The sequence below is a fragment of the Dermochelys coriacea genome, chromosome 2, assembly GCF_009764565.3.
Source record: "Dermochelys coriacea isolate rDerCor1 chromosome 2, rDerCor1.pri.v4, whole genome shotgun sequence".
Lineage (NCBI taxonomy): Eukaryota > Metazoa > Chordata > Testudines > Dermochelyidae > Dermochelys > Dermochelys coriacea.
This window is the reverse complement of record NC_050069.1, coordinates 195,209,554-195,333,867: the sequence shown is the minus strand read 5'-3', so window position 1 is coordinate 195,333,867 and position 124,314 is coordinate 195,209,554. Positions and strand designations below refer to the sequence as shown.

The 124,314-nt window shown below is 42.4% G+C and overlaps 2 protein-coding genes and 1 long non-coding RNA gene across 3 annotated transcripts; 1 reads left to right on the top strand and 2 right to left on the bottom strand.

Annotated features, from left to right (window-relative positions):
* Window positions 1-3,791: 3,791 nt before the first annotated feature.
* Window positions 3,792-26,760, bottom strand: CMTM6 (CKLF like MARVEL transmembrane domain containing 6). Its single transcript, XM_038392358.2, has 4 exons — window positions 26,338-26,760; window positions 13,451-13,627; window positions 10,328-10,426; window positions 3,792-8,558 (listed from the first exon to the last, which is right to left on the bottom strand). The coding sequence occupies exons 1-4, from the start codon at window positions 26,464-26,466 to the stop codon at window positions 8,412-8,414; spliced, it is 552 nt and encodes a 183-aa protein (XP_038248286.1). The 5' UTR covers window positions 26,467-26,760; the 3' UTR covers window positions 3,792-8,411.
* Window positions 26,645-29,346, top strand: LOC122458939. Its single transcript, XR_006279302.1, has 2 exons — window positions 26,645-27,026; window positions 29,052-29,346. It is a non-coding gene; the product is annotated as an uncharacterized LOC122458939 (long non-coding RNA).
* Window positions 29,347-34,690: 5,344 nt separating this feature from the next.
* On the bottom strand, window positions 34,691-89,381 carry DYNC1LI1 (dynein cytoplasmic 1 light intermediate chain 1). Its single transcript, XM_038391086.2, is given in 14 exon segments — window positions 34,691-35,472; window positions 38,122-38,280; window positions 40,180-40,300; window positions 41,626-41,670; window positions 41,800-41,859; window positions 50,131-50,242; window positions 50,743-50,878; window positions 53,362-53,455; window positions 55,575-55,744; window positions 65,416-65,565; window positions 65,568-65,644; window positions 70,257-70,377; window positions 88,775-88,848; window positions 89,157-89,381. Coding segments are annotated over 14 exon segments (1,566 nt in total). The 5' UTR covers window positions 89,291-89,381; the 3' UTR covers window positions 34,691-35,359.
* Between the last annotated feature and the right edge of the window lie 34,933 nt (window positions 89,382-124,314).

The following is a 124,314-nucleotide window of genomic DNA, read 5'->3' as shown; positions in this document are numbered from 1 at the left end:
ATGATGGCATATGGGAAGTAACTGGCCACAAATTCTGGCTGCTGACTAGCCAGTTATTAAATACTCTGTGAGAAACCTGAGTGCCAGACCCAGCTGTCTATACTGCTGAGCCATCTGCAGAACATATTAGGAACAGGGTACTCTACTTAAGGCAAGTTTGAGACAGGGGCTTCATGGCAGTTATTAAGCATACCCCAGCTGCAGCAATGCACACATATTTGATACAACACAGGAGTCATTGTTGAGTAATGCCCTCTCCCATCTTGTAATAAATACCCAAAAGAATTGGATCTGATTTGCTATTTACTATGCATTACTCTAGCTGGGAGGGTGATGGGAAGCAAGCTAAAGGAGTGGTATAGCACTAGGCCTTGCCTGCCAAAGAGGAAGTTCCTCTCCCCTCTCCAGCCCTCACACTGGGACTTTGATTTTAATAATCTTTTTTTAAAAAAAAAAAAAGCATGTGTTTTCTGTTGCAGAACAAGTCCTGTTTCCCTCCTACAGTCAACTAATTTATTAGTTCATATGACCTCATCATCCCTGTGATTAGGGCTGCTGTATGGTCATGGCAATTTTTCTGAGTCACAAGGTGAAAAGGGCAAAAGCTTCATCACTGTACCAAACAAAAGTCAGATAGTGCATTGTGACTCTGCCAACCTCTGTGTTTCTACTGAAGCATGGGGAATGAAACCACTGAAGGTACAGTAACAGTTACAGACATCAGAGGTCTTATCCCCAAGTTGATCCAATCCAATTCTGGCAGAAGATAAAAAGCCTCCCCTCCCCACAAGCCTGAAACCCCTCCCTGGAAAATCATTGATCTGATCCTTTTTTTAAAAAAAGGCCTAGAGGCCATACTGAGAAATTAGTTGCAGGTTAGAAATCAGTTTGCACTAATAAAATATCGAGTAAGCTCATTCAGCAACACTCACCAAGAGAAGGACTGTGAGATTAAACCAAAATTAATGTAAAACTAGAAGGGGGCAAGGGAGGACTTTGAAAGTTAATACCAAGCAATTCTCATTGATGGAGTTCTTTTGCCCTCTTGTGGGCAAACTTTTCTGCTGCAGCTTTCTGTGCTGGCTTATTAATGCAACCTATGAAAACAGTGGCCTTGGCTGACAGTTCACAGACATGACAGAACATACATGCAGCCTCTAACATTTGGAGGGTGGGTAATCACACACAATGCAGAAGGCTCCTTTGTACCAACAGAAGAAGAATCCAGGAATATAGGGCACTTAAAACTACCTCACTTTCTCAACACCAAATGGTAATTGCTTTAATTGACAATCTTTACCAGCAAAATAGAGGCAGCTGCATAGACTACAAAAAAGGCCTAAAGCCAACATCCTTTTCAAATGGGAGAGCCCAAGCTATTCTGGTTGCTTGGAGCACACGCACAACTGCCCTACTCCTTTGAGGAGGAAGAAAGAAGATTCTTATTAGTATATTGAACGAATTAGAGTATACATGGGACTATTCTGAATAAGCTGGTCCGAGAAAGTCTGGCTTGCTCAGGGGACAGGCAGATGAAGAGGGAATAATTTCAAACGTCCACATGATCTAGGAGTACAAGTCCTATCGAAAGTCAGTGGGATTTGTGCCCCTAATTCCCATAGGCTCCTTCAGAAATCTTGCATAAGGATTCTTCCAAAGCACATTTTTGAAAATTAATGGAAGACAAAATATTGAAGACCATAGACTTTACAAGAGATGGATTTAGTCAAAAGGGGGAGAAGTAATTTTATAGGTACGATATATTGAGGGCTTTAGGCCTCTATGACCTAACAACCAACTTCTCTTTCACAGACACACACTCCTTATCCACCAAGGTTGGTCCCATCATCATTGCTTCATCTTTGGTATCATCTCACTCCAACACCCGTGGGCCTCAGCTGACAGGGAATCCCTAGCCACCATTACCTGCTCTTCATTACCTGGCCTGACTTACCTTGCGTGTGTGTGGCCATGACAGGCTCATACCAAGCTCAAGCTGGTGGACGAGAAAATAAGCATAGCCTAATTGCAGAAGTGGGGAAGATCTCATACAGACAAAAATAGTGAAAAGCAGGATATGCTGTGGTTACACAGAGGTGGAAGGACCTGGTCATAAACAGAAGGATATAGATAGGATCTGTGTTTTACACTATACATAGGGTCCAAATAAATCTAGGGCTTACCCTGATGGCTGTGCCCAGCCTGTACAACAGAGGGTACATTGGCAGCTTACCAGGAAGCAGAAGGCCACATCTAACCACAAAAATAATTCTGAGAAATATTGACAGATTAACACAAACCTATTTGTGTCTCTCGTGTTTAAAAGATGAAGAGAAATTGCTCCTTTGAATTCAATAGGAATAAAACCCATGTGATTGATCTGCTTGGTGTCCACTCTTCAGTGTTAGAGGAAGCACGGGCTGCATTGCATGACAGCGTGGGTGGCATGTCATGCTCCTTGCTCTAAAGAGGAAGCTCTTCCTCCTACCCTAAACTAAAAAAAACCAACCAAACAAAAACCACTGACCTGCAATGAACTGCAGACCGATGAACCGTAGCATACAGGTGCTACCTGCATATTATCTAGTGAGCCGACAGATTAGAGGCATATTTTGCTTTGTTATACTGGTATAACTCCACTGACAGTATAGGAGTTATTCAGGGACAAAGCCCTGCTGTGTCTCGCTATGTCAGCAGTAATATGGACTTTGTACTTGTGAACAAGCTGCACTGTCCTTCCCACTACTCGAGTTACGTTCATTTTCTATAAATCCACAGGTGTTACTCTTCCGTTACATTATTGTGCCTTGTTTCTTGTGTTTGTGTCTAATTGTTCCAGTCACACTTTTCTCAAGTTAAACCCTTTTAAAATTTACAAGACATTTTTTTGTCCCAGAAATCCCTAACAGAATTCTGATTGGTATGTTCATCTGGAAACCAAGGCCCCATTGATTTCAGTGGAGACAGGTTTCACCTCTCCATTCCTGATACAAAAACTGAGGTACACTTCACCCTTTATACCAATTTCAATGCATATGGTGAAGAAAAGGGTGTGTTGTTATACCATGCTCACATAGTTTACAAAAAAAATCAGTAAAAAAGCCTGAGAGAGAAAGGTGCATCTCTGTCACCATTACATGGGAGCAATAATATAACATGCTTGGTGGAGTGAAAGGAATCTACAGAACAATGAAAACAGAAATAGGAGAAAAATGTAAAAAGCTATTTCCCCAAAAACCTGCATGTTTGACTGACAATTTTTTAGCACTTAGAGAAACATTTTCAAAACAGACATCTAATTTCAATTCTTACCCAGCTGAGTAGTTTGATCATTCTTCTCTAAGCTAGGATAAATGCACTATCCCTACAGCTACCTTTTCGTTTGTGAGCCTTCTTAACACAAGCCTACCATTTCTTTTTTTAAATGCCCCAAGAAATAATCCAGTCCATTGAAAAGCAGTATTTGAAACTGTACATCCCAAGTAACTTACAGCAAACTGTATGTGTAAAATCTATAGTGGAAGGACCATTTTAGCACAATATTTTTCAATGTCACAATATTGAGCAGATTTCAGAAGATAATTTGTGGGAACTTTCACTGAAAATGTCCAACTTCATAAGACTGTAAGATGAATACTTCTCCCCAGTCCAAGCACAATGGAAGCCCTCACCATCAAACAGGGCAAATGGCCCTAATGAGAAAAAGGAGGAAGCGATTTCCTTCATTTTCCTCTAGCAGAAGTGGATATTAATGCCAAATTGTTAGTAGGTGAGATGAGAAAGATCGGAAGCAAGTTACTAATATTTTATTTAAAATTCTTAAAATATTTTAGAAATCCAGGAAAAAGCCATAGCACATTTAAAAGGCACAGGTTTAGAATGGAAAATTCTCAAAGTATTTCAAAATACTTCAACTGGAATTTCAAGGCATTTGCAGTACAAGCCAAAGAACTGTACACAGTTATACAACCATTATATTTTCCTAACCCAATAAACATAAAAAACCCCTCCTTAAATCTCAAAGTAATGAAAATACAAATTAAATTTGCCAGTTAAAAGGTATCTAGATATACATTACACATGTACAGCAATAAATGAACATATTCAAAAGGTGTTTTTATACTTAAATTTTATATCTTAAATAGGGCACCATCGAGCTAATTTGCTGTGGCAATCAGTTATACATACTCTTTAAAGAACCTCACAAAATGTTTCCCTTTACTGGAAGTTTTGTATTTCTCTTGTATGAGTTGGTTTCTGTGCTTTCAATGAAACTGAAATCAACATGATGGCAAGTGGTGTTATGTCAAAACATCTTTGACAGAATTCTGGGAATAGTGCAAGATAGTTCACTGCTTTCCAGGTGTGGAGGGTGAAATTGGGAAAGGGGGTGGAGTTTGAGGAGGGAAACAAATACAATTGTGGAAGCCCACAATAACCCAATATCCTGAACAATGGAGTTGACACAGTAACAGACAGTAACAACTTTTGATATCTAGTGTCCAAGGGACACGGCTTGCTTTTCTTTTCTGTCGATATAGTAATTTTAAGGTACATTAAATATGGAGTCTAAAAATAAGATTAACTATTTCCTGGAAAGCATAAATAGGATAAAAGCTTTATCACCATGGAATTTGGTATAAAGACTCATTAGGTGCTTCTGGTGTCTGAGAAGGATCCATTGCAATAGGCTTAAGTCTCTCAACAGGGATGGGAGCAGGCCCATAACCCCATAGACAACTACTGATGACCCTCTCTTGGAGATAGGACACAATGCACAGGTAAGCTACCAATAGCCATTACTATCTTCCACAGGTTTTATTACGGATTAAGCAAGATTTTTTTCAGGAACATTTAATCCTGCTTAAAACTGCCCCTCTCCACTTTTGAGACCAAGCCTAATTTAAAAAAAAAAAAGAGAGTTGAGTCTGACAAAAAAAACCCCATCAAATAGGATATTTTTTTTAGAGTGTGAAAAAGATTCCAAACCATTTTTACAGCAATAAAGTCTCTCACTCCAGCCAACGTACAACCGTTGCTGGGCTCTGAAGGACTTACGCTCATCTCTCTTCTATTTATATGGTTTCTATGGTCGTTTATAAAAACTGCTTCCAAATATCTACGAAAAAGTTATATGCTCAGTCTTCATAGGTTCACTTAAAGAAACTCAAGTAAGAGTTGTAATCCCAAAGTCTTTTTAAACAAAAATGAAGAGTTTTAGACCAACATCATGCTCAAAACTTATGCCAACACCACTACACACACACACACACACACACCATTTTAAGTCAGTAATTCCAGTTCTGTATATCCACTACAATGTGAATAAACTCACTTGAACCCAATTCCAGGCTAGTCTAGTGGTAGCACTCTATTGCCACACAAAAGAGACTGCAAGTCTGACAAGAATTGGGTGTGCTTTTGAGGGTAGTGGGCCTTACATCTCCCAGAGACCGCCTATAGCAGATTAGAAAGTAGAGCTAACTAGTTCCCAAACATTATCCGTCCCTTTTCATGACACAGTTGATCACAAATGTTTTTCATCCCTTTCTATTTGAAAAAGGCATTTTTAGTCTCTTATTTCAGAAAGAAATAAGCTGATACTCAAATCTATATAAGGATCACCCATTTGTTGTTGAGAGTGGTGGAAGCCCCATTGCTGGACAACACACCAGGAACACATACTGCAGGGAACAGTCCCGACATAGCAAGGACTGAATGCTACTTTCTACTTATATCAAGATCTCAAAGTGCTCTACAAAGGTGCGCAAGTATCTCCATTTTTGCATGGTTTAGTGGCAAGATCATAGGACTGCAAGTCAGGAGACTTGAGTTCTAGTCACTCTTCTGGCATTGACTCCCTGTGACAGAAAATCACTTGGCCTCTCTGTACTTCAGTCTCTTCATCTGTAAAATGAACTTAGTTGTTATTCCCTCTTTGTAAAGCATTCTGAGATCATGGGATGTATCTAGGTTCTTATATTGGTGCCTATAACTTTAATATGCGAGTACCAAATGCACTTTATTATTACAGAGATAAGAAACCATGGCAGAGAGATGACTTAATAGACCTCTTCCAACACAAATTTATCTAATTCTATAAAGGGCATTGGAGAGTTAATTGACTCTGCTCTGTCCAAGAGCCGAGTGCTGCAGAGGCAGCACAAATATTGTTTTTTTGACAACGGGGAGTCTCTTCACATTCTTTCATGCTGGGGAAAGCATGGCCAACCCCCACACTGGGAAAATAAAATTTAATAAAACAACAAAGGGTTCTTGGTAGAAGTCATTCTAGGTATCATTGCAACAAGCTTATTTTTACATTTATATTTAAAATCAAGACTTATAGCCACTTTTGATGCAAAAAGCAAGTAAAAAAAAATCTAGTAAAAACCATGCACAGAGAAATTAACAAAACAGGATGGAGCCAAAGATTGATGATATTCAGCAAAATGTAGTGTTAGTGTCAGATTTCCTTCACAAACAGGTTCAAACGTTCAGGAGCTGACACATTTAACAAAGGGACACCATTACAACCATATTATGTATGATCATCAGAAAGTAGCAGCCTTAGAAAAAGCCTCTGATTTCACTTACAATACTTTAACTCCCTAACTACTACTTCTACTACTCTGTCCTCAAAATAGGCCGAGAGTAGAAGACAACCCGTTCCTAGAGGGTTTAGTCTCAGTGCTGCCTCAATGATTTAAAGGGCTGTAGGTTTGACACAATACATTTTGGGAAAGTGATGTTAATAGTCTCAAATCATGGAAGACATGGCAAGTGTCATGAAAAGTCAGACAAACTACTTTTACATAACAAGGCCTCTAAGATACCAGAGGTTTGGGGTTTTTTGGGGTTAAATATCTACTTTGGCGCACCTCATGCTCTCTTGGAAGTTTACTACAATTTATCCTGCTTACATAGCCCACCCTTGCAGGTGTAAGAATCTCATTTTCCCCTTCCACAGAAAAAAAACTCCCCAACCGGCAAAAAAACCCCACCCTTCAACCATCTGAAGAATGCCTTTTCACCACTGACTTGCATATGTGACTCAACCCGTCTGGTCTTTTGCATCCTTGCACTGCTTGTGCCTAACCCATTGCTCACTAATAGCTTCCCTTTTCATCCCATGGGCTGCTGTCTTAAGTCTAGAAGTTTATACAACTGCTTGCTTACTTATTTATCCATTCATCAACTGAGTTGCACGCAGGTGCAAGGACAAACAATAAATCAACTTTCATGACCATTCATCTTCAATTTTACATGGACAAACTGTACATGTTATTAACAGTATGTGTGATGTGCACGGGGACAGTGCCAAAGTTTTATTATTTAATTTTTAAGTTAAAACTTTCCCTGGCAAAGCTTAAGCTAATTACTTTTTGTGCTGCCCTCGTGAACTCAAAGGATTAATTGGTCCCTGCCCCCTTTTTTTAAAATATATCCCTTTAACTGTTTATAGGCAGTTAGTTTCCTCTCAGTTTTCTTTCCTCTAGGCTGAAAATATTGGCCTCTTAACCTTTCCTCTTAATTTTCAAATTTCTTCTTTCTTTAATGGGTTTAAACAATATTTTTAAAGAATGCATCACTTACAGCTTTAAACTTCCACAAATATGGTGTGCAAAAGTCACTCTATGATGCACCACTTGACTATCAAACACACACAAGCTAGCTGTTTCTGTTTTACTGACTGCCTTTAAAAAAAGAGCAGCAACTTTCAGACACACAAAACAAAACAGAATCTAGAAGCATGGAGTAAGACACACAAGATAAAATCAAAGTAAAGAACAACTCATTTAGGGACAGAAACCTTGGTGAGATTGCAAAATTTAGTTTCCCTTTTACATTCACAGTTTAACCGATAAAACAAGGAAAGAATTTCATTGTACTAATTCATTCTTAGTATCAGAGGCAAGAAGCTGGATATCACATACATAGGTAGGTGTGAATTAATGCAACAGAATTCTAATTCTGACCTGCTGTATTTACATAAAATTTAAATATTTTTAAAACATAAATCAGAATTTAAGCCTGATGAGTTCCCCTGTATTACAGTCATTCTTCTCAGAAGTCTCAGTGCTTTCAGTTACTGATGTCTATTTTATGTTTAAATTAAAAAAAAAAATCTATTTGGAGGCAATTTCTTTTTTTTAGAATGTCCCTCTGACAATTATTAGTCAGGAGAAGTTAGATGGAGAATTGTACAAACCCTGATGCTCCACGTGCTATTGTTAAAAAACTTAAGGAGTCTATAAAAGCTTATGATAGAGTCAGACATGTACAAAGCTGGTTAGATGCAAAAGAGAGAGAAGACAAAGTTACCCTCAATGCAGTGAAATAAGTAGGGAAATTAAAGTATTTCACTTTGATTAATTTAACTCATAGAAATTAAAGGACTTTTTTAAAGTTTAGCTTTGGTTATTCAGTGGCTGATTTTCTGGCGTGTTCTGTGTGTTGCCAGTGTTCTCCACTTTCTTTTTCTTCACTTTACGATTCTCCATAAAAAAGTGAATACCATCAGCTAGAAATCCTATACTTGCCAAAAAGCCAAACACCTGTGAATGTGAAAGAAACAGTTATTTAAGATGTATACATAAACATTAATATTATTCCAACTTTGATTGAGAACCTGAAGCAAAAGAACGAGCAATTTTCTTTCTGAAACCCCTCCTCACCCCAGCTTTACTGTAGTATTTCTATATACAGTCAGTCTCCGGTCTTTTGAAGTCAATGGTTCAGTTCTTAACAGAAAGAAATCAGAAATCATAAATGTGACATATTTTGTACTTATATAGTTTTTATTTCTTGGATCAGGTGTGCATGGTACAGGACCTTACTGTTTGACTACAAGGAATTCAAAGTAAAAATTTTTTACATACTAGCTTAGACGCAGAGATTAAGGCTTTTTTTTTTTTTTTTTTTAAAAACATGTTGGGTGAGGTAGTAGCACAGTAGAGATATAGTCAAGGCCAACTAAAAATGAGTCAAACTGGTGCCTGAGCATTAACGGGATTCTGTGAAGTTTGAGAAAGTTAAGTTTTATACAGTTGATTTGAGCCAACACAATAGAATATAAACAATTAGATCTAAGAGTGAAAGAATTCTTCCATCTCCCTGTGCTGGGGGGAGGGAGAAGCCATGAAAGTGTGAGTTAATGTTTGTGATACAAATGAATATTACAGAAGATAAACGTATTCTTCCTGTAAATTCTAAGATCATTGTGATTATAGGATAAGAGTTATTTACTTTTCTAATGAATCTTTATTCAAGAAGAATGTTCTTTCATTTTGATGCTTTATCATTTAGCACAGCAATAATATAAAGACTCTTTATAAAGTGTGCTGGAGAAGCGAGACTTCTCCACATGAATTCCAGAACTGTCGAACATTCAGTGTTCCTTGTGAGCTACATGCCCTGCTGCTCATCTAACTATTTCTGGTACTGTATTGCTTCCTAGAAGCTCTGAATATTCTGCACACTTGAACTCTGCAAGTACCCTCCTTGCTATAACTGACTCCCCAGCTGTATGTCTGTTACCACTACCCACTCATCCTTTACAAGAATGTTCTAGAGTCTCTAGGACAGTGGTCCCCAAACTGTGGTGTGCGGCGTGGAGGAACATTCGGGGGGGGGGGGAGGGAAGGAGCATCACCCAGCCCCACTCTGCCCTCAGACCAGCTCTGATTTCAGCCGCAGCTCCGCTCCAACCCCTGCTCTGCCTCCAGCCCAGCCTCATTCCCTCTCCACCTCTAGCCTCAACTTGTAAGATCCCAAAATCCTGGGCTCCAGCCCGAGTCCAGACATCTAAATAGCAATGAAACAGCACCGCAGCCCAAGCCCTGCGAGCCCGAGTCAGCTGGCATGGGCCAGTCACAGGTGTGTCTTTGTTGTGGAGAAAGCAAGAACAAAACTGGTGAGTCTGAGAGAAAAGGTGTAGAACCTTGAGGGCCACGGTCAGAAGGAAGGGTTAAATGAGGTTAATGACCCACGGAGGGGTCAGAAAACATAGCGCCAAGGTTGCAAAGCTAACTGAGGGGACTAAGAGCTTTTCCCAGCATCCACAATATTATGGAGCTCCTAGGGGGCATTGAGCTTCCAGCAAACCTTATGTGCCCATCATGTGGATCTCCCACAATCTGTTGTAGCAGAGGTTTACGTACCAGATGTTAGGAGCCCTAAGGTAGCCACCTCTCCTGCATCCTTATCTCAACAAATGCATTGCCTTCTGTTTTCTGCCCACAACCTGGCCAGAGCTTCCCTTCCTCTAAACCATGAGCTGAAGATTTAACACAGTATGGAGTCTGGGGTGTTTTCACATACTTACAATTGCAACAGTTTCAACAGATGACTTGTCACTGGTTGTAGCAAACACAATGGAAGCTATAAAAAAGAGAACTCCCACTACTGTAGTGACCCAGAAATCCTGCAAGCATAAAAAAAGAGAAAATTACAAACTAGTGGAGGCACTAGTTGGTAAAGGAACCAGAAAGAGAGGTAGAATGAGTTTCAGATGGGTATGTGTATTCATGTGTGGTGGAGACTACTCATTTATATTTTAATTGAAAAGGACATAGTCCTTTTAAAAAAAACTCATTAAACACACATTACCTATGCCACTAGCACAAGAGATTATAAAAATTCCCAGTTTTAATAATCTAATTTACTTTCACTACAGGTCCTCAGTGTTGCTATGTTTGGGTTGCAGAAGAATGTTTGTTTTTTTGGGAAAAAAAAGTTTCCACTGAAATTTAAAAAAACAAACAAAACAAACAAACGCATGGAAATATTTCTCCTGGTCTTACATTTTGTGAGTTCTGACTCGTTCTTCCCTTTAGCAGGTGGTCACCCACTCCGGCCTTAAAAAAGCCAGGGGAGAGGGCTGTGGCAGGGAAGGAAAAGTGGGGCTGATTGGGAGAAGCAGCCTCAGCTGGGGGGTGTTAGGATATAGATATTCAGGCCTGTCTGTAAAGGCCTATATTCTAAGAATTTAGGTGTATTCTTATCACTTGGCTAGTTCTAGAGGTATAAAAGAAAGAATCAAAAAGTTACTGTCTGCCAGCGTAAGGTCCTTCTCTTACTGTGACAGTCGGAGGCCCTGTGCTTAGGCTAAGGCCTTTGGCTAAGCCGCAGAAGCAGCCATGAGCTGGGAAGCGACCGGTCACATCCTCACATTCCAAACTAGACACATTGAAATAAGGTGCTATTGGGCTGTTAGGAATACAGTCCTGTCCTGATAATGCCTATCACCTCCAGAGAAAGGGAAGTGCCTAGAAGATGTAAAAGGAAACTTAGTTTGACAGCATCCTGTCTGGCAAGAACTCACTTATCAATACCTGGGATATGAAATCCTCACTTCTGTGTTTGTTCTGTCACTGTAGTCCCCATTTCCCTATTGTTTGTCTGCATAATCTCTGTCTGGTTCTGTGATTGTTCCTGTCTGCTATAATTAATTTTGCTGGGTGTAAACTAATTAAGGTGGTGGGATATAATTGGTTACATAATCATGTTACAATATGTTAGGATTGGTTAGTTAAATTTCAGGAAAATGATTGGTTACGGTATAACTAAGCAGAACTCAAGTTTTATTATATAGTCTGCAGCCAATCAGGAAGTGGATGTGTGGGGAAATTGGAATCATGCTTGGCTAAGGGCAGGAATGGGAACAGGGACACAGGTGTAAGGCTCTGTGGTGTCAGAGCTGGGAAGGGGGACACTAAGGAAGGAAACTGGAACCGTGCTTGCTGGAAATTCACCCCAATAAACATCAAATTGTTTGCACATTTGGACTTCGGATATTGTTGCTCTTTGTTCATGTGAGAAGGACCACGGAAGTAAGTGGGTGAAGGAATAAGCCCCCTTACAGGGGGCCACGCCCAGCTTAATCGGGGCCCAGCTGGCCCTTATAAGAGGGCAACGGGCCAAGAGCACATAGAGTCTCCTCTAGTTGTGGAGGGAGATGGGCCTGGCTGCCGGGGAGCATACCTGGGTACTTGAGGTGAAGCAGGGCTAGGGAAGGCCAGAGGAGCTGGGAGGCTCCAGACTGGAAAAGCCCCAGGCTGCAGGCCTGGCAGATGGCCCTAAGACAGGGTACTGGGATTGCAACAGGGCAGCCCAAAGGTAGGCAGAGGCAGCAGGTCCAAACCCCCCTTGCCCATGACTGGCTTATACAGACTGCAGTTGGCCCCAGTGAAAGGGGGCTAGATGGTGACTGGCAGTAACCCATAGGCTGAGGGTGAGGGGTTCCCCAGGGAAGGGAGACCCAGATCTGTGGGATACTGCCTGGAGGGGCAACACTCTAGGTAAAAGGGCACTGGGGTTTGGGAGGGACACGGGGGCCAGCAACAGCGAGACACCAGCAGAGGGTGGTCTGGAGCTGATAAAAAGAGCTAATTCCCAGATGGCCAGCAGGAGGCGCCTCTGAGTGAGTCTGTGCCCCGTTACATTCCCCTTCACTCATTTTTACTTAATGCAATACCAGGGAACAAACCTGCACTTCTTGTTTTAAATATCAGAGATGGGAAAACACAGGAAAGCGCTTTTAGGAACAGAATTTGATTCTATCTATAGCCTTTCATACCAAAGGAATCCCAACTTGCTTTACAAAAATGATCTTGAAACAGACATGGCAATCCCTTGCAGAGTCAGAAATGCAAACATGGGAATTACAGGATGAAATCACATGGCCTGTGTTATGCAGGAAGTCAGATTAGTTGTTCATAATGGCTCCTTGCAGACTTAAAAATGTATTAAACCTAGCTGTAACAAAAGAGATGCGCACACATGCTCAAGAGAACATCTGTTAAATAAAACATGCTTATTGATCCTTAACTAAACCTATTATCACACATAAGAATCTTCACCTTAGAGACTAACAAATTTATTAGAGCATAAGCTTTCGTGAGCTACAGCTCACTTCATCGGATGCTCTAATAAAAGAATCTTCACCGTATGTCTGGATAGATAACATTGGAAAATACTGAAATCCACTGTGCCTTCCCTCACCCACAGTAATATGCAGGAAGGAGATTCACTGGCATAGGCATTGGCATTTGTCAAGTGATTTTTCAAGTAGTTTTAACCCCTTTCTTCACGCTCTTTTATGCTACTCAGCTAGTTAAGGGGCACACAGAGGAGAAACACCTGCTTTGATCTGAACCTTGGGTCATTTATCCCAGGTTTAGAACCAACAGTCAGCTGTCCTGGAAAGCAAGCTGTCATCTTTACAGTTCCACAGCCCAGAGCTGAAACTCTGTATCTCACCGTAGCCAATGTGAAAATGTGTAAACAGTTGCTAATATAAAGAAGGTATCTCAGTTAACATTGTGTAGTCTTGTTAACAAATAATATATATTGTCTGGACAGAACAGTTATGTAATTTAAATTGCTTTAACAAAAAAACCCTTAAAATTTAGAAGTGAAAATAACTAAAAATAAAGCAGTTCCTTACCAATTTGCTTAATTTACCCTTCTCAACTTTTTCATATGCAGGGGTGCAATAGACAATCAGTATCAGGATACCCAGAAAGGTGGCACTGCAACTTATAAACTCGAAGAAGTAAAGCCCACCACACAGGATACAACTCTCCACAATTTCTTCAAGGATGAAGGCCAAAAGGGAAAGCAGCTGTGGAAAAAAAAGATTATTCAAATTATCTAATCCATTTGCCAATGTCTGCATCAGGCAGTCAGCAGATATTAAAGCAATGAAAATAATTATCTCTGATAAAATAAAAGTTTAAATGTCAAAGCCAAAAGAATTTTGTATTTGTGGTTTGTGACCTGACAAACCATTACACAAGTACAAAAATGCCACAAATTAAACACTTGATATGTAGAGAAAAATGCAAGCTTGCTGTTAAAATTAACTAATACAGTAGATCCAGCTGAACAGAACACACACTACACCAGACACACACTTGTTGACTATACAATATACATTACCAGTTCATGGTTTCAGGCATGAGAGTGAAGGGAGCAGACTAGGAAGACAGGTTTTTGGTTGTCAGATGCTCACTCAGGACAAGCAAAATTGTATTTCTTTTTGCCTATTGGGAATGCTGCAAGGCCTGAATGTAGTCTCAGGTGCATTGGCTGGTATGTATAGCCCAGAGCTGAAAATGAAAACTGGTGCCCCAGCTTCCTTATAATAACTGGCAGAAGCAGCTCATCCAACTCAGCTGCTACTTGAAATTCTACTTTTGATGCTGATGAACCATTTGTGCCCCTGCCATATTTCAGAGAAAGTACACCTAGCTAATTATCCACACACGCCTCACTCCAGTGCTGAATGGGGAAAACGGCTCTTTTCCAAAGCAAACAGCAAGTTTTTTTGCTGAGATTAAGGTCAGATACACCAATTGGTCAATCTACCCAGAAGTTCTACACTCACCTCAGGCCATCTTATTTTCGAGGGAAGGACACAAGTTATTTTTTTAAAAAGAGAACTCATTTGAGCTACTGAAAAAAACAAAAAAAAATGTTATGATAACTAAGCTGTCCACAGGACAAGTCACCTTAAAGAAATGTTTCTCTAGCTTGAAGAAAGGAGAACATAGTTGTATTGCTATCCTCTCAAGTGTGTTTACATAACATTTTGTTTGCAGTTCTCTCATTTTGGCCACTTCCCTATGGCTAGGTTTCCCCATACTACATTACTGACCTAGGGGACAAACTCCAGCAGTAAAGATTCAGTGGAGTAGGTTATTCCAGGAAGAGAGAACCTGACTGGGTCATAAAATTAAGGGTAATACCAACCATTCACTTTTTTTTTTTTTCTTCTCTTCACACACACACAAATACTACTTGTATCATGCAAGCCTTCCTGGGTAGAGGGCTTAACTTCAGGACTCTATTAGTGTTGATCTTAACCTTCAGGTATCACTCTTAACAAGACTTTGCTCATCTCCACACCCATCCCCCTCACAGCCTGTATCTACACTGGCAAATGCATGATTTGCAATTCATTATTGTTGCAGCAGCTGCAAAGGTTGCAGTGTAGACAGGCCTTCGGCACTTTTACCAGCACATCATCTAACCAACGTGCCAGTCTACTCTGAACAGGTTTAGGCAACATGGAGGTGAAAATAAGAGACCTGTCTCAACTACATCTGGTGGTGCTACCAAAGGCAGAATGCAACAGTAGGAAATTTTGACCCTGTAATTGAATTGCAGAAGAACGTTTGGGGTTTTTTTGTTTGTTTGTTTTTGGGGGGGAGGGAGGGTTTCCACTGAAATTTCAAACCAAAAACAAAACACATGGAAATATTTCTCCTAGTCTTACATTTTGTATAGACCAGGCCACAGAGAGCTAATGCCATCATTTTTGCAGTACTACCTATCTTTTCCAACTTTATAGTCAGAATCCATGATCTGACTATACACAGACAGTATGCTCATCTCTAGACAAAATATTAGTTTTAATACCTTTAAATTTACAAAGCAAAATTAACCTATAAAAGTTTATGCAACTGTAAGCAGAGTTAGAATGAGCTCTACCCCGATATCTGGTGGTGAGCTGTGGAAAAGGATTTCAGGGGCTGATCTTGTTTTCATGGGCACTCTTGTTTGCATGGGCACACCCACCCTGCCTAGCATGATGAATTGCTTGCCCAAATAGTCACTTTGGCTGCTGTGGGATCCCCCGTCTCTCTGTTATTGGGGCAGAAGTGTTATCCTGGTTATGTGACTCAAGGACAGTAGAACTGTATTGGCATTTTATGACGGAGGGACTCGCCCTCAACTAAGTAGCACTCGCTAGGCAAGGGACAAGGGGTTCCAAAACCCAGGGAATTGAGAGAGGCTGGGGACAGGTATGTGTACCTGGTAGTATGGGTTCCTTCTGAGGGCCCTAAACACTACTTTGACCCCCTCCTCTCTCCATGGTGTAATAACGAAGCTAATTTTGGCTCCATTAGGAGTCTTGTTATGTGCTGCAGAACTGAAATCACTGACACCTAGGTTTAAGTATTAGACCTACTTTGGGCTAGTGGTGCACCAGCACTGAGGCTCCCGCTACTACCAGCTAAAAATCACTGAGAGCTGAAATTGGTGAAGTTGCTGAGAGCTGTGTTAAGTGGGAGGGGCCTGAAGATAAGTCGGTGAGCGGACAGCAGGACGGCTAGCGCAGAGAGCAGAGCGGATAGCTGGGCGGCTGGCGGAGAGGAGCAGACAGCCAACGGAAAGGCACGGAGTGGAGTGGATAGCAGTGCAGCTGATGATGGACAGGCGCGGCTGGTGGTGAAGACTGCAGCAGAACCCCATGGAGAGACGTGGCACTTGGCCATTGACCCGAGCAGCGGAGCATGTAAGATGCCCCCCATACCTCCCTCCACTTCCACCCAGGCTGGGAGGTAAACTCTGCAGATGAATTTCTGAACTCTGGGGGGCTGCACTGACCAAGGACTGTGTGTGTGGGGGGGGACACTATTGGGTTGCTGGAATTAAGAACCTGAGGGGAAAACGACACTGCCAAACTTACTTGGGGGTGGGTCTTTTGCTCATGGTTGGTGTTATGAATCTTGTTTGTGGTGTTTCCCCAACATAATGCTGCATTGTTTCCCTCCTTTATTAAACAGCTTTTGCTACACTCAGACTCTGTGCTTATGAGAGGGGAAGTATTGCCGCTTAGAGGTGCCCAGGGGGGTGGTATGTAATTGTCCCAGGTCATTGGGTGGAGGCTCGAGCCAGTTTTGCATTGTGTTATTGAAACAGAACCCCTAGATACTGAATCCGGCCCTTGTTGCTGCCAACTCTGACGGGCAGAAGGGTTGCACAACATTGCTATAGTTTTACAACTCTATGTCCTGCCACTTTAGATAGATTTGTTACATATCTTAGAAATCCTTACTAATTACACTGTTACTATGCCTGTATAATAGAACTAGATGGGTCAATTTCACTTGTAAGCCCAAGTATCAGTCCTACTAGACTCAGAATACCTTGGGAAAACCATTACTCTCCAAAGCCTTCTCTACACTTAAGTTTTGACACTACCTATGCTGTCATAGTTAAACAGACAAACCTCACCCCCAGTGTACCAGCAGTTAAACCCATATGAAAGTGCTTAGACTGATATAGTTTAGACTATGTCTACACTAGGATTACTTTACCAATATAATATACTATAATATTATACATTATAATAGTATAATTCCTATACTGGCAAAGCATATCTAGTGTGAATGCAGCTACATCAACAAAGTTATGCTTGTACTATACCAGTACAACTATCCCCCATCCGTACAATCTATATCAGGAAAATCTCATTTTTTTTCCAGTACAGGTGGTGTCTACACTACAGACTTCTGCAGGTAGAGCTATGTCACTCAGGGATTACACCTTTTCACACACCTGACTGAAAAGCTATGCCAGCACAAGTCTATAGTACAGACATGGCCTTATTCCAGTTCAGCAAAGCAAAATAAGTTATACCGGTATAACTACATCCACACCAATGCTTTTACTGGCATAACTATACTGGTAAAATATCACACACCAGCACAGTTACACCAGTAAAACTTTTTAAGTATAGACCAAGTCTAAGAATCAGGGTTGCCATCTTCCCTGTTTATCCAAAGATTTTGATAATATCCCCATCTCCCTCTTTACATCTTTAAATAACCACTCTAACTAGGTTTCACTGTCTGATTTTTATATTATAGCACAACAACATGTATTTGGACTCACTAAAAGGCAGAAAAATATTTTAATTAAAAACACTTATTTTGGACAATTAGTTGCCAGTGTTCATTTAATGAGTTGGAATTCAAAACAGCTACTTTTGACTGATTATTTTCTAGTTAATAGCTTGCACCACGCTGCTGCACACGCTACATAGTGGGTCCTAGTCAAGGAAAATAATGTACAGCCTGAGTTTTTCTTTAATCTGAATATTATTAGCAGGTCAGCACATGTGAACTGTAAATTTCCCAATCTAAATCGTGCCCAGAGGGCAACATTTCAGACTAATATTCTATATTGAATACTCAACAGTATTAAATAGGATGCATCTTAGAGTGAAAAGAACTACAGCTAAGAAACAAAAATAATAAGGCCATTTCTCAGCGTACTTCCTTTTTCTCCTGTAGTTGCTATTAGGCAGATTACTTAGAAGTCAACTTATGCATAAAATAATAATTACTATAGATTTCTCCAAAATATTTCAAATCCATTTTTTGAGGATGTATGGGGGATGTCCTTTTTTGCACTTGCTTTTTAAATTTAAAAAGCAAAGACAGCCATTACAGGTATTTTCCATTTCCTCATTACAATGTTTATCACAAGCACACTGAAAATGTGAGTCATGTTTTCATTTTCATTCACAATTTCTGCTCTTTATCAGCAGTGAAGAGTTTCAGTATGAATCACTTTCGCCGCCCAGTGAAAAAGTAGAGCAGAAAAGAAGCAATATAACTGCTAGAAACCCACTTTGAACAGAGCTCAGAAACCCAAATAATCATGATGCTGGAGCAATAGTAGGTGCTCCTCTGCTTGATCCAAACCAAATGGCTCATAAATATTTACTAACAGCCATCCTTTTGTCCCTGAAAGTCATTCAGCTGCTTGCATGTTAATGAACGTGCCACAGTTAAATTTAAAATCAGTGATGAAGAGGAAAGGTATCACCACTTAAAATGACTTCCTTCAGGTAAAGAGTTTTTTCCTACATGCAGGAATTTGACAGCATATGTCAACCATGCTTTTCCTATTATGTAAATTGGCAGCTGTGGTTTTTTTTTTGTAACTACTCCTTCAATTTCTTATTAAAAGCTTTAGAGGGAATTTATTTAAAAGGAAATGTACTGTCCTTTTCCCCCTCAACTGAATTCTTTATCTGGAATTATGAAGACTTAATTGCTCTATTCTTAATTGGTATTTTCTTCAGCATTTCTGTTAACTGTACTCATCTGTTAACTGCTTACTATGCTCTTTTGAGTGCTCTCCTTAAACTGTTGCAAGGGGAAAAACAAAAACACAGGAGTTGACTAGCAAGATGAGGAAGGAAAAACTGATTTTAAATAGTTTTTTTAATTGTATATCTAACTTCACTTTATAAATTCACAGTATTCTATTAAAGCTATTTAATACATCAAATAATTATTTCTCATATTAACAAAGGGCCATCATCTGTCCTACATTATTATTTATAGTGCGGTAGAGCCTAAAAATCCCAGTCAGAGTCCAGGGCACTAGATGCTGTACAAACACATGGATTTTCCTCAATAGGGAACAGGAGATTTCACGTTTCAGAGTTTCCTCAGAATCATTGTCATGGGTCCCCTGCCTTTAAAACCTGCAGAGGTCCTGACAGCCACACAGCTCTTTAGAGGCTAACTGGGGCCGAAGTACCTGTGGAGGACAAATGCCTCTGCATTATACTTCCCTAATTATCCACTCTCCATGAGAGCACAGTTCCTTAGAAAAAAGTGCTACCATGAGGTCCCTCCCAGAAAAGCACAGAAAATCATCCTCAGGACTTTCAACCAGCGGTAATTTTTGTTTGAATTAGCACTCTGAAAATTCTTAGACCCATGGGTAAACCACCTGTGGAGAATGGCTGCTCCCCTCGCTTCTCTTCCTTTCCAGAATTGCAGAGCCTTTACTGTGCAGTTTCTATACCAGAGGTTCTCAAACACGGTGGGTTGGAGGGGCTTGAGAAGCTGCTGACAGCAGCATTGCCTTCAGAGCTGGGTGCCCACCCAGCAGCCACCATGCTCCGGCCACCCAGCTCTGAAGGCAATGCTGCCACCAGCAGCAGCGCATGATATGGTATTGCCTATATACTTAAATGGCTGTTTGAATCAATGCCTTACTGTTTTAGATACTTTCTGAGAGCTGCATGTTGATTTAAAAATAAATAAATCAGTATATATACTTGTGTGGCAGGAGGAAGGGTATAAACTACTACAGATGTAAAAAAGGGGGGCATGATCAAATAAATTTGAGAACCTCTGTTCTACACTGTCTGAAGACCACTAGGGAGAATGTACCCAAGTTCTGTCTCTCCTCTACAATGTCAGTTTACCCTCTGCTATGCAGTGCACAGGGTAGCAATGTGGCCAAAAAAGTATTAGAGCTCACTTTTAATACATTATCTCCATGTTGTGCATCCACACCACTCCACCCGATATTAATACCCTCCTTTATCACTTGAATGACTGTCACTTATTGATACTAACATTATATACACTCTTTTAGTAGTTATGTATAATTCTGTCAAGCCTTAATGTTAGATTGGTGTGCACATACAAAATAAAGTTGTGAAAACAAAGGAAAGTTAAAGAAAGTGAAATACTTGCCTATGAAATTTTAACTGTTTAACCACTGTTGTTTAGAGCCTCAATTGTGCATTTCCCCAGTGAAATCTTCTGGTTTAAAATTACACACAAGGGTTGCTATTCAAAGGATTCTGCTGATTTCACAAGTCTTTAAAAGCAGGGTTTGTGCAGTAAATGAATAGTTCAGAAGCAAGAGCAGATCTTTAAGCTTAAAATTATAACTTTCCTTTTCAGTCTAGTGTTATGCACTGAGGTTTCTGCATTCAATACTTTTTCTTTTTAAATCCACCATTTAAATGACAAATATTATTGCTTTAGATATTAATTCAGAACCCTAGGTTTTGGCACAATGTGCCTTCTCCGATCCAACTTTCTACCGAAAATGAACCGGTTTTGGATTGAAACTAAATTCCTTTTGTATTAACCAAAATTAAAAGAACTCCATGCAAAAAAGTTCTTAATATCCCTTTGGCAGGTACATTTTTATGTGATACACAAAAGTGGTTTCAAAAAGAGGCTTCACCAGTCAGCAATATGTTATTATTTATCTCTAACAACTATGAGTCATAAGTAGAGAGTTCCCTCCATTCAGAATATCATGCCATGATCTTAAAAAGTGGAAAGTAGTTCTCTGCAGTTGACTTTACAGTATTTTAGAGAATATTGTACCATACATATAATGGAATCACAGATGATTTACTGTATGTAACATCCTATTTAAAAAGCATCCTAGAAAAGTTGTAGTTAGTTTGCAATTTTAAGATTGCAGTACTCAGTTTTAATCACTGTTTTGAGTATTATCTGTATGACACTAGTCTCTAGCACCCCAATGTGCCATTTACTGTAAAAAATATAGTGAGAGACAGTTGCTACCCCAAAGAGCTGAACAGACAACAGACAAGAGTGGGAGGGGAATAAGAGACAGAGAGGTAATATGACCTGCCCAATGCCACACAGTAGGCCAATGGTAAAACCAAGATTAGAACTCACTTCTGCCAACTCCCATTGCGCTATCCATTAGATCACATTACTACACAACAGATTGCAGAGATTATCCTAACATATTTACCTGGATTTCCAAAACAAGTAAAAACTATTTCACAAATAATTTTTAAGTAAACTGAAGCATTTATACGCTTTCATTCGACAAGGGCATGTCATTCATAGAAAGCTACCTGAATTTCACCCACAGTAATGTACAAGATTTTTGAATTTGTGTCTGGACCAAGAACCAGGGTAGATAAAAATCAATGATTTTTTAAAAAAATTAAAAAGTAGGATTTTTTTTTTAATTTAAAATCTGATTTTTTTTATAAAATGCTTTTTGAGGAAAAAACCTATCTAAAGATAGTTTTAATTAAGATACATTATAGCTCAAAGATATCTCATCATGGAATAGGGATTATAAATTCTAATTCTATAGTATGAGACAATATATTCATGTAATGTTTAAGAAAAGTTTTGTAAATGAGTTCCAATAGTTCATGGATTAGGGACCCAATTTTATGGTGTTCCAGGGGCTTCTGTATAGATTATTTAGGTTTATTTTTCTATCTACCCAGTGGGACACAGTGCTCAGTGTAGAACAGGGGTGGTCAAACTTTTTGGCCTGAGGGCTGCATCAGGTTTCCAAAATTGTATGGAGGGCCGGCATAGGGGAGGTTGAGCCTCCGCAAACAACCAGGCAGGGGCTGGCCCCTGCCCCCATCTGACCCCTCCTGCTTCTTGCCCCCTGACAGCCCCCCCAAGACTCCTGCCCCATCCAACCCCTCCTCTCATTCCTGACTGCCCTCCTGAGACCCCTGTCCCATCCAACCACCCCTTCTCCCTGACCACCCCTGGAACCCCTGCCCCCGACGGCCCCTCGCCGCCGCATACAACCCCCCTGCTCCCTGCCCCATTCAACCCCGCTGTTCCCCACCCTCTGACCGCCCCGCCCCCTATCCACACCCTCACCCCCTGACCACCCTCCCTGAACTCTCCTGCCCTCTATCCAACCTCTCCTCCCCCCCCCCGCTCTTACTGCGCTGCGTAGAGCATCGGTGGTTGGTGGTGCGAAAGCTGCATGGCCCCGAGCACCAGGACAGGCAGCCGTGGCTCTGCAAACTCGCCGCCTAGAGCATTGTGCCGGCGGCACAGTGAGCTGAGGCTGCGGGGGAGGGGCCGGAGGCTAGCCTCCTGGGCCGGGCAGGAGAGTCCTGCAAGTTGGATGTGGCCCGTGGACTGTAGTTTGCCCACCTCTGGTCTAGAAGATACCATCAGAAATGATTAGTTTTGCAGTTCTGAAACTGTGGATTTGAGTCTCCAGAGATAACATACTTGTTAACAGCAAAAATGTTTTTAAATAAAGAAATAAATAATATATAGAGGTGAGAAACAACAGACCTCAACCCTATTGTCCCTCTGCAAATTTGTGTACACAGAGCCAATCCTTACCTCTCTCTAAAAGTGCAACATGTGAGTTCAATAAATAGAAGATTGTTGGGGGCGGAATAGATCTGCACAAGAAGAAGTCTGGAGATAAATGTGAGAAGAGAGGGATAGGCAGTAGAAACAAAAGTGAAACTGAGCAGCATATTCCAGAAGTCTTGAGGTCTTTCTGGATGTAGCCTTCATTGATTTGAGATCTACCATACCATTCTCTCACTAGAAGGGAAAACCTATAATGGCAGCAGACCGTAAAAGAGACCCAGTTGGGGTCTCATCTATCTCTGAGTTGTGAAGAATACATATTAAGGTTATAACAACTAACAAGAACGCACTTTTATGTAGAAATCCATGATTAAATAGAGTCCGACTAGTGATTTAAATTAATTTGATTTAAATCAAATCCATCCTGCCAAGAACTCAAAGATTTGTACATTTTGGGAGAGAAAGAAGCAAGGTAGAGCACCGCGCAGATATAAAATTTGTATCCACATTCAATCCACAAACATGGTCCGCAACTGTCTGCATCCACACATTTGCAAGGCTCTAAAGATAAAAGAAGAAGTATCTCTCTGAGCTAAAGAGAAATCTGGCTTTGGTTACCTACCCTTCTGGTGTCCCTACAATGATGAGATAAGGCCATAAACTGCCAAAGCTTTAAGAACTATCGAGTTTGTGCTCACATGGGCCCAGCATTCTCTTGTCTTGTTTTTGCTTATGAATGATTCTAGCAATTTTCCTCTCCCCCCAACCAGAAAGGCTGTTGCCAGAGGGAGCCTGTAGTTGTCTATGAAGGCACATGAGTAGTCTATATAAATTACCAGGACTGTTTATATGAGCAAAGTGTTTGCATGGCAGTAATACCCACAATGGCTCATTTTATCTAACAGTAAATGTTTTATCATTAAAAAAATAAAACAAATCAAAGAACAAATTTACCCTCAAAAATATTTATATAAAGCACTTTTAAATATAAATTTAAACCATAACTTTCTGAAGTTTTGTGTGTTACCTTACCATTACCTGGCATATTCTTTTTCTTTTTTAAATGACCGTCACATGTTTTCAAATGTTATGGTCCTCTTTTTGGTAGTGTCTGATTAATGACCAAGGGCAGAAATCAACTGATGCTCTTGTGAGTATGACATTTCAGACCTAAAACCCACTCAGCTTTCAGGAAAACCGATACTGACAATTTATTGTTGAGTCCCCTTCCCATTTAGGTTTCACTATCTTTCCTAAAGCCAAACCATGCTGTGCTATTTTTATTTTTGTATATATTAACCAGAAATTTGAGAGAGATCATTTATGACCTCCCACATTTATGAATAAGGAGCAAAAGATTACACAAAATACACACAAAAAGCTAGCAGAATAGGATTCCTTCCTTTTGAAAACTTAGGATTCTTCTGCCTTAGAGTGATCCACTATGTAACACTCCAACCCCACTACAGTAGCTCACCACAATATAATGAGGCTCAACCAAGATTTTCTACCACCCATATTAATGGAATGAAGCCTCTGGTACAGAACGTTAAGGCCTTCACATAAGTTCAGACCAGTTTAATTTTAAGTTCAAATGCTAAGACCACAAATAGCAATGCCACAGTGGACTGCATGCTCTGGATCCTGCTTATTATTTGAACCTACAAAGCCAATTGAAATCACTTGCTAAATGTAGCACAGACTTCTAAACAGTCAGTGTCTGTGATTGTGCTGTCCAAATAGATGTGCCATACTGATTCTGTGAAGATGCCTCCACAGTAATAAGTTTGAGTCTGCAGAAGCGATATTACAATCGCACTGCCAGTTCACCAATATACTGGCCTTTAAAAGTTGAAAATGTTCTATTTAATATTACCAGGAGTTATACATTTGCCATTTGATTTAGACTACTGTTTTAACTTTTTAAATTCAGTTAAGACTTTTTAAATCAAGCTAAATTCTCTGACTGAAGTAAATGTGGCTCTGTGTCTACATTTAAAAGAACTATCTGTACTAACTTCTATTTTGGTTAGGAGTCTAAGATATTATTTTTAAGATTTGTTTTTATTAGAGTAAGGTTCTGTCTTAATATGTTATTGGTCATTTTTATATGCCACCTGATATTTTGTGCAATGACAGATGTAGCCTACAAAATGGAAATCAAAAGAGGCAGTAAAAGACTGCAGACAGAAAACTCACTAATGAAAAAGAAAAAACATTAAATTTAGACAGTAACAACTACATTAACAACTTCATACTTATAGCAACGGTATTCATTGCCAAATAAAACACACGAAACACAACGAAGGGACAGCTGGAAACATTCTTTTTTGTTGTACTCAATTTTGTCCTCTTTTTATGTAGACAGCTTAGTTTATAACAGAGAATTATAAAGTTAACAAAATAGCCAGGATTTCTATGGCTCTAACATGAAGCAGATTTATATCAACATCCAAATAAATAAAAGGCACCATAAAAATAAAGTTTTCTTTTTAGTGGACTTGAAACAAGTGATTTTTTGAAAATCTACTAATCTAGTTGAGCATTCACGTCCAAGTACAAAGGGAGAATGGTGTCAAAACAGAAACAACAAAGAGCAGGGGAGTGGTGTGAAAAGAAGGAAGACTGTAAATAGGGAGGGGGAAAGTGACATTGTGCAAGACAACAGGTTAAGAAACATTAATTAAGGTTTCAGAAAAAAGAAAAGGAGTACTTGTGGCACCTTAGAGACTAAGGTTTCAGAGTAGCAGCCCTGTTAGTCTGTATCCGCAAAAAGAACAGGAGGACTTGTGGCACCTTAGAGACTAACAGATTTATTTGAGCATAAGCTTTCGTGAGCTACAGCTCACACCATCGGTTGTATTTAGGTTGTATGCAGTGGTGGTGTAGCCTCTTGCTCTCAGGATATGAGAGAGAGAAGGTGGGTGCGGGGATATATTTTAGGGGACCAATTTCCGCTGGGGAGAGACCAGCTTTCGAACTTGCACAGCTCCTCTTTTCGCTTCAGAGACCTGAAGAGCTGCCCTCTCACCAGCAGAAGCTGGCCAAAGAAAAGAGATTAATGAACCAAGACGGGTGAGGTAATTAAGGTTGGTGAACCCCTTATTTGCTTTGTGGCCCTGCACGGTATAGTCAAGTCAAAAAAAGCGTCAACCCTACTGCACAGAGCAGACCACCCTCTACTCCAAAGCCAGCCATGCCAGAGCACAGGGCAGGGTCCCAGGTAAATGCAGGGACAACAGCAAGGGGACAGAGGACCCAGAGAAATGCAGGGCTAAGAAGGACCAGTCCAGCCCCCTGCGCTGGGGCAGCGCCAAGCTTCTCTACAGGCCCCCGACATCTCCCCAGAGCACGCGGCGCTGCCGCCTGGTTTCTCTAGAGAAAGAGGCAACCCCCGCGCCGGGCAGCCGGGGCGTACGAGTCACAGCGCGGCGCTCTGCCGCCCTGCCCGGCGTGAGCGATAAACAGGGCCACGGCCGGGGCCACACCTCGCACCCCCCACGGGCAGCGGGGTGGGCAGGCGCGGGCGCTCAGCTCCGGGCCAGAAGCACAGCGAGAGGCGGGAGCGTTTCCTCGCCGCCCGGAGCCCCAGTGCACACGGCGGCTCCCGGCCCCGCGTAGGCCCGCGAGGCCGGGGCTCACTCACCACTTGCGCCGCTTTGAGCAGCAGGCGCTGCCGGGTGAGCCGGCGGATGGTGCAGGCGCTGGCGCTGGCGCTGGCGCTGGGCTCGCTCTGCGGCTCGGTGGTCCGGTTGTACACGGCGCTGTGGTCCATAGCAGGCGGGGCGGGCTCCGGGAGCCCGAGCTGCGGCCAAACGGAAACCCAAAGGCCGGGCTGTGGCGCCCACGGACCACCAGGGCGCAGGGACGTCCCTCCGCCGCCGGGGGGAAAAGGCGAATCCGGCAGCGCCCGGGTCCCGCCGCCTCCCTGAAATCCCCTCCCCGCGCTTCGGGGAAACCACAGGCCCCGGCCCCGGCCCCGGCCCCGCCCAGCGCCGAAGTCTCCGTCATGCCCCCTGTGCCCGCCTGCGGCACCTGCCCGCCCTGACCTGGGCTGAGAGGCATTTTCCCCAGTGGGCTGTAGCTCGCGAAAGCTTATGCTCCCAGAAACGTGTTAGTCTCTAAGGTGCCACGAGTCCTCCTCCTTCTCTTTCTTTCTGCCACTACAGACTAACAGGGCTGCTACTCTGAAACCGAGCTCTAGCTAGTGAGTCAGCGGTAACTTTCCTTGTGGCTTGTACAGGAGCGCAGCTGCAGTCCAGGGCTGCCTTCGGCTTGGCACTAGGCCCACGCCAAGCTGGAGGAGCTTCCCTAACCCCCCCAGGAATACCCAGGGTAATTCCAGTTCCTTCCCTAGGCAGAGTCCGGCCCCATATCCCCCTGTGACGACCCCCTCTTCCCCTCACTCTCCTACAGCTCTACTCCTTCCCTCATTGTCCCCCTCCACTTTCAGGGAGGAACTACAGGGCTCGGTCCTTGGTCCTCCTGATCCGCCCCACCCCTACCTTACCTGTGGGTAATCTCATCCACAAACACAAATTCAACTACCATCTCTGGGTGGGTGAATGAGATCTCTACTCCAACCGGGCTCCGGTCCAAACAAATCTCAACCAGGCTGTTTGATACCTTCCTCCTGACATCTATCCCTCAGCTCAAGCTCTACAAAGCTAAAACAGCCACTCCCCAACCCAAGTTCTCCCTGCTGTCTCCTTCCCTTGATCACTGTGGGCAACGCTAGAATCTTGGCTGTCACTTAAGTCAATAACCTAGGGATCATCTTGGCCTCAGACCTCCTTCTAGGTTTTCACAACTAGGCTATAGCAAAATTCTGTAGCTTCTTTCTCTAGAACATCTCTGGAATATAGTCTTTCCTATCCACCCACGCCAGAAACTCTCATCCAGGTTCTCATCATCTCAGTCCTCCCATCTTTTTCCTCTGGCTTTGACAAATGCAGTCTTATCCCATTCACAGCCATTTGCATGCTGCTGCAAAAATCATTTTCCTAGCCCATCACTTTGACCAGGTTTCCCCTCTTTGCACCCCTCCACTGGCTCCCTCATGGATTGTATCAAATATGTAAGCTACATTTTCACTTTCAAGGCCCACCTCTTATTCAGTAAACAAAAGTCAACTCCCACCTTCACTTAGCCCATCATAGCAGCTTGTCCACTTATTAAATTTTCAGACAAGCACCTTCATGGTTTTTCCTATGCTGCCGCTCACATTTGGGAGGTACACCCTGCAAACGTTTGCCAAGCCCCTTCATGTTAGCCTTCAAATTTCACCTAAAACCTCTCCTTTGCTGCGATGCCTACAAAAAACTTGACAATGGTTAGGCTGCTGGTGTGCTGTGACCACTGCCCATTGGACTGATCAATGTTGTCTCAATGTTTCCTTGTACTTCTCTGTCTATATACAGCTGTTGTCTCTTGCCTTATACTTAGATTGTAAGTTATTTGGGGTAGGGACCATCTTTTTGTTCTGAGTTTGTACAGCACATAGCCAAGTGGGGACCTGACCCATGACTGGGACGCCTAGGCACTACAATACAAGTAAGTATTAGGTGCTACCCAAACAGAAAAGAAGGAATGACCCTTGCTCCAAGGAGCAAAACACATTAAAGCCATAAAAACAGAGGGGAGGACAAATGAGGAAACACATTGTGAGAGAAAGTCAATCTCTTGTCTTATAGTTGGATGTGTAGTAGTAGGATTGTATGTTTGTATTTTATATAATTTAGAAGGAAGGATAAAGAAAAAGTAAGATAAGTAGCATGTATTAAATGCATTAATGTATGATTTGACCATATCCTACCAGCCACCCTTTTTGAATAGCAGAAAGGAATGGTCTAATGTGCCATTAATAGAGATGCATCAGCCAGAATCCCTGTCGGGGCAGATTTCAAGGCAGTAACAGACCTTTTAGGGTCACCACTTTGCTGTAGGTTTAGCATTTAAAATAAGTAAAAAAAGAATGCAATGATTGTTTTTCTTCTGCATTGCAACTTGATGTTCCTGTTCAAATATTTTGTGTAAATCAATTCTGTTTTGTGTATGAATGAGAAATGTGTACGTTAAAAGATAAGTGTGAAGGCCATCACCAAATCATATGTTCTAGGGAGGAACCAAAAACAGATGCAAGGGCATTGATGGCAGTGGCACCAATTTAGCACCGTAGTGAAGACAAACCCTTAGAAGGAGGGGCCGATTGAGTAGAAGTAGGGGTGGCTGATCCCCTTTTTTCCTGTTTGCCTCCTCTCCTGAATAATTCATGGAGTTTAGAGAAGAAGTGATGATGGTACTGGAATGGCCTGGAACTTTGAGCAGTTTGGGTTCTACTGAACTGTCTTTTCGTTGCAGGCATGTAAATCCCCAGTGACCGCAATGTTGCCCTGGAATCCTTGAATGTGAGTAGAGAGGAGTCCGTATACTCACTGAAGAGCTTGGATCCTTCAAGCACCTCTCTTAGAAGACCGGAGAACTTGAGCCAGGACACACTCATGATCACAGCTGTGGCCATGTACCTGGAGGCTGTGTTGATGGCATCTAGGGCAGCTTAGAGGGAGCTTTTTGAGATTAACTGCACATACAAGATGGGCTAAAATTGCTCTCTTTGGACTTGTGGGAGGTGGTAAATAAAATGTGTAAATTTTGAGTTTGTGGTAAACTTGTATTTTGCCATCAAGGCCTTATAGTTGGCAATACAAAATTGAACAACAACTGACAAGTAGCTTGTTCTGCCCAGCAAGTCCAGCCACTTGGATTCCTTGTTCATTGGAGGTGTAGAGCGAGCCTGATGGCTTCTTTTGTCGGCTATCTTCACCACTAGAGAATTAGGGCTGGGGTGGGAAAAGAAGTCTTACATTCTTTTTGGTGGGATGTAGTACTTCTTGCCTGACCTTTTAGAGGTGAGTAGAAGTGGAGCTGGTGTTTGCCACAGGGTATGTGCAGGAGCTAGCAATGCCTCATTAACAGAGCAATCTTCTCTTGTGGATCAATATTCAAAATATCCACCAAGGAGAGTTGTGACTCTTGGATTTCTTCTAGTGGAGAGAACTTACCAACCGCTTCATGATGTCCTCGAAGGTCTTGAAATCATCAGCACAGGAGGGCATTGGTGGCATTACCCCCTTATCCAGGGATGAAGAGGACCTGACTGAAAGATGTAAGATCTTGAGCTGAAGTTTTTTTTCTCTTGTGTATCATCTGGTACCGAAGAAGTGTGCAGTAATGGGAGATGGTCAGTTGGTATCCATGAATGGTACAGAACCAGTTGGTGCCGGTAGTCCTTTCTTGGCATCCTGTAGAACTGATCGCTGAAATGGCCCCAAGGGTCCCAGTAACCTCACTGAGGAGACTAGGGGAAAGGTCATACTATCTGGGCCTACAATGTTTGGTAAGTCCCCTAGAGTCCTCTTTATGAGAGGGACTCATGGGAGTTTGGTGGTACAGTACCAGGAGGGATTTGTGTACCCAGATCTTCAAGTCTGATAAATCATCTCCTGTGCTAATCTGGTGGGAGGAGGAAGAGGGACGCTCAGTTATCATGATCAATACCAAAGGTTGAAGACTTATAAGTTTCAATTTGTAACTGTCTGGATGGTACTGGTGAGTGAGCTCTGATAGATCTCTGTAACAGTGAAGACTCAGGCTAATCAGAAACAAGATCCTCTGAAGACAGAAATCTAGGACGCAGCAGGTTTTGGTAGCCTAAGGTTGAGGCTTGGGTTGGTACTGGAAGTGGAAATGTTGACTGGTGGGATGGAAACTGCTGCAGTACTGAGGAGCTGCAGGGTCTTGTCTCACTTCAGAGATGAGGTAAGAGACCAGAACTGATGGACATGGTAGCCTATGTGTACCACAGTGCAGCAGGGGATCAGATAGTTCTGCTGAGATAGATGGCTCTGGTGGCACAGGGCTTGTTCATATGGGGCTTCTTACATGGTACCAACACCTGTATTGGACTCAGTTGGAGCGCTAATTCTCCTGAATGAGTCTTATGGACCTATCCCATTTCTTCATTTCTCAGGTTTGGGAGATGTACTACTTTTTCTTTCAGAGTAGCAGCCGTGTTAGTCTGTATTCGCAAAAAGAAAAGGAGTACTTATGGCACCTTAGAGACTAACAAATTTATTAGAGCATAAGCTTTCGTGAGCTACAGCTCACTTCATCCGCTCAATTCAGCTCAATGCATCCGATGAAGTGAGCTGTAGCTCACGAAAGCTTATGCTCTAATAAATTTGTTAGTCTCTAAGGTGCCACAAGTACTCCTTTTCTTTTTACTTTTTCTTTGAAGTTTGTCTTGGTGGCCACAGACAAAGCTGAAACAGTGACCAAAGGCCCCTGCAACGTTGAGGCCAACTTACATGGGTGAGGGGGGAGGAAGCAGACCCCTCTGGAACACGAGCATATTTAATTAAATAGGAGTTTTCGTCTAGGCTCCCTGTCTTTTTTGGACTTGCCTTTGACCCTCTGACAAGACTTCTCACCTTGAGGGGATGAGAGTCTCCGAAACAGTGCAGGCAACTAGTGTTCCCATCACTGTGGGGGAAAAGGCCTGTGGCAAGTCTAGCAGAGATTAAATCCTGAGGTTTTAGGCATAACAGATTGTGCTCCAGCACTAATAAAGGTCCAAGAATAGGAGGCACCAAGCCTCAGGAGCACAATCATACTAAACTAAATAAAGCAAAATAAACAACAAAATAGATAAAGGCTTTCACAAGATGAAAGGAGGAAGCTGAATACAGCTAACAGCAGAAGATGTGGTCTCGAGCCGTCCCGTGGTTGAGAAGGAATAAGCGATGGCAAGCTTGTGCCTTCCTTTATCCCTTTATTCAGAGCATAAGGCATTGCTCTGTGCAGGCATAGCTCCACGGATATTACTTTTCAGTCTCTGCTTTAGCACATATTGGCACATATCCCTATGGGTGTTCTTCCAAAATATGTGCATGTACTCAAATAGTGGAGTAAGAATTAATACAGATACTTGCCTGTGGCTCAGAGGTCATCCACAAGCAAAACTAGGGGCTGTCTCTGAACCATACCTAGGTCCAAAGCCCTCGTTGGGAAGATCTAGGATATCTGTTTGGGTAAGTGTTGCTTGGAAATAAAGTGACCCTTTAGCTATATCCCAGAATTTACAAGCAGCTTGTGAAACTTTCAGAAAAACATTGTGCCGATGAATCCTGCAAGAGACTTGGAAAAGGTCGATTCACTAGTTAATCCATTTGCCTGTTGCTGCAGTAATATTCCTAAAGAGGAATCTGATTGATAGAGTTCATGGTATAAATTTGTAAATGCTTGTATTGTGCTTAGAGCAATGAAAAAGTAGATTTTTTAAAAGTGCTATTTAAAACTTTCTAATTTTCTCCCTTCCACTAAAGATCCACATTTTCCTATGAATCCTTCAGAGGGTCTAGTCCTCAACCTATACTCTCTCCCCATCTTTCCTTACCTAGTACATATTCTTGTCTGGTAGACTGGAGACTTTTCAGGGTTGGGATTGTGTTGTAGCATTATATAAATAATTAATGGCTGTATTCATTCACTCACATATTTAGTTGACTTTCTTCTGTATTAGATCAGTTTCCCCATTTATTACAGACAAATTGGAAGTCATTTTCTTTTATTACAGGTCTACAACTTATTGCAGTTACTATATTTTTATGATTTCTAATGAATTATACAATAGTTCCCTCCCCCATAGTTTTCTCCATTCTCCTCCCCCAAACTGTTTTGATCCCTGCCTTACAGAGTTGATGGGTTTGTTGTTTGTGTACCAATATTTTTAATTGATAGTACATTTGTGGTGACAGGTTTGTAAATTCATATTAAAACTATTCCAGAAAAAAATGGTTTGGCTAAGATCAACATGGACCTTTTTGACAGCTGAAATAGCAAGAGGAAACTAGACTCAAGGAGACATTCTACTCCCATTAATAGAATGATAAAATAGATTACTCTGAGTGGCAATTGAGAGTGTTTAATCCCAGTTAGAGGACAATAGCCTCTAGTCTCCTTTCTTTTTTGTTATAGCTGTTATTTTGTTTTTAGTAACAGGAGTTTTGTCATGATTTTATTGAATGTTTAAACAGATGGGTATTGTACAACAGATACAGTTCAAAGGGATTTGGCAACAGCCACTTTAAAAAACCAAAGTATTTAAACTACTTATTTGCAATAGATTTTGATGCATTTTTCCACAGAACATGGTATTTATTTTCTCTAAAAGATGAGGCACAGCACACACAGCATCCTTCTACTGCCTTTTCTTTTGGAGCGGATTTGTCCTGGATAAAAAGAGGCTAAGGAATCCTTCAATGCATATTATCCAAAAGCTTCAAATATGCAGAAATGTGGTTTTAGGTTTTCATCCACTTTAGTACTGAGATTCCATTATAATTTCTTTTTCTAAAATAAAGCCCCAAAAATAAACGGTGTAATGGATGTTTATTGAACTCTTTTGAGACATTTGTCCAACTTCACAAAAGGCCTTTACTTTGATATCAGATATGCTCAAATGAACAGAACTGAAAAGTTTAGAAACCGAAAGTCTCTTCCTTGCAAAAACTAAAACAGTACAAAAATAGCTCTTCAATTTAAACATGCTAAAATCTTAAGTTTCTGTCTTTTAATAAGAGTATGGTGTACCACTAGAATTTAGATAGGAAACACACTGGTGATCTCATCAGCAATACAAGAGCTGTCATGCACATTTTAAATTACTATGTTAAAAAAATTACTGTACATGTGTAAACACAGTAGTGAATTGTTCAAGGAACAGTGATGCATGCAATGCATCTGTGATTAGAAACCATTTCCTTCTTCATGTATGTATTCTATACAGTTATTCCTCAGCAGTTCACATAGGTGGTCAGGAGAGCTGGACCATTATTATGGGTTGCAAGGGCAAAATTTTACCATTATTGTACTTTAGATTTATTCCTAATCAGATTATTCAAATGAGATCCCATGTTTAAAATAATTCAATAGATTTGTTTAGATAAGACAGCTAGTCTCAGATTCTTAGCATTGATAAGCAGACAATATTTTAAAAAGTTCCCTGAAGAGCAAGCAATAAAATCAAAGCTAACAAAGCAAAACATTCTAGTATGTTGGTCTCAAGAAAATGAATTTTTGGGAAAAATCAGAAAAAAATCTCTATCAAAAGTAGGAATTTAAACAGCAGTATCAAGTAGAATACCATACCCAGAATAAAAATTATGGATATTAATGTTTTCTCTTAACACTTTTTAGCAGATTTCCAATGAGTAAATTGGAGAAATTGTGTACATTATACCCACTGTTTTAGTAAAAAAATTGTACACCTATTTAAGAATTGTTAATAAAAATACTCAGGATAATCTTTGAAAGTTGTTCTAATCTCAGTATACCATGAGCTTCAGTGGGAGACTTCTCATATTATGTTTATGATCTCAAGTGTTTCTCAAATACTGTGTATTGAAAGCTGAAATAACCAAAAAAAATGCTAACTTTTGTAACATGATTCCACAGAGTGCACTGAAAAATCATCAGTGGGATGCTTAATATATCTGGTGGGCTTTTAAACTAAAGACTAAATCCCCGAAATCTGATGATCGAAGTTTTGCACGTAGGAAGATTAGTACAATGCTGTATTGTACGAGTAGCAGACTCATATTTGTTTCTTCCAGAACTATCACTTTTAGGGAAGCTTAAAGCTGGGCCATACTATTATTCACAGAAGAGTGAAAGATAAGAGGGAGGGACGTTTAAAGTACCTAGTCTTCAAGAGTGAAACACTACATATTTTGATTAGCTAATATATATTTTAATACAAGAAAATGCAATGAATTTATTTGTATCTGAATGCAGATAATACTTTATTAACTGATCACAGTTTTAATGTCTGATTTAAAACCATAACTCTTTTGGGAAACAAAAAAAGAGGGGATGTTAAGGCTGAGCCATATATACACAGAAAAAAATCTGGATACTGATAATCTGTACATTTTTTATTAAGTTACCTCTGCTTTTTTCTTTACACAAATAGTTTATTCAGTGTCTGAAGTTATCAAATTGGCCAATATTTTAAAGTCTTATGCTGGAATGAAAGTTTAGCTCAAGTTTTTGATGCAGCGTAAATCTCAAACGAGATCAGACAGGTTTGCTGTCATATTCCACATGAAGTGTCGAATTTTATTCAGGTTAGTTTATTGTTGGTACACAAAAGTTATAACAACCAATTATCCTCTCTTCCAGCAAAACTAGTAGCTCTATCCCTCAAGGTTAACCTGTATTAAATTCAACTATAATAGATTGGGAGATCAATATACATTAAGTGCCCATGCTACATGTCATTTTCCAACTCTTTAAGCAGCCTTTAACATTATATGATTAAATGGACATATGTGCCATTTTACACAATTACACCAGCTTTTCAACAAAATCCAGGAATTAGTTAATTCTTTAAATTCCACCGTGAACAGTAGTCCTATATGGTGTGGTATAGTTTTCCATCTGTATTAGCTCCCTTTTGTAAAGCTGGGCAACACATGAAATCAAGACATCAATTGTTTGTCCTTCTCTGAAAAAGTGTTTCAGCTGTCTAGTTCCACTCACTGAAGGAAGAGGCAGAGGCAAGTTTAAATTATCCCAGAAAACTGAATAAATTGCTTTATTTGGTGTCTTCAAGATGCTTCACCTTTTGTGGGGGAAGTAGGTGTTGTGGGAGAGACCATTTCAGGTTTTCGTGAAATTCTATCCAATTCTGCCTGAACATCGGTCAAGACTGGCTTCTGGCCTGTACAAAAAAAAGCGCACAACACTTGGTCATGCTTAAAAATGAAAGGACTTGTTTTCCCACAACTATGTTATATCTTAAAAACATCCATCAAAAAAAAAGTTAAGTTTTCCTGCTTTAATACAATACTAAATAAGTTGTTTCATGCACATCACATTTACAAACTGCAGATGCACTAGAGTAAAGATATAGTAAAATGAGAACATATTTAGTCAGTAGCAATTTTAGACATGTGGGTTACCCTACTGTTTGGCTAACAAGCCATTTTTACAATAGTTCTCTCAAAGTCTTACACTGTATGTGGAAAGCAAATCCTATGAAATCCTAACATAAATGATATACATCTCATTTCCTAAAATTTTCAGAAAGTGTTGACCAATAAATGTTGGGCTTATATTACAAGTATGTATTATTCACACCACATGTATTAAGCACACAATAATACACAGATTTATATTTCAAACAGTTACATGGCCAGAATTGGCCTATGTCTTTCTATAAACCTGTTCACTTATTCTGAGTACCCTTTAACACTTTGCAAAGCTGAAATCAACTTTGGCATTAGAAAATAATGAACTTGACTGATACTGATTTGATCTCAAGTATATTTCATAATGAACCAAAGTGCTCTCAAGTAACTAACTGTACAATTTACCAAACAAACCCTCTTCACATTCCCAATCGCCTTACCTCCCCTCCACACAGACATGGGGGAAATAGGATTATTTTAATCTAGGTTTACATGAAAATTCTTATTTAAAAAGGACCACAGATCCTTAATAGGTCTTAGCCGGCTGAGCTTAAAAAGCAGACCAGACCATTTCAGCTACTGAAGATCTGTGAAATTTCCTGCCCAGAGGAACCCTATGACCAATCTTTGCATCTGAATCGGAATACACCCCCCACATGGATACTGCCTCCCTCTTCAAATAGGGGCTGGAGATCCTTTGTGCCCCTATTCACCAGATCTTCTTGATTGGGTTGAAGACTCTCTGAATTCCCATCCACCCTCCCAAAGTGGGTATCACAAAGTTGTACTGTAATGCATATAGATAAGATAGCAGAATTGCATATGCACATAGTAGAATTAAGGTCAGTGTGGCAATCCTCCTTGTATCTAGTGCTGGGTAATGGAGTTTGCAGTCCATATTGACAGGTTTAGCTAGGCTCTCATTCTATATTCAGCAATAAAGGTTTCTGCTTCAGCTTTTCAATAGTCGTCGTGAGGCAGCTGCAGTGATTGGATGGAGGGTGTTCTGGCATATCTGAAGGCCAGAGTATAAAACCGACAGCTGACAAATTATGCTGCAACCATCATGTACCTCCCATCCCTGAAGATTGTGTCTCTGTGTAGTTCTTTAAGATGTATACCAGTAGAAGCAACACTTTGGGGTCTAAACTATTACTAGAAAAGTGTGATAGTTAGAGATAGGATCAGCATACCTCTGTCGCTCTGTAACTTAAGACTGAGGAAAAAATTCTGTAACCATGATGTGCTCACCTTAATGAGGACAAAAGTATCACTCCATGGAAGAGAAAGCATCCCTAGGAAAGCTGGCTACTCCAGATAATTCCTGATCAATATGGCCCCAGACTGGAGTCAGGAGGACCAAGATGTCATGTAGATATGCGCTACAATACTTCGTAGTGAGGGTTGTGTGATCAAGGCAGCCAATGTTCAGAAATCACGGAGGGATTTAAACAGCTAGGATTCCCAATCTATGCAGAAGCTATTGATGAAATCTCTGTGCTCATTCTGAATCTTTCCCCTAAACTCTCTGCAATCAGGCCAGGAAGAGCAGGACTATTACAGTGGTACCTAGAAGTTCCAAGCAGGTGGACCTCCATTGAGTGCTGTACAAACATAAAAAGAGCCTATGCTCCAAAAAGCTTAGAATCTTAAAGGACAACAGGTAGATGAAAAGAATGAAAGTGCAGTAGTAAGAGCCCATTTAACACCCCTGGGAGCACTTGTGTGCGCGCATGCTAGGTGTGTTACAGGCACGCTAAGTGGGGATGAATGTAGCTAGCATGCTTCCTTTATTTTCTAACACCACAGGCTCATGCAGCAATTACCCAGAAGGGCCTTTTTGCTCTCTTCACCTTCCCTAATAGAAGGGAGAAATCCAGGTGATGAGGAACAAAAGAGGGGACTCAATAGATGGGCATTCATATTACTTATCCTCATTATTCCCCTGCAGTAATGCAAGAGAGTCTCTTGGTCTGTATTTGTTCTCCCCACAAAAGCTCTGATTCTAGCACACAAACATTGGAAAGCAGCAGATAGAAGGAAGATTAAACACCTCAGAGCCTCATAGTACTAAGGGCTAGCAGATAGGGAACAGGATATTATTCATAATTTCAATTAAATATAATACAATATGATTTTTCCCCCCAAAAAAGCTCAGAGGCTCACAATACACCCATAACACCCTTCCACATTAAGATCTACTATGATCTCATCTTGGTTTACCATTGTCAGCCTCAGATTTTACCATGTCGTTGAGCCATGGATAATGCTGTATATATTGAAGTTGTATTACTTATCTTGCCACATTTCTAACAGCATTTTAACAAATATTGCATGCTAGATTAAAGATATTCCTTGCACAAATGAAAATTCCAATGATGCTTTATGATTAATCATACCTGACTTTTTTGCTGATGGTGGTAAATTGCTGGCACCACCTCCACTGCCCCCTCCTCCAGGGCTGCCACCGCCAACACCAGAACCGCCTGGGGAACCAGTTTTTTTACTCAGCAAACTATTGAAGAAGTTAGCTAGGACGCCTTCGCTTGTGGCTCCAGCTACATCAAAAAAGTAGGAAGGTATTTTATACATGAAAAACAACATTTTCCAAACAAATGCTGACTAAACAGTTGTTTGCAGTGTTTAGTACTGGGTTTATCCCAGGATATGAGAAAGAAAAAAGTGGGTGAGGTAATATCTTTTATTGAACCAACTTCTGTTGGTGGAAGGTACAAGGTTTCAAGCTTCACCGAGCTCTTCTTCAGGTCTGGAGAAGGAAACCCAAGCATTCAAGCTAAACACAAGGTGAGATAGATTGCTTGTAGCCTGTCTCAAATATCTGTAAGACAATGGACAAAGTCCAGAAATCCATCCCAAACACATTGACAATCTCATTTTTATCCTCACCCATCATAACTTTATATTCAACAACACTTTGTCCAAGCCATGTAAACAGCCATGGGTACTAAAATGCCTCCTCAGTATGCCAACCTCCTCATGGACCACCCTGAGGAAAATTTCTGTAAAAATGCATCACAAAAACAACAATATACATCAATGATATTTTCATCCTCTGGACAGATGACCTAAAAACTCCCTCAAAGATTTCCACCACTACTTCAGCAAACACCACCCATCCATCAAACTCTCTCTGGTACATCCCCACACCAGCATCAACTTCCTGGACACCACAATTAACAATGGATTTCTACAGACAGACAACTATATACAATATACATACAGACCACCACATTTGCCCCTGCAAATCCAGCAACCAGCTTTGACACATCCAGAAATCTGGTATCTACAGCCAGGCACTTAGATACCAAAGAATATGCGCCGAAGAGAAGCTCTAAGATTCACATTTTAACACATTTATCTTCACCAAACGAGGATGCGCCACTAGAGAAAAGTAGATTGCATCATGAAACAGGCCATATAAATACCCTAGGAGAACCTGTTTCAATGCAGGAAAACAAGCCCACTGACTGCATACCCCTAGTTGTCACTTATCATCCCCCGACAGAACACACATTCCTTGGGATATCATGCAGCAATTAAAAGCTATACTTCCTGGGGACTACAGTCTGAAATAAATCTTTCCTGAACCCCACTTCTGGCATTCAGATAACTCCCCAACCTTGCTAAGCTCATCAGAAGTAAGACAAGGACACACCAACTCAAAGCAGTATCAGAGACTGCCAAAACAACAGATGCAAAACCTGCAGCCATATCTCCACTGCTACAATGATCAATATTCCCTTCAGCACCATACCTTTCTGGATTCATGGCTCCTACACCTGCCTATCAACATACTGGAATACTTGATGCCCTTGATAAAGGTACACCACAACTACATGGGTGAAACCAGACAACTGCTACGCTCTCGAATGAATTCACACAAAAAAGTGATAAGACAAAAAACACACTACTACCCACGAGCAAACACTTTTCATGAAAGGATCACCCATATCTGAGTTCTCATTTCTTGTCCTCAAAGGAAACCTGTACAACACCTTCAAAAGATGGGCCTGGGAACTTAAATTCATAACACTGCTGGACACAAAAAACAAGGGTTTTATGGCCCACTACAACAGTTGCTACACATCCTGCTGCCTACTAACCCTCCATTGTCCTACAACTTCAGAGGTGTTAATTGCCCACATCATTTTAAGCTGTCTCCCACAACTTTGGTGACCCCTTCATGCTTAATCTGTCCCACCTTGTATTTACCTTGAAAACTCTGGTTTCCTTCTCCAGACCTAAAGAAGAGCTCTCTGAGGCTCAAAAGCTTGTCCCTTCCAGCAACAGAAGTTGGCCCAACAAAAGATATTACGTCACCCACCTTGTCTCTTACACATATTATGTCAGTATGAACAAATACAAAAGTATTTCAAGTGAGCAATCAAGAATAGCTCACTTATTCCCACTACATTTTCCCTGCACAAGAAATATACCTTTCATATTAGGATCAATTTTTTTTGAGCCAGTAGGGATGGGTGTGACACTGGCCACGTTGGATGTTACTGATCTGTTTGGTGTCCTAGGGGAGCCTCCAGGAACTCTTGGCGAGGCATCCTACACAAAAGAAGACGACTGAATAATCAAACTATTTTGTGTACTCAACTTCCAGATATAAACTATAATCTATACAAGCAAAACTATTCAATTACATTTTGCGATTTTTTCCATTTTTTTTTTAAAAGGTACATTTCATACTGATCATGTAATTCAATGGAATACTTGTGCCAAAAAATTAATCTGTTTTAAATTAAAAATCATGCAATGCTGTGAGATACACATTTTTACAGAAAAGAGAAGGAGTACTTGTGGCACCTTAGACTAACAAATTTATTTGAGCATAAGCTTTCGTGAGCTACAGCTCACTTCCTCGGATGCATTCAGTGGAAAATACAGTGGGGAGATTTATATACATAGAGAACATGAAACAATGGGTGTTACCATACACACTGTAATAGAGACCTGGTAATAGCTCACCGTAAGTGATCACTCTCGTTACAGTGTGTATGGTAACACCCATTGTTTCATGTTCTCTATGTATATAAATCTTTTTACTGTATTTTCCACGAAAGCTTATGCTCAAATAAATTTGTTAGTCTAAGGTGCCACAAGTACTCCTTTTCTTTTTGTGAATACAGACTATACACGGCTGCTACTCTGAAACCTTACATTTTTATAGAAGTGAATATGTATAATGCATTAGCAAAGCACTTGAAAGTTAACGGGGAAAAAAAAAACAAAAAAAAAACCCAACCAGTATTGCAACTAAGAACCGCAGTCCAACAACTGGAGACACTGCAGAACTGGGCACTCCACCCTGATGAGAGAGTAAAGCAGCTCTGGTTGTTTTCGAAACTGCATTCACTGGTTCACGGAGAAGCTACACCCAGCTCTCCTTAGTATGAAGGCAAGTTGTGGCAAATACGGTGGAAAGAAGAATTTTTATTAGAAGCAAACAGCGCTGAAAAAGTTTAGTACTTTCGTTGCCTCACAAAAGCAACTCAATAGGTCATATTACTGAGTAGTTGCTTGTCACTTGAAAAAAAGGTTACATGAGCTGTCTTATTTTTTCTAAATTTGAACTTAAACAAGTAACAAGACTTACATTGCTGAACATTTTATATATTAGTTCCAGAAATCCATCTAAAATGTAGGTATACATATCTACAAGTGTGCACACTTTGGAGCTCAATTTCATTCTGAGCTTAAGTATTTTTACAGCAACAAGAAAACTGTAGAAAAGCATTAAGAAAAAGCTTGTACATAACAAGTGCTCTTAGCACTGAAGTCCATGATCTTCTCGCCCAAACATGCTATTGTATTAATCAAAATCGAAGAATGCACGATTTTCAGTTTCAGTATTTAAAATCTTTGTTACTAACCACTGGCCTTCCAGCTGCAGTAGGTGGCTGTTTCGCTAATAGAGACTGGAAAAAAAAAATATTTTAGACATTACCGTTTGCATTTACTATAACAAGCTCAAAAATAAATGTAATTGAACACCACAGATTTAAATGAAACTAGTTATCTACCATACAAATGCAAAGTAACTCTACCTGCTGCTTCATAAGAAACACTTGATCATCTTCTGCTACTATTTCTTTTTCATGTACAAACTGCAATATAAAAAAAAAACATTTAAATATGGTTGTGACTGATGTCATTTAAAAACTAGATGTTGTCTTTTTCTATTTACAGATTAATATGAAGAGGCACAAAAAATGCAGGAAATGGACTCAAGACAACATCGTCTTCAACCTAAAGCTGTGCTGGTGCTTTATACATTTTCTAATTGTTAACACAAAGCCAGTGACCATAAGGTAACTATCTTCACATGCTGCTAGCTGAACATCTTTACCTCAGCATTTATTTTTAAAGCAAGAGACATTGTTAAAGTGTTTTATTTCGTTAACATTTTTATTACAACTAATAGTTTAGACATGCTCTATGGAAGGCATTTGTCATAAATATAAAGGGAAGGGTAAACATCTTTAAAATCCCTCCTGGCCAGAGGAAAAACCCTTTCACCTGTAAAGGGTTAAGAAGCTACGATAACCTCGCTGGCACCTGACCAAAATGACCAATGAGGAGACAAGATACTTTCAAAGCTGGAGTGGAGGAGAAACAAAGGTTCTCTCAGTCTGTGTGTTGTTTTTAATCGGGACCAGAGCAGGAATGCAGGTCAGATCTCCTGTAAAGGGCTAATAAGCAATCTAGTGAGATATGTGTTAGATTTGGTTTTGTTTAAATGGTTGAGAAAATAAGTTGTGCTGAATGGAATGTATATTCCTGTTTTTGTGTCTTTTTGTAACTTAAGGTTTTGCCTAGAGGGATTCTCTATGTTTTGAATCTGATTACCCGGTAAGGTATTTACCATCCTGATTTTACAGAGGTGATTCTTTTACTTTTTCTTCAATTAAAATTCTTCTTCTAAGAATCTGATTGCTTTTTCATTGTTCTTAAGATCCAAGGGTTTGGGTCTGTGTTCACCTGTGCAAATTGGTGAGGATTTTTATCAAGCCTTCCCCCAGAAAGGGGGTGTGGGGTTTGGGAGGATTGGGGGGGAAAGATGTTTCCAAGCAGGCTCTTTCCCTGTTATACATCTGTTAGATGCTTGGTGGTGGCAACAATAAAGTCTAAGGGCAAAAGGTAAAATAGTTTGTACCTTGGGGAAGTTTTAACCTAAGCTGGTAAAAATAAGCTTAGGGGTTTTTTTCATGCAGGTCCCCACATCTGTACCCTAGAGTTCAGAGTGGGGAAGGAACCTTGACAGCATTGTTACATACTTAGTACAAAAGTGTTCAGTTTATAGGGCGTGATCTTCTCAGACTGTTCAAAGATCTTGAAAATTTGATTTAGACTGAAGAACCTCACAGTATGTCTGGGGACTAGGTAGGTACTAACATGCCATCATACTTTACCTTCCTCATCTTCCGAGAGCCTCATAAACAACAAATTTATCCTCACAACCATCTTTTGATCTAGGAAAGTATCTGTTTTACAGAGGGAAAATGAAACAGACGTGACCTTCAAGGTCACATGACATTGATACTGGAGCTGGAAACTGAACCCAGAAATCCTGAGTCCTATTTCTAAGCCTCAATCACAAGATCACCCTTCCTCACAACAAATCCTCTAGCAGGACAAAAGGTATCTTAAAGCAAGTAAAATTTTACTGAGAATCAGGCCTGAAGTCTATATGCATGTAGAAACAGGTGAATTATTTTCTTGAGCACCTGGTATATTATACTACTACTACTACATATCTTGGCTTTTCCAGGATTGTGCAGATTATAGTTTCACTTTTCCCATTAAGTATTTGTAAGTAGCTCATGCAGTGGGAAGTTGCAGAATAATCCTAAAATATCAGTTTCATTAGGAGAGAGGTAGAAGTACTGGTCTTCAGTTCCCGTCTCCTCTTATTTGTCCTTTGCTTATGGCATCTCTTTGAACAACTGAGACAGAATTATTTATAAAATGTACTAAGCACAGAAAGTTTGCTGTATATGTTGCACATCCAATATAGATTTATCTTCTTGTTTAATTCCTGGCTTTATTTGCTTACTTTTGGTGTTAAATAGGGTTTACAACCATGAGTTTCTACTACAGAATATAGGAAATAGAGAAGAGTTAAGACTTTTTTAATTCATAAGAAATTTATAAAGGCATTTTAAACACTCAGGTTTGCTGAGAAGTTAGAACATTCTGAATTTAACTCATAAATCAGTGCAATTTAGCTTTCCAAAAGAGCAGAAGTTAGATGCAAGCATAGGCATCTTTAGAATGCTGTAGCTGCAGTGCTAGAGAAGACACTTTTAAATACAATGCTCCGATCTGAAGTTTGAATGGAAGCTCGTAATCAAAGATGCTTCAGAGACTACTGGATACCTTTCCAATTTTAATTTGATAAAATATGAAATTGAAACTGATTTAACATTCCTAACTGGATTTTCCTACTAGAAATGAGAAGATAAATCTGAAAGAAGACAAGTTGCCTCAGCTTTGCTGTTAAATGTAGTAGCTGGGCTTCTGGCTTCATTTATAGCTAAAGCTCATAAAAACTGAACAAAAAGAAATTTAAAAAGAAGTGAGGGAAAAGGTTAATAAACTTCACAAATTTTATCATCCTCTTTTAAATAGTGGGTGCAGGCATGCCACATACATATCTGAGATTATTTGAGGCTGTGATTTCTTAACACTGTTTCATAAACATTGGAACAATGGCAAAAAGGCACAACAGGCCTACCTAAATTAGATGTTTTAATGTTGCATTTTATTACATTGTATGAGGTCCATTCAATTTGCCTGCTTTTGAAAAAAAAATCTGAGTTAGTAAACTGTTTTGGGGCATATTATAATGAAAACGTTGACCTATAATGTTTGGTCCCATTTGGAAACTAAAGATATAGCTGTACATCTTGGAAATACATTACAACTGCACCAGTAAACGAGCATAAGAGATTTGTGTTTCTCTGAGTATGGCAGCAACCCTAATGGTTTAACTGCCATTGTTTGGCAAAGCAAAGCATCAAACTTCAGTGAATATCTACAAAGGAAATGTAATGGAAGAGTTAACAAGGCCACTTTACCTTGAATGAGCCCTTGAAATCTGATAACTACTTATGCTAAAAAAAACCCAAAACCAAACAGTTACTCACCTTCTTGTAACTCTTGTTCTTCGAGATGTGTTGTTCATATCCACTCTATTCAGGTGCATGCGCATGGCTGCCAGAAGATTTTCCCCCAGCGGTATCAGTCAGGTCAGTCTGGGCACCCTCTGGAGTGGTGCCATCATTGTGCTCAATATAGGGCCCTACTAAGTTCCCACCCCCTCAGTTCCTTCTTGCTGGCTACTCCAACAGAGGGGTAGGTGGGTGGGTATTGGAATGGACATGAACACCACATCCCGAAGAACAACGGTTACGAGAAGATGACTAAACTTTTTTCTTTGAGTGCTTGTTCATGTCAATTCCAATCAGGTGACTCCCAAGCCTAAATTCAGGAGGCAGTGTCAGAGCTGTCCACTGACTGGAGTACTGCTCTACCGAAGGCCGCATCATCTCTGGCCTGCTGGGTAATCGCATAACGTGTGGTGAAAGTACGTATGGAGGACCACGTCGACGCTCTGCATATTTTCTGGCTCAGGACTTGCACCAAGAACGCTGCTGAAGAAGCTTGCGCCCTAATGGAGTGTGCTGTGAGCAGAGGGGCAGGCATCTCTACCAGGTTATAGCATTCACGGTTACATGACATGATCCACGAGGAAATTCACTGGGAGGAGACTGGAAGACCCTTCATCCTGTCTACCACAGCCACAAACAGTTGAATGGACTTCCTAAACGGTTTCGTTCTTTCCATGTAAAAGGCTCGCGCTCTCTGGACATCCAATGAGTGAAGCCTCTGCTCTCTGCCGCTCGAGTATGACTTAGGATAGAACACTGGGAGGAAGACGTCCTGGTTGATGTGAAACTGGGAGACAACCTTCAGGAGGAAAGCTGGATGTGGCCCGAGCCGAACCTTGTCCTTATCGAACACTGTGCAAGGGAGCTCTGATGTTAGGGCCTTGAGCTCAGACACCCTCCTGACTGAGGTTATCGCTAACAGAAATGCCACATGACAGGTAGAGCAGGGAACACGTTGCCAGTGGTTCAAAGGAGGACCACCCATCAATTTGGAAAGGACTAGATTGAGGTCTCAGGTCAGGGTCGGCTGCTGGATGTGCAGATATAGCCTGTCGAGACCTTTCAGGAAATGGCTGACCATAGGGTTGGCAAACACTGACCAGCCCTCTGAACCGGATGGAAAGCAGAGGTGGTGGCCAAGTAAATTCTTATTGACGACAGACAGTCCCTGCAGCTTGAGATGGAGAAGGTAGTCCAGTATGAATGGTATAGAGACAAGCATCTGGGACGAGTGATGCTGTGTCAACCAAAATGAGAATCTCTTCCACTTGAAGTAGGAAGTGCAAAGTAAGTAGCCCTGGTGGAGAGTTTCCTACTGCCAAGGAGGACTTGTCTAACCGGGTCCAAGCAGGAGAGCTCTGTGGGATTCAGCCATGGCACTTCCACACCATGAGGTGCAACAACTAGAAGTACAGGGGCTGCAGATGGTGGTGATCCTGAGTTATTAAGTCCAGGAGGAGCAGCAAGGTAACTGGGGCTCCATGGACGTTTCTAGGAGAGATGTGTACCAGTGTTGGTGAGGCCAGGCTGGAGCTATCAATATCACTGAAGTCTCTTCCGCCCATATCTTGCGGAGCACCTTGTGAACGAGACGGATGGTTGGGAACACGTAAAGAAGTTGGCCTTCCCATGGGAGGACGCATGTGTCCGCGATGCAGCCCAGTCTGTGATTCAGGAAGGAGCAAAACTGTTGGCACTTCCTGTTGCATTGCCTGGCAAACAGATCCATGTGGGGAAAGCCGCACCGTTGGAAAATTGAGTTTGCAATGTCCGGGCATAGGACCACTCGTGGCCGTGAAAAGACCTGTGGAATTCGTTCTGTACTCCCAGGAGGCCTGATACTTGCAGGTGTATCAAATGAGCTACACAAAAATCCACAACATGAGGAGCATGCACTCCCGTTTGTTGATATAGAACATCACCGTGGTCTTGTCTGTCATGACTGATCCACATCTCCCTGTCAAGTGGGCTCAGAAAGCCTGGCATACCAGATGCACTACGACATTGATCTCAGGCAGAACTCGCTCTCCACATCAGAGGCCTTGTGTCCTGAGGTCTCCCAGATGTGCTCCCCAGCCCAAGGCTGGCGCATCCATCACTAGTGAGAGGAATGGCTGAGGACCGGTGAAGGGGACCCCTTCACACACTACCTGTGGGTTGAGCCACCACTGGAAAGAGTTGAGGATCAGGCGAGGCAGAGCTACAACCCTGTCCAAACTGTCCTGAGCCGGCCAATACACCAAGGCTAGCCACAATTGGAGAGACCGGAGTCTGAGCCTGGTAACATAGGTACAAGAAGGCGTTGGGATGGTGGCAGCATCAGGGAGCCATGGAGCTACTCCCGATCCTGCTGATACCAATGGCGCTGGAGGTGGTATGAAAGTGGCCGAAGCCACTGATGCTGCCCTGGAATGCAACCCTTGGCTCCGCCCTTGGCCTTGGTGAAAGGCCCAGGGAGTCCAAAAGTGCTGGGGACTGCCACTGTACGGGCCATGGTGCTGGTCTTGTGATGACCTGGACCATCTACTTGTGGTCCTACAAGATCTATAGGAGTCCGACTAAGATGTCTCAGAAAAGGAGGATCACGGAGGAGCGGTATTTCGAGGAGTCCAGGGTCCACACCGAGGGCTCGGGGACCGACTAAGCTGCTGACCCTGTTCTGGCGCCGGGGAGCAGTGCACTGGGGACGGAGATCACCAGGCCATCATTGCAGGCTTTCCCCTTGATGGTGCCGGGGGAGCGACCAGTGCCGGCTACCTCTCCCGTCTAGGTGGGGAGAACGGTGCTGTGAGCTGGAGCTGGTCCTGGGCTGCCTCAGACATCTCCGGGGTCAACGGGAGGTGAAGTTATCGGCTCGGCTTCAGCCAGCGAGAAGTGTCCGGATTCGACCACCCTTCCACGGGGGCAGGAGTAGATGCGACCATCTTTGGCAGCGAAGCTGAAATAGCATGGCCCAGCTCGGGTCTCACAATGGCCAGCTCCTTGGGTCTAGCCTGGGGGGAAATGGCCCTCTTCTGCGGCACCGGTGATTGAGACCAATGCCTGCCTGCGGCACGTGAGCCACAAGTGGAGCCATGACAGTGCCAAGAGTCCTTGTCTTTACTCAGCACTGATCCCCGGGCCAACGGTGCTGGGGCACTGCATACTGAGGAGGTACTTGGCACCGGGTCTGCCAATCCGGGGTCGGACTGGGACTTCCATTAGTAGGATCTTCAGACGCTGATCTCTATCCTTCAGTGTCTTGGGGCGAAACCCCCTGCAGATCCTACAGCGATCGTTTTGATCCTTCAGTCACAAAGTTTGAGGATTGCTTCTGGGCATACACTTGCCGCAGACCTCACAGGCTTTGAGGCAAGGAGACCACGGCATGCCTTAGCACCGGGATAGCACTGGAGAGGAAACCCCTCCAAAGGAAACTTAAGTAAAGTACCTACTAACTACTTAACACTAACTACAGAACTAATGAAAACTATATACAGACTGCCAAAATGCGCTTATCATGACAAGAGCAAGGGGAAGTTCCAGCTAACTGTCACTGGTGGTAAGAAGGAACTGAGGGGGTGGTGGGTCGGTATTGAGTGACATGATGGCACCACACTAGGGGGCGCTCAGAATGACTTGGTGGATACTGCTAGGGAAAATCTTCTGGCTGCCGCGTGCAAACGCACACACACCTGATTGGAATTGACATGAACAAGCACTCGAAGAAGAACAATCTGTTCCATCTTGTATTTAGCTGTGACACTCTTGGTACGTCTACACTGCAACTAGACACTTGCAGCTGGCCTAGGCCAGCTGGCTCTGGCTTATGGGGCTAGCCAGTGGGGCTGCAGTGGAGACTTTCCTGCTCAGGTTGCTGCCCAAGCTCTGGGATCCTCCCATCTTGCAAGGGTTTTTAATTGCAATGTAGATATTCCTCCAGATTAAGTTTCCTAAACCTGAAGAGGTCTGAATAAACTTGAAAGCTTGTCTCTCTCACCAACTGGAGTTGGTCCAATAAAAGATATTATCTTTTGTCTCACTAACTAAGCAGCAACTAAATCAAGAAGTTTTCTATTTACATCTTCAGTGTTTCTATAATGTGGACCTTAAATCAATGAGCCAGGGATATGTTAGCATTTGAAGAAGACCACTGTTATAGATTACACTTTTGGGGAGAAGGGAAGACACCAGTTACCCTGACTCACAACTGAGTTTATAGTTTGAGATTATGAGGTCAGTAACTGACACCTGGGGCACTGCAGCCTGATTTAGTTTGGTTCCATACACCTCAATGGCTAAATGATTTTGCCCCCCTGTATCTTTTTCTACTGGTGAAGAAAACAGAAGGGTTTTTAAATAGCTATTTTACCAGGTAATCCTAGACATTTTAAGAGGCTTTCTTGTAAGACTGAAAATGTAGGGGGGCTTTAAGGTTGTATTTCTGAATTTTCATCAACAGTTTTCCTTTCTTCTGAAGAAAGTTCTACAGAGAATAATGGCAATAGGGAGAAGAGGGGTGGAAAAAGATCTACAGACACTTCTTTGTTGGATGAAACAAATAAACCCTTTAAGTAATGGAGAAGAAACTGATGATTGAGGAGAGCAAACAGCAGGCCTCCATTCTCTTTTTTAGAGAGCTAGAATTAAGATAAATTGAGCCTTGCGCATGCAGATTTCTTAACTATGTCTGAACATAGGACATAGATCCTACCTGGAAGGCTGTTCCTTCATTTTCACCACATCCACCATCCAGAGGATTATCTACAGATCCAGTTCAAGTCACCTCCATGAAGGTAGAGGCATAAGAATACAACCCATTATGAACAGTTTGAGTTAGATGTTTATGCCACTTCCAAAGCTGCTGTTGGAACCAGCACCTGCTCAGATTGAGCAAAATAAGCCAGATATTGAGGGGAGTAGCGTGCTATATGCAGCAACACCCATCTGTTTCTTCCTCTCCATGTTGGACAGCAACAACGCAAACAGTAAGTAATGAAAGCTAGTTACTGGTGGCTTTCAAGAGGAATCAGAAAGCAAACTGGGTAACTCACGTAAGGAAGGTAACCAGAAAATGAACAAAAGTCTTGTGGTTAATAAGCATGGGGTAGCCAACCAAGGGAAGGGAGAAATGCTCCAAAATATGGCACCCAAGACGCAATGTGTGTTATATTCCTACATGTTAACAAAATAGGTTTCCTTTGAAATATACTGAAATCAAATTACCTTTCTGACAGGTGGTTTTGTTATGATATCTTCAAAACTGTCATCTGCTTTTAGTGTCTGAAAGTTTTCATGTAGTATTCCTATCTTCTTGTCATTATCCCATCCTGCAGGACTTAAGGTAAACAAATACAGACATTGATCTTCAAATCTAAATATTCACTTGGTTGTTCCCTAATACCCAATATCAACCTGTGGATAAAGATTACCATTGTTGAAAACCAAAACAAAAAAGTGTTAATAACTGCCTTCTTCTACATCAGTCAGTGATTAGCACTGTCAGCTGTCTGAAGTATTTTTATTTTGCTCAGTGTAACACATTGGAGAAGTGATTTTCTCCTGGTGGAACATTCCACTTTAAAAATTGGCTTGACACTTCCTCCCTCCAAAACAGTATCTGCTCACCAAACAGTCTTAACCCATTAACTAACAATCCAGAAAAACCCATACCTGTTCTTACTGTGAATTTGTAACACTTAACACACAAATTTAGTGAACGTTAATGTTGAAACAAAATTGAAATAGCTTTATAGAACTACTACTACTTATATACACTATATTGTGTAGATACAAATGTATACATGCATGAATATTTAATGATTAAGATAAACTTACATAAATACTGCATCTTTTTCCACAACAGCAGCAGATACATTGAAAGGAAATCCATATAATTTCTGGACAATATATCTATACACTAAATCGATATTTTTATTTTCCTTTACTGAAGTGTAGATAAGCGCTGCACCATCTGAACACATTTGTTAAAAGAAAATCAGGAGTTTTATCAGCTCAAGCTAAACAGTTAACTAATCTTTTTTGAACACTGCTCACTGTTTCCAAAAGCAAACTTTATAACTGCTAGAACTATTCAAAGAACATTTCTATTTGAAACTAACCTTAATTTTATAAACTCATTTAGAGACTGAAAAAGCCAGGCAAAATAAATACCTCTACTCAGTAAGTCAATTGTACGTTGTAGCTTTTATAGCAGCAACAGGCTCTTCTAACTCCCCAAAGAAAAGCCCACAATGCTAACACAACATTAATGATAAGCTATCACAGTTAGTTATCTCAAAAGTACTAAACGAACCAGCAGTTATTGTCAAAGTCCTCTTAATTCCTCCAGAATTTCTTTTTAAAGTAAAGGAGCAGAGTTGTACCATATAAAATGAAGGTATACGTTTCCCTACAAGGGGTGAGTATAAATGCCAACACAGATGTGCAGTTAGCTGATATGTCTGCCAACACCAATATGACACTAAGATGGTGTTGCTCTTTCAGAGTCTTTAAAGTTTTTAATTATGAAATTTCTCTAAATAGCGGTATATCAGTCTTTAAATTATGTAACAATATTAAAAAAATGTTCAACACTTACAGTGCTTTGTCCTCTCCAAGTGCTCTACATCATCATGAAATAATGTTGGAAGTATTTAGAGGGTCTGGCAAACTTAAAACAATTGAACCTTGGATATTAGAAGCTGAATATCTCCAAAAAAGGTAAAGGGCACATTTCAGTATGTGTAGTTCAACTTATAACTTTCCTTTTTCATAATGGCCAGGAAGATATCCAGTGGAATTTCTAATACCTATTTGACAGATTTATATTCTATATTTAAAAAACCTCAAGTTACACATATAGGAGTATAGTTACATAAACTAGCTATCACTTATTTCAGAGTAGCAGCCGTGTTAGTCTGTATTCGCAAAAAGAAAAGGAGTACTTGTGGCACCTTAGAGACTAACAAATTTATTGTTATTGATTGTTATTGTTATTGTTATTGATGCATCCGATGAAGTGAGCCGTAGCTCACGAAAGCTTATGCTCTAATAAATTTGTTAGTCTCTAAGGTGCCACAAGTACTCCTTTTCTTTTAGCTATCACTTAATATCCTCCCTCCCAACTTTTTGGTTATATCCATTTGTATCGTACTGGGTGTCAATTCTGCAATTTGGTCTGCTGGCATAGATCCCAACTGGAGGATGGGGCTCTTAAATTATAAACTGCTTGGGGCAGGCATTGTGCCAGTCCTGACTTGGGCATCAAGTTCTTGAACTATAATTTGTCCACAAATGCTAACTTCTCTACCTTTGTCAACACTACCTTTCTTAATATTGCCCTTCACTGCAGCTCCAATGCTGGTAATAATAGTGCGGACAAGCTGCTGGAATTTTAAATGTCCTCTAGATCTGCTCTTTGCAAGGTTGGATGACTGAGGGTAAAATCGTGTATAGTACAGTTGAATCTCAGAGTTATGAATACCTCGGAAACTGAGGTTGTTCATAACTCTGATATGTTCGTAACTCTGAAAAAAAATGTTATGGTTGTAAACTTATAAAAACTTGCAACTGCACATTGACTTCATACAGCTTTGAAACTTTACTATGAAGAAGAAAAATGCTGCTTTCCCTTTATTTTTTTAGTTTACATTTAACATGGTACTGTATTTACTTTTTTGGGGGGGGGGGGTGTCTCTGCTGCTGCCTGATAGCATACTTCTGGTTCCAAATGAGGTGTGTGGTTGACTGGTCAGTTCGTAACTCTGAGATTCTACTGTAATGTTCCCATTTGTGTTAGAACAATGTTGGCAACTTAAGAAAAATGCTGATAGTCAGGTTGAGCATGAGCTCTTTATCCACATGCCTCTAAGGTAAGCAAAGCCAGCTTATCCTTCCACATAGAGTTATGCATTTTTCCTACATCTTTAATATTTGAAAAGTCTTGGAGAACTATTCAGTATTGCAATAGACTGATCCAATAGTCAGGCCAAAATGATTACATGCCTTATAATCAAGTGTACTTGAAGTATACTCAAATGTAAATTGAAGTGAGAATTATCTTGCTGTTGATAGGCTATTTCAGGGATCATCTTAAACTCAGTTTTAGGGCAACTATTCAGCATTTTATTACGAAAGGGTTGGTGAAGGGAAATCTAAGAAGCCATGGACAAGAAGGTATGCTGGACTTCTCTTCCCAATACCCCTGTTTAAAAAAAAAAAATAAATAAATAAAACTCCACACCATTTGACAGTATATAGAAGGTTAAACCTGATATGGCCCAGCATAACAGAATCTTCCCTAGGGACCACGATTCAGTTAAACCAGTCACTCAGTGGTGGACTCAAGCTAGATCCTAGAATAATTGTGTTCAAGCCAGACAAGTTTGTTGCAATTTGGATCTTATAAGGATTACAGATATGCCATTATTACGCATTTCAAACTTTAAAGGATACATTGTAAACAAAACCGTCGGATATGTGACTGAATGAAGTCAAAGTGTTCATCTCTGTAGTCATGTTCTTTTTCCAGGAGACTAATGGCATCACACTGTCAAATTAAAAAAAAACAACAAGCAAGCAATATTGCATGTTCAGCATCTTTTAAAAATAGCAATATTGTTACTCCTCCAGTTAGCAGATAAAAAACAAAAGAAAACCTATCAAGACATTTAATCACCTAAATGGAACAAATTAAGGAACACATTTTTGAACCTACAGCTGACGCAGGCAGCATTAAAACCAGCACTAAAGGCAGGGAGTTGCAACTGGCTATGGAATGGCAAGAATTGCAAGTTTTTCAGCTGCAGTGAAAGACTCACTAGAGGCCTGTACAGATACAAAAACATGTATCCACATCTGTGGATTTGCGGGGCTCTACACCGTGGCCAGGCTGCGGCTCCAAGAGGCACCCCCTGTCCCCGGCCGGAGCTGGGTTGGGGAGAGCCATGCAGGTAGTTGTGGGGAGCCTGGGTCACCCCACCTGCCCTAGGTGGGGGGCCTGATCAGCCCCCGGCTTGTGTCCCTGCCCTCCCAGGCTCCCAGCCCAGGGCAGATGGAGGGTCCGAACTTATATTGTTCCCATAATATAAGAACTAGGGGCCACCAAATGAAATTAATGGACGGTATGTTTAAAACAAATAAAAGGAAGTTCTTCTTTACACAGCACACAGTCAACCTGTGGAACTCCTTGCCTGAGGTTAGGCTAGAAGGCTAGGACTATAACAGGGTTTAAAAGAGAACTGGATAAATTCATGGAGGTTAAGTCCATTAATGGTTATTAGCCAGGATGGGTAAGGAATGGTGTCCCTTGCCTCTGTTTGTCAGAGGGTGGAGATGGATGGCAGGAGAGAGGTCACTTGATCATTACCTGTTAGGTTCACTCCCTCTGGGGCACCTGGCATTGGTCACTGTCAGCAGACAGGATAGTGGGCTGGATGGACCTTTGGCCAGCATGGCCATTCTTATGTTCTTTCTTATGAAATATTAATGCAGAAACACCTAAATTACTAACCAAAGAACTGAACTAAGTTTTTTTGCAATCCTCTCCATTTACAAGAGGGAGGTCAGAGTTCATGAAAATGAAGCCACTTACATATTTTAATGTGCCAAGTCAATTTTAACAAGTTCAGCAAGATGTGAAAATCCTGCCCAAAAGATTGAACTGTATTTGTGTAATTTGTTTTAAAGAAACCTTGATCAGGCTGTAGATGTGGTAATGGTGGCATTTTCTGTAGCCATGTCAGATTTATTTTGGAAAGCCTAGGCACATCACAGAGCTGTTTCTGTTAGCAGAAGTGAGCCAGTCAGTAATTAAATGAGAATTCAACTTCCTGGTCTGCGCGCTCATCTGTGTGCGCACTCACACACACAAAAAGGTGAAAATCTGCTTGACTAACAGATGTACCACGAGTATGAATCAGTCTCAAGGGATAACGATTTTGATATAGCTCAGAAGACATTTTTTGGGTTTTTTTTTTATTTGCAAAGTTTGGTTCTTCTGCTCTTGATACCAGTGTCTTTGAATACTATGCTCATTTTGCTTGATTAAATCAATCTTCAAAAGATTCACTAGAATTAGGATGATAAAGATGTTAACAAGGTATTTTTTTAATTTATAAATGGATGACCTGCCTATGATCAAGTACTGTCAGTTGCTTTTAGTTACATCTTATACATCTAACCTGAGGACATAAAAGTAAACCAATTATTAAGACTTCAGGAAAAAATCTAAAATTCGGAAATTCCTCACTTTAGAACGCTTGATTTGCAACCCTTAGTAATAATTAACGCTATGCTAAGTGGCCTCAGAACATTTACATGATTTTACCCTTATTTCAACTTTCTATATAGTAAAATTGACTCTTCTCCCAGAACTGGCATAATGTTTTGAACATATTTGAAGTAAAGGAATACCAACAATAGCATCTCATGTCTAGATATCTTTGTTTACTATCATCAACATTCAGAAAAGTGTTAATTCATTTCAAGGGAGAAAAACACCTAGGCTCTACAAAAAGCAGCTCTTAAAAAATTCTTATCAGGGAAAAACCAAAGTATTCAGAATGCAGAGTGCTTTCTTCAGTTTAGAAAAGCCAAATATTGCCAGCCACCCATAACCAGAAGCACACTTAAAATATGCAAAAACAATTCTAAAATTTGAAACAAACCTTTGTACAAACTACTACTACTGGAATGCCCAAGTTACATGTTAGTGTATCTGCACCCAACGGCAAAATCACACTGTCATCTTTGTCTTCCTGTATTGACATATTTCTTCTTTGTGGAGAAGCTGGAAAATCCTCTCCTGGTTCTATATATTCTTGAAAATCTCTTACCACTGAAATGAAAGAAAAATATTAATCTATAATGGCAGCCACTTATTATTTCAACAATAATTATTCCCATTGCCAAAATCCACTTACTGTACACTATACAGTAAGTGTTTGTTCATGTTTAAAAAGCTCAACAAAAATGCATGAAATGCTGTACAGTGCAGAAGAATACTAGTAAGTCTAGTATCTGATACATCCATGACTGGAAAGAAGCGTACAGCAAGACATTAAGTTTACTAAAGAATTATAAGAACACAGTCAATACACAGGACACTATAAATCCAACTACTGTTTAGATTCTACTGTGGAAGTGTCTAGAGGTCTCAGTTTCCCACTGCAATAGGCACTACACACCCTATGAATATGTAAGTTCTGCTCTTTGAGGCAGGGACTAAAGTATATCATGAGACAGAGTGGATATAAGCAGATGAGGGTGGATGGCAATAGTGAAAATTATGATTAGCAGAAGCAGCAGTATTCACAGCAGACAAGTTGCCTAGCTGTTGTGTTATGCCAGTGAAACTAAAATTAGGAATGGTCATCCAAATTTTTACATCTCTTTACAAATGCACAGTAACAAGCAACAAAAATAAAAGAGACTATACCACAGGAAGACAGTAATACGTCACTACTTTCACTACCGATAGAACAATTATCTGTTGTGTGTTGATAAAGTGAGCAAAACCCCTTCACCCGACAGACCACAAAGTAATTTCATTTTATTTTAGCCACTGTAGTGTTTAACACTATACCCGGAATATTTTAACACTATAGTAGGAAGGAGTGTCACTACAGAATTTTTCTATTATATCTGAAAGCCTAAACCAGACCATATTATTTGGGTGAATTACAAACTGTATGGATTAACAAAGTATAAAGAACTTCTACTAAACTCTACTGTTGAAACTCCTTTTTGTAAAGTTCACTGTGGTACAGAGAATAGCAGCTAGGGAACAGGCAGAATAGTGGTAGATAAAAAGATAAGAATTGTGTGTAGAGATTGAATTTTAGCAGTATAAATTTCACTTAAAACATTAAGAAAAGCTTAAGGCGGCATGACTAGACATTCCAAAGTTAGTAAGTAATAACACCATAAGGTTCACAAAAAAGAAAAGGAGTAATTGTGGCACCTTAGAGACTAACAAATTTATTTGAGCATAAGCTTTCGTGAGCTACAGCTCACTTCATCGGATGCATTCGGTGGAATTCACTTCATCGGATGCATCCGATGAAGTGAATTCCACCGAATGCATCCGATGAAGTGAGCTGTAGTTCACGAAAGCTTATACTCAAATAAATTTGTTAGTCTCTAAGGTGCCACAATTACTCCTTTTCTTTTTTGCAAATACAGACTAACACGGCTGCTACTCTGACAGTATAAGGTTGTAACCTCAACTCTACCCTCCTGCACACATGCAATAGTCTAATTACATAACCACATTTTATTCCTCAAACACACCATATTTTCTACAACTTTAGACATTCAAACTTCTCATTTTGTACATATGCATATTCTTTTCTTAAAGTTATGTATTTTACTAATTTTGTAAACACATTTTCACAACAGCCACACAGCCTGCTTTAGCTGCATTTCAGAGAGCAAGATGGTTAATTATGAGACTAATTTCATGAAAATTTGCTGGTACAGCAGTACATTATAATTCACAACTATGAGCTTGTTATTCATACCCTTTGACTACTGTTCTCTTATGTTATTCAATTACATTAAAATTCTCTGGGTGAAGACAAAGGGAAAAACTAGGGTCAACATCTTGGTAGGGGTATAGACTATCGAATCAGGAGGAAGACATGGATGAGGCATTTCTAGAACAAATAGCACATACCCAAAACACAAGACATGGTTAGTAATGGGGGATTTTAATCTACCCAGGTATCTGCTGGTACAGTAATATGGCAAAATAATCTCCTATGAGTTCTTGAAAAGAAAAGGAGTACTTGTGGCACCTTAGAGACTAACAAATTTATTAGAGCATAAGCTTTTGTGAGCTACAGCTCACTTCATCGGGTGCAGCTCACGAAAGCTTATGCTCTAATAAATTTGTTAGTCTAAGGTGCCACAAGTACTCCTTTTCTTTTTGCGAATACAGACTAACACGGCTGCTACTCTGAAACCTGTCATTTTGAGTTCTTGGAATACATTGGAGTCAATTTCTTATTTCAGAAGGTGGAGGAAGTAACTAGGGGGAACCCATTTTAGACTTGATTCTGATTAACAGGGAAGCACTGGCTGTGAATCTGAAGTTAGAAGGGAATTTAGATGAAAGTGATCATGAAATGATGATTTCATGATTCTAAGAAAACCGAGTCAGAGTAGCGGAATAAGGAAAATGGACTTCAAAAAACTGAACTTTAACAAACTCAGAGAACTGGTAGGTAGGGTCCCATGAGAAGCATACCAAGGGGGAAAAAGGACTTCAGGAAAGCTGGCGGTTTCTCAATGAGATAATATTAAAAGCACAATAGCAAACTGTCCCATTGAGAAGGAAAAATAGAAAGAATAGTAAAAGATCAATTTGATTCCACCAGGAGCTCTTTAATGACCTGAAAATCAAAAGGGAATCCTACAAAAAATAGGAACATGAACAAATTATAGAGGATGAATAAAATAGAATAGCGGAAGCACATAGGGACAAAAACAGAAAGGCAAAGGCACAAAATGAGTTACACCTATCAAGGGACATAAAAGGCAACAAGATAGATAAGGTACTATAATACACATCTGCCCTGATATAACGAGATCCAATATAACACGAATTTGGATATAATGCGGTAAAGCAAAAATGGTTTTCTGTCTCATCTACAACATTGGTTCTCAAACTGGGGGTTGCGACCTGGTTATGTGGGGTGTTGCAAGCCCTGAACACAGCAGGGGCACGCGGCTGTGAGCCCCGACCCCGGGCTTGATATGAAGATCGACATCAGATGCGTCCTTTCTAAAACACGAAGAATAAAAATTCGTGTGTCAAATACTGTATTAATAACGGAAATGCTTGAGGCCAAAATAAGTTCGATATAACGCGTTTTCACCTATAACGTGGAAAGATTTTTTGGCTCCCAAGGACCACGTTATATCAGGGTAGAGGTGTATATTAGGACCAAACAAAAGATGAAGGAAAGCGTAGGTCCACTATATAGCAGAGAAGGAGAGCTAATTATGGATAGTTTCAAGAAGGCTGAGGTGTTAAATCCCTATTTGATTTCAGTCTTCACTAAAAAGAAGATGCTTAATACAATATTATTCAGTAGGAAGGAACACAAGCCAGAATACAGTAAGAAGATGTTAAAGAATATTTAGGTAAATTAGATGTATCCAACTCAGTAGGCCCTGATGAAATTCACTCTTGGGTACTTAAGGAACTAACTAGCTAAAGCAATCTCAGAACCAATAGCTATTATCACTGAGAACTCATGGAGGACAGGTGAGGTCCCAGAGACTGAGGAAGGGGAAATGTAGTATATTAAAAAGGGGAACAAAAAGAATCTACCAAGTTATAGACCAGTCAGCCTAGCTTCACAATACCTGGAAAGATACTGGAATAAATTATTAAACAATCAGTTTGTAAGCACCTAGAGAATAATGTTATAAAGAACAGCCAGCATGGATTTGTCAAGAGCCAAACATGCCAAAGCACCTAATCTCCTTCTTTCACAGGGTTATAGGCGTAGTGGATGGGGGTAAGCAGTAGATGCGATATATCTTGATTTTAGTATGGCTTTTGACATAATCCCAACATGACACTCTCACAAGCAAACTAGGGAAATGTTGTCTAGATGAAATTACTACAAGGTGGAAGTACTACTGATTGAAAGACCATAATCAAAGTAGTTACCAATTGTTTGCTGTCAAACGGGGGGGGGGGGAGAATGTATCTAGCAGGGTCCCACATGGGTCTGTCTGGTACTATTCAATACTTTTATTAATGGAGTAGAGAGTAGGTTTATGGAGTAGAGAGTAGGTTTATAAAATTTGCAGATGACACCAAGCTGGGAGGGGTTGCAAGCACTTTGGAGGATAGGATTAGAATTCAAAATGACTGACAAATTGGAGAATTGGTCCTAAATCAATAAGATGAAATTCAGTAAAGACAAATGCAAAGTGCTTCACTTAGGGAAAAAATATCAAATGCACAAATACAAAATGGGGGAATAACTGGCTAGGCAGTAGTACCATTTAAATGGATCTGGGGGTAAGAATGGATCACAAATTGAATAAGAGTCAAAAAACAAAGTGTGATTCAGTTGCAGAATGATACTAAACTTTTTTTGCGATGTATTAACAAGAGTGTCTTAAGTAAGACATAGGAGGCAACTGTTTCACTCTACTTGGCACTGGTGAAGCCTCATCCAGAGTACCGTGTGCAACTTTGTGCACCACTCTTTAGGAAAGAGAGGGACAAAGTGGAGAGTCCTGAGGAGGGCAACAAAAATGATAAAGGATTTAGAAAATCTGATTTATGAGAAAAGGTTAAAAAAACTAGTCTTAAGAAACCTGTAACAGTCTTCAAATATGTTCAGCGCTGTTATGAAGAGGACAGCGATCAACAGTGGACACGGAGAACAGAAGGTAGGACAAGTAGCAATTGACTTAATCTGCAGCAAGGGAGATTTAGGTTCAATATTAGGAAAAAACAACTATAAGGATGGTTAAATACTGGAATAGGCTTCCAAGGGATGTTGTGGAATTCGTCATTAAAGGTTTTTAAGAAAAGGTTAAACAAACACCTGTCAGGGATGACCTAGGTATACATGGTTCTCTCTAAGTATGGGGTGGGCTTGGCTAGTTTATGAATAGTTTGGATAGTTTATTGAGGTCCTTTCCAGCTCTACGTTTTTATGATTCATTTATTGTATATCATAAGTATCGATTACAGTGTGTTTTTCATGTAAATGAGTTTCATGGACTGTAAGGTATATAGTAGAGTACATACACACAACAAATGACTCAACTTGAGAAATTATGTATGATCAGGTAATTAAAGGCTACAATAATAAATATGCTCAAGGGACATAATGAAGGCTGCATAGTAAAAGCTTACTCAATTCCTTACTTGCCATGCAAACTTTTTTTTTTTTTTTTTAAAACTGATTTCCCTAGATTCTTCCCACATCCCAATTCCATCATTTGGAGCTATTTAGTGGACACTACCAAAATGCCTTGTCTCACACACCTTTCATGTTCACAAAAGGGAGAACTTCTCCTGCAAACACAGGGGCTGTGGAGAACGTGCTTTCACACTTCTTAAGACCACCAGAGTAAAGTCCCTCCTCCGGAAGAAATTGAGAGCTCCATAAGGCTCCTGCTCCAGCTATAGACCTGCTAGATGGAGTCTTGCTCATCTGCAGTCCTACATTCCTTAGCAGGTCTGAACTATGGTGACTCTAGACAGGTCAGATCTTATGGAAGGGGGGCATGGGTGCCATTGAAACAACCCAGGATTTGCATGGAAAAGCACTATGACCCAAGCACGATATTTTTTTTTTTAAACAGGAACTTGCTGGAGCTTTACATCATTGTACTTCGAGCCCAGGATTAACATTTTTTCTATGTGAAACCATTTCAGGGGCTCTTTGGCCTCCCAAGCCTCATCTCCAAGATGAGCTAGCTTTTCTCCTACTCTCTCCTGTGGCCTTTGAGAGCCTGAAAGAAAGCTGCTCTGCTGTGAAGTTCTTAGAGTACATCTTCATGCAAACTCATACTCCTTCTCAAGTCTTGCCCCAAACCATCCTCCTGTCTATATAAAATCCTCTCACTCAAGCCTGGTGGTTCTTTCAACCTAGGTTAGCTGGCTCATCTGGGAATATAGGCTAAAATCCAAGTGAGGCTTCACTTGGGCTGATAACCCACCACTTTCCAGTGAGGATGCAACCTAATCACTCAAGTGCTGACAGTCCTCAAATTCCTGCCCACAATTCCCTCTGTGTCCCCAGAAGTTACAGACAAGTTCTCCAGGGAAAGAATGAGTGCAGTTCAACTTACTGCAGCACAATGGGATAGCCCCTAGAAGTCCGAGTGATACACATACATGAATGCAGCACCAGTGAGGAGAGTAATTTGAATATGGCTTTGCAGTGTTGTTGCTCACACCTGAGTTAGGCTGACCCAGGTGCTAATCACTCAAGTTAGCTCTGCAGAGAAGAGACACACTTACGCTACACCTGTACAGCAATTAAACACCTACAGCTGGTCTGGGTCAGCTGACTGGGGCTTGCGGGCAGCTACAGGACGGAAAAACTGATGTGTAGCTGTTCGGGCTCAGGCAATTGTGGGATCCCGTGGGGGAGTGGAAGGTCCCAGAGTCCAGGCACCAGCCCAAGTCCAAATGTCTTCATGGAAATTTTTAAGCCCCACAGCCCAAGCCCCGCAAGCCTGGGTCAACCAACCCGGGCAAGCCGCGGTCTTTTATCCCAGTGTAGATGTACCCTTAGAATGTTCAGCAATGGAACCAATGTCTGCAGAAGAAGAGCTCATTTCTTGTTCCTATAGCAGAACCTTAGGAGGGCCACAAGAGCCCTCTCTCAACACTTTACATCTTTTGCATGGATGGAGGGTAGGGCTTCTAATAAGCCCTGGCCATAGACTAACCTAAGCATATCCTATAGTTCACTTTTTGCTATGCAGCTAGAGTTAGTCATGTATGTATGACAGTCCTCCTTCACTGCACATTATGAATTTTGCAAGAAATTTTTTTTGAAAGCCTCACATCATGCATGTATATTTCAAACTAGTAAGATCTTTGAATCTAAACTAAGTTTCACTGGCATATTCAAAGATATTTCTGAGCTAAACTCCTACTCCACATTTTTAATACAGTAGGAAAGCCTTCCCTATATGCCCCCTTCCCCGCACTAAGAAATGGTTGAGCTGTTTCATTTATTTAAAAAAACAACAAACAACAAAAAACAAAAAACCCACACACATTCACCTTAAATAAAAAACATGAATTTTACATCAGTAGATGCAAGTTCCAGGAAGCGACTGAAAATAGTAGGAGAATGGAAGCATTTAACTAAAGCAGTCACTATTACTCTTGCTATAATAAAAGTATGGGATCCACTAACATAGGGATAACAATGTCTGCTGACAAGAATCCATTTTTAAATATACATGTTCAAGTTTCCTCTACAACAGAGGTCCCCAAACTGTCGGGTGTCCCCCCTAGGGGCAACGAGGAACATTCAGGACAGTGGGGGGGCCTCCTATGGGGGCAAGCAGGGAGCGCCACCCAGCCTCGCTGTGGCCCAGCTCCACACCTGACCATCCCCAGCCTCTCTGGGCTCTGCACCTGGCAGGGGCCCTGCTGCCAACCCCCACCATGGCCCAGCTGCAGCTCCGGTCCAGCCCACCCCCAGCCTTGGCCCCTGGCCACAGCTCTCTTCCCAGCCTGGGCCAGAGCGGCACAGCACCCCAGCTGCTGGCACCCACCCAGCCCGGCTGCGGCTCTGCTCCCGCCCCCAGCCTTGACCCCGGGCCGCAGCTCTGTTCCTGTCCCTATTCCTGCCCCCAGCCTCGGCCCCATCCCCATCTCCAGCTTTGGCCCCCTTACTGCTGTCCTTCCCACTCCCCACAGAGCCATGGCCCCACTCTTGGCCTTGGCTCTACGGGGGCACTGACGGGGCAGAAGGGCTGCAATCCTCAAAAGTTTGGAGACCACTGCTTTACATTTTAAATTGCTCATAATTCTCAGACACTTCTGGAAATGAAATTTTCCATTGTCTTATTCAATTTTAAAAGATTTTTTTTTTTTTTTTTTGAAAAGAGAACACAAGTACAACTAATTCATCCATCTGAATAGGAAAGCAGGGTAAAAGCTTTCCTCATATGTTCTACCTTTGTAACTCATTTCCAGCTTCAGTTGTCTATGTTTGAGGACTATAAAATAAAGCCAGTGAGGAAGAAAAAATAACCTAAGAAAATTAGTTCAATATTTTTAAGACTACGAGTGCTAAAACTGAGCACATGAACTTTAGGAATTATTTTTAACTAGTATTTTATGACACCCTTACCTTATAATGATTTAAGAAACATGTTGCCCTAGTTAAAGGCTGCCCAACATTGTCATTCTCTTAAAATATAAAAAAAGAATATCAAAACACAAAAACTAATGCTACTGAAATTGACAAATCAAGTACACAAGTCAGGAAAAATCTAAAGATCAAAGTTTTTAAACACAATGTTAACAGGGTCTTTTCCCCCCGTTAAATGAAAATCTAATTTCCCTAACTTGTGTACTTTATTTCTCTTTCTGAATGTAAAATGATACATCACTTAATACAAAAACCCAGATGATGTGAGAAGAACTAGTTAGGCCATATCTGGACATCAAAACCACCATTTAAAGATTATAATTAATGTGTAAATACTATTTCCCCTAATTTATTGCAACTTCCTAGCTCAGTTAGAACATGCAGCCCTATCCTGAAGATAGTAACTCAATATAACTAACAAGCTAAATGAGTAGTAAATAGAAGTTTTGAAGGCAACTGAAAGGCTAGATACTAAAAAGGCAATCAAGCAAACACAAGAACCAGATGTGCTCAATAAAGAAGCACTAAAGAAATCAGGCAAAATTTATTTTTCAGATGGAACACTTTATAGCCTTTCAGTGACATTCACGCAGTAAGGGACACTATTAGGTAATCAGAGGCAAAGACTCCAGCATTATTTTACTTGAGGCAGCGAACACTTGCCTCCATAATACGTCCAACCAAAGAATAAGACCAGATCCTGGAGCTGGTTTTGGGCTCCTCTATAAAAAAAATCAGAACCCACTAAGCCAGTCCTTTAAGAAAATCCTTGAAGGAATGATTGAATGTGACTCTCAATGAAAATCCATCCTTATACAAAGCCTCTATAGATATTTAACACAATATATAAACGAGTAGTCCGTCTTAACATTTAACTTTAAGGTTTCAATTCCAGAACTGGGTCAACTATTGCAGTACTGTACACTTTAGCAAAGCACAGTTCTACCTAAAAAGGATGATCTAGCTGTTAGGGGCCCTTAACCTAGGACTGGGAGCATCTTTGGGTTCAAATCTCTGCTCTGCCACAGCTTCCTGTACCCACTGTGAGCATAGTCACTTTAGGCCCAGATTTTTTAAATGTTTTTAGGCACTGCTCCACCTGGTGTTGAAACATCTAACTGACTTAGCAGCTGATGCTCACCAGCACTAGTGCTATCAATGATGCAAAGTTAATGTAAACAGGACTCCGGCATTTTTACTACATCATGAAAGCCTGAACAGAGACATCATTGGTTCAAAATTCTCTAGTGTAGACAAGGTCTTTGAGCAAATACAATTAATATTACCCAAGTGACGAAGGCGGAAACAGTGCCTGTGTGCTGCCTTTTAACCCCAATGCCTGATATCTACCTAGCTCTGCAGTCTGAACAGAAACTACAAAACAAAAATTTTGAAGAGCAAGGCTTTTAGAAGTTACAACTTTTATGCTAATTCAAAGTTTTTCTAAACAGAGAAATATTACTCCTGCATTGAAGGTACTTTAATAGAACAATTTAGATAACCTAACTCAGGATAGTTACTTTACTGAATTTCCAAGAATAAAACTAACAGTCTACATCGGAAGTTAAATAGCTCAAAAAAGCATTAAGTATATTTAATTTCAACAGTTTCTATGTTTTAAAATACTCACACTTTTGTTCCATTTCTTTCATTTCTTCAGGAGGAATTTTTAATTTGTCAATATGCTCTCTTACAACACTTGCCCACTTTTGTAAGGAATCCAATGCAGTCCAAGGCCTAGACATGTCTACGACCAGCATAACCAGAGTGTCCTTTAGGAGTTAGCCTCCATTGCAAATTTAAGGAGACCTTTATGATACAGGTCACCATCCAAAATCCACACATTACATCTTGTTGATCTGTAATAAAAAGTAGGAAAATATAAGAAACTAAAATCTGTAAGTATCCTTTTAAAATATAGTTTATTGGATCATAATTAGTATATTAGAATTGTGTTGACAATTTTACTAATATCAGATTTCTTAGCTCCTTGTCTCCATGAGACTATATGTAAAACCAAGGAACATGCACCATCTTTGCATACTCTGTCTGCAATTTATCAGCCAACAAATTGTTTTTTTTAAAAAACTTCCCCAGAGCAAGTTCCTGAAAGTGAAAACACATTACCTCAACATAATACTTGGCAAATTCTGTAACATTTTACATCTGCAAGTACTTTAAAATGTTAGTCTTCAGAGTACTAGTGTAAAGCAAGTATTACAGTAAGAGAATATTTAGGCCTTCAGTGCTCAAAACTATCAGCTGTCCCTTAAGAGTTGAGCTAGATCAGGGCTGAAGGATCACTTTTACATCCCTGCTTTGAGCAGCCACAATCCAATATGGCTCCCTGTAATGTCTCTGCTTCTCTATTTGGCTAAGTCTACACTACCACGGTAAGTCGACCTACGCTATGCAATTCCAGCCATGTGAATAGTGTAGTTGGAGTCGACGTACCTTAGGTCGAGTTACCGCAGGGGGTCGACAGTTCTTACCACACTCTTCTTGTCAGGGGTACAGTACCAGGGTCAACTGGAGAGCGACCTGCTGTCGATCTGATGGGTCTTCACTAGACCTGCTAAATCGACTGCCAGTGGATCGATCTCAGAACGTCAATCCCGGCTGTAGTGTAGACATAGCCTTCTCTATGATACCCATAAGTACTAAGGAGAGTGTGTGCCATGGCATGATGTGCCCAAAAGGGCAGAAACAGTACCAGGCCTTGCAAAAGGTGGAATTACAGGAAACAGAAACCTGATTTTTTGCAGGGGGAAAAGAGAAATGGACAGGAATACTTTACAGCTAGTCCCCTGCAAAAAATACAAAATATCCCTCCCAAAAATATTTATGCTCTTAAGTTTAATATAAACATTCATTTTTAATTACATTTTTCCTCCGGTGAGTCATTTAAAAGTGTTGGAACGTAAAATGAGGGCAGTTTTCCTTAAAAATCTTGTTTTTAGTACTCATTAAGAGAGTGTTGGTTTGACAACACTGGAAACGGAGCATTGTTTATTCACATAACAGGTAAATACAGCATAGTCAGAAGCACAAACTTCATATCACTTATCCAGCGTGTCTCATCCATCTTCCTCCTCTCATCCCCACTGGCTCAATCTCACCTTTGTGGTTACCCTTATCCCTTTACAGTTCCCCACCACTTCTGCCTACTTTTCTCCTCTCTACCTTGAGCTTCCCACTCCTCCCTCCAGCGAAAATCTAAGTCCCACATCAGCAACCTTGTGCCCTCTGGTGACATTTACCCAAATCCTGGCCCTTTCTTCATTCCCACCCACTCCACCTTGCATAACCATTCTCCACCACCCCTCTCATACCACCATTCTTAATCTCACACCCATCCTCCTCCTCCATCTTTTCTCGAGATATCTAGAAAGATCACAGTAATCTCTGACTGATGCTCTGTACCTCAGGGGAACACCCAGCACCCCCATGTTCATCCTTATAAAATGATTGTGTGGCCTGCCCCCAAATAGAAGTCAAACTACACCTATGCCCAATGCCCTGGCCCAAGGCCCCTGTACCCCCACTGAGCCCTGGAGTTTTTACAGCATGTTGAGGGGGGCCTCAGAGAAAATAAAAGTTTGAACACCCCGATCTACAGTCCACCCATCAGCCTCTCCCACTGATTTTGACTCTTGGATCTCCATCTCCTCTCCTCACCATCTTCCACACTGATCTTCCATGAATTCAGCTTCCATGTTGACGACCCAATCCAACCCTTTAACTACACATTTCCTTGATCTCAACTCTTCATTCAAACTGCAGCCTTGGTTCAATGCTCCCACTCATTAAAATGACATTTCACTGGACTTTGTCTTCACCAAGGACTGCTTTCTATTATCTGTTACCAAATTCCCCCTCTCTGATCTGATCTCCTACTCTTTTTCAGCACTGTCCATCAGCCACCTCACTACCTCAACCTGTCACTACCCAGGACCTCCATTCCATCAGTGCTAATGACTTTTCCATCCGCTCCCAGCACCCCCTTCCCTTTTTTCCATTAATATGGTTGTTTATTCTCTCCATGCTTCCCACCCTTAACTTTTGCGCTCCTCTTGTATTGCAAGGTCTGCCCTGCCAACCCCTCTGGATCGCTCCCAACATTTGCTTCCTCTGCTCCTGCTCTTGCTATGCAGAGCATCTCTGGAGAAAGTCCCATGACCAGTCTGACTTTATCCACTATGAATTTCTCTTCCTTCCTGCTATCTTTCTAGCTAAAACAGCTCTACTTTAACTTAATTGAATCCCATGCCCACAATCCCAGCTGCCTTTCTGCCACCTTTGACTTATTCCTCAAAACCTCTCCCTCTTCCAATTCTCTCTCTGCACAGGATCTCACCAATTTCTTCCAGGGGAAAGTTAACAAAATGTGTGACCTTCCCCTCCCCTTGGATTGTCTTCACTTCCCCTCCTACAATGCTCCTCTTCCATCACATACGCAGAAGTATTTTGTCTGCTCGCCTCTAAACCATCCACTTCCTGTAGTAACCCCATCCCACCCCCCCACGACAACTCGCATCCCCACGTTAACCTCTTGCTCTTCTCTGGCTCTTTCCCCGCACAATACAAGCATGTGTAAGTCTCTCCCATCTTAAAAAAGCCATCATTGACCCCATTTGTCTCTCCAATTACTGCCACATTTTCATTTCATCTCTAAATTCATTGAATACACTGTCTACAATTGCTGTCAGTAGTTCCTCTCCTCCAATTCCATCCTAGACCCACACCAAACCTGCTTCTTGTATTGAAACAGTCCTCACCAAAATCTACAAAAACCTCTTCCTCAAAGCTCAGAACCCAGACTCCACTCTTATCCTCCTTGACCCCTAATCCACCCTTGATGCTACTACCAACCATGCCATTTCTGAAATCTTGTCCTCTTCTGGTTCTCTTCCCACCACTCTAATCACTCCTTCAGTATATCCTTTCAGGATCCTCTTCAACCCTCCTCCAAATTTCTAGGGAGATTCCACAAGACTCTGACCTTGGCTCCCCATTTCTTCTTCCTCTACACCTTAACCCTGGGTAATCGCATCCACAAACACAAATTTAACTATTCTCTCTATGCTAATGACTCTCAGATCTACCTCTCTACTCCAAACCTGTCTCCTTTTGTCCAAACTAAAATCTCAGCCTTTCTTACAGCTCCTCAGGGATGTCTAGCTATGAGCTCAAACTCTATATGGCTAAAACAGACTATTATTCATTTCCCCCCCCACACACACACACATTCTCCTCTTTTCTCAATCACTGTAGACATCACCTGCCTGTCACTCAGGACTGTAACCTGGGTGTAATCTTTGATTAGGACCTCACTCTAGCCTCATTTCCAGGCTACCCCTAAATTTTTCAATTTCTTTCTGCATAACATCTTGTGGACATGGCCTTTTCTATCCATCCAGGCTCTCATCTCACACCTCAATTACTGCAATTTCTTCTCTCTGAAACTAACAAATGCAATCTTTCTCCACTCATCTATGCAGACTGCTGCTCCAAAAATAATTTTCCTAGCCCATCATTTTGAACATGTCACTCCTTTCCACCCCTTCACTGGCTCCCCCTACTAATTCATTAAACATAAGCTACCTGTGTTCACTTTCTTGGCTCTTCACATCCTATCCCCACCCCACTCTCATTCACTACTGAAATGTCACTTCCTGCCTCCTATCCCCATAATGCCAGCCTACATCGCCCACTTGTTTGAAAATTCCAAGTAAGTATCTTCCTGTTTTGTTCCAGGCTGCCCCTCATGCTTGGGGCACGATCTTTAAACCACGATTTGAGGACTTCAATAGCTCAGACATAGATGAGGTTTTTCGCAGGAGTGGGTGGGTGAGATTCTGTGGCCTGCGCTGTGCAGGAGGTCAGACTAGATGATCATAATGGTCCCTTCTGACCTTAGTATCTATGAATCCACAAATCTATCTCAGTTTCCCACATCAAATCTCCTTAGAACTATCCTATGCCATGAGGTCTACAAAATATTTGACACCTAGGCTACTGATGTGCTGAGACTACTGTCTACCATGCTGACAAATACTATCTCGTTGTTTCCTCACACTTTCCTGTTGGTCTGTTGTCTCATCATATATTGTAAGCTCTTTGAGGCAAAGACCATCTTTTTGTTCTCTCTTTGTATAGCACCTAGCTTAATGGGGACCTGGTCTTTCATCAGGGCTCCTAGGAGCTATAGTAATGCAGATAATAAGTATTCTAAAGACACACCACCATTCTATCCCTGACAGTCTAAACAGAGGGTACCCATCATGATGGTTTCTGTTATGCAGACACCTGTTTATTGGAAATTAGACACACGTTTTGCATAAACAAAACTGCCACTTGAAGGTAAGTGTTACTAAAGGCCTGGAATAAATTTGAGCAAGTGATCTAGGAAATTAAAAATTCCATATCCCCATTAAAATCTTCTCACTGCTGCAGATACACAATTGATACTTACCATCTCTATCTTCATCATGCACATTTAAGTACAAGTATTCCATTCCTCTTCCTTTCTTGTACTCCTCTATTCCTTGAAGTTTGCCTATTAAGCTAGTTTTTCCTGCACCATCTTCTCCTAGAAAAAGACAAAGTTAATATAGATCAAATCTCTGAGTAAATAATGTTACCTAATTACAGCTTCTTTTCGAGAAAAGTGAAATATCAGGTAACAATGGGAGTCACTCAGCTAGAAACTCATGCAATCTGAAAACATGGGTGTTCGATTTATTCCAAACATATGCATCAGCCTCAACAAATACTAATCATGTCTATTTATATTATTAATATATTTACCACCATTGTTTTCTACTGTAGAATTTTTAACTTTCCTCTTATTTCCCAGCTTAAACAACATTTTCAGAGCATTGCACAATCACTAACTATTTTTAAGTTACATTTTGATATTCAATATGGTTTAAGTCCACAAAAGCCTAGGATTTCAATTCAATCCATGAGAATGCACAGCATGATGACAGGGTTCAGTTGGGACTTGCTAAAACTATTTGACTATCATTGTAGGACAAAATTCCTGAAGTCTGCCCTGGTGGCAAAAACCTAATTCTGTAATGTATGTCTGATGCAGAACTAGCAAATAATGGAGATAGTGTTCAGTGATTGAGGAAGCATATTCCTTATCTTGTGTACTGAATGTATCAGTGGTCCCAGAAAACAACGTATGTGATCATGAAACTAGACTGAAACAGAATGCTTATGATTTTCTGGATCCCAGCCTAGAGAGCACCCTCCTGTAGGCTAAAGGATGCTCTGATGGGAAAGAGCAAGCCAGCAGGCAGGCAGCTCACAAGGTCTGGTAGTATACACACAGTGCAGCTGAAATGGTCTGAAAATAAAGGAAGAGTAGAAAAATAAATCTTTTGCATGTGCACAAGAAGGAATTATAATCACATTATAAAGCAATCCATTTTTTCATGGAGAGCACAAAAGGCATCTCTCTGACCCGAGGAGTGTTCCTATGCATGCCACTGAAATAGCAAAGACAGCATTTGGAGCTATAGTTGGCTTTTCACATCCTGCTAGAACAAGGTGGGCAAACTTTTTGGCCCAAGGGCCACATCTGCGTATGGAAATTGTATGGTGGGCCATGAATGCTCACAAAATTTTTGGGATCCAGGGTTGGGATCCAGGAGGGGGTGAGGGCTTTGGGGTTGGGTCAGAAATGAGGAATTCAGGGTGCAGGAAGGGACTCTGGGCTGGAGCAGGGGGTTGGACCACGGTGGGGGGGGTGGTGAGGGCTCTGGCTGGAGGTGCAGGCTCTGGGGTGGGACTGGGGATGAGGGATTTGGGGTGCAGGAGGTGCTCCAGGCTGTGACCGAGGGGTTTAGAGGGGGATCAGGGCTGGGGCGCAGGAGGTGCTCCAGGCTGTGACCGAGGGTTTAGAGGGGGATCAGGGCTGGGGCACGGGAGGGAGTCAGGGGTGCAGGCTTCGGGCAGCGCTTACCTCAGGAAGCTACCGGAAGCAGCGTCATGTCCCTCCTCCACGCTGCCGCATCTGGAGGTGCCGCACCTGCAGCTCTCACTGGCCGCAGTTCCCAGCCAATGGGAGCTGCAGGGGCGGCGCTTGAGGCAGGGGCAGTACACAGAACCCCCTGGCTATCCCTAAACATAAGAGCCGGAGGGGGCACGTCCCGATACTTCCAGAAACCGCACAGAGCTGTGGCACACACACACACACACACACACACACAGCAGCCGCCGACCCCACTGCCCAGCTCAAGTGCGGGAGCGAGGCAAGCCCCAGTCCCTGCTGTGACGCTCTGTACCTCGGGGGAACACCCAGCACCCCCATGTTCATCCTTGTAACATGATTGTGTGGCATCCAATGCAAAGTTTGTCATGTTGGGTGTCTTCGGAAGACTCATGATGCACTGAGCATAGTTGTTATAGTGATGTTATAGCAACTGTTGCAGGTTATAATTTCATGTATGTAGTTATGAGGCTGAAAATGCATCCTCATGGCTTAAAATAAGCCCAGGAAATATCTCTCCAAGAGCAGAGAGGCAGTTCACACCTCATCAGGGAAGGTATGGAACAAACCCAGGCCAGCCTCACAGGAACAAAGGACACCAGTCTGGGCAGCAACAAAAGAATCTGTTAGACTCTCGAGGGAGTCACCCCCCTTCTTTCGGTCATTTTGGACTGCGATGAGGTAATGCTCATCTGACTCTGAAAGGGGGTGGGGGGCAAAGCCAAGAGGGAAGAAAGGGCATAATAAAAGGGAGAGACATTTGTCATGCTCTCTCTCTCTACCACCTACATCTAGAAACACCACATCAAGCAACTGAAGTGATGACCAAAGGGGAGAGCCTGGCTTAAGGACAACTAGCCAGCCTGTGGTGAGATGCATCTAAGTTTGTAAGGGCACAGAAAGTGTTAAGATCAGCTTAGAATGCGTTTTGCTTTTATTTCATTTGACCAAATCTGACTTGTTATGCTTTGACTTATAATCACTTAAAATTTATCTTTGTAGTTAATAAATCTGTTTATTCTACCTGAAGCTGAGAGTTTAGTTTGAAGTGTGTCGGAGATTCCCTTTGGGATAACAAGCCTGATACATATCAATTTCTTTGTTAAATTGACAAACTCATAAATTTGCAGTGTCCAGTGGGCATAACTGGACACTGCAAGACGGAGGTTCCTAGAGTTGTGTCTGGGACTGGAGATATTGGCTGGTCATTCGGTTGCACAATCCAAGGAGCAGCTTACATGCCAGAGGCTGTGCGTGAACAGCCCAGGAGTGGGGGGTTACCACAGCAGAGCAGGGTAAGGCTGGCTCCCAGAGTCAAGGGTTGGAGTGACCTAGTAGATCACCAGTCCAGATAACACCAGAGGGAAACATCACACCCACTCCGCAGCGGAAGCTCGAGAACCGGATTAAGTCGGCTGGTGGGCCAGATGTGGCCTGTGGGCCATAGTTCGCCCACCCCTGAGCTAGAATGAGGTTTATGTTTAATAGCCAACTTGTTGTCTACTCACGAGAACAAAAGAACCCTATTTCAAACAAAGCATTGTGGACAGCAGTATGATAGCATGGAACACTACTCGGGTAAGAATCTAGTAGTGTCACATTTGTTTCTTTTATCCTTATTTTATAAAGCCGGGGGAAACTTCGTCCCCTGAAAGACCTAGAACACAGCTTTAGAACAGATTACTGTTGTGACATCTTCCTTCCTACCCACTTCTAGACAAAATATAAAATTATTTTAGTGTTTCCTATCACTATGCCCAAGATTTAAGTGTTTATTCTAATTGATTATCATTGTAGATGTGCCTAATGCCCAAAAAGGTGATGTTCTCTTCATTCCCTCACAGTAGCTATGCATCCCAAAGAAGCCTGAAGGTCCAATGAGCCTTGCAGCATGATCCTACGAATACAATTGGTTCAAATGCTGCCAGTGATTATTCTCAATAAATTAGTTTCCCCATCTCAGGGATATAGTTATAAGAATCAGTATTATGGAAGTGCCACTTGAAGTTCCATAGTTAAAGTCGTATTGACTTTTGCACACAAAGCAGGCATTAGTCATTTTTTTACACTGTCTTCTAGATGTACATCCTTCCCAAAATTACAAGCTCTTACTTGAGAGTACAAAATGAATTTTGAGAATTTACAAACAAACATTAACTGGTTTATAAGTTAAAATGAAAAATGGATCCTTTAAAAAAAATATAGCACTCTGGACCAGATTTTTTTTGTCCCAAATTATCTTAATGTCATAACAGATTCTTCAAGCTTCCCACATATAGTTAACATTCACAAACTCTTGTGCATTGACGGCATGTGAAGATTTTTTTTTTTTTACGACAGTCATTTTGCCATTATACTTCATAATGAAAAATTCTCATTCACCAGGGATTGACAAATGTTCTTTTACACAGGATTTTGTGGCTACATTTATACACCACAGAATAGTGAGACAGTGCATTTTAGTCATTTATCTTAGGACTGTCTACACTTACAGGGATCGACACTGCTGCAATCGATGAACTGGGGATCGATTTAGCTTGTCTAGTGAAGACCCACGAAATCGACAGCAGATTGCACTCCTATTGACTCCAGTACTCCACCGGAATAAGAAACATATTGTAAGTTGACGGGAGAGCATCTCCCATCGACGCAGTGCGGTGTAGACACTGCAGTAAGTCGACCTAAGCTACGTCGACTCCAGCTATGTTATTCATGTAGCTGGAGTTGCGTAACTTAGGTCGACTTACCTCCGTAGTGTAGATAAGGCCTTAGTTACAAAGGGATTTCAAAACTTACCCCAAAAAGAAAAGGAGTACTTGTGGCACCTTAAAGACTAACAAATTTATTAGAGCATAAGCTTTCGTGAGCTACAGCTCACTTCATCGGATGTATTTGGTGGAAAAAACAGAGGAGAGATTTATATACACACACAGAGAACATGAAACAATGGGTTTATCATACACACTGTAAGGAGAGTGATCACTTAAGATAAGCCATCACCAGCAGCAGGGGGGGGAAGGAGGAAAACCTTTCATGGTGACAAGCAAGGTAGGCTAATTCCAGCAGTTAACAAGAATATCAGAGGAACAGTGGGGGGTGGGGTGGGAGGGAGAAATACCATGGGGAAATACTTTTACTTTGTGTAATGACTCATCCATTCCCAGTCTCTATTCAAGCCTAAATTAATTGTATCCAGTTTGCAAATTAGTTCCAATTCAGCAGTCTCTCATTGGAGTCTGTTTTTGAAGCTTTTTTGTTGAAGTATAGCCACTCTTAGGTCTGTGATCGAGTGACCAGAGAAATTGAAGTGCTCTCCAACTGGTTTTTGAATGTTATAATTCTTGACGTCTGATTTGTGTCCATTCATTCTTTTACGTAGAGACTGTCCAGTTTGGCCAATGTACATGGCAGAGGGGCATTGCTGGCACATGATGGCATATATCACATTGGTAGATGCGCAGGTGAACGAGCCTCTGATAGTGTGGCTGATGTGATTAGGCCCTATGATGGTATCCCCTGAATAGATATGTGGACAGAGTTGGCAACGGGCTTTGTTGCAAGGATTCGTTCCTGGGTTAGTGGTTCTGTTGTGTGGTGTGTGGTTGCTGGTGAGTATTTGCTTCAGATTGGGGGGCTGTCTGTAAGCAAGAACTGGTCTGTCTCCCAAGATCTGTGAGAGCGATGGCTCGTCCTTCAGGATAGGTTGTAGATCCTTGATGATGCGTTGGAGAGGTTTTAGTTGGGGGCTGAAGGTGATGGCTAGTGGCGTTCTGTTGTTTTCTCTGTTGGGCCTGTCCTGTAGTAGGTGACTTCTGGGTACTCTTCTGGCTCTGTCAATCTGTTTCTTCACTTCAGCAGGTGGGTATTGTAGTTGTAGGAATGCATGATAGAGATCTTGTAGGTGTTTGTCTCTGTCTGAGGGGTTGGAGCAAATGCGGTTATATCGTAGCGCTTGGCTGTAGACAATGGATCGAGTGGTATGATCTGGATGAAAGCTAGAGGCATGTAGGTAGGAATAGTGGTCAGTAGGTTTCCGATACAGGGTGGTGTTTATGTGACTATCGCTTATTAGCACCGTAGTGTCCAGGAAGTGGATCTCGTGTGGACTGGTCCAGGCTGAGGTTGATGGTGGGATGGAAATTGTTGAAATCATGGTTTCCCCAGTGAGTCAAGTCATGTGAAATTTATAACTTTGAAGTTTGGTTTTAGTTTTGTGCCAAAAGAAGTTTAAGAATTTTTCCACTTTTATAAAAGTCCTGCTTATCTAATTAACCTTTTGGGATGAAAAACTAAGACCAAAAGGAAAAATTGAGAAATGTTAGTCAAGTAAGAACAGGGAATTACAACTGAAGTGAAGTTGCATCTTTCAGTTTTGATAGTGCAAAAGCCAAAATATCGCTGATATTCCACTGCTTCTAAATTTAGCAAAAAGCAGAGCCATTTATCCAAAAATGCAATTTCGTCAGATTTTACAACTTCAAAAAGTCTGATTGTTTTCTTCCCTGTGAGGATTTCTATTTTGTTGTATAGCAGCTAGTTCTCCTAATTAAAATTTTTGTATGCCACAGAAAGAGTTCAAGCTTCCCTCACCATTTGTGAATGGAGTACCCATGGCTACATTCTTTGTTGCAAATTTTCAGCTGGGCTTCATAAATTTGTCACTCATGAACAAATGGCAAGACTTTCTATTACAAGCTGCTACGCAAGCATATATGCTGCTGAAGTTGCTTTAATTTTGCCAAGATTTCTTTGAATGATTCATTCTGTCATATTGCCTTCTGTGAAAAGGTAGCTTCACTTGTCTGTCAGAAAAGGTGGTGGCACAGGAGGCTTCATGATAATTATTTTAAAGAAGTCATTTAGTTTCACTAGTTTTAGAGCACTCTTTACTTAGGGACAATCAGCTACTGTTCTTGAATGCTATTTTTGTTTGCTTTAATGCCATACTAGTAGTGAAGGCTATTAGATGTTGTCCACACTAGGAAAATTTAAACATTCTTCTTCACCACTGCAGCTCCAACTGTACTAGCAACAAAATAATCTGTAGTTTAGACATGTTGCAGATATTTACTATGTCATGAAAACATTCTCTGAACACTTGAGCAGTCTACACTACTAGCATTTATACAATCTCTACCACCAGCGATACTTTTGATGGAAGTTGCTACGCTTCAGCCATTTTTCTCCTGCACAGACAAGATTTCAGAACCTTCTTTCTACAGACATTTTATTTTATACCATAAAGGGGATAAGCAAGCACTGTACAAAAGCTACACCCTATTCCTGAAACCCTAAAGTCACCTCTACAATGTTAAGCTTCAGTTGAACTCAAGGAATAGCATGAACTAGTGTTTTATTTTTACTCTTACTCGAGCTCTCGAATAATTTTGTCTTGAATTAGAGTAGATATAGAAAAGTCTATGGTAACTGGCACAGCACAAGAAAACAGTTTTATGGGGAAGTGGGAGGAGCAATTTTCTTCATAAAAGACTTACAGAAACAACAACAAAAAATTAAATAATTGTGTCTTCCATCAGAATTTAAAAATATTTTTCATTTTCCACTTGAAAATGCTTCCACCTTATCCATGGAGACTTTTACTAAACATCCACCCATTTTTCAAATTGAATTATTTGGAGGGTGAATCATTAGCAAGAAATAACTTGTGTAACAATTATATTTGCTACAGGGCCTCATATGAGGTCAACTCCCAGTTAATTCATCTTGTTTAGTTGTGTCTTGTTAGTCTTCTTAAAGAAAACGGAATGCTCTATCTACAAACCAAAAAAGGCATATTTATACTGTATTCTTTAAATGTGTGACCATTTAAATTTGAGTACTTGTATCATTTTCTACTTTGATGGAGATTAGTGGTAAATATAATATGCTTGGAAAGTCAAGTGAGTATCAAATGCTTAAAGGTAACTTGCACTAGTAAGTGATCAGAACACTGACAGTGCAACCAATACACCTCTACCCTGATATAATGTGACCTGATATAAATCAAATTCGGATATAATGTGGTAAAGCAGCGCTGCGGGTACGGGGCTGCGCGCTCCGACAGATCAGCGCGTCAGCGTGTCTGGCTCCAACACGCTGCTCTGAGCAGCATGTTAAGGGTGCCAGGCCGGGGCCAAGTGGTTGGATAAGGGGCAGAGGGTCTCGGGAGGCGGTCAGGGGACAGGGAGCAGGGGGGGGTTGGATGGTTCAGAGGTTCTTGGGGTAGGGGTTGGTCAGCGGGCTGCTGAATAGTGGTGTGGGGAGTCCTGGGGGCCTGTCAGGGGCGGGGTATGGATAGGGGTTGGGGCAGTCAGGGGTACAGCGAAGCTGGGAGGTTAGACGGGTCGGGGTTCTGAGGGGTGAGTCGGGGGCGGGAAGCGACTATTAATGGAAATACTCTAGGCCAAAGCAATGTCTGATATAATGTGGTGTCACTTATAGCCCGGTAAGATTTTTGGCTCCCAAGGACCACGTTATATTGGGGCATGAGGCGTAATATAAATACCCCAATCGACCACCCTTATCAGATTGTGACCAGGTAGCTATTATAGCCTTTTGAAGACACCCACTGTCAATATATCATTTAAAATAATCTCTTTTCAGTGTTTGATTTAGAATGCTCAACAAAAATTATATATCTCACTAAGTCAGATGAACCTCAGACAGGAGAAAATTCAGAATAAAGAGAATCAATATGAAGTTCACAATTACAGCAAGGTAGGGTTGCAACATATCTAAGTATCTCTCCTAGTATGACAGAGCTCCTATAAAATTGCCTCTGATCAACCTATACCACCCTGCTTTAACAAGTAGCAGAGCAAATCAAGGAAGCAGAAGTGGATCCTGTGTCAACACTTTCACATCAAGAAAGCAAGGGGTTTTGTTTTGGTGAAGGAGAGGGAGGTAGGAGAGACCAACTGCAATCTTAAACAAGATTAGATGATTGGGCACAATGACCTGTCTAATGATGATCCTTCTCTCAGAAAATCTTTAAACATGGCAAGCTGTTTTCCCACTTTCCATTAGGTAGCAGACCCTACATATGGTTATAAAGAATTCCGTGACATACTAAGCATCAGTTGGAGCACAAAAATGAATGTGGTACTCAGTAGGATCCAGGTGAGTGTGAGTGTGGACATAGCTGCCTGCTCTTTGTGGAGGGGAGAAAAGCGTTAATTATCAGCTGCCAAAACCTTCTAAATTGCCTGAAGCAGCTTTTTTTTGTTTTTTTAACAACACCTAGATGTCAGAACTGATGTACAGCATGCAGCTATCTGTAGGAGTTATAAAAGTAAACAGTGATGCATTTGATTCAAGTTCTGTATAAAAAAAAAAACAACAGCTCTCTCACTTGTGCTCTTTCCTAAAAAGATTTCAAAACAGTCCAAGAGGGCAGAGTTTTAATGACACTCTCATACTGAGGGCACTGTGCTGGTATTTTGGGACCCAAGACAAAAAATGAAATAGAACACAACTTCAAATGGAAACTGCTTAAGAATTTCACAAATACACGACCATACTTTGATAATAAAAAGAAGCAGTATCTAACTTTAGCATGGGAAGAGGTCCTCCGGACTGTGATACTTTGAGATCCTGGGATTGAAGGCTCAATAGAAGTCGTAAGTGCTTTACACAGATTTACAAAATATCAAAGATCCTGACAGGAACCCTCATTTTATAGATGGAGAAATAGGAACAGAGAAGTCACACACATCTGTAAGTCAGAAACAGAACTCAGATCTCTTGTTCCCTATATAAGTTCACAGGTAAGAAATGGTCTTATTCATAGATAGCATTTCCAGCAGCTTAAAGTATCTCTCTGTGATTTAACAAGCAGTAAAAACCCTAGATGAGAGGGAAAGTGTAGTGGAACAGACTTAAAGATTAACAGCAGCCTGAAGAACCAAACCACAAAAGGCAGAATCAGAAGCAAATATCTTCTTGTAGTTTTTATTTTTTGCTGAATTACTGTTCCTAATTACAGGTTTCAGAGTAGCAGCCGTGTGAGTCTGTATTCGCAAAAAGAAAAGGAGTACTTGTGGCACCTTAGAGACTAAAATTTATTTGAGCATAAGCTTTCGTGAGCTACAGCTCACTTCATCAGATGTATTCATCGGATGTTCCTAATTAGACAGTCTGACCATATGAAAGCATCAGTAAAAATAACTGATAGGAGTAAAATGGTAACTGGGAGGTTGGAGGAACAAGACTTATTCATGAGACTCATTTTAGAGCATCTTTGCTATCCTGGAAGTCTGTTAAAAAAAGGAGGGAAAATGTGCATTCCCCTTACATAAAGAGGGGACTTTGGACAGGTGGGTGACACTTGTCTGAAAGAAATAAGAGCTTATATGAAAAGTAGCTAGCTCAACTTAATCCTAGTGATGCAAGTAAGGTGAAGCATTTTGATTAATTACTGGAAACTATGACTGCACCTCTATTAAGAGCATCTGCCTTCTGGACTGTGAAAGTGGTTTATACTTTTGGTCTTATTTCATTCATGCCTACACCTAGACACAAACAGAAGCAGCAGTCCAAAATGCATTTTTCTATCTTTGTTTAGGAAGTAGATTACATTTCACTCCTTCAGTTTACTGTGATCCAAGTCTGTGTAACTGAGACTAGACTACAGCAACATGTTCAATTATATTTGGTAGAGCGCGCCATGGGAAGCCCCACCTTATTCAATGTACTGCAGCCTGTCTCCTAACTGTGACAGGCTGGCCAGCTCACATGTGTGCTCTGCACTGACTCCCACAGTCAATTCTGGTACTAAGGTAATAGTTTCATCTTCAAATGTCATAGTTAGCCAAGGCCAAGCACTGCCTCTTTAACAGTAAAAATACTTAGCTTTCATACATTGTTTCTCATCTGTTGATCTTAAAGAATGGTCAATCACTTGGAGAACAGACAGTGAGGTGTTTCCTGCACTCAATACAGTTCAAAATGGGTTGTGCCCCTCTCCCACAAAAGGAAATCTCCCTCATGCACACTGCCAGGTATGCTGCTGAAGCTTTTAGTTCAAATCAGCTTCCACCAACAAGAACTGCATCCATGGCTTGAAAGCTTCATATCAAACTAAGTTGTAGAGCAGCTAAAAACACCTCTACCTCAAAAGGAGTAAACAAACCCACCCAAAGCTACAAGCAGAATAAATGGCCCTGATCACTACTTAGTTTTTATTTCTATTCCATATAGGAAGGGCAGCATCCTAGTGCAAAGCTCAGAACAATACCCTTCTGACTGCTGGGAGCAGCCAGGCATGCCAAGTTTCCCACTGAAGTTTTGTCCTGGATCCTACTGCCCCAACCACGTATTTTTGCAGTCTCTGGTTAAGACAGGACCACTAGTTAGGAGTCAACCCTCATCCATCCTCGTTGAGGCACAATCTCCCTGTTTTATCTAGCGTCTGCTATTTCCTGCCCTGCCTCGTGTGTACATCTTCACTTTTAATTATCCCTTACCTTGATTTTTTTCTGAAATCTCACTGACCTCAGTCCTTATTATGGACTGCAGCAGCAAGCAAAACTGGAGTCTTGTACATTTCATTGGGCTGCCAGGCTTCTCCAGAAGAGAGACTATAAGATGCTGATACTGGGAAAAAGGAAAACTCTCCTCCCTTCCCCAAATCAAGCATCTCTCACGTTTTGTTGTTGACCATGCAGAAACAATCTAAGTCTCATTTAAAAAAAAAAAAAAAAAAAAAAGACAGGTCTTTTGCTCCTTTATGATGTAGAAGGCCTGAAAGATGTTTTGTTTATGTAATTTTCTGGTTTGTTTTTTTTTTCCACATAAAAAAATTCAGGTCTTGTTTAGCTTGTCTTTTTTAGACACCTGGGATGACTTGAGAACTGACAGGATTATGATGATTTTTAAAAATTTAAAATGATGACATGTCACAAGGGAAAATGAAAAGGGAAATTATTTTCATTCAGACTGTTAAACTTGGTATTGTTCTCAGAGAGTCCACAATACATATTTCTAAAGCTAAAGTCCAGCAACAAAACTAGGAAAGACTAAACTTAATATTCCTGACAAGAAACAAGCAGATTTTTTTTAAAAAGCCTTTTAGGACTCTGTATGCTTCCAACAGCAGCAAGAATAGGCGCGGACTCTCTCTCTCTCCCGGCAGATTACCCTCAAGGGAGCTTTGGAACAGAAGAGACTCAAATTCCCTTTACCAAGCTGGTAGAGCGTAACAATCAAGCCTGAGCCTAAGGCGTCAAATATGTAAAATCCAGAAATTATATTTACTCCACATGCTGTGGGCATGCCTGAAACTAAAGGGATACTGGAACAGCATAATAAGAATTATACTAATGGTAGCACAAGTCTCCATCTTCTTGAGCCTCAGGTTATGTGAACTACAACTATTTTCAAGGATAATTAAAATATAAACACTCTACCCAGATAGCCCTGCACTGGTGAAACAATAAAGCCACTATTTAAATTTCTACAACCTATAGTCAGCGATACAATGGATTTCAGATAAATTACACATGACACTGAAAAAGGCCTTTCACAAAGCACAAAGTTAATAAACCAATTTAGTGTTTCATCAACTACTTGTAAGACAACAAAGAATAAAATCCATAATTTTGATTGATCTTGGGCACTTCTATAAAAACCATCACCATATCATCTAAGTTCTGAATATATAAGTTACACTGAACCTAAATATAATTTAACAAATAAGTTAAACAACTTTACTGTCTTGTAAGGCAAAGTAAGCAACATTTTTTCAAATAATTTAAGTTCACTGTATTGAATGCATCTTTCTTGAATGTATTATTTGAGTTGTTTTTAGAAGTTTTTTAAAGTTATTAAAAATAATGCTCTTGAGAGAAGGGCTAAAAGATCTAACTGTTTCTATTTTTAAAGTACTATAAATATGATACTAAGTAAGCAGGTCATATTGGGAAAGAACATTATTTCTCCCCCCCACCCCACCCCCCACTGTTCCTCTGATATTCTTGTTAACTGCTGGAATTAGCCTACCTGCTTGTCACCATGGAAGGTTTTCCTCCTTTCCCCCCCCTGCTGTGGGTGATGGCTTATCTTAAGTGATCACTCTCCTTACAGTGTGTATGATAAACCCATTGTTTCATGTTCTCTGTGTGTGTGTGTATATAAATCTCTCCTCTGTTTTTTCCACCAAATGCATCCGATGAAGTAAGCTGTAGCTCACGAAAGCTTATGCTCAAATAAATTTGTTAGTCTCTAAGGTGCCACAAGTACTCCTTTTCTTTTTGCGAATACAGACTAACACGGCTGCTACTCTGAAACCTAACATTATTACTGCAATTAAGCTCCACCCACAACTCTAGAATACCTGGATGTTTCTGTGAAATCAATCAAAAAAGCAGTGAAGTTATTTAAGATTGAAGAGGGGACATCCAATAACTGGAGGCCAATATGAAAAGAGGGGGGGAAAGGGTCCATCAGAGGATGTTGGAATTTTTATCAGGAAACAATCCCTAGACCCTGCTCTTCAAGGTTAGTACATTCACATCATGTGTGGTATATCCACCGCTGTCCCCACCTCTGACCCCATACCTTCATCATCCCTCACTTCTGAGTCTGCTTCCAGAAATAGCTCCAATACCCACTACTAGTCAAGCAGAAGAAAGGTGATAAATATTTATGTAATTTTATAACTGTTCACACAGTTCTGAACAACAACACCACCACTGAAATGGCTCCAAGAAAATTTAAATCTGCTGCTTGGAAAGTTATTAGCAGAAGAGGAACTGGAGCAGTCTGTTAGTAGTCCTCAATTCATATTCTGAAAATACATTTTGTAGCCACAAAGGTAAAAACAAAAACCTTATTTCTGTGGAAACTCGCTGATTTGGAATTCTTGCACTAATCAGGAAAAATTTTTATTTTGTCACTGGTGGGGAATTTTCAAACCTAGTACTGAATATAGGCTATAACTCTAGGTCTTGTAAGTCTTATTATATTTCTCCTCTAGAGTTTTAGTCATCTGTTGGACTAGGAAAATTTTGATGGACAACACATTAGTTTTTCATTATCATAGTAAGGTCAGGCAAGTAGATTTTGTAGCTTGGACTGGAACATTCTCATGACAGTTTTGAAAGTTTACATTAGACTTCTGAAGCTCAATGATACTCATTCATCCAGAAATTATGCCATCAGAGGAAACACTATTTGCTGAAAAAGACGACAACGACGACAACACAGCTGTAGCCATACCCATTACAAAAACAAGAGTAAGTAGAGAAGTTAGCTATAATTACGTAAAATTCTTAGCTGGAGACTATGGAAGCTAGGCTTGAGATCCCTCTCCTCCCCTCCCGTCCCCTCTCCAGACCTCCTGGCAGCCACTCCTCAGGTACAGGGTCTCACTCTCAAAGACTCAAATGGTTTAGCCATGTGAAGTGGGATGCTTGGGGTTCAGAGAAAATGTGGAGGCAACAAGGCTTTAAAAAAAAAAAATTCTTAAGACTGCTCACTCAAGACTCTGAACATCAAGCAGAGCTGAATACATGGAGAAGGGGAAACTAGATTCAGTTTAAACATGAACAAAGGTGTTTAGCCCTTGAAGTTAGGAATGTCTTTTAGCATAGCATGGAAGGCACTAGAACTCGTTGAATGGTTTTAAATAATTTGACATATTTAAAGCAGGTGGTGAGAACTTTAGTGGCAATATGCTAGACAGACTTAATGAGAATGTAGAGAAATAGATGGGGAGACAGGAAGCAGCTGGTTTGTTCCTTTACAAGTTAGGAAGCCTGTCAGTTGCCTTGTGCATACTGGAACAATTTTGCATGCTACTTACTGAATCCACTTCATAATTTACTGAAGGATATTAGTTGGAATATCTGAACTCAGACATCTACATGATACTCAGGATGCTGCAGGTCATCTGTATGACAACTTGCTAAAAGTACTGGTTGCTCCTTCCTTCATTCCAGAAGTTAGTTCAATGTGTATATAAAAATTACACTAGGAGGGACAAAAGACTTCCCTTTTATCATAAGGCTAATATAAATTTTCCTGCCACTATCAGCAAGAAACCCCAGAGGAGATACTGGCAACTCTCACCACACCTATTACCTTCAATACTAAAGAGAGCAGAGGAGATGACAATCTAAACAGCCACTCCTCTAGATCGGGACCTCAAACTCAATTTACTTTAGGGACAGTGCCAGTCCTCAAATCCTTGGAGCAGGCCAATAATGTCACTCATGCCACTCAGAACCCGCCCCCCCCCAAATTCTACCCCTCCCCAAACTCCGTCCCCCACAGGGTGCAGGCTCTAGGATGGAGTGGGGAGCTGGTTCTGGGCTGGGGCAGGGGATGGGTGTTCAGGAGGAGGGGGAGAGGTGCAGGCTGTGGGAGGAAGTTTGGGAGCTGGGGAGGGGGTGCAGGCTCTGGGAGGGGATCGGCGGTGCGGGGCTTACCTGGGGCTCCAATGATGGGCAGGCTGGGGGGCCTCCATGTGTAACTGCCTCCTGGCACTGCCCCCGCAACTTCCCATTGGCCGCAGGGGCGCTTGGGCGGGACCAGCATGCCGAGACACAGCCCTGCCCCACCCCAGGGCCGCAGGGAGAGGGCGGCAGACATGTGGAGTGAACAGGCAGAAACTGCTCAGCTCTGCTGCCGGTGGTGGGACATGCGGGCCATTGTAAATCGCCCGGGGGACATGCGGGGAGGGGAAGCGCCTGGGGCCGAGGAAGAGACCCAGCCCCAAAATTGCTGGAGCGCCGTGGGCCACATTGGGGAGGTTCTCAGGCCGCAGATGGCCCGCGGACTGGGAGTTTCAGACCCCTGCTCTCAATGCTTTCAGGAAGCAGATACTGAGATATCAGTGTCAGGTATGCCCTAGCCTCTGATCTATTGCATCCATTTCCACATTCTCACTTTTGCTAGCTATATGCATTAGGTAGCACGCTGCTAACAGAGAACATGATGAAGAAGAACAAGAACAATCGCCAGACCCTCAAAATATATCTTCCTAGAGGATCTCCCAGTCGATTGCAATCTCTGGCAGCATAGCAGGGCTGCCGCTAAGACAGGCTCCTTGCCTGCCGCAGCCCCACGCCGCTACCGGAAGTGGCCAACATGCCCCATGGCCCCGGGGGGCAGGGGTCTCCCTCCACGCACTGCTCCTGCCTGCTAGCACTGCCCCCGCAGCTCCCGTTGGCAGGGAACGGGGAGCTGCGGCTTATGGGGGCAGTGCTTGCATACAGGGGCAGCAGGCAGAGCCACGTACTGACCCCCAGGCCACAGGGATGCACTGGCCCCTTCCAGGAGCGGCCAGGCTAGGCAGGGAGCCTGCCTTAGTGGCAGACATGCTGCACCGCCAACTGGGAGCTGCTGGAGGTAAGTGCTGCCCAGCGGGAGGCCGCATCCCAAGCCTCAGCCCTGACTCCCGTCCAAAGCCAGCACTGTGTACCCTTCTGCACCCCAACCCCCTGCCCCAGGCTCAGCCCAGAACCCCCTCCCACACCGTGAGCCCCTCGGCCCCAGCCCAGAGCCCACATACCCTTCCAAACCCCAAACCCCTACCCCAGCCCGGTGAAAGCGAGCAAGGGCGAGTGAGAGAGAGACGGGCGGGGGGGGAGATGGAGTGAGTGGGGTGGGGTAAATCCTGAGTTGTCCTTAAATTCAGAAAGTGATCTTGGGCGTAAAAAGGTTGGAGACCACTACTTTAAAGGATGGTCAATATGCTCTAAGGCAGAGGGTCTCAAACTGTGGACCACCAGTGGTCTGCACGCTCCATTCTGGTGATCCGTAGATAGTTCCAATGTGCACGCCTGGGCGGCCTCATACAAGAGACTGAAGGGCCACCCCCCCTAATTAGTGGAGCCACGGTGTGGCTCCACTAATTAGGTGCCTGGACTCTGGAGAAGATGCACATGTAAGGTGGGGGGAGGAGTAGGAGGTAGGTGGGAGGGGGCAGTGGGGTGAGAAGAGAGGGCAAGGGGAATTTGGGATGCGCAGGGCTGCGGCGGCCAGAGAAAGAGGCAACTTTCCCACGCTCCAGGGCTGTGGCTGCCAGAGACAACCCTCCTTCCCAGTCTAAGCTCTGTGGTGGGGGAGAGATCCCCCTCTTTTCCAGCCTTAGCTTGGGGGCTGACGCAGCAGGGGAGAAAGGGCACATCCACTGCATTAGAAAGGTAAGACTACTGATATTAAAATATGAGTTGTGTGCTTTTATTTGTAGAACAAAAAAAGTTAAATAATTTTTATATATAGTGCTTTTATCCAAAACGCTTTACAATAGTTAGCTAACAGTACAAACAACATTTGGAAAGATCATTAAGTGGTCCGCCGAGACCCTCAGCACTTTTCACGTGGTCCGCAAAAAAAAAGTTTGAGAAACACTGCTTTAAGGCTAGAAGAGGAAGAGAATAAAGGAAAGGCAGTGGGGGAAGGAGCAATATTGGCATCCAGGACCACACCTGGAAACACATTTCCCCAGTCCAGCATGAATAAGTCAATCCACTTAATTTTCAGAAGATGCTTACCATAAAAACAAATGCTGGTAACTACCCACTTCAGTCATCCCATACATGAAAATGTGAGACAAAACACAATCTAGCTAGGAACAGGAGGCAGTTCAAAGGACTATCAATCTTGGTATCCCACTTCACAATATAAAAAAAAAAAACTTTAAAAATTAACGAGACCTACGCCAGTTCCACTAGAACATCACCTCACCCTTACATGGCATTTTCATCCATATTGGCCATCTTAAGTCCGCCACTTAAATTTATACAGGGAAGGAGAAAAAGGACACTGATTTATTTTTAAATAAACTAATCTGAATCACTCTCTCAAGGGACATTAACCAATAGATAAGCGTGACAAACTCTCCACAGAAAGCTTCACTGGAGACCGGAAGAGCTGCCGCTTCCAGGATCTTGAGACATGGTTTCCTAATACAGCTCTGCAAACTGATTTGTATTAGTATGTTGTAAAGAAAGATAGTTAAGAAATTCATCAATGCACCCCCCAAGGCTTAAGTTATCAGTTCTTGGCTCCATTTAATAGCTTTTCTGTCAAGAAGTGCAATCTGTCCCTTCCCATCCACAGTAAGTTTTCTCAGGTTTCAGAGTAGCAGCCGTGTTAGTCTGTATTCGCAAAAAGAAAAGGAGTACTTGTTAGTCTCTAAGGTGCCACAAGTACTCCTTTTCTTTTTAGTAAGTTTTCTGTATTTTGCATGATTGCATATTATTTACCTTTACAAGTATCAGGGATAGCTGTGTTAGTCTATCCACAAAACAACCTTAAAGACTAATAGATTTATTTGAGCATTTGAGTGGGTTTTTTTACCCTCAAAAGCTTTTGCCCAAATAAATCTGTTAGTCTTTAAGGTGCCACCGGACACCTTGTTGTTTATCTTTACAACTTCTAGTTCTCACCCCCTCCCCCCGCAATAACTCTGATCGTCCTCAGGACGCAGTAAGTGCCGAGCCCAGCCACAAGCAAGCCGGGGTTTGGACCCTTCCTCTGGGTGGGCATAGCAAAGCACAAAGAAAACCAGTACAAGAGATGCCATTGCTGCTGCACAACATCATGACGATAATGCTGCTGACAAGCCCCGTACAGGGTGGCCAGGACCCAGCCGGGACCCCTTAACAGGCTCTACCCCGCCCACCCGGCTAACAAGGAGCGGCAGCCGCCGACGCGGCGGGGGCTCTGCACGCAGGTTTTGTGCGTCCAGCCGCGCAGACGGCCTGAGTGAGGGAGATGCTGAGGGAGCCTCTCACGGAGCCAGCGGAAGAGAGATGGCAAGCGCCACCCTCCTCCAAAGCCGCCACCTCGGGGGGGGGGGGCAACCCCAGCTCCCAACGGGGGGGGGGAGGCGCTACGAGACAGGGGGTCCGACTTGCCCCGCCCAACAGCCAGCGGCGGCGCCGTGGGGGGCTAACCCCGCCCCTGGCAAACCCCACACCGCCCGCAGCTGGGGCGCCGCCCGGCACCAGACCCCTCCCCGGGAGCCAGGGTGACTTACCCAGCAGCAGGACGTTTTTCCCCGAAGGCAGTTTAGACCTGGAGCGCGTGGACACCTCGCTGAGGATACAGGACCTGAGGGGAGACAGAGCCCGGTCAGGAAGGGGCCATGCCCGTGTCCCCACAAGCAAGACCCTTCCCCCCCCCCCCGCCAACCCACACACACGGGCGCGCGGGGATGGGCGGGGGCGCGCACGAGGAGGAGGGGGCCGGGGGCGCTGCTGCCCGCTGACAAGAGCGGCCCGCCCGCCTCCCCATTACTTGGCCTCACAGCGGCCCCGCGTGGGGGGGTTGCGTCGTCGTCCCCCTCCCCGGGCGGAGGCTCTCGCGGGGCGGGGGCGCTAGACGGGAACGGGCGGCGGCCCGGCGAGGTGGGCGGTTACCAGAGGTTCTGCCCATCGTCCTCCTCGCCCCCCGCCCGCAGCTCCGCGTTATTGCCGGCGGCCGGGCCGCCCCCCGCGCCGAGCCCCGGCGAGGAGGAAGAGGAACCGAAGGAGCCGGCTCGCCCCGCCGCCATCTTCCCCGCGCTCCCTCCACTCCGCCTCAATGAGAGAGAACAGAGAGCGGGCGGCGGCGCGGCCGGCTGACAGGTACCCGGATGTGGGGAGCTCGGAAGGGGGCGGGGCCAGGAGGGGGGCGGGGCCGGTACCCGCCTGTGGCGCACAGTGGGCGGCCCGTCGCGCCCGGCGTAGACCCCACAGGAACGCGCCCACGTGCCTCCGGGATTATCCGAGGGTGGGGGGAGGATTTTTTGCGGCCCCCCGGGCGGGTGGCTGGCTGGCTCACCCAGCGTCCCCACGCACTGGGGATGAGCAGATAGCCAGTGCGACAACTCGGGAACAATGAGACTGGAGGTAACAGGCGCATATGTAAGACAAAGCCCCAAATATCAGGGTTATCCCTACAAAATGGGGACATCTGAGCACCCTAACCACACCTAGGGCTGTTACCCACTGTGCCTGGGAGAGAGATGGGCGGCGGGGGAGGCAATTCCTTTCCGTCCCCACAAGTTCCCCCGAGTGAGCTATTCTCAGGCCATACTTCTTATTAAGAAGATAGCCATGGGAGAGGCCAACGAAGGAGGCGAGATCTAGAAAAAAAATCCCCCCCCCCCTTTAAATCATAGTCCCCGATCCCATCCCATTGAAAGGGATTTTAGGTTATTCTTTGTGTGTGTGTTTTCCTCTCTGTATTTAGCTATGGGATTCAGAATGATTATTATTTACTATGTACAATGTGCTACACATTCTCTAAACATATGATAACACAGTGCCTGTCCTGAAGAAAACACACTTACTTCTCAGATGACAAAGTCTGGAAAAAACATAAAACATACAATTTTTAAAATGTGTTCTTCCCAGCTGGCCTACTGTTTATCCATTATGATAGTGCTCAAAACAGCCACCCGTTATTCCTTCTCACTTCTTTGCCCCTAGTTTTATAGCCATATGGAATGCCAGCAAAACAGAACAAAGTACAGAAGCATAGATAATTTCATGGAGGAGAGATCCATTAATGACTACTAGCCAAACGGGTCAGAGATGCAACTGCATTCTCTGGGTGTCCTTAAACCTCTGACTGCCAGAAGCTGGGACTGGGTGACAGGATGGATCACTCAACTGCTCATTCCCTCTGAAGCATCGGGCACTGCCCTCTGTCGGAAGACAGGGCACTGGACTAGATAGACCATTGGTCTGACCCAGTATGCCCAGTCCTATGTTCTTGTAAATAAACCATCTTAAATTAATTAAGGGGTTTAACGAATACATGTTTTCTAAGTGTGATGAGCATCTTTGAGCTAGGGAAAATATAATTTATATGGGGGACATTTCCCAGTTTTCATCAGACCCCCATAAATAACGTGGATATTTCCTGAGTTTCCCCACTTCCTCAGATATAAAAAGGTTGGGTTTTTTTGCATGGATAATGTGTTAATGTTCAATACACCTCACCCCCACTCAAGTGTATTTATTCATAAATGCCAACCTCTTTAAAAGTGACAATTCCCTTTTCAGAAGTATATTTGTAATTTTTCCACTTTCTCTCCAAAAAAAGCTATTTCTGTCCTATGCTTTTTTATTGAGTTAAAATGTCTGCTTATTTTATATACCCAAATGTTCCTATCAATAGCTTTCAAATGCTCTGCAACCCCACCTCTAACTGACCATTCCCTTATACACGGTTATGAGGGAGGTTGGGTGAATCATCACTGAAGCTGGTAGGCATAATAGCCATCCTTCATTCAAGATAAATGCAAGTAGTTACGCTGATTTTTGGTATAAAATGAAACACCACCCAAAACACATACCCACAAGACCAGGCTGGTCAAAAGTAGAGCCATGTGGGAGGGGGACTGAATATAAACATAGGGCATTTGGTATAGTTTAGTGGGGGTTTGTCTGTGGGCTGGTCTACACTTAAAACACTGTATCGGCCCAGCTGCACTGATGTAGCTGCGCTGCTGTAGCACTTTAATGAAGATGCTCTACACCGGGGTGGGCTCCGACCCACAAGCCATTTTAAGCTGTCCCGTGAGCTGCACCATGTGACTTGGCCCCGCTCTGGCCGGGGTGCTGGGTTGAGGGACACACCCCGTGGCTTGGCCCTGCTCCAGGACATGCCACTGCTTCCGGGAGCCGCTTGAAGTAAGTGCCACTCGGAGTCTGCACCCCTGAGCCTCTTTCCACGCCCCAACCCCCTGCCCCAACTCTGATCCCCCTTCTGCTCTCCAAACCTCTCGATCCCAGGCCGGAGCACCCTCCTGCATCCCAAACCTCTCATCCCCAGGCTCACCCAAGAGCCCGCACCCCCTGCCGTATCCCAACCCCAATTTTGTGAGCATTCATGGCCCGCCATACGATTTCTATTCCCTGATGTGGCCCTCAGGCCAAAAAGTTTGCCCACCCCTGCTCTACATTGATGGGAGAGTGCTCTCCCATCAGCGTAGTTAATCCACCTCCATGAGAGGCGGTAGCTAAGTCAGTGGGAGAAGCCCTCCCACAACATAGCACGTCTACACCAGTACTTAGGTTGGTATAACTATGTCACTCAGGGATGTAGATTTTCCACAACCCTAGGCAACATAGGTATACCAAAGTAATTCTGTAAAGTAAGCTGTCCAGAGAGAAGCAGCAGAAAAAAGTAGCCAAGGAAACAGCAAGAAAAGCACTTGCAGTGTGACCATAAGAAAAAGCCCTGAGAGAGAGCTTTTGGGGCAGGCCGCTGGCTGGAAAGAGGATTGGAACTGTGTGCTAAGAAGCTCTCCTGTTGTTTGATTCCTAGTGTCTACAAGGAAAAAAGGACTTTGTGTACATCCTTTGTAAATGAACAGGATTGCATCAAATAAATACCTTATTCTATCATCAGTTTCTCCTGCTAACAGAAATAACCTGCAAATTCTGAATATTGGTTAACTGTTTGGATTGCAAGGGGCAACAATATTTTAATATGATTTGTATTTTATTTAATAAATATATTACAACCTTATGTTTATCTCTATCTGCAGCTTTGAGGGCATTGTTCTGTTCTATATAGGTTTTTATATCATGCTCATAACTGTAGTATCTGAGTGCCTTCCAGTAGTGAATTAGGCATCATGATTATAAATCTGACGTATTATTTGTTCTCTCATTGTCTCCCCAAAGGGAAAGTTTGTACAGTGAAGTGTCTTTTTTTTGGTAGTGGTGTCTTTATATGTGTGACACTAAGCACTCTTGTATTCACACCCTTCACATGATTGTACTGATCTTTGTACAAAATATGTCTTGTGAGGTATCATTTGAAAGCTAATAACTCACTGATCATTAATACACTTGCATGATGTATGTATGCAGTAGGCACTAAGACAGTGGTCCTCAAACTTTTTTTTCCGCAAACCACTTGAAAATTGCTGAGGGTCTCGGCATACCACTTAATGATCTTTCCAAATGTTGTTTGTACTGTTAGCTAACTATTGTAAAGTGCTTTGGATTAAAGTGCTATATAAAAAAAACCTTAATAATAATTAACTTTTTTTGTTCTACAAATAAAAGCACACAACTCATATTTTAATATCAGTAGTCTTATCTTTCTAATGCGATGGGTATGCCCTCTGTCCCCTGCCGCATCAGCCCCCGAGCTGAGGCTGGGAAGGAGGGCCATCTCTCCCAGGCAGCCCCGGCCTGGAGCTGGGGAAAGTCACCTCTTTCTCTGGCCGCAGCAGCTCTGCACATCCCAAATTCCCCCTACTCCCTCTTCTCACCCCACTGCCTCCTCCCACCTACCCTAGTTCCCCTCAAGGCCACCACCTCACCTTACATGTGCATCTTCTCCAGAATCCAGGCACCTAATTAGTGGAGCCACGCCTGCACAGCTCCACTAATTAGGTGGGTGGCCCTTCATTCTCTTGTGTGTGGCTGCCCAGGCATGCACCTTAGAGGGAACCATCCGCAGACCACCTGAATGGAGCTCGCGAACCACTGGTGGTCCACGGACCACAGTTTGAGAACCTCTGCATGAAGAATTCTGAACATATATTGGAATTATGACTAAAGTGTATATAAACCAGATTTGTCAGAGGGAGCTGTTACACAGAGTATCCTAAACAAAGGAATTTGTTTCAGAGTAGCAGCCGTGTTAGTCTGTATTCATAAAAAGAAAAGGAGTACTTGTGGCACCTTAGAGACTAACAAATTTATTTAAGCATAAGCTTTCGTGAGCTACAGCTCACTGCATCCGATGAAGTGAGCTGTAGCTCACGAAAGCTTATGCTCAAATAAATTTGTTAGTCTCTACGGTGCCACAAGTACTCCTTTTCTTAAAGGAATTTGTGTTTACCTCAGGTTACATATAAGCAGTAAACAGGATCATCAGTACATCAACAGGAGGAGATGTCAGGAAACAGAACATTTTGCATTTCAGTGAGTAAACTAAAGTGGGGGAGGAAAGAGCATGGAGCTTCCTTTGCTACCAGACTCAATGTTACCTTTCTCACAGCTTGAATAAACTTTACTCTGAGGGGTAACCCTCAGAAGAATCCATTTCAAAGGTTTACTGGTCTATAAATACAGGGGGGTTGAACCTCGAGCAATAAGCAATTGAATCAACTGGTGGTACACAATATTACTGTATTATAAAAGTATATAGAGTGCGGTCTTCTCTGAAAGCTAATGACACACAGTGATTAATATCATTGTGAAATGTATGTATTAAGACTTTATGAGGAAATATGGATACTTAATGATATTATGTTTTAAAGTCTGTGGCCAAACAGATTCTCTCCCAAACAGGAGAGAAGGGCTCCTCTGTAAATTAAACATAAAAACAATCAATTCAGAATCAAAACAATGGAAGCACCATTTATATATAAGGGGATGGGAAGCCCACAGGAAACATGCTGCCTCTTGAAACAAAGTCATTGAACTTTGGAAGATATAAGCAAAGACAGAAGCCATCTTTGGTATCCATCACTAGACAGACACAAAAGGCCAGAGGTCTCGTAAGCCAAGAAAGATGGATCCTTTAACCAAGGGGGGAGGGAGGGGGTTGTTGTAATATCTGGGAACTAAATATAGGTGAGAAAAACATCTTAAACAAAACCTGTACCTTGCTAGAGTATGTTTTGGACTGTTAAAAGTGAAAATGCATCTATTTGCTTGAAACCATTTCTAACTTTATTCTTTTTACTTGGCGTTACTTAACCTATTTCTTATTGTTAACAAATTTGTTTTATTTTTACTATAAACCAACTCAGAGTTTAAATGGAAGGGCTTATTTACCCCCGTTAATAATCTGTGATGTGCTTTTAGGTTTTTAAAAGAACAAATGTTATTATTTCTCTGAACTGTCCAGGACAGGGTGGACATTACAGAGCACACGGTTTTGGGAAAGTCTGGGAGTGGGAGTATACTGGAGTCACCCTGCAAATATTTACAACGCTGGTAGAGACTAAAGAGCGTGACAGGTGTGTTTCTGGCAGGCTGCTGGGGTGAGTGTTTCTGGACTAGGGTGGCAGTTAAACAGAGACACTCTGGGTGTGAGCTGTTTGCTTGTTGCTGACTATGAGTGTTCCAGGTAGGGGGTTACAGTAGCAAGGCATTGTGAGGTAGAGCCCTGCAGCGGGACTGGGATCCTGGAGGACCCACTGCCATAATAGCAGGAACTGGAAAAATGTACTTCATTGTGGGCGGGATTCGGTGTGCAAAAAATACAGACTGTGGGAATTTGCGGAGAAACACTAAATCTCTCATCAGTTTATCAAGAGTCATCTATTCAAGAAATTGCTAATTATTTTGTTTGAGCTTCTCTTTCCGATACGTGTTTATCTCCATCACTCCGAAACTGGTATAGTACACCAGCTCAAGTCAGGTCAGAGAATCATACTCACAGGTTTTGTTGTTCTAAGACATCACAGATTGTCACTGTAGTATCAGCTTGCTGGTCAGTGCTGTGAGCAGTTTTTCTGTTAAATGTTTTTCAAAAAGCAATAATAATCCTGACATATAAATATCTTGAATGGTATGTTTCAGAGTTCTAAAAATAATGCTTAATTGGTTTAAAAAATTAGTTTTTTTAAACAACTTGTTTTTTATAATTGTTAAAAAGTATCCTCATTATTTAAGGCATAATTGTGGTGCAATTTGTTTTGACATTCCATGTGATATAGACATACAGCAGTTTGCCGTAAATGGAATTTTAGAAATCTAAAGCAAGTTTTTCTGTTTTTAAAAATAAAGGCTTTAATACTTAAATTTAAGCGAGGGATAGAAAGAGATTTGAAGTCTATTATAACAGCAGTTAAAGTATTTTTTTACATAGTTTAAGGAAGATTTGTTTTATTCTTTTAGTGGTAAAAATTGTGTCTGAATTCCATTTATCTATATATAATATATTAACTGACCCTTAAAAAAATGTATTTAGTAGCCTGGGGATATCTATCTCTATCTCTCTTGCAGGATTTGAGGGATCTAATGTTTTTTGCAAGCAGGATAAAAATACAAGAAACAATGCGGGAGTGGGTAAGAATGGGTGTTGCGGGATTAAAAAATAGTCCCATGCAGGGCTCTATTGTGAAGCACCCAGAGTTACAGGGTAAGATGTGACACAACCCCTCACTAGTCTGGATCACATCCTGAATGCTGTCACTATACACACACACATATCCCTATTGCTTTGTGTTTAGAGAGGGAAAGATCAAAGAAATGTGCTGTCAAGGCTGATTCCCCACTCTGGGGGCCTGCAAGGATTTTAAAAATTAATACTGGCCACTCCAGGCTTGTATTAAACTCCCAAGGTTACAGCTTCTCTCTGACCTTGGATAGGTAGATGCTACCACCACCCAAGTGCAAAAACCCATATGAAACAAGAAAGGTGCACTTGGGAATGCCTTCTCTGGGGTACCCTCAAGCCCTTTCTCTCTCTCCACACACACACACACACACACACACACACACACACACACACACACACACACACACACACGGCACAACAGCTAATTAAACAACATATGCACAAACCTCTTAGGACACAAAAACCCAATCCTATTATTAAAAAAGGTAAATTTTATTAAAAACAAAAAGAAAGAAAATACATCTGGAACTTAGGCTTTTTGCTAGATCTAAAAAAAAAACAGTCACAAAATTAAGCATCAAGATAGCTCTCTTGAGGTTCAGCTTAAAGGTTACAAGCAAAACAAAAGTATCTGACTGGCTGAGTGTCCATAAAAGGAAGCTACCCTCCCCCCATTTATCACATATGTCTTGCACTTGGAGTGGAAATTGGTGAGGTTTGCAATGGTCCTTAGTTACTTGGGGAGTTCATTCCAGTCTTAGATCACCCCCAGAGACAGTTCTGTTTCCCACACAGATGAGTTTTACTCTTATTATTGAGAGTTCCATTGTGCCACAGGAGCATTGTTGTCAACCCTAGTTTTCATCTTAAACAGTTTTTTAGGTATCCTGGGCCCAGGTTATGTAGAACTTTAAAGATAAGGATTGAGAGTATGAACTTGATTCAAAATCCTATGGGAAATCAGTGTAGAGAGCAGAGGACAGGTTTGATATGTTCATGGTAGTCTGTGTTGCTGAGGAGATGCGTTGTAGAGCTCTGAATTAGTTGGCATTTCCTAAGCACTGAAATCGTCAAACCCAGGTATACTGCATTGCTCTAATCCAGCTAAGAGGTGATAAAGGTATGGATAATTGAGGCTAGGTCTTCATCCAACAGAATGGGATGGAATTTCCTAGCCAAGTGGAGATGGTAAAAAGCATTACTCATGGATGCTGCTCTGTCAGAGCTCAGTGTCAGTGTGGAATCCAAGAGTACTCCTAGACTACAGACTGAATTGACCAATTCTGGGTATGTATATTCAACTAACAGACTGTACCATAACTGCAAGCTCTTCAAAATACTTTCCTCTGCCCACCAGCATCACGTTGGTCTTGCTTGGGTTTAGCTTCAACCAGCTGTTCCTCATTCAGGAGCTTATCTCATCTCAGCACCGGGCCATATAAGTGGTAATCGTGTGCTTGTATGTGATGAAGGATAGGTAGAGTTGTGTGTCATCTGCACATTGCTGACACTTGAGTTCATGTCACCTGACCAGTTCACCTAGTGGTTTTACGTAGACGATGAAAAGGACTGGAGAGAGAATTGATCCTTGTGGAATGCCACAGGTGAGACTCTAGTGGTGGAGGTGCTGTTTCCCATCACTACTTATTGGGGTCATCCCTCCAGAAAGGACTCCAACCACTTTAGTGCATTACTCCTACCACCTCTGTCAGGCAAGACAGCAGAATCTCCTGGTCAACAGTGATGAATGGAGCACTAGACTGGATGTCTGTTCTTCATCCATTGACAGGAAGAGATCCTGAGTGGCGGGTATCAAAGGCTAAGCTTCCCCTGACCCAGGCCGTGGTACCACCCATGTTCCACTGGGAGGCCCCACCCTTCTTCCCACCCCCTGCCCTGAAGCCGGTGGGGTCTCAGCCCCAGCTGGTGGCCTGAAGCTCGGGCCCACCAGTAGCCTGCGGCAGTGCTCAGGCCAGCCCAGCGGGGGTCGGGCTGGCCTGGCAGGTGAGTCAGGCCAGCAGCTCAAGCAAGCGGTGGGGTTGACCCAGCACTGTGGGGGATAGCTGGGGTGGAGTTCCTCTGGCCTCAGCCGGGGGGGGACACTCGGGGCTCCTCCAGCCACAGGGGCAGCCATCTGGGCTCTGGTGGGCGGAGGTGGGGCCTCAGGCAGAAGGGTGGGGTTCACCCACCACCCATTCAGGAGCTCCATCATTGCCATGAGGTTTTGATTGTGTGTCCTCTCCTGAATACCAATTAAGCCCAGTCTAGAATGTTAGCTTCAGTTAGATGAGCTTGTATTTCGCCTTTTGCTAGCTTCTCTATCTATCAGCTTGCTTAGGAATAAGACAGTGGGTGGTAGTTGGCTAGGACTGAAGTATCTAAGGTGGGTTTCTCCAGTCGTGGTTGGACTATTGCATGTGTGAAGGAGGAAGGGAAGATTCCTTCTCCGAATGAGGTGTTGGCTATTTCAGTTAGGAGTGTGGCTTCCTACCCCTCTTACAAAGTGGAGAATCTTTTAAAATGCTAGAGATACCTTTTTTACAAGTAATTCATTTAGATGGTGGAAATCAAATTGTGGCTACTCAGTGTTACCTGCTGTTTTATACTAGGTGTCCTGTACTAGATTGATTGTGTGGTAGTGAAATATATTGGAATAAATCTATGTAAATACTGTCCCCTAGGACCTTCATGAAACCAATATCTGTATCCAATGAGGCTACCACAGCAAGCATGATTTTAAATAAATAGATACTGCAGAAAATCACAGAACACATAGAAGACTGACTGAAATATAAATACATCACTTTGTGCTGGGGAAGATCATGATGATAATAATGAAAAAAGAATCCCTGCGGGAAAGAACTGTAGAGAGATAGTGCTGTTTCTCTGCTCTCCTGTTTTCACATAGATCAATGCTCTTTTCTGAAAAAAATATATCTAGTGACAGCTGAGCTGCCAAATGAAAGAGACAAGTCACCTCCTTCCTCTCCCCTGCCCCTCCCCCTTTCACTCATTCTGGATTATTTTAAAGGTATGTTTTACTCTTTCACCCACTTGTAATGCAAGATCTTGTAGTGGAGGATGTCTCTTCAGAGAGACTTTTACAACGCCCTTCATAATTTTCTGAAAGCTCACTTGTTCATATTGTCACAGATTGACGGCCTTGATGACAGCTGTTTGGCATAACTTCCACACAGACACACATCCTCCCATTTTCCTTTTTCCTCTGGAGCTCCAGAGGAGAAAGTGAAAAGGGATATGCTTGGTCATTGTACAATGTTAAGAAACAGGGTGAGATCTGGCCTGGAGCAAAATAGTGATAAAATCAAGCCCACATTTATTATTTTACTTTGATAGGGTATCTTTGTGAAGAAGCAAGATTCTGTAATACATAGGTTGCAATGTTGCCTATGCTCCCTACAGCTGTGTAGTGTGGAGGAGAAGTAAAACTGGAAAAAGCTGTGGCAGGGATGGGACAGCTACACAAAGGGGAAAAGGAACTACATGGGATTGTCCCCCCTCTACACATTTTCCCCTGTATAAAAAAAATCTTGTGTGTAGCAAAGGGGGCATAATTGGTGATTAAAGGAATGGTGCATGGGAACAGCCCTTCCATACAGCTTGTTCCCCTAAGAAAATTGCAAAAGGGGACTAAACGTAATGCTGCCCCAACTAGTTTAAAGGCAGTGGGCCTGATTCTGGGCTGCCTCACTCCTTGTGTAGTCATTTACCCTGTGCAAAGTGAGTATGAGATCTTGTTTACATACAAAGCTGCTCCAGTTTCACTACTATTGCACTGGTCTAACAGATTTAGTTAAACCAATGCAACTTTTGTGTAGACAAACCCTAACTCTCTACCATTCTGATCTGATAAAGTTTTATATCCACTCTGTGCAGATGTAGATTACTAAAGAAGGTGCAAGGCAGTAGAGAATCAGGGTCTTTGTCTACAATAAGGAGCAGCACCCTTTCAGCCACTAATTGTTAGCAATTGCTGAAGCAGTGCAAACCAGAGTTTAGTTGTAAATGTAGACAACAACAAACCCTGGTCAACACCAGTTTTGCTAAGCTGCTTGATGAAATTGTGCTATTTCCTACTGTAGACAAGCTCTACATTCCCCTCTGCAGTCTGCAAGCCTTGCTGGAGGTATCGCAAAGTGAAGAACCTGATAGGGAGCCAGTTCTATAGTTCTGAACAAGTTATGCTGCCATTGCAAAAAGAGGGGGTTGATAGGAACAGAGAAAGATTGATACTGTGCATAACTAGTTGGAGATCCACACAAATGGGATATTGAGTTTTCTTGTAGATACCAGACCATTTCTAATTTGTTATGTAGTGTGTAACCTATCATTTAAATCAGCTTCTGTACCAAATGACTAGAGGATAGCTAATCTGACGCCAATTTTTCAAAAGTGCTCCAGAGGTGATCCCGGTAATTACAGGCCGGTAAGCCTGACTTCAGTACCAGGCAAACTGGTTGAAACTATAGTAAAGAACAATCATTGAAAATTTTTACAGTAAAGAAAAAATTGTCAGACACATAGATGAACATAAATTGTTGGGGAAGAGTCAACATGGTTTTTGTAAAGGGAAATCATGCCTCACCGATCTACTAGAATTCTTTGAGGGGATTAACAAGCATATGGACCAGGGGAATCCAATGGATATAGTATACTTAGATTTTCAGAAAGCCTTTGACAAGGTCCCTCACAAAAGGCTCTTAAGCAAAGTAAGCTGTCATGAGATAAGAGGGAAGATCCTCTCATGGATTGGTAACTGGTTAAAAGATAGAAAACAAGGGGTAGGAATAAATGATCAGTTTTCAGTATAGAGAGAGGTAAATAGTGAAGTCCCCCAGGGATCTGTATTGGGACCAGTCCTATTAAACATATTCATAAGTGCTCTGGAAAAGAGGATAAACAGTGAGGTGGCAAAATTTGCAGATGATACAAAACTACTCAAGATACTTAAGTCCCAAGCAGACTGTGAAGAACTTCAAAAGGATCTCACAAAACTGGGTGATCGGGCAACAAAATGGCAGATGAAATTTAATGTTGATTAATGAAAAGTAATGCACATTAGAAAACATAATCCTAACTATACATATACAATGATGGGGTCTAAATTAACTGTTACCACTCAAGAGAGAGATCTTGGAGTCATTGTGGATAGTTCTCTGAAATCATCCACTCAATGTGCAGCGGCAGTCAAAAATGCAAACAGATTGTTGGGAATCATTAAGAAAGGGATAGATAATAAGACAGAAATATCATATTGCCTCTATATAAATTCATGGTACACCCACATCTTGAACACTGCGTGCAGATGTGGTTGTCCCATCTCAAAAAAGATATATTGGAATTCGAAAAGGTTCAGAAAAGGGCAACAAAAATGGTTAGGGGTATGGAACGGCTGCTATACTAGAAGAGATTAATAAGACTGGGACTTTTCAGCTTGGAAAAGAAACAATTAAAAGGGGATATGATAGAGGTCTATACAATCATGACTGTTGTGGAGAAAGTAAATAATGGAAGTGTTATTTACTCCTCGCAACACAAAAACTAGGAGTCACCAAATAAATTAATAGGCAGTAGGTTTAAAACAAACAAAAGGAAGTATTTTTTCATACAAGCATAGTCAACCTGTGGAACTCCTATCCAGAGGATGTTGAGAAGGCCTAGACTATAACAGGGTTCAAAAAATGCATTGATAGCTTTTACTGGAGCTCATCAAATAATACAAAAGTAAACATTTTTGCAAATGAAAAGACAAGTTTGGTGTTATGAATATTCAGAGAGCTTTCCTGAAAAAATTTGTAATTCTTGAAAGTGCCATAGATTTTAGCATGAATGATTAGTCATATGAAAATTCATACTAGAAGTGCATTACTGATTATTTTAAAAAGCTTCAGTCATCCAATCTGGAAGCAGAAAAAAGACAATGTTACCTAGGTGACCAATCACGTGCCACAGTTAGCAAATACAAGCAACCTATAGGTTGAAATTGGTTAACATAAACTATTTGTGGAATACTTAAGAATAACAAACACATCTGGAAAAAGAAAAGGAGTACTTGTGGCACCTTAGAGACTAACAAATTTATTTGAGCATAAGCTTTCGTGAGCTACAGCTCACTTCATCGGACGAAAGCTTATGCTCAAATAAATCTGTTAGTCTCTAAGGTGCCACAAGTACTCCTTTTCTTTTTGCGAATACAGACTAACACGGCTGCTACTCTGAAACCTGACATCTGGAAAAAGAAAAGGAGTACTTGTGGCACCTTAGAGACTAACAAATTTATTTGAGCATAAGCTTTCGTGAGCTACAGCTCACTTCATCGGATGTAGCTCACGAAAGCTTATTCTCAAATAAATTTGTTAGTCTCTAAGGTGCCATAAGTACTCCTTTACTTTTTGCGAATACAGACTAACAGGGCTGCTACTCTGAAACACATCTGGGGTGGTGAAATGGAATAAATTAATAACAAATATTATTCATTTATTCCCAAAAATTATTTGACCAGCTCTGTGTATGACATCTCTATTTTCCATTCAGCGAAGTACAAATCTTTTTATTTCTCCAATAATATTGTGTGCTGATGGGTAATATAAGCTGTGGAGCTTGCAGCTATGTAACTGCTCTGATTTTGTTTTGTATATACAGTACTGCCCTTTTAAATTTCCAAGAGGCTGCAGGGATAGCTATAGTTTTGTGTGGTAGAGTAATGAAGCATGTTACGAAGGAAACACAGGCTGTTTGTTCTCATGGAGATTTTACTTTTGTCCTTTATGTTTTGTTGGTTCCTTCAACCTAAAATAGTAGTCAGTCAGACCCTGATTCAGCACAGCACTTAAATATATGGTCAGATTTAAGCACATGCTGAAGTACAGTTGAAGTCAATGGGATATAAGCATGTGCTTAAAGTTAAACATGAGCTTTAGTGCTTTGCAGAATTGAGGCCTCAGACCAAAAGTATATAGTTGCTTGTTGTATATGGAAAACATAATACCCCATATAGGGCCTGATCCAACAAGATTCTGAGCACTGTTCCCTCTAAGCTGTGCAGGTGTGCGCGCACACACAGATCCTAAACCCCATGCACACAGCAAAACACCGCACGCACAAAAATTTGCACAGAAGAAATTTTTTGCGTGCACGGCCTGTCAAAAATTAGAGGGAACATTGCTTTTGAGTGTTCTTAACCCCCACTGATTTCAAGGGGGAGTGAAGGGTACTAATCACCTTATGGGAGGTTTCCCACATTTTGCAGGACCAGGTGCATACAAGGCAAATACTGTTGCCCCTTTTGCTTGAGCAATTAGCTAACATTTGGGGCCTTGCTTGCTAGATTGTTTGCATTAAGAAGAGAAATGGATGATACAAGTCAGATATGTTCTTTGGCGTAATCCTGTTTAGTAACAAAGAATGTTCACAAAGTGGTGTCTCCCTGAACACAGAAGAAACAACAGCAGTCAGTTTCCTTGCTATTTCCCAGTCTGCTCTTTCAGTCAGTTCTATGCCGCAATGAGCTCTGTCTCTCTGCTTCCTCTAAGGGCCATGCTCACAACTGCTTCTTTTGCTGTCTGCCGACTTTCTCCAGGCTTTCTGGCTCACTCATGCAGTTTGCCAAACAATCCTCTTGCCCCCTGCATTTGCAATCAGAGAACCAGTCAGCTTACATGGTTTAGCTTCTGATCAGACTTTGCCATATGTCCCATTGCTTGGGATAGTGGCTTCTACTGTTTCCAGCTATCACACTCCATAGAGGCATTTCATTGCTCCTTCTGTTGGGCCTGAAAGAAGGGTGCTTAGCACAACCTCGCTATAACCAGGTCTGAGGTCATCTGTAGCTTAAAACCTGGATGATGGTGATGATTATGATTTATTTATATTACCATAGTTCTCCATTATTAGTACAGCGAGTGTGCTCATAGCTACTTCCTAATAACAGAGGGGCCTAATCCTGCAAAATTCTGAGCACCTCTTGGGAGGTAATGAGCACCCTAACATCAGTGGGAGTAAAGCACTCAGCACTTCAGAGCATTGGGCTCCTGACTGCAATGTTCTGAATATGGGAATATTTTAACTAAGTATACTGGGGTTCTACTTTTCATCATTTCCTATAGCTAGTGAATCTGACACCTTTCACACACTAAGTCCAATTATACTTGTGCACCAGAAGTTATATCAATTCACTTTCCTGTAGGTAATTCTAATTCCATTTCACTATTCATAAAAAAATTAATATAAATTTTGTTTATTGACATAAGTCAATATGCCTCTAGTGTAATTTATCTCCCCTCCCTTCTTTCCCTTCCCATTTTAGAGTCTGTCACTGAAATGCTATGGAGCTAAGAAATGCTGTCCTTGAAATTCTTGGCCGGTAATTCCTACTTTAAGTCAGTGATGTGTTGTCTCTTATGGTAGAGGAAGACATTCTTTGCAATATTTCCCTTCCATTTTCTGCAGCTAATAAATGGTGATTTCTCCATTAAGGACACAATCTGTTAGTTCTTAATAAGGCAAAACATCCTATTGAAGTTTTATCCCTACATAAATGGGTGACTCTGTCTAATTCAATCAAGTTATGAATGGAAGTCCAAATTCTGTTACATTAATGTTAATGAGGGAAGAATTTGGTGCATAAAAATGAGAATAAAAGAAAACAAAATAATAAACATTGGAGACGTGGAAAAGGAAACTGAAATGTTTTTCATTTGCTTTGGAATTGTCCCCTGGTAAATCTGCTTGGTGCAGAAACATTTAAGGGAATGACATTGATTTTGAAGCAATATTCTGAAGGATTTGCATGTTTATTTTAGATTGATTTTTAAGGGTTAGTCCTGTAATGAAAAAATATAAAGGTCAGATTGTGCATGTGTGGGGGAAGGGGCATAAGGAGCTCGGCTCCTCCTTGTAGAAAGTCCAGGCATAATTATAGTCCCTGGGTGCAGGGGAACCTAAGGGGGTTGCTCTCTTCTAGTGCTTTGGGAGGCACAAGCTAAGGAAGTGGGGGTGGGAAGAAGATGGGCCCAAGTCCCTGCCCCCTCTTTGTACTGTGCAGCAAAGCTCCTAGCTAGTCACTAAGAAAGAGAGAAGCATGCTGAACCACCTGAAGGGATGCTGCAGTGTAAGCACTCTCACTGCACAGTGGGGAGCTCCAGGAGGAAATGTGCCTCTCGAGGGACAATCTCCTCAGAGCTCTCTCTGGGGAGGTGTGGCACACAATGACCCAGTTAAGCCCTAACTGTATAAAAATGGCAAATAATAAATATGATGAATATTGTTGATTGCTATGCTGTTAAGAGAGTGATCATCCCCATCTCCCCTCGAGCCATCCTCTTGCTATCCATGGTGCTTATTTCCAGTATTGCCATCCTCAAGCGCTTGAAAATCAGGAGTCAAGCCCCCATGAGATTGTTTTAAAAGTCATGAAACTTTTAACAAGTAATAAATGTGATGTCCCTTTTGTTTGTCCTTCTGGTTTCCCCACAGGTACACTCAGTCAACGTTTTAAAAGTTTTCTCTGCAACCATGAGGCCTAGAAACTTGCGTTTTCTTTTAAAAGTTATGTCACAATCAACTGAGTCCAAGAGCTCGGGCTTTAAGAAAAACTCTAAATGCCACATGATTCTCAATAAAATTGTGACTGTTGGTCACATCACATTTTCCCTGGAGCGCCTGTGGAGGGACTTCTGAGACATGGGGAGACAAGTACAAATTAGGAGGAACCCCACTGAGGCCAGTGAAGTTACACAAATGTAAAACTAGCATGAGAGGACATTCAGCCCAGGGACCTGTCTATATAGCTGTTACTTGTCTATAAACTCTTTCATTTCTGGATGCCCATTCATTTCTTTATAAATAAAGAGTACAAAGGCCAGGAACAGTTCTGGTCTGAATGCTATCCTGAGCTCATGAACTGCTTGGGGGGGAAGGAGGGGGTGCTAAGGAGGGAATGAGGTAGGAACATGGCCCTGCTCCCGCCAGCAGAGCTCTGCTTGGGGGAGCAGAGGTCTCTATCACTCCAGTGTGGGTCTCTGCCTTAATGGCCATTCCTCCCCTACCCCATAGTACATCACCTTCTACAGTGGATCATTTATCCACCCAGTGAGTCTTTCTGGGGGAAAGGATGTCCTGATGTTGCCCTTGGGCAGTACCTCTCAACCTAGGGCTGTTCCTGTTTCCAGGGGGTTGGGAGTCCTGCTCCTTCCCCAAGACTTTCTTTAAAAGTTTAAATATTATTTGTGCTGCTGTCTCCTTCAAGGTTGACTTCAAGGTCAACTGTCCCCTCTTCCCTTTTTTTTAGGACAGGTTCCACTGACCAATCAGTTACTCTTGTGCCCACTCCTGGACCTAACCTCCCTAACTCAGAATGAGTTAGGGCTATAAGAATGTCCACATATGAAGTTAATTGGGGTTAGTTAATCAGGAATAACTCCATGTGTAGACAAGCCATTTCTAACCAAAGCCAATGTGAAAGTGAACTGTCAGCTCAGTTAAGTCAGTGGCAGGCAGCCTGAGGCCTTGTTCTCTGATGCTGTGCAGCATTATGTAGTAGCATGGCTGACAAGAGCAAGTCTGCTAGCTGGAACAGAGCCTTTGCAGCCAGGAAGAAGGGAGGGAGTGCATGGCCAGCTAATCAATGTGGACTTGATGGTAGGGTGAGTAGAACATGGGAGTACTAGAGAATGAACACAAAAAAGCAGAGCAACTTGTGAGCACTACATCTTCCGCTCCTACTGCTCTGCCTACATTTCTCTCCTTCTCTGGCAGCTCTTAGGAACTTGAAGATGAGTATACTTATGTACCTCTATATGTTCCACTAATACGTTAGCGACCTGTTTTTACCAAAATGGTCAGCAGTGATATAAATATCACAAAATTGTCATCACTAGGTTTCCGAGTTTCCACCCCATTGAGATGACTGGGTGTGTTTCACCCATCTCATGGAGCTGTTTCAGGCTCTGTGAAGACCTGTGCATTTAGCATAACATTGATGTACATTCAGTTTACATTTGTGAGGTTATTATTGCAACCATAAGAGTTGGACATTTTTCTAAATGCAAGTTTCAAACCTGTGCACAATTCTGCTCAAGTGGTGGATTCGGTGACAAAATCAACTGCCCAAGTATCCAAAAATAGCAGAGCTCTGATTATAAGCATTTGGGGGCAGCAACATTGACTTCTGTTATCACTGTAATATTTTTCATTCTTGGTTCTATATAAATAATAGTGATAGAGCTAGGTAGCTGCTGAGCAAATTTACCTGTACAAATCTGCCAATGAATATCATTCATTACAGCAGCACCCCAGTCATTCTAATCCTAAACCTCTTACCTTGGGAAGCTTTTTATGAAGGAGAGAATACAAGCAGATCTGAGCAATTAAAACTAGTCTGATCCTTTCTTGTTCCACAATCAAAAGCAGTTTTTGTCAATACAGGTCCATTATATGTTGCATTAGTGGGTGTGTTTGCTTGTTAATATGGCTTTCTCCTGTTTTCTCTGGGTGCAGTTCTGCTACTCAAAGGATATATAATGCCACACTTGGAACAGGAGAGAAGACACAGAAATACACTGGTTTGATCATTAATTTAACAGACTCTGTTGATAATTTTGTATAATTATCATTTGAATTTCATATGAATACAAGACTCTCTGGCACATGCCACTGATGGAGACTGATTGCCAGAAGCTATTAAAAAGATTTATAATCATGTTATTTTTGTTGTTCATTGTTGGGGTTTTTTTGTTTTTGCTTTTGTTTTTGCATACTGGTGCACAAAAGTAGGAGGGAGGGGTTGCTGGTTTTTTTTGGATGACTACAATCTTCTATTGGTCCACTATCTTTATTTATTAAGCTATGAATACCTGCAAATCCTTTAAAAGATTAACTGTATCAGCCTGCTAAGCTTTCAAGGTAGTTAAAAATAACTACAAGCTGATTCTATTGACACACTGAAAACTGTACCTACACTACATTTTACAATCTGTTTGTTGCTGTTTTGTCTGGTGAGAAGTTACTACCCATATCTACTTAAACCTTCATGAAGATTTAGCAGAAGCAAGTGCTATTGAAAGCAGTTCTTATAGCTACAAGCCATTTTCACTTCTCAGTCCACTGAGAAGCAGAGGGGCACAGCTTTTGTTTTACTTTACAAGAAATGCCAGGGAAAAACGGTATGTAAGATGAAAACAGAAACCCAGCTAATTGCCAGTGCGTTAATGAAAGTGCTGTTTTTCACAGAAGTGCCAGGCTTGCACAAGATGGTCTCAATGGTTCCTGCAATTAATCTGTGCATGCGGAATTCTTCTGTGCTATGCTCTGGCTAGCTGCTTTCATTGAATTACACCAAGGAAAATTTGGGCCATTATGTTTAGTTATGATGTATTCTGATGAAATATGAATAGTGAAGGCTGGATTATGCCTAAAAGGCATTGGGATGGGGGTGGGGCACAAGAGCTTCACTGCAATGGGAGCCTCAGAATTTTTAATATTAATATTCTAGAATTCCTCCTTGAGCTCCTGAGGAGTGTATGCAATGGCAGCTCTGCCAACCCTTCAGAGGTGCAGTGGGTGTTCCCTTTCCCTCCAAGCCTAACCTGTTCTGCTAGCCATTGGGAGGAAGTGCTGGCTATGATCCCGCCCTTACCCTTCCCTGCCAGCTTTGGGAAAGCTAGAACATGCACTAGTACAGGGATCGGCAACCTTTGGCACACGGCCCGTCAGGAAATCCGCTAGCAGGCCAGGATGGTTTGTTTACCTGCAGAGTCCAGAGATTTGTCCGATCGCAGCTCCCACAGGCCGCGATTCGCTATTCCAGGCCAATGGGGGCTGCGGGAAGTGGCATGGGCCAAGGGATGTGCTGGCCGCTGCCGTTTCCCGCAGCCCCCATTGGCCTGGAACGGCAAACCGCGGCCAGTGGGAACTGCGATCGGCCGAACCTGCGGACGCTGCAGGTAAACAAATCGTCCCGGCCCACCAGATTTCCTTGATGGGCCGTGTGCCAAAAGTTGGCGACTTTTGTCTGCTCCAAGAGTCACTGTGGCAGGTCCTTTCACAAAAGTGTTTGAACAGTGCGGAAAGAGGCTTCTTGTGCCTCTCCTGGCTCCCTGGGCCCCCACACAGTGCTCTTAATTCTTAATCTTGTGGCTCTTATGTTTCATCTTCTGGCTCCAGGAACCTCAGTTACTGCTTTCATATGACAGAGGTGTATTGGAGAATTTGCAGTTTTCCGTCTCTAACACTGTAACAATTTGGCAGCCTCTCTGAATCAAAATATAGGGCTCCACAGAGGTGCAGAGGTCCACTCATGAAAATCAGTTTATAGGATCAGAGCCCTTAGGCTAGATTATCAGGTCTTTTTAGTTCACTTAGTAACATTCACTTGGAAACAGAACAGATTTCAACTACAACCAGCCAATGGAGAACTGGGCAGGGGAACTCTCCACTGGTGTATGTTGGGGGCAGGAGGCAGGACCAGCTCCCCCTCACCCATAGTGTTGGGGAAGGGAGGAAGTGTGCTTCTCAACTGCTCTAATACCAAGGTTGGGCAGTGCAGGATCAGGGAACTGCTTGCAGCTCCCTGTCAGCCTCATCTCTCTCCTGTGTTGAACAGAGCTCTGGCATGAGGAGAACTGAACCATTAGACTGTAAATTCCTTAGGGACAGAGATTCCATTCTTTTTCAGACTTCTTCCACCTATGCACACTTATGGTGCTGTGTAATTAACCTGACTTTGTTTTTGGTGATTTAGGTTGCATCTTACATTGTAAGTATATTATCAGTTTTCTGTGTAGAAATTTTCTTTTTATTTGTATTCACTTTTGGATTGAATAAAAGGCATTGAGAGGGGATTAAAAGGTTGTGGAATATATATATATATCAAGTAGCCTCCATGAGTATGTGGGTTTATGCCAGCGGCAGGAAGAGTACATATTAATGTACCATTCTTTAAATCATGCAGAGAAAATGAATTCAGTGTACTCTTGGGCAAAAGGCTAGAGACCTCAGCTAGGAGTTCAGAAGTGTGATTATTAAATAAAATCACAATGACAGCATTCAAGGACAGTGTAGGGCAGTTTACTGATCCCAGGTAGCTTTGGAGATGCATGTTTACTATGCCTTTGGGTAGTCATTTATGACAGTTGCTATATTCTGCAGTGAATGTATATGTATATGTACTTTAATGAAACTACTGTGATTTACAAAAGCAAAATGGAATGTCCTGCTATGACTTCAATACATAAGGCAATTCTGGAACCTGTATTCATAATGTATTTTCATGGGAGAGTTAACGCAGTCTGATATAGTAGAAACTCCTTTCATATCATGTGTGTCCTCACACAATAAATGGCAGGTTTCAGAGTAGCAGCCGTGTTAGTCTGTATTCGCAAAAAGAAAAGGAGTACTTGTGGCACCTTAGAGACTAACAAATTTATTTGCAACCTCTTTATTTTGATATTACAGAAAGAAACATATTTTAAAAATGGACTACTAAAATCTGAGCTTTTTCAGGTACACAGTACACACCAGCACATAAGGTTAGGTTGATTAACTCCTGATCTTCTGAGGTGCTAATTGCTCTCTGAGGGTATAAAATTTTTATTAAAGCTAATGTTAAAATATATGGTTTCAGAGTAGCAGCTGTGTTAGTCTGTATTCGCAAAAAGAAAAGGAGTACTTGTGGCACCTTAGAGACTAACAAATTTATTAGAGCATAAGCTTTCGCTGTAGCTCACGAAAGCTTATGCTCTAATAAATTTGTTAGTCTCTAAGGTGCCACAAGTACTCCTTTTCTTTTTGTTAATATATATATAATACATAGGTTGGAAAAAGAGTGTCTGTAGGGCTGGATATAGTGTTTAGATTATCCACAAATACAAAGTTAGTTTTTTAAAAGTCATATGATAATCAGCAATAACACAAATTTAGGTGAATAGATTTAACAATGCAGTTTAGATATCAGAATCCAAATTCTCGGGTACATCACTCTTGAAAAGTTGTACAGAGATTTGGTTGTGGAAAGCAAAATATATCAATGAGTGAAGATCATCCCTCAGTCATTGAGAATTAGGTAGGTTGTCCATTTAGAAAATACAATCCATGAGGAAAGTATTTCAGTTACTTTCCTGACTGCGCTTCTCATCGGCGCTCCAGCTCATCCCTCCTGGTATTGCTGATGTCCGGTGATATGTTCTATGTAGATGTCCCTCTGCCACCTGATGGCATCCGACACCATGAGTTGCTGCATCAGTCAAGCGTAGCGTTGACCGATTCTGCATTCTCTCAGCACTCGCTTGTTACTGGGGTCCCATGTGCCTAAGGCTCTGACGATCAGTGTGTGTGTAACGCTTAGCTGGTAACCCTTAGCTATCAAGGTTTTGGCTAGAGGGGCATATTTCTCTATCTTTCGAACTCGGGCATTGTGGAAGGCCAGGGTTCTGTTCTTGAATGGCACTGTGACGTCCACCATGATGATCTTCTTCCAGTCCTTGTTGGTGATGACGATGTCTGGTCGCAGTTGGCTGTCAATTCCGGGGATGGCAGAGTTTACAGCAACCTTCCCCACAGGTGGTGGGATGGCTCTGGCCTGGCGATCTTGAATGGTATTGTGTCACAGCTGCCAGGCTCTCGAATGGGGTTTGCAGCTACACAGGATGTGGGGTAGCATCTTGTTGGCACAGCCACACTTCTTGCCCCAATTCCAGTGGGGAACAGCTCTGTTCAGTGGGATGCAGTTGAGCTGGACCCTATGAATGAACCTCCAGTTGGCAAATCAGGTGAAGCTGCCCCCTGGGAGGAAGTGATTGCTGGCGTCCCACTTGCACGTTACCTTGAATGCCTTGCGTTGGTCGGGCTTCCATTTCAGGTTTTCCACGTATTGGCAGTGGATGGCATCCTTCAGGGTCCTCTCCAGCATGGTTCTAGCTCTCAGAGTGATGACAGTGTGAATCTCCACTGCAACTAGACTTGGGCTCATGGGGCTTGGCTGTGGGACTGTTTAACTGCTGTGTAGACTTCCCGGCTTGGGCTCGAGCCTGGGTTCAGGACCCTGAGAGATGGGAGGGTCCCAGAGCTTGGGCTCCAGCCAGAGCCTAGAAATCTATACAGCAATGAAACAGCCCGGCAGCCGGAGCCCTATGAGACAAGTAAATGGGAGCAGGACTGGATTCTGCTACTAGGCGAGGAGACAATGGTGTATACAGCAAATAGAGAAGAGGAAGAAAGTCAAGAGATTTGGGTAAAATCCTGGTCCTACTGAAGTTAAGACCAAAGCTCCTATTGATTTCTGTGCAGCCAGGATTTCACCCTTGATTCTGTGAATAACTTTGCCATGGACGCCCTTTGTCTTCCTGGGCAAACCATGCACTGTAACTTCTCGGTGCCTCAGTTTCTCCATTTGTAAAATGGGGATAATAATACTTTCCAACTTAGTAAGGCTTTGATATCTAAGGCTTGATTTTTTTCACTTCTGGCACCTTCCACAGTCATTTGCACCTGTGCAAAGTTAATGCAAAGTGGATTTAAAATACTGCCATTCTGATGTGGTAGCAGTTTATAACCACTTTCCACAGGTGTAAATGAATGTGCAAGCTGAAAGACAATGGAGAATGAAACCCCCAGTCCAAGAACAGCTTAACATTATGAATCCATTATGAAAGGCCTGATTATCAACCTTGAAGTCTTTGTACCATTCCATACCAGTGTATCTTAGAATTATTATAAAGGTCCAAATTCCCAGGTGTACTAGAGCTCCACTCAGCATACCTGAGGAAAGAGAGGCAAAGGTATTCTGAAGACACCTTTGTGCTCTCCTGATCCCTGGCACAAGTTAAAGCAGTCTCAGGGATGATCTATCTTGTCCTTGCTTGTGGTGGGCTCCTTAGGAGATGTTACAGGTAGAGGTCATACTCTGGTCACACCACCTACCACCAGCAGTGCACATCAGGTGGCATAGTGTCCCCATGCTGAGGGAATCATCAGCTGCCAGTTTAGGGGCAATTTTATGGCCATTTTGCACCACTCCAGTAGCACCAACTGGCTGTAGCACAGACCAGAATCTGTCCCAATAATATTTACTTTCCAAAAATGTTGTTGTATGGCTTAATTACTTAATGTTTGTAAAAGAACTTTGAGATCCTTGAATGAAGAGCTCTATATAAGTGCAACGTAGTATCAGACCTTATCACAATATACGACATTTAGGCTTACCGTTTGCACCCTTCATGGCATGTTACTCATTGAAACTAAAGACATTCACAAGCTGTCTGCCTGGCTGCGGCATACCACCTATTCTGTGACATGCCCCAGTGGCCAAGAGTGTGGCATGCCTTTTTCTTTGAGAGACTTGTCAGTTGTCACAAGATGCCAGTCTCTTCTCACACTTTTACATGTAATTTCGATTCAGTTATATCCTCCCCTATGTGGTAATCAAAAGGGTTTTTTTAAGAATAATTAAAATGTTTCTCATGTATATAAGCAACTTGCACTGAATCATAGTTAAATAAAAGACACTGAATGATTAATAGCATCAATATTACATCTGCCACAGCGTGACAGAAATGGCTGTGTGTAATTGAGTCACTGTTCTATGGACAAACTATTGTAACCCCATTTTAGCCAGAGCAGTTAGCTAATATCTGGGGTCTTGCCAGTTGTTTCAATGTTAGGAGGAGAAATTGATGATAGTTATTTCTTTGATGCAATCCTGTTTATTTACAAAGAACTGTTTCTTTAAATACAATAGGAATCAAATATCAGGATAATTTCTTTACATACACTTCTAAGCCTCTTTCCAGCCAGCATTCTGCATCAAAAGCTCTTTCTCTCAGGTCCAGGTTACCAGTTTTTCTCTTCTCTCCTTGGCTTTCCTGCCTTCTCTGGCTGCTTTTCACTCACAGACACACACAGCTCCACCAAACAATATCCAGCCCCGCTCTTTGCATTCAGGCCCCAGGGAAAACCTCTCAGTCTACAGGGTTCAATTCTTACTCCAACCTTGCTATGCTGCTCTGTGATTTTGGTGGATAGCTTCTATTGTTTCAACTATCACTAAACAAAGAGGTATGTAACTGCTTCCTCATTTAGCCTCAGTGGAAGGCGGCTGTCTGGCCTGCTAGCTTCAAGAGATTTGTGACTGGCCATATATCAAAGACACACTCCTTGGGAGCCATCCAGCCTGCAACACAATACTATACCAATAACCTGGAGTGCTGGAAGTGTTGTTTAGATGTCTGAATTAGCTGAAAAATGTACAGTCAAATACCAAATTGGTGTACAGTCAAAAACAGAGCTCCTTATTGACTATATATCAGGGGCTCTATATAATTAGGTGCTGAGCTCTTCCTGTGGGGAGCAGAGCAACCTTAACTCCCACTAAACTCACTGGAAATTGAGGACACATAGCACCTTACAGAATCAGGCTCCTAAGGGGGAATGTGTGTTTGGTTTATTCCAGGAAGTAACTGAAATAACTTGTAGCTGTGCCATATGCCGCAAGTGCCATATGTCACAAGCACATGGTTCAGATAAGACTACATACATAAGAGAGAGAGCCGAAACACCCACTTTTGGGAAGTTTATAACTGTCCTCATGCACCTTTTAAAGAATACATTTCTGGCTGTAGCTCCCTCTTTTAGCAGAAATTGTGGCTAGTTCCTCAAATGCATCAGTTCTATCTTTTGAGGCTATGCATGTCTCTCAGTTTAGATTTAATTTTTCAGATACCCAATCAATTTCTTCCTGTGCTTATGTTTGAGGCTTTTAGTTATGCATTCTTCTTTAGACCATAAGGACCATATCCTCAGATGGTGTAAATTAGCATAGCTGATTTACCCCAGCTGAGGAACTTGTTAATTCTGATACTTTTCATTAACTTTCACATGTTCTCAGTTTGATACTCAGAGACATCAGTCTAGCTTTTGCCCAATCTAGCTTTTGGATGCTATCAGCTTCATGAAAATTCCCATCCACTAAACTGAGGTTAGTTTATAGTAGTTCACTCTGCTCTACTATACTCATCTTTTTTTCACATTGTCTCAATCTCCTAAAGTAGCTGGCAGAAGATGGCAGTGCCATGCCTGGAGGAAGACAACAAGATGCGTTAGGGTCTCGGCTGTGATGAAATTTAGGCTTGAAAAATATCCAGGATTACAGCTTTATTTTTCACCCTTTGACATTTCAATTCCATATTGTTTGATGACCAAAGGAAAACCAAAAGTACTCCAAAATTGTTGATGTTTAGAGATCTTTTGTTTGGTTGGGTTAATTTGTAGGTTTAAGTTAAAAAAAAATCCCACATCCTACTCCTAATGAGACTAAATTCCTCCTTTGAAAAGTTTTCATCTCTCAGAACATTTGAGACAATTATCTTGGATGGATATGGATATTATAAGCCTGAGCCTATCTCACCAGTTTTACATCAGTGTAATTCAACTGACTTCTGGGGACTCACTCCTGATTTTTTGATTCACTGGTGTAAGAAATGGCTTGAAGGCTTCTTTTAAGATATGCTTTTGGATTTCTTTGAAGAGAACTACTTTTAACGTATGTCTCCTTGTGTAAACTATTACACAGTCTTAACTCCAATATAACGAGGAGTCCGGTGGCACCTTAAAGACTAACAGATTTAGTCGGGCATAAGCTTTCATGGGTAAAAACCCACTTCAGATGCATAGAGTGAAAATTAGAGATACAGGCATAAATATATATTGGCATACACCATACCACAGAAACACTAACCAATCCCTGTAACAAACCCCGTTGCCTTTTCTGTCCCCATATCAACTCTAGCGACACCATCATAAGATCCAGCCACACCATCAGGGACTCATTCACCTGCACATCTACTAATGTGATATATGCCATCATGTGCCAGCAATGCCCCTCTGCCATGTACATTGGCCAAACTGGACAGTCTCTACGTAAAAGGATAAATGGACACAAATCATACATGAGGAATGGTAACATACAAAAGCCAGTAGGAGAACACTTCAATCTCCCTGGACATTCAATACCGGATTTAAAAGTAGCCATTCTTCAACAAAAGAACTTCAAAAACAGACTTCAAAGAGAAACTGTGGTGCTACAATTCATTTGCAAACTTAACACCATCAATTTGGGCTTGAATAGGGACTGGGAGTGGCTGGCTCACTACAAAAGCAATTTTCCTTCTCTTGGTATTGATACCTCCTCATCAATTATTGGGAGTGGACTACATCCACCCTAACTGAATTGGCCTTCAACATTGGTTCTCCACTTGTAAGGTAACTTCCTTCTTTTCATGTGCCAATATATATGTATGCCTATATTTCTAATTTTCACTCCCCATATTTGAAGAAGGGGGATTTTTACCCACGAAAGCTTATGCCTGAATAAATCTGTTAGTCTTTAAGGTGCCACCGGACTCCTCGTTGTTTTGTGGATACAGACTAACACGGCTACCCCCTGATACTTAACTCCAGTATATATACAAAAAGGAAATGTATTACAAGTTGCCTTTTTTTCCTAAGAAATCCAAAAAGAAAATCGTAAGTTAAAAGAAAGATATGTGCTGTTAACATGTATGTCCTTCTTGTATGTATGTCAGTGTTAAGGCTGCATGGTAGTTTAAGAAGCTTTGGGTATTAACAATGTGCTGTGGAAGGAGTAGTAGCAAGGGGAGGGTTGGTAAGTTTTATATTGATGTAGTTAGAGAAACAAAGATCTGGCTGTTGACTTCAGCTCTTTATTTCCTAGCTTTTAGGCACTGAGGACAATGTGGTTTTGTAACAGGGTTCACACATTGGCCACTAGTGTGCCTCTTCCTGTCTTGATCTGGGAAAGTAGCTCTTGTGGCATTGGGTGCCCCCTTCTGTTCTGTGCTTGCTTTGCAATAGTCTCTCCTCTGGTAACTTGGCTCTGTGGCCAGGTCCCCATTTAGTTCACCCCTTCTGGATTTACAAAGTGCAGCAGGACCGCTGTCCAAATGCCTTATAGATTCATAGATACTAAGGTCAGAAGGGACCATTCTGATCATCTAGTCCAACCTCCTGCACAGCGCAGGCCACAGAATCTTACCCACCCACTCCTACGAAAAACCTCAACTATGTCTGAGCTATTGAGCCTTCTCCAGATGGTGTTCAGCCCCAGCTCAGGATTCCCCTTACCAATGGCTGGCAGAGGAACCCAGGCCTGCTCACTACACTGGGTTCCAACTTGGGGACACTATAACCAGCAATCTAAGTCTACTCAGTCCCCATCCCTGTTGCTGTTTTCCTAGGATCCTTCATAGATTCATAGATACTAAGGTCAGAAAGGACCATTATGATCATCTAGTCCGACCTCCTGCACAACGCAGGCCACAGAATCTCACCCACCCACTCCTGCGAAAAACCTCTCATCTTCCTACACAGCCTCTTTCTCTTCCCTTGTCTGTTTCTTGGTTTGGCATAGAAACCTACTCAACTGCTCATCGCTACTTCACCCCCTCTAGCCTCTTTACTCGACTCCTTACTCCAGGACAGGATCTCAGGGGTTATTCTTCCCCTGAATTTCCTCATTCTCACTAATGGCCTCCCCCATCCCAGGGAATGACTGCAGCCTCCTTCTCCTTCTTTTTCTTTTGTTTTATGGTGATGCAGTCTCGCTTGCTGAGTCTATGACTGCCAAACACTGGACAACATAGATTAATTCTTGAATTAAAATCTTTCACTTTTCCCAGTACTCTTAAAGAAATACAATATTGCTTTTTTATAGGATTCCATTTTTCTGATGCTCTTCTTAGGGATTGCAGTGAACTTTTTAATACTTTAAGGACTCTATATTTTTCATATAAATACCCTTTTTTGATTGTACTCTCTTTGCACTCCCACAGGAGATCAACTGTTTCCTGGATCTTGCCTCCCCCATGTAATCCATCTTTATGTTTGTATATTAGAAACAAATTACTATTTAAGGAACAATGGCCAGTTAATATTCTAAATAAAGCCACTTCACTGTTTCTCTCATGGCCTTGAATTAAATCAGCTGTGACGGGGCAAGGCCAGATGGCTATAGAAAAGTAGTGGGAGATAGATATATTAGCTCCAGGCTAAACAAATCCCTGGTTCCAGGATAAGTGAAATGGCAGCTGCTCCAGGTCAATTAAGATACCTGGAGCCAATTAAGAACTTTCCAGAAGGCAGGGAGAAGGCTAGGTTGTTTGGGACACTTGAAGCCAATCAGGGGGTGGCTGAAACTGGTTAAAAGCCTCCCGGTTAGTCAGGTGGGTGTGCATGTCAGAAGCTGTGGGAGGAAGTTGTGCTGTTGGAGAGGCTGAGTAGTACACACCACATCAGACACAAGGAAGGAGACTCTGAGGAAAGGGTGAACTGGAGCTTGAGAAAGTGAGGCCTGCTGTGGGGGAAGTAGCCCAGGGAATTGTACATGTCATATTTCTAAAAGATCAGCTACCACAGCTGATACTATTAGGGTCCCTGGGCTGGAGCCCGGAGTAGAGGGTGGGCCCGGGCTCCCTCCCCCCCATCTTTGCCCCCTGATTAATCCCTGACTAAGGAAGGGTAACTTCTCCTCACCTCCCTCGCTGGCTTATGATGAAAATGGCTCAGTAGACTGCAAAAAGAAAAGGAGTACTTGTGGCACCTTAGAGACTAACAAATTTATTTGAGCATAAGCTTTCGTGAGCTACAGCTCACTTCATCAGAATGCATCTGATGAAGTGAGCTGTAGCTCACGAAAGCTTATGCTCAAATAAATTTGTTAGTCTCTAAGGTGCCACAAGTACTCCTTTTCTTTTTGCTAATACAGACTAACACGGCTACTACTCTGAAACCACTCAGTAGACTGTGACCCTTGTCTCTAGAGAGAGAAGGGTTACGTGCAGGGTCACAGTGAGCCTCTGAGGCTAGCAAAATCCGCCAGAAAACGTGGGACCCATGGAGGCAAGGACAGAGCTTTGTCACAACTGGTGTCAGGAGTGGGACTTTGTTCACAGCGTGGTGGAAGAAAGAGGGTTTAAAAAAAAAGTGCACTGGGGTTTTGGATTTTTTTGGTTTGGTTTGGTTTGGTTTGGTTTGGTTTGTTTGTTTGCTTTGTACCACAATGGAGGAGGTGGTAAGAGTTCTGGTACAAGCCACGGCAGCCCAGCAAGAGGCCACCTGGGTTCAGGCAATGGCACAACAGGAGTCTATGCGGCTACAGCAGGAAACCAATCAATTATTGATGAGCCAGGCAACCCAAGATCATGCCCTCTTGAGAGAGGTGGTGGACCAGCTGAAGACCCTCACCACCCAGGCCCAGGGGTCCGACGGGACACGAACCCTGAGGGCCACTGCTTCTCTGCCAAAGATGACGTCAGGAGATGACGTAGAGGCATATCTCCTCTTATTCAAAAGGACTGCTCAGCATGAGGTGTGGCCCCAGGAGCAGTGGGCCAGCATTCTCGCCCCTTTTTTGGGTGGATAGGCCCAGAAGGCCTACTTTGACTTGCCTGCCATGGATGCCACTGACTATACCCGTCTGAAGGCAGAGATCCTGGCACGATCAGGGGTAATGGCAGCAGCAAGGGCCCAGAGGTTCCATGAGTGGAAATACCAGGAGAACAAACCCCCGAGGTCCCAGCTATTCGACCTCATACACCTCGCGCAGAAGTGGTTACAGCCCGAGGTGTGCAGGCCAGAGGAGATTTTGGAGACCCTGGTCATAGACCGTTACATGTGGGGACTGCCGTCAGATCTCCGCAAATGGGTAGGCCAGAACGATCTGTCCACATACGACGAGATGATCACACTGGTAGAAAGACATGACAGCCAGGGAACTGATTCAACTACCCAAGGAAGACCCCTTTCGAAACAAGCACCCGACCCCAACCCTGGAAGGTTGGGCAGCCAAGCCCCTGGGGTCCGAGGTGGAAGAAGGGGGGGCAAAAACCAATGGGAACCCCAGAAGGAAGGGATTGGCCTGAGTGGGGGGAACCCCGGGACTAAACCCCCTAACCCCAGGGATAAAGGAGTGATTAAAAGCAATTATAGATGTTATGCATGTGGGGAGTGGGGACACATAGCAGCACAGTGTCCCAGCACCAAGGAGCCTATGCAATGTAACTTGGGGGACTGAGAGGTCCCATGCTCCCTTATCCACCTCGTGGGGGTTGCATTAGCCCCGCATAATTACACCAGGCCAGTAAGGATAAATGGAGCAGAGACTACAGCGCTTGTGGATGCTGGGAGTGCTATCACCCTCATTTTGGGTAAGCTGGTAAAAAGTAGTCAGCTGCTACAAGCCAAATGTGTAGCAGTGACGTGCATGCATGGGGCCGTGAGCCATTACCCCAGCATCCCAGTGGAGATAGAGGTTCAGGGAAACCCCATTGAAGTGACCATGGGCATAGTTCCTAAACTCCCATATCCTGTAGTCATTGGGAGGGACTATCCAGGGTTTGATAATTTACCCCCCCCCCAGAGAGGCTGGAGGGAGGTGGGGACCCAGAGGACAGCGACTCGTCACCGGGGGAATGTCAACCCCCGATGTTCGCTGATATTTCTCAGGATCTGTTCTCAGCCCCCCGAAAGACCCGGAAGACAAAAAAAGAGAGGAAGGTCACGAAGGCCTTGGGAACCCGGATCCTGACCCAGGGCCGGAAGACCTCCCTAGTAGGCAGATGGACATGAGCAGCCAACAGAGAAACTTCCACCACAGAAGGTGAGCCAGAAGCTGCCCCCAGCCATGACGGCGGTGAGCTGTTGGAAGAAGCAGAAGCCGGACCCTGGGAGCTTGGGCAGGTTAGTCCTGGGAGAGAGACTTTTGGGCGGGACCAGGCGGAGGACCCCAGTTATGATAACGCCAGGAAAGAGGTGGCCGAGATTGATTGGATACCTGTGGATGGGAAGGTCCGGGGTCCCGGAGCTTACTTTATAGTGAAGAAAGATCTCCTGTACCGTGTGGTGCAAATGCAGGAGCAAGAGATACAACAACTTCTGGTGCCATGAAAACATCAAAAAGCCATATTGAGTCTCACCCACAGTCACCTGTTTGGATGACACCTGGGGTAGAGAAAACCCAGGCACAGATCCTGAGGAGGTTCTTCTGGCCAGGAGTATATGAAGATGTCCGGCGATACTGTACCTCTTGTCCGGAGTGTCAGTTACATAGCCCTCGCCCGCACTTGCGGGCTCCTTTGATACCTCTTCCAATAATAGAGGTTCCTTTTGAACGGATAGCCATGTATCTGGTAGGGCCCCTAGAGAAGACAGCTCGGGGCCACCAACATGTGCTTGTTGTACTGGACTATGCAACCCAGTACCCGGAAGCTGTTCCCCTGCGCAACACAGCTTCCAAGACAATAGCTAAGGAGCTAGTACAGATCTTTGCCCGGGTTGGGCTACCCAAGGAGATATTGATTGATCAAGGGACACCTTTCATGTCCAAGTTGATGAAAGATCTCTGTTCATTGTTCCATGTACAAGCCCTACGGACCTCTGTATACCACCCGCAAACAGATGGCCTTGTGGAAAGGTTCAATAGGACCCTCAAGGCCATGATTAGGAAAGTGGTGAGCCGGGATGGGAAAGATTGGGATACCCTATTGCCTTACCTCATGTTCGCTGTCCAGGAGGTTCCGCAAGCCTCCACGGGTTTCTCTCCATTTGAACTACTATATTGGCACCACCCTTGGGGCATATTGGATATAGCCAGAGAAGCCTGGGAAGAGGAGCCAAATCCCGGAAGGAACATAGTTGAGCATGTACTGCAGATGAGAGCTCGGATAGCCCGAGTTACGCCCATTATATGGGAACACTTGGAGAGAGCACAGGAGACCCAACGAACCCATTATAACCACCAAGCGAAGCTTCGACAGTTCCAACCAGGGGATCGGGTGATAGTACTGGTGCCCACAGCAGAAAGTAAACTGTTGGCCCAGTGGCAGGGACCCTACGAAACAATCGAAGCTGTGGGAGAGGTGAACTATAAGGTGCAGCAGTCAGACCACCGGAAATGGGAGCAAATTTACTACATCAATCTTCTAAAACCTTGGCATGATCGAGAGGCATGCTTAGTCATGCAGGAGACCCTTCCCCAGGAGGATAACTTACATGAGCAAGTGAGGATATCATCCGACTTGACGCCAATCCAAAAGATTGAGGCAGCCAACATGATTAATCGCAACTGAGATGTGTTCTCTACAAAACCAGGGCAGATGACTGAGACCTATCACCATATCTGCACGATCCCCGGAGCCAAGGTAACATTGAGACCCTACCGAATCCCAGCAGCCAAAAGAGAAGAAGTCAAGGCCGAAGTTAAGAAAATGTTAGAATTAGGGGTTATTGAAGAATCTTACAGTCAGTGGTCCAGTCCAATTGTTCTAGTGCCTAAACCTGACGGTACCATGAGATTCTGTAATGACTTTCGCCAACTGAATGAAATATCCCAGTTTGATACATACCCCATACCACGCATCGATGAACTAGTTGACTGACTGGGTAGTGCCAGATTCTTGACTACACTGGATCTGACAAAAGAATTCCTCTGACCAAAGAAGCTAAAGAAAAGACAGCATTCTCCACCCCAGATGGGCTGTTCCAGTACACCGTCCTACCTTTTGGGCTACATGGGGCCCCAGCCACATTCCAGCGCCTCATAGATAAGCTGCTGCGCCCCCATACTAGTTATGCAGCTGCATACCTAGATGATGTCATCATCCATACGCCAGACTGGGGAACCCACTTGGAGAAAGTTGAGGCAGTACTGCACACCTTAAGGCGGGCTGGCCTCACTGCTAATCCCACTAAATGTGCCATAGGGCTAGCAGAGGCTAGGTACCTGAGATATATTGTGGGAAGGGGCATTGTGAAGCCCCAAATGAATAAGCTAGAGGCAATTCAAAACTGGCCCCGGCCGACCCGAAAGAAGCAGGTCCGTGCATTCCTAGGCATGGTAGGCTACTACCGATGTTTTATTCCCCACTTCGCCACTAGGGCAAGTCTCCTAACGGACCTGGGGAAGGCACAAGGTCCAGACATGGTAAAGTGGACTGACGCAGCAGAAGGGGCATTTACAGACCTCCGGACGGCTCTCTGTAATGACCTCGTACTTATAGCCCCGGACTTTAACAGGGAATTTATGTTACAAACAGATGCTTCTGATGTGGGGTTGGGGGCAGTTCTGTCGCAAATGGTGGGAGAAGAGGAACACCTGATCCTCTACCTAAGCAGAAAGCTTCTCCCAAGAGAACAGAAATACGCAATAGTCGCCTTGCTGTCAAATGGGCTATGGAGACACAGCGTTATTACCTCTTAGGCTGGTGATTTACTTTTGTGACGGACCATGCACCCCTCCAGTGGATGCAGCGGAATGAGGAAAAGAATGCAAGGGTCACCAGGTGGTTCTTATCTCTCCAACCATTCCAGTTCTGCATACGGCACAGGGCTGGTATGGTATGGTATACGGCAACGCTGATGGTCTGTCACGAGCATACTGCCTGGCGTCCCAAGTTGCCCAACTTTATGGTGTTGAGCGGGGTGGGGTGGGGGGGTATGTGACGGGGCAAGGCCAGATGGCTATAGAAAAGTAGTGGGAGATAGATATATTAGCTCCAGGCTAAACAAATCCCTAGTTCCAGGGTAAGTGAAATGGCAGCTGCTCCAGGTCAATTAAGACACCTGGGGCCAATTAAGAACTTTCCAGAAGGCAGGGAGAAGGCTAGGTTGATTGGGACACCTGAAGCCAATCAGGGACTGGCTGAAACTAGTTAAAAGCCTCCCAGTTAGTCAGGTGGGTGTGTATGTCAGGAGCGGTGGGAGGAAGTTGCGCTGTTGGAGAGGCTGAGTAGTACACACCATATCAGGCACAAGGAAGGAGGCTCTGAGGTAAGGGTGAAGTGGAGCTTGAGGAAGTGAGGGAAGTAGCCCAGGGAATTATACATGTCATGTTTCTAAAAGGTCAGCTACCATAGCTGATACTATTAGGGTCCCTGGGCTGGAGCCAGGAGTAGAGGGTGTGCCTGGCCTCCCTCCCCCCCACCTTTGCCCCTTGATTAATCACTGAGACTGGGAGACAACAGAGACTGTGAAAGGAAGGGTAACTTCTCCTCACCTCCCTCGCTGGCTTATGATGAAAATGGCTCAGTAGACTGTGACCCTTGTCTCTAGAGAGAGAAGGGTTACGTGCAGGGTCAGAGGGAGCCTCTGAGGCTAGCAAAATCCGCCAGGAAATGCGGGACCCATGGAGGCATGGACGGAGCTTTGTCACACAGTATTTTCAACTCTTGGACAGAATATTTTCCCTTTTGTTTCTTTTGCCCATATTTCCTGCCATTCTTCTCTTCACTCCTTTTTAATTGGATTTTTAAACTCCACGTTACTTAAAGGGATCTCTAAATCAATTTGCTCATGGTTTGACAGCATTTTTTTTGCCACTTGCCAGCTCATTGCCCACAACCCCTCCATGTGCTGGGATCCATGCTATTTCTATGATTACATCCAAATATATCAGTTCTGTTGTTAGCAGCA

Bases quoted from the DNA above. Each gene is read 5' to 3' on its own strand.
- CMTM6 (XM_038392358.2), bottom strand. From the start codon at position 26,466: ATGGACCACAGCGCCGTGTACAACCGGACCACCGAGCCGCAGAGCGAG. The intron at 13,628-26,337 runs GTGAGTGAGCCC...TTTTTTCCACAG, and splicing joins TGCTCAAAGCGGCGCAAGTG to CTGCTTTCCCTTTTGGCCTT. The intron at 8,559-10,327 runs GTAAGTATGTGA...TCACATTCACAG, and splicing joins CTGTTGAAACTGTTGCAATT to GTGTTTGGCTTTTTGGCAAG.